This window comes from Gopherus flavomarginatus, chromosome 7 (assembly GCF_025201925.1).
Source record: "Gopherus flavomarginatus isolate rGopFla2 chromosome 7, rGopFla2.mat.asm, whole genome shotgun sequence".
Classification (NCBI taxonomy): Eukaryota; Metazoa; Chordata; order Testudines; family Testudinidae; genus Gopherus; species Gopherus flavomarginatus.
The window spans coordinates 95672495-95791992 of NC_066623.1; the positions used below are offsets into that span (position 1 = coordinate 95672495).

Consider the following 119498-nt stretch of genomic DNA (forward strand, 5'->3'; position numbering starts at 1 on the left):
TTACTGCTAGCCGAAGTGTTACCATGGGAACAAATTTAGCACAGCTGAAAGCCGACAGGAAGCTGGAAATTGAAAACGGTAGAAGTTCCAAAGGCAATTTGGAGTTTCTGGTTTTATTTCTAAAACACCATGTTTCAGTCATTGTCAAAAATTCTCTTTAGTAGCTAAAAAAAAATTCCTGAGCTTTACGTATTGTGTGCTTGATATGAAAGCAGACGGTGTAGTCTGTAGTATCTAATAGCCTGGACCCAGGAACCTATATGCAATTTTGAGATCACAGCTGCCTGCTTCAGAACTCATTGACTAAACATGAAAATAACCACATCTATGGAACATACTCCAGGGTGCCATGTCATATATATGCTATTCATCTGCTGCCAGCACCTGCCCTAGAATCTCAAGTTTAACAAGATAGCTGAATCAAGGTATCCATGCACATATGTGACTTCCTAACTGCATCTATTGAATCGTTCCAGAAAAGACAAAAGGTGTGTTAATGAAAACAAGAACACCACATACTAATTAGCCACAATGAAGACTTCCTTCATTGCTCAAAATATGAGCATCCTCTCTGTCAATTTGTATATAAATACAACAAACTACATAGAGAATCATGCTTGCTTTTGGGGGGGTTGGGGTGGGGAAGATTCATCTTGAAGCTCAACTACTGTCTGAATGAAAAGCCTGAACTCCTGCTCACTTACCAGAGCTCTTTTACTTAGCCAAGCTTCCTTTGACTCCAAAATCTGCAGCATCCATGGCACAGAAATTGATTTTCCATGCTGTCAGCTGTAGGAATTACTAAAGCTTGGATTACTGAAATAACACCAATGTAATGTAGTTTTGTGTTGTGTCTATTCCCGTCCCCTTAGACCTGCACTGAGATTTACCTACTGGTATTTATATAGCACACCTCAGAGAGAAACTGTTTTAAATGTCATCTAGTCTTACTAGCAATGTATTGTACCTGACTGAGTAGTCCCTCTGATTTCAATGGGACTGCTACCCACAAAGGGTTAGCTCTGGCCCTCCTTACTCAGGGGTATTATGGTCTGGTGGGAGGATTGGGAATCAAAGTTTATTTAAAGGGCTCTATCATTTTAAAAACATTTAAAAAATTCACAAAAATAAAGCATTAGGTTTTCCTGCCACCCATCACTCACTGTTTTTATTTGAGAACCAACACTATCTGAAATTATCAAGTCTGTTTCAACACGTAATCAGCTAAAAAGATCAGACAAAAGAAATTAATTTTGCCTAGACTATTATGTTTAGGTCCCAGGCTTGACAGTATACTTTACGTATTTCACCCTGTATTGCAATAATTCAGCTAATTAGTATGGACTCAGCACTAATCACTGTACTTGTACAGTTACTTCTATAAGGCATATATATTTGCATTGAAAAAATCAACACACTAAAGTTCAAATTTAATATTTACTTTCTTAGTGGTGTCTATGAAAATATTTTTTCTCTATACTCTTTCTTTTAGTATAGCACTGGTGATAGAAATATTTTATGGGAATTACAACTCAATATATGTTTTTCTTTATAAAGATATATACAACTTGGAGGCAGTATATTTGATGGACAGCAGAATTCATAAAGAGCTTGTGTGTGCTTCTGTGGTCTGAAGTTTATGAAATCCACTTTGAGAAGTAACTTGATTAAAAAAGAAACTGCACCAATGCACAGCCAGAGGCTGACAATTAAAACTAATACATAACCACATGAACATCATATTTATATAGTTAACATTTTTCAAGAGGCGCAGTACTGACATATAGTATTATACATTTGGCACTAATGTTTGCCATTGGTCCAGCAATTGGCAAAATTTGTTTCCTATGTATAAATTTCTGTTTGAACGTTAGATCTGGCTAGACATATGGTTACTATTTATAAAAAATACTTAGACAGTAAGCTCACGTTGAATAACTAGGTCTACTGTATTCTGGAAACTCTTCAGTAGTAATACAGCTTTCTCATGTTCCATATGTACAAAACTGTGTCCATTTGCCTGTAACACACAAATAAAAACAGGAAACAATCAAATGAAGTTATGTTTAGCACCTTTTCCTTTTTGGGGGGAGAGCTGAAAATTGAAGTAAAAGCAACTTGATGGTTCAAAGATTAAAAAGAACATTGGACTACTTGTGATTACTTTTGATTGGTGGAAATGTGATTCCATACCTTGAAGAGAATAACAATAACATTCTAATTAAATAATAGAGTAACAATTCACTTCTTATAACTTTAAAAAAAAATCCTGCTATAACAGTATCTTACACAACAGTTAGAGCTATAAAATTAGAGTTTAACTGGACCATCAGATTTAATCTCAGGATACATAAAATAGATGTTACCCCAGCAAGCATGGTTTGGTGAATGACAAAGCATAAGAAAGTTAGTTCCAGAGGTCTCCAAGCATGCAGATGTAGCCAAGTATGTATATGTTATGCTACCATCATCTAGTGTTGACGGAAGAGAGAAAACACAGCAAACACTCAGGGAAGGACTCTATATGGAAAAAGCGGCTATGTCAGTTGAATAACGAGTGAGTTATCTGCAGTGAGAGCCTGATGGTGAAGTTACTCTGTGTGGAATTCCTAAATGAAGCTATTGGGAGTCCTGCACGCAGAGGGGCTGCAGGCTGATTCCTATACTCAGGAAGCATGCCCTCTGAATCTATCAGTAATCTTAGCAATTTATAAAGTGCTTTTTCCCTGTAGTTTCCAAATGACATTTCCACAGAAGTTAATTCTGCTTAATGCATCATTAACTACTAACAGAAAAGCAGTTTACAATGACGGGGAAAGTGGCAGATGGGTAACTATGTAATATGAGGATAGATACTGCTGAGCAAATTGTTTACATGTAGTTCTATCTAATCTCTACTTTGCCTATTGTAGTATCTAGACACTGTAACAGACAGAGCTGGTACTCCCACCTCAGAAGTACAAAGATCCAGCTCTTGAGTTAAGTCTAGGCATATCACCATAGGGGCAGACCACACCAGTTGTCCAGGTGGACAAGCTACCCAAGGTAAATGTGTCAAAGCATAAGACTACTGATTACATGACATAAGCATTTCCAGGTGTATGATCACTCCACATACTGCTATAGGCAGCAGTCACAACATGGCCCCAACACAACACAGTCACATATACTCCCTTGTATGCATGACCTTGCCAGCTAGAAAGGACAGTCCAGAGGGATTTTTTTTTATTATTATTATTTAGTCCTGCATTCTTTCACATGGCTAAAATGCCACAGTACTCTCTTGCTGCACGTTCTTGGGGGCCATAGAATTTCTGCCTCCTTTCAGTGTTTTCATGTTATGTCCAGAAGATGTGTGACCGTAGATTATTTCAATTTCTGCTATGTTTCAAGTACTTTATCCACTTCTGACTGCTGGTAGGCTGTAGCTCACATGGTGTTTAGGAGAATGTCTTCACTGCACTTTTTCCTGTAGGCCAGTGCTTTAATCATATCTTCTGTTGCGTCCAAGAAATTACACCAAAAAAATTATGTGTATGTTGTATTAGACTAGACTCTGTTCTTATTTACATTAGGAAAAATCAGGAGTAACTGCACTGAATTCAGGCCCATCACAGAAAGCTGAATGGTAGATGTGATAGGGGGTCTGGAATTTTAAAGCATGAATAGATTACTTATAAAAACATGATTTCATTAAGTTTTAAAAAATAATAGGTGATGACTATAAATCCCAAGGAAAAAATGCTATATTTTGACAGAATTGGTGTGAACTAGATGGACCAAATTCTGCTTTTGGTTACATTAGTCTAAATCTGGATTAACTTCCCTAAATTCCAAAAGATGTTGTGTCTCTCATACATGCAACTCTCTACACAAACTTGTCATCAGTTGTGGCAGTTTTACTAAGTCACTAAATTAGAATGTCTAGGGGCAAGTAACAAGATCTCTTGATGGAAGATCTTCCACTCTTGGTCTATGCAAGTCCAAGGTACAAAAGCTCATCTGTTTACATGGGCTTTTGTCAAAGATAGGAGAGGTGACTGAAGAAGCAGGTTCCAACTGGTTTGGGCTAGAAGTATATTTTGTTCTGATATTTGTTGTTTTTTCATTTTTGTAAAGAGGCTTGAAATTTAGTGGAGAAGTAAATTTAATAAATTAAAAATAAAGAAATGATAATATGTGAGTGGGACTGCAATTTCTGAAGAAGCTATATGTGGGTCCAGATCCTGTTCTACTTGAACACATCCATTGCCTTGAAAAAGCAAAGGATCAGGTCCCTACCCATGCTGAATAAATGGAAGAGTCCATTTTATTCGGTTGTTCATGAAACATGAAGAAGATCTCATTTGAGAGGCAACCGCACAGTTGAAATCTTCATCAACACAAAAATGCATAATGAATGCAAAAGATTCAGGATGCAAACTTCTGACAGTGGGAAAACAGAAGGTAGGAAAAGTGCCATGTAATAACAGCGTAGTAGCCACAGCAGTTATGTACATGTACTTTAAAGGTATAAGTAAAGAAGTAACAGGCAGAAGCATGCTGAAAAGAAAGACAACATTAAAGAGCAACTCCTTTTATTAATTTTTGTTTTGCTTCATACAGTAATGTAATTTAGCACTGAGAAACAGGGTACAAATATCAGGCAGAAAAAGGTTTAAAAGGTGTGTCAAAAAGCAACCCCCCAAAAGGACACGCTGGCATTCAGGGCTGTGTTTGCGGCCTCCTTGGCCCCTAGCGTTATACACAGCGACCTTATGAGCTGATCTTTGTTACAGCAAAGTCACACAGCTACATGCAATCTGTTCCACTCACTTAGAATAAGCCAAAGAACTGTGCAATCTCATCCACAAGATGCTTGGTTCTGCAAGTGAGGGTTGCATAGGACCAGCCATAGTCACTGGAGAAACCCTCTTTACAGAGGGAGTATTTCCCAGGGTGCCAGTTTACCCCGCATTAAGAACATAAGTGATCTCTCTCCTGCCATCCATCTCCATCCTCTGACAAACAGAGGCTAGGGACACCATTCCTTACCCATCCTGGCTAATAGCCACTTATGGACTTAACCACCATGAATTTATCCAGTTCTCTTTTAAACGCTGTTATAGTCCTAGCCTTCACAACCTCCTCAGATAAGGAGTTCCACAAGTTGACTGTGCGCTGCATAAAGAAGAACTTCCTTTTATTTGTTTTAAACCTATTTTAAACCTGCCTATTAATTTCATTTGGTGAGCCCTAGTTCTTGTGTTATAGGAATAAGTAAATAACTTTTCCTTATCCACTTTCTCCACACTCTTACACTTCCAGAGCAGCCGAAACAGGCCACAACTGGAAAGAAAATTCTCTGTTAGGTAACATATGGATAAATGACAGTCAGGAATCCTCTATTTCTTTCAGCCTATGTGCTGTATTCACCCCACTCCCTGTAACACATGCTATTAAATCCATGTATATCTAGGATTTATGGGCCTTGCTCTCCATTGCCTTGTACCCTGTATAGTTATTTAGATCTAATTCCTGACAAAAACAGTATGTTAAGACGGAGGCAAGTTTGAGAGTACTTATCAATAATTTACTGTAAAAATATATTACAGGGATGTTGTAATTATCTCCCCCCAAAAACCAATAAAATAAAAACAAAACAAAGAATTACAAATCCAGGAAATTCAGTTACAATTAAAGTTAAAATCCAAACATATTAAAGTATAGAAATGTACAGTGAGGACACCCGAACAACTCTGTCCTACAGTAATGACCATACAATTCGGATTAATGCATTTTAGTGTCCACAGCCCAGATTAAATTAAAGAGATGATTAATGACAAAGTAATTTTGCCCAACCCCCCTCATGATGTCACTGTGGTGTCACGCCTACTGAGAACAATGAGAGATGGCAACCATTTTGAAAGAAGGTAATTCTTCACTGAATGCTCTGAGGAAGATTATATTACAGCTTCTACTGAATGACAAACTTTCAGTTACCAAAAAAAAAAATAAATCAAGAATAAATGCCTATTAATCCCTACAGTTTTTTTCCAAATGTAGCCCAGGCATTAAACGTCAGTGGGTAGTTTATAGACTTGTATTATTTTGTTACCAAGATCATTCAAGGCCAAAAAAAATCTTACATCCAAGAAAATGGCACTTACATAATGCAAAGTTATTGCAAAATGGGTGTAAAATGTTAACCAAGTGTAAGAGAAGAATTCTGATTTGGTAGTTTTACTTGCATTTTGCCTAGCAGTAACTGACTGCACAAGGAAATAGGCAGTCGGGAATCAGATGCAGTAACTCTATTTTATGCTAAATTCTCTGACTTCCGTCAGTTCTGTTTCTAAGGGAGACCTCCTTTTTTATCTGTTACAGAGCAACCTTTGAGTTTCAGAATGCCCAATGTCAAGTCAAATGAAGGCAACTGCATAAGTAGACTAGAAATTTCTCTACACCTGAACTGCATAACAGGCTTAGAGACTCAGTGCACCACAAAAGGCAACAAAAAGAATAGAAAAATCAGCCAAGGAATTGAAGACTCATCTCCACTCATGCTCCTACCACAGTTTTCTTTCCTTACCATCATTTCTGATTCAGATGTTTGTTGCTGCTTCAGAAGGTACAGCAAATCCTTCCGTCTTAGCTGAAGGAAGACATTTCATTCTGAGGGTACGTCTACACTACAGGGTTATTCCAATTTTACAGAAACCGGTTTTGTAAAACAGATTGTATAAAGTCAAGTGCACGCGGCCACACTAAGCACATTAATTTGGTGGTGTGCGTCCATGTACCGAGGCTTGTGTCGATTTCTGGAGTGTTGCACTATGGGTAGCTATCCCATAGTTCCCGCAGTCTCCCCCGCCCATTGGAATTCTGGGCTGAGATCCCAATGCATGATGGTGCAAAAACAGTGTCACGGGTGATTCTGGGTAAATGTCGTCACTCATTCCTTCCTCCGTGAAAGCAACGGCAGACAATAATTTCGCGCCCTTTTTCCCTGGATTGCCCTGGCAAACGCCATAGCATGGCAGCCATGGAGCCTGTTTTGCCTTTTGTCACTGTCATCATATGTGTACTGGATGCTGCTGACAGAGGCGGTACTGCAGTGCTACACAGCAGCATTCATTTGCCTTTGCAAGGGAGCAGAGATGGTTACCAGTTGTTCTGTACTGCCTGCTGTGCCATTGTAAATTGGCAATGAGATGACGGTTATCAGTCCTTCTGTACTGTCTGCTGCTGTCATGGCTGCTCTTGGCTGGTCTCGCTGAGGTCGGCCGGGGGCGCAAAGACAAAAATGGGAATGACTTCCAGGGTCATTCCCTCCTTTATGTTTTATCTAAAAATAGAGTCAGTCCTGCCTAGAATATGGGGCAAGTGTACTGAGAGCCAGTGCATCAGAGAACTAGAGAGCACAGCTGCTCCATGTCAGATCCTGCAGAAATCATGAGCTGCATGCCATTCTAGGAGGTGCCCCTGCAACAACCCTACCTGTTGCTTCCCTTCTCCCCCAACCTTCCTGGGCTACCGTGGCAGTGTCCCCCCATTTGTGTGATGAAGTAATAAAGAACGCAGGAATAAGAAACACTGAGTTTTTAGTGAGATGAGGGGCAGGCAGCCTCCAGCTGCTATGATAGTCCAGGCAGGACATTAAATGGTTGGGGGGAGAGGAGCCCAGCATCCCGCTGCTATGATAGTCCAGGCAGTACAGAATCTTTTCTTTACACATGAAAGGGGGGGGGCGGATGGAGCTCAGCCCCCAGTTGCTATGATGAGGACAGTTACCAGCCGTTCTATACCATCTGCCGGGAATAACCGGGAGTCATTCCTATTTTTACCCAGGCGCCCCCGACCTCACCTGAGGCCAGCCAGGAGCACGCATGGGATGATGATGAGGACGGCTATCAGTCCTTTTGTACTGTACCGTCTGCCACTGGGGAGGGGAAAGGAGAAGATGCTGCTATTCAGTGCTGCAGCACTCTGTCTACCAGCAGCATGCAGTGACATTGAAAAAAGTCAAGATACAATTTTTTCCCTTTTCTTTCACGGAGGGGGAGGAGGGGTAAATTAAAGAGATACACCCTGAACCACCCCGGACAATGTGTTTGACCCTACAGGCATTGGGAGCTCAGCCAAGAATGCAAATACTTTTTGGGGACTGTGGGATAGCTGGAGTCCTCAGTCCCCCCTCCCTCCGTCCATGAGCATCGATTTGATTCTTTGGCTTTTCGTTACGCTTGTCACACAGCACTGTGCTGTGGACTCTGTATCATAACCTGGACATTTTTTTCAAATGCTTTGGCATTTCGTCTTCTGTAACGGAGCTCTGATAGAACAGATTTGTCTCCCCATACAGCGATCAGATCCAGTATCTCCCTTACGGTCCGTGCTGGAGCTCTTTTTGGATTTGGGACTGCATCGCCACCCGTGCTGATCAGAGCTCCACGCTGGGCAAACAGGAAATGCAATTCAAAAGTTCACAGGGCTTTTCCTGTCTGCCTGGCCAGTGCATCTGCGTTCAGATTGCTTTCCAGAGTGGTCACAGTGGTGCACTGTGGGATACTGCCCGGAGGCCAATACCGTCAATTTGCGGCCACACTAACCCTAATCCAACATGGCAATACCGATTTCAGAGCTACTCCTCTCATTGGGGAGGAGTACAGAAACCGGTTTAAAGAGCCCTTTATATTGATATTAAGGGCCTCATTGTGTGGACGGGTGCAGGGTTAAATCGGTTTAACGCTGCTAAATTTGGTTTAAACGCGTAGTGTAGACCAGGCCTTAGTCACATTCCTTACAGCAGTTAAGAAAGGGAGTATTTTTAACCTGGAGGCCTTGACTGGAAGCCAAGAGACCACGAACACTCACAAACTTCATATGTAGGACATGAAGCACTGTAGCTCTGAATGGATATTTTCAGCTGCTCCCAGTCAGGACTCCAGAAAAAATGGAAAAGACATTCTTTGTTTTGCTGTTGCTCTGTACACTGTGTCAAATCTGGAGATTTTTCTGACCTAGTGATGGTGAACATTGATAGGGAGCTATTGTACTGAGAAATCAAATACGATCAATCCCAAAGTCCCTACAGCTGAATGGCCTTGAAAAAGAAGGGACACTTCTCAGTAATGAGCAGTTCTTCACGTGCAAAGCATGTGATTTCCCTGTATCTTTCGCGCTGGCCCAATGTCTTTCCCTGAAACATTCGTAACTTGATTTACTCAGTGGGAACTACTGCAGATTGGGTCTGTATATTTGCCATTATTTCCCCACCATTCCTAAAAAAATTCAATGCTGACTTTTAAAGAAAAAAAAAACCAGGAAGGGCAGGCTTTTTGAGGAGAAATGTTCCCCATTCATGAGCCATATCAGATAGCATGCATGTTATTGCAAAGACCCAACACATTTTTCATGGGGCAAGCTAAACAGCTTCCCCAATACACACACAAAAATCTCACTTTTGATACCTCAGACATTCTAAACATGCTCTACAATGGACTGTGTTATTTCTTCAGGACAGAAGATTGGCAATGAAATGGGATCAGGAAGTATCTGCCTCTTCATGTGTTCTCACTGCCATCTGCAATGAAAAGAAATATGTTTTATAACATTTTTTTCATCTTTTACACCATCTTTACAGAAAAATCCTAATCAAGTCTAATTCAATGGAAGACTTACCAAGAATCCATCCCAAGTTTGTTGGCCAGAATTTAAGCAATGGCCAGGTTCTGAAATCTGAAAAAGGAAAGCATAGTGGCTGGGTTCTGGATAATTTGCCACTATGTTATCATTATTAATAACATTATTTACTGAGTGTCAGCCGTGCATTTGGTGCAGAACAAATATTTAAGATGACAGTCCCTGCCCCCAGTTACTTACTGTCTAACTCAGACTCTAATAGTACAGTTCAATATTCATATTGGCTTGTCAGAGGTATTAAGATTCAGTGGTAAATAATCTCTGTTCGGATGATTTAGCAGTATCTGGTAGTGAGATGAAATCCAACAGAGAAAGGGAAATTACCTCAAACACCTTTCAGCTTGATGATGGAAATTTAGCTTCTTCAAGCTAAAATGGGCTACTCTCTGACCCATTACTGTTTGTTGTATACCCATAGGTTAGATACACTTCCTAGCTCAGAGGAACTGGATTAGCCACATTTGTCTCAAGATGAATGCACAGTACAGCACATACAATCACCTTGGAAACAGAGTGATACTGTAAGGCCCCACGGGTGAGGTGAGGTTCTGTGGCCTGCAATGTGCAGGTCAGACTAGAAGATCACGATGGTCCCCTTTGACCATAAAATCTGAGTCTAGAACCTAGGCCTCTAGAGCTACTAGGCAGCTGGCAGCTCCATGTTGTCACTCAGCAGGAGCTGTAACTAACTTGTGCTTCACTTACTATGATCTGCTGTGGACCCAGACCATGAGAAGTTCTGTCTCAAGGGTTTGACAGACAGCAACCCTGTGGCTCCTTGCCCTGTATAAACCCAAGCGGTATTCCAGGAAGTATACAGACAACAGTATGGATCTTCTGTAGCTGCCATAACTGTGCTTTGCACATGAATCACTGGTTTGACTTTGCCTTGATTTGGACTTTGACTCCTGACTCAGACTTGGACCCCTGGCATTGACCCTGGCCGGACCTGACTACAAAATCTTCTCTTATCCCAGCTTTGGTTTTGCCTCTGCTCTGACTGCCCTTGGTGGAATCATGACAGATATTGCACCTGATCCTGGAAGGGGCACAGCACTTGCAACCTCTGTTGATTTTGGCTGGTATTTCTAAAGGAACTAATGGGAAGTATGCACCCAAATCCCTCTGAAATTTAACAGAAGTTAGGCACCTAACTCCCTTAGACTCCTTTGAAATCCCAGCCTGTGTAAACACTATATTAGCCACAGATCAGTGACAAAGTCCATTGAGCTAAAAATCTCCTTCTTCCCATGAAAACTGGGCAAGTGGAGGAGGCCCACCACTGTCCCCCCTTTAGTACTATTGCAAGGTGCAGATTGAGGTCTCATCCTCTGCCATTTCCATGGCGGATGTAACTCCTGCATCCCTCACAGCCCCGAAGAAATTGCACAGGACTGCTCAGAGGTCTAGGGTGGACAGGAGCTCATTTGCATGACTTGCTCATCCTTCTTCAACAGCTTCTACCTATAGAGCAGCAGGTCCCCTTTTTTCCACTCTGCTCATCACATTAAACATACTAAGGACTTGTAAGCCCTGTGTGCAGTGGTTTCACATATATACACCCTGCCTTTAGGAGACTATATCTTGCACAACCAACTTTTTCTCCAAGTTATCTCCATTTTTTGTTTTGAGAGTTGGCAAAGTATGCTCACTTGAGTATGAGCTTTTCTTTCCCCAATCACTTTGTGTACCCATCAAATATAGGAAACACTTCTTGCTAAGTAGCAAATAATCTTGAGGGTCAGCATTCATTCAGGGCAAGGTTCTGCCCCCATTAGCCCCTTGGAGTAGTTCCACTGAAGTCAATGGTACTACTTGTAGGATAAGATACTACTCAATGTATGTAAGCGGGTATGAGGCGTTATTTTTTATTTTTACTTTTTTTTTTTTTTTTTTTTTACAGAGGAAAGTCACATTCTGCATTTTCTCATATAAATAGCATGAAAATTGTCTGCCTGCTGCTCTCTGAAAATAATACTCTATGTTGATGTTGCTGGACTTGAAGGACAATAACATATGAAAGTAAAAGTTATCTGAAATAACTAGATATTTTTCTTGTCATGTTTTCTGGACTTGTGTAGTATAGTCATTCATCTCTAAAAGGATCTATTAAAGTTCCTGCCATTTTTTATAACAATATAAATGTTTCTTACCTGATAAGCAGTTAAATTATCTATGAGTTTATGAGTGACAGAAGAAAGATATGAAAATTCTGGTTCATAATGAGATATTGTTTAATGTTCCACAAAGAGGCCAAAAGGAAGCTACAGAAACAAATGACTTTTCGTCCTCCAAATAATTAACACTTGGCATCAATACAGCACCTTCTACCTGAGGATCTTAAAGCACTCTACCAACATTAATGCATTAAACCTCAGAATAGTTCTGTGTGATATCTGTATTAATATCCCCTTTTATAAGTGGTGATATTGGCATACAGAATGTTTAAGTGATTAAGAGTAGGTCTACACATAAACCGCTACAACAGAACCACTGTAGCACTTCAGTGTAGACACTGCCTATGCTGATGGAAGGGATTCTCCTATCAGTGTAGGCAATTCACTTCCCTTCTTCCATTGACCTAATGCTGTTTACACTGGGGGCTATGCTGATGTAAGTTTCCATTGTAGACCAACCCTTATTTAGTTAAAGAAGTCTGACACAGAACTGAGAATGGAACAGAGATGTCTTGAGTCCCAGGACTCTTCATATCAAAACCATAAGAAAACTATCTTGCCCTAAAGTTTAAACAGTCATATTCAGCTATGAATTAATAACAGCCAGAGAATTCTGTTATTGTGTTTACTGTGCATATGACAAATTATTCTTAACCTAATACATTAATTAGTACATCTTTTATCCTCATTTCAGTGACTTCTTTATAACAATAGACAGTAAACATCTTCATGGCTTTAAAATGGAGCAAAACCAACCCATTAAAATCCCTGAATTATATTTTCAATTTCTTTCAGTTGAACTTTATTGATAATTTCAGAGTACAAAAACTCCAGAATAATTTCATACCGTATTGCATCTTAAAAAGCCTATACACCCACTAAACTTTCTGTGGTTTTAGGATAATAATGCAGCTTTTTACAAGATGTATTCAAGTCAGCAAGGCTGATGAAATTCACCCAGAGTACTTAAGGAACTAGCAGAAGCTACATTGCAACCATTACTGATTGTCTTCAAGAATTTATGGAAGATGGGTGAAGTGCCAGATGACTGGAAAAAGCAAACACAGTTATCTATTTTGTCCTCTGACAGACTTACAGACCTAGTGGATTGGGGAGAAGCAACAGATGTGATATAACTTGATTTTAGTAAGGCTTCTGACACAGTCCCACATAACATCCTCGTAAGCAAACAAGGGAAACACGGCCTAGATAAAATTACTATAAGGTGGGTATACAAGTTGTTGAAAAACCACACTCAGACAGTAGTTATCAATTTCTGCACAAATGTACACAAATAAGACAGTGAAGAATTAGGCCCAGGTGGGCCCAAACCTAATATACCAATAAAAACACCTCCAAACTCTGGGTAAGTCTATATCTCCATTCCGATCCAAAGTTTGGACTTGGAATCTGATTGTACAATGGATTGAAACAATACCCCAAATACAAACACTTCCACATTTTCAGATGTTTCTCAACTTTGCCAGTCAGGACATCTGTTTTTTGTTTGTTTGTCTTTTAGCAACTCTGATTTCAATCAATTCCTTGGGATGGATATGAGCAAAGAAAGCTATTTTTGTGCTATTCAAGCCAAATACTAATACCATAATAACAATTTTTTGTAACCCATGCTACCGGAGGGCAAGGGAAGTTCAGTCACAGCACACACAATTTTTCTCCTCCCCTAGAAAAGATCTCCATTTTAACTTCCATGTTATTCTCTAGTGGAACCTTTTTCCAAAATGCCTTTTGTTGGCCTCACACTTTAAATTTGGCAGAGAGAAGTACCTGTAGCCCTAAAGTGGTCATTTTGCTACTAGCTGCTGCTTCCTGTATCTCCATCTATTTCAGCTAATAAGTGTTCTTCATTTCTGATAGGTTCCACACTTATTCCTGAGGAGAAGTTTATGTCCTAGAAGCTTGTTTAAAACAATATTAATCTGACTGTTTTATTCAAATAGAAAGTTAAAGTGGGAGGTACAGTTCCAAACTGAAGCACTGGGAAAGATGTTCAGAACAAGAAGTAATGGGTTTAAATTGTAGCCAGGAAGATTTAGGTTAGACACTAGGAAATGCTTCCTAACTGTCAGAGTAGTTAAGTACTGGAACAAATTACCTAGGGAGGTTGCAGAATCTCTGTCCCTTGAGGTTTTAAAGAGCAGGCTAGGCAAATACCTGTCAGGGATGATCTAGGTATCACGTAGTCCTGCCTCAGTGCAGAGGACTGGACTAGATGACCCACTGAGGTCCCTACCAATCCTACATTCCTATGAAAATTGGTAGAGGAAGGAAAGCTGACTCAGAAAAAGAGAGAGAGAGAGAGAGATGCAGTTGGTGGTGGGGGTGACACCTGGGCTCTTCAATGTGGCTAGGAGAGTTTCCCCTTATAATGAGTGAACGTTTGGATAGCTGGAGAAGACTAAAAAGGGCTAGTGTGGGAGGCTATGGAGAGCCCTGCCCTGAGGAAAGTAAGGAGCATCAAAAAAAGTGACCAATTCTGCATTACTGCAATGAAGTTCTCTTTAGTTCCTTGAGAGAGTATTCATGTCTGTATGTCACCTTCAACCCTTCCTTCCAGTCAGAGTACAACATGATACTTCACTTCTGTGAGTGAATGGTAGCAGATCCCAGAGTACTTGGCCTACAGGATGTAAAAGAGTGCTGTCTCGGCACCATACTCCCCTTCTTATCCTTCCATATCCTGGTAGAAGCCTCTTTGCAGATGCTCTTTGTGGTTGGGCCCCTGAAGTTCTGAAAGGGGCACGCTGGCTACTTCCTACAGAATGTCTCTCACCACACCAACCCTGTGAGCCAAACTGATTTATGTTAACTTTCAAGGGCTCCTCCTCTGTCCTGGGAATCCTCCCTCTCTCCTCCTCCAGGAAGAGATTAGGAGGGGCATTGGCCAATGTGAGATTAAACTGAATTTGGGAAATATGGGGCTTTCATCACTGATCCACTAAAACCAAGTCAGATTTTAAAAGGGCAGCAATATTAAAATCAATAAATATTTTGGAAAATTCAGAAGCCACAGCAATTATTTCTTTAAGCTGTTTTGGATGATATATTATTGATGTTTAAAAAGTTAAAAGGACACTTTGCCTTACATGCAGACTAAAGCACAGTTTAATTTCTACTGCCTTCAGTCCATTTTAATAAAATTACAGCAGATGGCATGGAATAAAGTGAATTTCTAACACATTTAACTAATTTCTCTTACATTCGGATAGCTACAATCAATTAACAAAATCTGTTGAAACTGAGGGAAAACAAAATATGAATCTAACATATTTTGGATTTGATTTTCTGTATTCCTATTTTAGGAACTTAATGGTGAGCACTACAGTTTAGGTAAAGTTGCCTTAATCTAATATCTGTACTTTTTTGTTAAAATTATAAACAATGATTACGTGTAGCAGTAAGAAATTACTTCGGAAGGGCCAGAATCCACCATGCTTTCTAATCCTGAGTCGTAGCTTACTTCTTAAGTAATAAAGTTCTACATGAGAAAGGGTGGCAGAATATGACCTTAAGGGGTAGAGTTCTTGTGGTTGTGTTGGTCCCAGCATACGAAAGAGAACAAGGAGAGTAGGGCAACATCTTTTATTGCACCAACTTTTGTTGGTGAAAGGGATAAGCCTCTGAGCTTCACAGAGCTCTTCCCGGCAGACCTGACCTGAGGAAAAGCTTTGTGAAGCTTAAAAACTTGTCTTCCACCATCATAAGTGGGTCTAATAAAAGATATTACCTCAACTGCTTTGTCTCTCTCCAAAGGGCTAGTCACAAAGGGACTGAGGCCTTGTAATGCTCAGTACTGTGATGCTTAGGTGACCTGCCACCAGGGGTGGCTCCAGGCCCCAGCACGCCAAGTGCGTGCTTGGGGCGGCATGCTGAGGGGGGCGCTCTGCCGGTCGCGCGGCAGGCAGGGCTCCGGTGGACCTCCCGCAGGCACACCTGCGGGAGGTCCACTGAAGCCGCGGGACCAGCGACAGGCAGAGAACCCCCCACGGCATGCCGCCATGCTTGGGGTGGCAAAATGTCTGGAGCTGCCTCTGCCTGCCACTCTGTGGAGGGGAGAGGTAGGTGCCTAGGAATGGGATTCAGAAAATCCAGCACTCTGAACAGGGAGCTGCCTCACACAGCCAGTAGGAAATGCTGAGGAGATAGGTGCAGTTTAAGCTCCACTTCTCAAAAGAATTTAGCTGTCTAAATCCAGGCCAAAGGGAGATGCGTATCTCTGCTTGGAATTAACAGCCATGAACCCTCTCCTGGAGTTAGGTGCCTAAGCCCTTTCTTGGGTTGGAAAAAAACCAAACCAAAACAAAAAACAGGGGTTCTGGTGCTTCCCCCAACTTTATTACCTTTTGCCTAGTGGTTATAGCAGTCAGTCAAGACATGGTTCAGTTCCTCCTTCTGTCTGATGTGGAGCAGGAATTTGCACCCCTCAGAAGAGTGCTCTAATCACTGAGCGATGGGCTATTATGGGGTGTCTCTGTGTCCCTCCTGTTGAAATTTTTCCATTGTGTATAACCAATTAAATATAGATTTGAACAGAAAATTGAATTTGGGTCACCCATATCCTGGGTGACTGTGCTAACCGCTCAGCTAAAGATTATAAAGGTATGACCATCACTTCCCTCCTCTGGCCTTCGAGAGTACATCTACGGATCAGGCCCTGCAGGTGACAAAAGTAGGGCAATGCCTAGTTTTACAATCCCGCCAAGGCTTAGGCATGAACTAGGCAACTGAGATCAGCACTGAGGTAGATGTGCGCATGCTCAGCAGCAGATGTTTGGTTGCCTATACTGGCAGAAAGCCAGACTGAGAGGCCTACAGAATTAGGCAGCAGCTAAGTGGTGAATGCCAGTGGTAGCTAAACGTTGGAATTAAGCAGTTAGTGGCAGTTAGGCACTTTAATCCCTTTGTGAATCAGGACCTAAGTGTATATGAGTCCAATCCAGCAAGCCCTCTACATGCAAGACTCCGGTTTAAGCACTGAGAATTTTGTGCACTGAAGGGTTGGGTGCATATCTGTCTTTAGAGAAATCTTGAAATACACAACCTACAGCAAGAAACATTTATATCTCAGATTTGACACAGCTAGTTAGCTATAAGTGGCAATAGGGCTACTAAGAATGAGCATGCTCCAAGAATCCACCAGCATTTCACTGTGAGGAAGCAAGCTTGTCTTGTGGTTAAGATATTGGACTGGGAATCCGAGTTCAATTTTTGTCTGTGATCGGAGGCAAGTCACTTAACCAGACTTAATTTCTTATTTGTGCAAGAGGGGTGATAATACTTTGTCGGTCTTTGCCTATTAGATTCTGCGCTCTTCAGGATAAGGACTGTTTCTTATAGTTTAACTGTGTATCTAGTGCTTAGCAAAACAGGACCTCAATCTTGGGTTTGGGTTGCGCTAGACATTTCTAGTCACCAGGTGTCACTCTGCAAAGTGCAGTTTGGGCCTTCTCTAGCTGACAGCTCTGTTCTAGATGTTGTCCAGGAATAGAGCTGGTTAAAAAATTTAAAAGTTTGGAATGTCAACATAAATATGGTGAAATTTTCATGAAAATAATGTCTTGTTTTTTGCCAGCTATAAACGGGAAGAGGGGCAAGGACCATACAGCTGACAAAGTAAAAAATGACGTGGGACTGGGCAAGGGGATAAGGGTGATGAGACAGGAGCTTTTCCTATTCTTTCCCAACAACACCCTTCTATAGCTGGAGAAGATCCAAACTGGCAACTGGGGTGAAAACAGAACACAGAAGCAGCTTTCATCCAATAATACCTTTTGATTTTAAAAAACAAAACCGTGGTTCATAGTTTGGCTTGGATCCAATCTGTCCCCACACTTGCAGGCGAACTACTCCAACACTACTAGAGGTGAATGGACAGAAAGAGAAGAACTAATTCCCCTGAAACATAACCTGTGGGTGCATGGAGGGAGGGCGCATGACTGCATGAAATCTCCCAGCTTGTTTTTTAACATGTTAATATGGACCTGGCTCTTCTGGAGCATCTGTAACAGTCTGACTCTGAATAGGCTACGCTGCTGTGGCGCCAAGATCTGCTTCTTTCTGATGCTTGCACAGTTCTGAAAGCTGTAGATATTTATGTGTGAACAAGTCACATATCACACACAATCACCTGGGTGCTTTCAAACTTTTCGGAACAAAAGTTTGAAAGTACCCACGTTTGAACATACAACATACAATTGTATGTTGGTCTTAAAGGAAAATTCATAAAACGATTAAGGAGACAGATAAAGACATACATGTCATGGAATACTGTATTTAAAATTGTTTATGTCAAGTTATTAACCATTGAGTTTATATACCCAATAATTTAAAGATTATTTAGATATTCAGGTTATTATTTCCATAATTTTAAACTACATTGTAAACATTATCAGAGGCAAGACAATGAGTACTACTGCAACTTGCTGATTTACTGTATGATTAAGGAATTCATGCTGCCTTAAACTGAGGACAAACATTTTGATTTAAGATTGATAATCATTATTTCCAAATCACTATCATGGTTTTTAAAACTCAGTTTCTAAATGTGCAGTCCTACTCTGAAAAGTTATTCTGAAAAAATTGGCATATGGAGTTCCATGTTTACTGTCTCACTGATTCCATATTGAATTTGCTTTGTATAAAAGTAAACAGATTATACTTTGCCAATTCTGCAAATTTACATAGACTCTGAGGCATAAGTTGGGTTCTCTCATCCTTGCACACTATTATCAGTAATTGAGGTTCTGCAGGTCAGATCACTCACTGACTTCTGCACAACCCCATTAGCCTTCAGTGGCATTGTACAGATACAAGAGAAGGTATAATTGGAAGACAGTAGGGTTGCACAAGGGTAACTGAGGACATAATTTGCCTAGGGTGTGTCTGTTACTGGTGATAATGTACAAAAGTAAAACCTTGTTTACTTCCCAGCTTGAGTTTGGTACTGAGAAAAAACATATTACATTTGATATGGAAACGGTGAGAAACAAACCTGGAATGCCATGATGCCGTTTTTAGAAAGTCACTCTTTAGAACAAAACAGCAATGTAAACTCCCTTGACTTCATTGTGCCTGAATGGCACTCTCCCAGTGGTGGCACCAACCAGGTAGAGGCAGGTACTGTGACTACTGCTATGCCTCTTCATGAAGTTGAGTTTACTCCTCCGACACATCTAGCCAGCCTTGCCAGGCACTGCACAGAGAAGAGGGAAAGCTAAGCATCACTTTCTTCCCACACCTTTTAAGGGTGCACAGGTGGGGAAGGAAAGACTGCTTGCGTGCTTCCTCTTCTCTCCACATTTCTACATATGGGTCAAATGCAATCCTATTTTATTAACTCGATAAACTTTGCTAAAGTAGTTCACTAACAGGAGACAGTTGCACTTCTTTAATTGTTTTTCACTTGAAGCTGTTTTTCAGTTACCTATGGTAACTGAATGGTGTTCACAGGCAAAATTGGCTCTAAGCTACCACCATGAATCATGTTGTTAGACCTCGCAGTCTACTAGGTACAATAAATATTTTCGTCTAACCTGTTTTTCCTCTCAAGAACAAAGTAATCATAACTAATTGAGTGTCACTGTTCAAATGAGATCAGAAGTATAAAAGATATAATAAATTAGGCTGGTAGGTAAACCATCTGCACTGTTTTTCAGTTACAGTGCATTCACTCTTGCAGTATGGACAGCATTAAAGAGAGAGAATGCAGTTCCAAAAGTTGCAGATAAATTTATTATTAATACTTGTCACCTATTTGGAATACATATGTTTTGTCTTTCTTGTATTTAATTATATCATGAAGACTCCTGCCTGTTGATGTATAAGTGAAAGAGTACAGACCAGATTAACAGAAAAATTCCACATAATTTAAAATCGAAAGCAGACATCCCATGCAATTATGTATTGCTGCTATTATACCTCCAGCATTCCTTTGCATCTCTTGATCTCAGTTGCTTTGATTCTAAAGAGCACTGAGTCAACCTAGTGACAAGGGCATTTCCAGAAATTATCTCTCATGGGGTCAGTCAAATTACTGCACTTCTGCAATTATCAGGCTACAAAGTAGGAAGTACAGAACAATTTATTACAGGAGTGCCATTAGCATGTGTTACTGTTAATGGTAGATAACTCAATGCCATTCACATGCTGTACTGTGAGTGCTTGTGAACAAATGTCCCTGTTGTATGACATCATGAAAAATCACTTGAGATAACATGACAACTATGAAATTAAACTAGGTCTGAACTGTACACTCTAGATAAAGATTAAATAATGTACAGAATAGTAGAATCCATCATCTACACTTGTATAAAACAGTACAAATTACAAAGGATTCTATCAGGAATACTTCCACAGTTTCTGTACATTGCTTGCAACTTTAGACAACATTCTTACCTCATTATTTTTTGTACTATTCTTTGTTTGTTTGCTTTACTTAACCTACCATCAATGTTCTGCTTTATAATTATAGCTGTCTTTTATTTAAAACACTTAATTTAGATTTGTTAGCTGATTTCTTTAATTCATTGCTCTCTGGAACACTTTCAAGTAATATAATAAAACATAACATAACATTAATAAATTAGTTCATATAGATGTATGTTAACTGCAAACAAATTAGGAACAATGAAGGCCTGATTCAAAGCTTGTTGAAGTTAATGAGATTCTTTCTAGTGCAAGGTGACCTTTGAGAACAGTAGAGCAGGTATGATACAGTAGCGTAACTGCAGATTGCCCCACTATAGAAGTTTGTAAAATACAATGTACCTCAACCTCAGGATGAGTTCAAGAGGGTTCAAAGTCTGCTATGAACCTTTTGCACAGCTAGAATCACTCTTCCCTCACTCACATACTCACTCCGCCTGAAAATACTATTTATAGTGACAATACATTTTCCAGGTAAAAATAATGGTTTCCAAGATTCTGTAGAAAAGCATCTTTTTTTTTTTTTTTTTTTTTTGGAAAAAGTATAGTTATTTGCTATTACTTCTGAGTGAGAAATCTTGATCTTCCACCAGTGGAGAAATTCTAAAATGCTGTCAGGGCAGTTTGCCTTGCCTTTGCCTGGATTACACCAGGGGACCTGATTTAAATAGTTCATACTAAAAGGCAGAGCTTTCATTTGAAATCATTTGACAAAAAAGGCCCCAGGTTTCTTCTGAGGCCATTCAAATGTTTTTGTTCTCCAGCATAAGGGGAGTCAGTTCTTCTGGGGAGAGTATTTCAAAGATATTCACAAAGTGAAGGAGAGGCAAAGTACTGCAGTCACATTCCTTTGTGAAAATGTGACTGCAGTGAAATTTGGTCTTATACGGGAAGAAAATGTGACTTAAACATGACTTGAGTTAATAAAATGTTCAAATTCTTGCTTTCATTCACGTACAAGAAACAAGCAAAAGAATAACACTGAAATAGCATGACGTTATTCATTTATACAATAGTACAATTGTTGAGATCAAAAAATTTTGCATACACTTATAGTGACTAAAAGAAGTAAACAATTTTAGAAAGTTGTAGGGAAAACTGCTTTTTATCATCTCAGAGTAGCTCTGTTGTTGGCTTTGCATTTGAAGACAATAAATGGGACTGTTATATCTGTTGCCATTCGAAGTATGGGTTTACATATAGTTGGGTCCTTTACAGAGCCTTACCTACATCATCCAGAGAGCCTGAGATCAGAGCTGGCTTTAGGAAGTGCGGGGCCCAATTCAAACAGTTTCGACGGGGCCCCAGCAGGGAAGACAAAAAAAATTAAAAAGAGACACGTAAAAAAAACATGGCGGGGGGTTGTACTCACTGAGCGGTGCTCCGAGTCTTCGGCTGCGAGTCCTTCACTCACTCAAGATCTTCAGCGGCACTGAAGAACCCGCCGCTGAAGACCCAAACAAGAGAAGGACCCAGCACCCAAGTGCTGCCGAAGACCCGGAGCGCCACCACGTGAGTAAAAATTAAAAAGGCGCCTCTAGCCAGGGAAGAGATTCTCACTGGGCATGGGGTCCTCTTAGGCGCGGGGCCCGATTCGGGGGAATTGGTGGAATTGGCCTAAAGCTGGCCCTGCCTGAGATTATGCTCCTGCTACTAGATCCATGATTTCAGCTCTGCAGGGCAGGTGAAAGGGCATTCCCAGTGCAGATCCCTTTCATTTGGAGTGTATTATCCTGTTAGTTTAACAGAGTTGGAATCTGTTGATCTTGATGCAAAGCACATTTACGAGGGTTTTACCTGTGTGAGAGAACTGTGTGGAGGACCATTCTTTATTTTTGGTCAGTCTGTTCTCTGGAACTGATTACAGGAGTATGTGTGCATTGCACATAGACAGAGGTAATGAGATGGGCACCTCACTGTACATAAAGAAGAGCCCAATGCTTCCCTCTCTGAAAAGTACATGGGAGGGCAAAAACGATGGGGGGAAAACTCTCTACCAAGTTCATCTTGATGCCACAGCCTCATTTCAAAAAGGAGCAGACTGTGGTCTATGGGAGGGAGAAAGGTCACAGTTTCCAGACCCTGTGGATCCAGAGCATAAGCCTACTGTGCTTGAGCCAATCCTGGCAACAGACTTTCTCTCTGAACCATTCTCTGCAGGGTCTAGTAGCTTCCTCTGTGTTGCCATTAGCTCTTCCTTCCTGTCCCTGAACACTACCATCCTCTGAGGGAGCAGAAGCCACAGAGAAGAATGAATATTGCTTGGACATCATGCCCCACTACTGTGTAATGCTGAGCTCTGATCTCAGAGATTTCTCCAGGAGGGTTTCTTCAGGTCTCAGGAAGGTGGTGCATGCCACTGAGACAAGTTGTCTCCTTTCTTCATGTTTCCCATCCCTTCCACACTGGTTTGTTCCCATTCCCTCTGAGAAAGGGAAGAGAAATGCCCACCTCTAAATAAAGTATTATGAATTAATTATAAACTAAATTAATAAACCAAATTAGCTAACAAGAAGTGCAAAATAATCTAGACTAATTGGCAGTGAGGAAAAAAATTACTTGTATATTGTGCAAATTTGATCTAGAACTAAATTCAAACTACAAACTAAACAAAAAACATAGTTCCCTCTTACCTTAAGGATCTTATCACCAGGCTGGAGCAGGCTGGATGCTGGTCCATCAGGCTGAACCCTAGTAACAAAGATACCCTATAAGTCAGAAGTAACAGAGGTTAGGATTCTATTACCAAGCACTAGCTAAAGGTTCGTTTGATATTTTATATTAAAAATGGAGGAACTTCAGCGACAACCCCATGTTCTATGTAGCTCAGTTTCTAAAAGGTCCCATTCATTGAGATTTAAAAAGATTTGATATTGTGCAACAGCAGAAAAACTGCCAGTCACCATGCAATAATAATTTAGAAATATGCATACTTGAACCAGTCACTAAGAGTGATTTGTCCAGCTCCAAAGGATGGTGTTGAACTATATATGCACTATAGAAACTATTTTATTTTAAATCATCTGGAAGCCCTCCAGTACTCAGCTTTTCTGAATATACCCTGTAGATGTGACCCCAATTATCGCATGCACCCTTCAAAGAGGTGTTAGAACTGTTTCTCTCATTGATAATTTTACCTATTATAAGTTAAAAGATTTATGAACAGAAGTAGACCAGTGATTATAGACTCTTACTTTAGTAAAATACTGTTTTATCAAGCAAGTACCTGACTGCATGCATTACTGAAGCTTTCATAAAGAACTTTAAAGTACTGATGCGTGCGAAACATCCTGTAAAAGACCAGTACAATCATTTCCTGAAATCTGTCCAACTGCCTGTTTGCTGATCTGAATGCTTTATATAATCCTGTTAATGCTTTAAAGCTAAAACTTTATAAGTAGCTAAGCAGCAGTCCCAAGTTACAGCACCTCTGTATTGTGCTCTCATGGTGTTTCTCTCCTGATATCAATTTAATTAGTTAGAGATCATTTGGAGCTAAGATTCTAACTCTCAGAATAAGTCAACGTTTTCATCATTTCTGGATATAAGCGAAAGGAATGGGTTTATTGGGAGGAAAATGAAGCAACAGCTTGTTAGTTACAGTCTAATTTATGCAGGATGCTTATTTAATTTTACTTAGATGGGGAAAAAAGCATTATGCTGAAAAGCACACCTTTTGTGATTTATTGGCCACCAGGCTCATTGCATAAGTTTCTTTTAGTCCTATGTCTCAGAAATGAACAACTTAAAATATGGCAAAATTAAATGGAAAAGAGTGTTTTTAGTTCCAGTATTTCAGGGAAGTATAGTGTACAAACTAAGAACTGAAATATAATTTCTGGGTGATCATCACATTTTGAACATTTCACATAAAAACACCCCATGAAACACAATCTCTTCAGCGTTATCCTCAGACCTGTTTACTGTGTATCCTGTTTTCTATGCGTCTCTTTGAACTGTAAGATTTTAGGAAGAGGATTGTCTTAACTTCTGGGTTTCATGTTGTCAGTACCAAGAAATTATATTTTTTTCATCATCATTCAATCCATGGTGATTCCACTGCAGTTTACAGGCCTTTTGTAAGCTCATCACCTTCCTTCCTGAACCCTCAGACAAGGTTCATTTCCACCATTGCTGTTTTGTCTTGTCAGCACAATAAACCTTCTGAGGAAGGAGGGTGGAATTCTCTTGTGTAGCTTGCATTTGTTCACCCATCTGGTCTATATGCTATCATACTTATGAGACAGATCTGCTATTCAGCACCCCTGACGTGGACACAGAGGCAAAATGAGTACAGACATGCATGGAATTAAGCAGCAGACCTAAACTTTTATTAAACTTTAACACAGGGGAGGGGCGCTACCCACCCATTACCCATACTCTCCTATACTAGGCATTTAATTGGTTCCAGTGAGGGGTTACAGGTCTCTTTACCATATAATGGGGGTAGGACCCAGCTCTCAGCTCTCTCAGAGCCAGAGCACCCTCACCCTATGATGGGGCAGAGGGTGAGCCACAATGCGAGGGACACAATGTCTGACCCTGGCACACAAAAGCCACAAGGTCTCACCTTATCACATGAGCCCAAGGCTCATCACCAAAATCCCAGATCTTCTACTTCTGGGAAACATTCATTTTATTCTCTTAACCACGCTGGAAACCAGGTGCAAGCTGTGACAAATAAACAACTCCATCTCAGTACCACAGTTAGTTACTTAACCAACTGTGGTTTGAAGATGCTCTGAAAAAAGGCAAAAAACTCCCTGGATCTCTGCCAATTGGCCCATGGGAGAAAGAATTCGTTTCTGAACCCCAAACCGATGATTGGCTAGACCAGCAGCATCTCTCAGGCCAGGTTCCCATTCCTAGTTCAGGTGGGTAGGATGGGATATTGGATCGGAGCTGTAAGAGGCTACCCATGCCTCCTGCACTGGGTTAAATTCTGGGAACTGGGGAATGCTGGCCATTCAGCACCCCTCACCTCCAGCTGACCAATGGGTGCCAGAGACTCCTGGAAGAGGAGCTACCTATTGCCCCTTAGTGAATGTTTCCCTTCCTTGCTGCTGAGCCTGTCTCGCATTCACCGCTGGACATCAAGTTCCCCCATGTGTTTATGTGGGTAGATGCCATTTTTTATGTTCTCAGTTACTTCTCTGTTCCTTTGGCCCCCCTCTGAATCATTTTGTTTGCACTCTATCGGTCATACCCTACTTCTCTGCTTTTACCTAAATCATTTTACTACATTTAACCAGCATCTTTGGTTCTTCTCTCCGTTATATAGGTCCTGCTTGGAAATAAAGATTGGTTAAATAAACTTCCTCTTGATTTAGTTTGGAATCTGACCTCTGGGTAGCACACAGAAGGGGGAGGGCAAGGAGGCCAGACCATTTCAAAAACATGATCCAGAAGGTACTGCACATAGGAAAAGAGTTGAGAACTCCATCAAAATAACTGCTAGGTGATTAGGAAACTGAGACAAGGAGAGGTCACTCAGAGTTGCTGTTGGCTAAGGTTATTATGGACTGAGCAGGCAAGATGATCCAGGCAATTCTGAGACAGTGTTACTCCATCAGCACATCTTATTTTAACTATCTATTATTATGAGGATGAATATTCTTAAAGCTATACGATGTGCTATAAGTTTACTGATTTTACATGGTATACAGTAAAATACTGTACATGACGTTTTATATCTGAATTATTGGAATTGTATGATGAGAGAGAGTTGAACCCCATTGTGACCTTTAAAATATTATAAATATGCAAATAATGATTGAAGCATTAAAAACACTTAAAAGATCTCAAGTAAAAAAACATGTAAGGATTTAAGAACAATGATTTGAAATAACCTGAAATAATTAATTTCTTTGATAAAAAGAAATAATGTAGAAATGCAACCCCACAGACTAACACACACACTCTCTCAAAAGACAATTCTCTGGTCCAATTTAAACTTTTCTTGATTAATTGTTAATCATATTAAAATATATGGTTATAATTTTGCTATATACAGTTGTTACAGAATCAAATTTATTACTTATGCAGATACATTAATGAGGGAACATAGTTTCTTTTTCAAAAGAAAAGCGTGAAGAATTTTAATTGTCAAAACAACTGATACAGAATTTCATTATAATATCATAAGCTAATTTAAGAACCATGACATGAAGTCACATTTACATTAATTATAAAGCACATTGGAAAGACCATATAAAGCAGCATTTCAGCCTCCAGGCAGGACAAGCAATACATTTTTAAGTACTACAAGTTCAAATGTCTATTGGTTATACAGAGTAAAATGATCTACTCCCTGTAGTCCATATTCACAGAATCATAGAATATCAGGGTTGGAAGGGACCTCAGGAGGTCATCTAGTCCAACCCCTGGCTCAAAGCAGGACCAATTCCCAACTAAATCATCCCATCCAGGGCTTTGTCAAGCCTGACCTTAAAAACCTCTAATGAAGGAGATTCCACCACCTCCCTAGGTAACCCATTCCAGTGCTTTATCACCCTCCTGGTGAAAAAGTTTTTCCTAATGTCCAACCTAAACCTCCCCCACTGCAACTTGAGACCATTACTCCTTGTTCTGTCACCAGGTACCACTGAGAACAGTCTAGATCAATCCTCCTTTGGAACTCCCTTTCAGGTAGTTGAAAGTAGCTATCAAATCCCCCCTCATTCTTCTCTTCTGCAGATTAAACAATCCCAGTTCCCTCAGCCTCTCCTCATAAATCATGTGCTTCAGCCCCCTAATCATTTTTGTTGCCCTCCGCTGGACTCTTTCCAATTTTTCCACATCCTTCTTGTAGTGTGGGGCCCAAAACTGGACACAGTACTCCAGATGAGGCCTCATCAATGTCGAATAGAGAGGAATGATCACATTCCTCCAATTCAGTAATTGACAACGTAAAAAGATCATCAGAACCTGTCCATATTATATGGGTATCTTCAAAGGTATTTGACATTTTCTGTAAATATTAATTTTCCTTTCAAGTTTAATGGAAGCTGATGGGAAATTTAAAAAAAATTATGGAGTCTAAGGCTACATATGAAGATTTGTTTTTAAAAAAAAAGCTGATCCCATGATTTGCTTAGCATTCTCAGCTCACACTGAAATTTGTGGGCATAGATGGGTGCAGAGATGAGGGTGCTGGCCACCCAGCAGGTTTGGGTCTAATCTTAACAAAGAATACACCATGTTTAAAATATACAAATTTATAGTCTTTTATATGTAACAAGCTCCACTTAGTTTTAGTATGCATCACAGATTAATTCAGATGCCTCAGAGTCCACTTTCTAATCTCTAGACCATTTGAATTTGATAACCCTTGATTGTCACACTTTTATTTGTCCCCATTTTGCTGACTAAAGAGATATATCATTCTCCTAGACTATTTAATGTAAACATGCAATAGATCTAGATGTTTATTACCAAAAACTTCACAATCCTGATTACTAAAAGGCATGCTCATTTATAGGGAAACATGTGGAGAGTCTTCTATAGACCTTTCCACAACTATTAATCTGCAGAGTACAGATAGTATCTGTTGTGTTTGGCTGAGTAGGCAAAAGCCTAGGCAACTGAAGCTAGTTAATGACATTACTACTGTTCAAAATACCAGTGAATTTATCCTCCTAATTAGGGACCAATCCAACCCGCACTGAAATCAATTGGAATCTATTCAACTACATCAGAAGGAGTTGGATCAGGTCCCAGTTTTGTTCTGGAAAAAATATATGCTTACAACTAGGGTGACCAGGTGTTGCTGTTGCCCAGACCTCTTCTCCTCATGCAGCTGCACAGTCTGTTGCCCCATCGCCGGCACCCAGGAGTTGGAGGTATGTGAATCCCCATCTCCGATTGCTGGGAATGGGGCTACACACCCATCCCACTCACTGCATCCCTCCCCATCCCAACCACCTCCCGCATCCCCATGCCCCCGTCATTGCATCCCTCCCCATCTCACCCCATCCCCCTAACTGCATCCCTCCCCTGTCCCATCCTGCCCCTCACACCTATCCATCCCAGTCCTGTGCCCCCACTCTCCCACCCATCTTCTCTACCTCCCACAGCCACCACCCCTGTGTCTCTCACCCCCACACCCACACCCTTGCACCCCACTCACCTCCATACACTGCTGCACTCTCATTATGTCTCTATATATCCCTGTGCCCCTCACCTCCCAGAGCCACCACCCCCATGTCCCTCATCCCTCACACCCTTGCATCCCATTCACCTCCATACACTGCTGCACTCCCATTATGTCCCAATACACTGCTGTGCCCCCTACACCCCCTGTAGTCTTCTGCCTCCCCCGCATCCCCATCCACCCCACATACTCCCTCCTCCACCCTGCTCTTGTCCTTGGTCTCTTTCCCTCCCCATCCTCTCTCCTCCATCCCCATCCCCATCTTTTCTCCTCCAGCCCACCACCCTCCCTTCCCGGCTGGGTGATTTACGCAGCCCCTGGAAAAGTGTATGAAAAAGTGTCTCTGTGTAGGCAAGTGTGTGAATGCATTCACTGTATGTGTGTAAGAGACTGTGTATTTGTATAGGGAGGTGCGTGTATTGCTGCATGTGTGTATACCTGTGTGAATAAAATTTGCAGCCTAACTCTCTGATTTTTATTCCTTTTGTTGGCTTGTGGGAAAAAAAATTGATGACATAAAGGTGTGTGTATTCATTTCATAAGTTTTTAAAAGAGCAGGGAACTCTAAAATAAATGTATTATTTCTTAAAAAGTAAATGTTGTTGACTAGTAATTGCAGAAGAGCGAATGCACCACACATTTGTCCCCACCTTTGTCTAGCTACATTATAAACTCTTTGTTGCAGATTCTCTCTTTCTGTGTGTATGTCCAGCACCTACCACCGTGGAGCCCGGATCTTAGTTGGGGTCTCTAGGCACTAAACAACAATTGTAATAATAAATAATGTGGGAGTATATGTACTAGTGCATGCTAGATGTGTACACATGAATACACGTGTGTATCTGCATGTAGGTGTGGGAATCAGTTTCTACAGATTTATTTGTATAGGTATCTCAACAGGAGTGCATTTCTGTGGTTGTGCTCTGTGGATTTGTATTTGGGCTTCAGAAGTGGGCCTTTAATGGACCCACTGCAGCTGTGATAATGTGTGGTCCTAATTCCACACATAAAATTACAATAACTTTAGTAAACAAAAAACGTGGAGCTGATTATGAAAAATGGGAAGAGGAGAGGGAAAGAATCAGGAAAACCTTTGTGAAATTTCATTTTTTTAAAAAATTACCCTTTTTGACTATTTTGCTGTCAGCTCTAGCATCCTGTAACAAATAAAACCTGAACTTAGCATAATACGTCTGTCAAAACAATAAATATTTTTTTGTTTGGGCCTTGCAGTGAAAATGAGCACGAGTGAGAGTGGGGGAGAGAGAGCGGGGGTAGGACAATGGTGTTCGGTTTACTGGAATTAGAAAATTGGCAACCCTACTTACAAGAAGTCAAGGGAGTTGGTACTTTGGAAAAGGCAAAAAGTTTGAAAAGATTAACTAGCCCAATAGAGGGAATAGAGTATTTGATTACACCTTTATTTATCAACCAGAAGGAAAATGCCCATTTTTGTTTAAAAAAGTCACATCCTGGACCAATTTCTATATGTTCACAACTTCTATTGAATTTCACATGCTTGTATCTGAGGACATTGTTTGGATCGCTGTAATAAAGACTATTAGTAAGAAATTCATATCTTACCTTATCAGAAGGTTTGAATGGATTTCCTTGTCCACTTATTCCACCACTGATACTAAATCCAAGGCCAGGATTCTTTTCTATTCTTACACAAAACTATGTTAAAAAGATATGGAAAGATAATCGAACACAATCATTAAAGCTAATCTTCTAAACAACTGTGCCTCTGCCTGACACATTTTGGTTTATGGTGAACTATTGGAATTGACCATTCTGAATGATATTGTACAGAGTATTAAAAACCATTAAAATTGTTGTTTTGAAGTACACAAATGTGATATTTCACCATTTTTAATATGCTGTCACACTTCTGAGGATCATCCAAACAATACCTGTGCCTGATAGGTACTATTTCTTCTTTATTTGTCTAACTGAAGAACACCTTACAAAGTAACTGTTAATCTAACTCAAAAGAAAATAGCCATAAAGGGCAAAATTAAAATAAACTGATGAGGAAAGTTATTATATGCAGTGTCCTCATTTCAGATCACTGCACTTTTGGTGGTTTAAGAGGAACTGAAGGCTAGCTAGAGGCTCTCCCCATTTTATATCCTCAGAATCCTCTATGAGGGAAGGATAGGACAGGGGTGAGTGACATCCATAGACACTGCTCACCAGAAAAATTCCAGAACTCAATGCAAGAGGCGCCAGATCACACTAATGGTAATATGCAGAAGTCAATTGAAAAACCGCTGTTTCTCATTTCTCTGAGTCTTACTCCTTAAAAGCTGTTTTTCCTTCAATGTTTTGTTTATATAATGTTCAGACTTCTAAAGTACACACTCTTCCTCATACCTAAGAGCCTATACACTGTTCAATAAAACACATCTAAATGCACATGAATCCTTCTTTCTTCACGGTAGAAAATAGGATCATCCTCCACAACCAATCAATTCTCCCATCATCCCTCTCAAATCAATGCCAGAAAGAAGAGATTGGCTTGCATTGTGTCCTAAAGGCCAAAAAACTCCGGATCAGTTGGACCATCTCAGAAAGTGTCAGTTCTGAGATTGACAATGATATTATTAAAATAACTGCAATAATAGGCCTGGTATAGCTCCCGTTAGTAAATGGAAAAATATCAATAGGAATTTGCACTGTGCTGGACTTTAGGTTTTCAGTTAATGTTAAGTAAAACATCACATTTAAATTTAAGCAGTACTTTTAGGAATAAAACTTTAAAAATACATTTATGTATACATCTGTCAGCTGTCCACAACATGGGTACATGTATGACATACTTGTTACTGAAGCAGTCATTTTAATTAGTGAATTGGGGGGAAATCTCAGCAACCTTCCTGATAAAAAGTGGATCATATTTGTCATTAATGCATCACTTGTTTGTTTGTAAGTAGGCTTTTTAGGTTCCCAAATATTAAAAGTATTCAAGTACCCAATTACAAAGTGGACAGAAATGGGAGCGGGTATACATTCTCCAAGTGAAACAAATTGCTACAGGCACAAATAATAAGACTGGAGCTGATTAAGGCCCTGAGACATTTCAATGAATGCTTTTAGAAAAATGGCATAATCAATGGTACAATTTATGTCCATTCAATTTGCTAATACCGTGTTAAGTGCAACCACAGTGGAATAACTCAGCTACAAAACAAAACCAAAATGCTTTGGAAAAAATCATGATTCTGTTGCAGACAAAAATTTCTCTTTAAAATCTGTCCATAGGAACTCAAATATAAGTAGGCTCAAAGTTCTGCTCCTTCCATAAAATATCAGACTAACCACTCACATTGCTCAATGTTGTGTATATGGCAATTGCCATTCATAATCAACATGCCTAAGCATGTGCACACAATCATAAAACACTAAACAAAATTCTTGCAAATTGATAACTCTTACATAGACCAAGAATCATAAATTCCTGTTCATGTAGCCCCTCACTCTGCTGCTACCTGACAGGAAAAAAAAACAAATGTTGCTTCATCAGCATGTTATTTTAGATACACATTTTCTCACCTGCTCCTGATAGCCATCCATACTCCTCTGTCCTTTGGTTTGGATTAAGCACCGCCCCGCCTGAGGTGCCCGAGAGCTCTGTGAAGAAGGGATCTGAATTGGCAGTGGTGATTGAAACTGCTGAATGGTCACTTTATTCATGTTTCCTTCATATTGCTGATCTCGACTCCGATGTTGTAGGCTTTGAGATCCCATCAAAGTCTGGATATGGCTACCTGCCTGTGGGTAACGTAACCCGTTAGGCCAGAAATTCAGGAAGCTGAAAAGAAGCAATTATTACAACTTACACAGTCAAGTAAAAGCAAACCTCTAAAATAAATATCAGAGGTTTGCCTTTCGACCACAGTTGGAAACAACCGTGATTAAAACCCGTAAGGATTTATCCATTGCATTTAGTGAATCTAGGAGCCATAATTGAGATCAAATGTACAGAGTCTGATATATAAAAGGAAAATACTTTACGTCTTATTCCATGTTATATGTTTCTGCTCAGAAAAATCTCATGAAATGAAAACATATAATGATGAAATAAATAAGCACATTCTAAAGAATGTTAAATATTGGGTAGCATTGAATTTGAGGATAGCTTGGAATAGAGTTTATTCTCTATTGATCACAAATATAAATATTGGCCTAAATTGCATACTGTTTCAGGATTATCTATTTTAAAAAATCACATTTTATAATATAGTTAAAATTCAGTGCTTGTTTATAATCATGTCACAGGCTAGCAGAAGCCAAGTGGATGCTATTCAGTATCAATGCATTGTCCCAATAAAGAATGTGGTTTTTACATGACCTTATGTTTACTAATGCCACTAATCGTATTATCAATTTTTTGAAAAGAGCTAGTAGTTTGTAATTTGGAAAGACTCATACTTTTCAAAATTATGGAAAATATTGAACTTGTGTTGTTTTGTTCACTGTCTTTTGATATTTATCAGAGAAAGGCCACTGATAACAGTCTTCAATCCCTGCTTATCTGTCACATTTTCAATTTTATTGCTCTAACATGTGGGGTTTGGTTTGTATGTTACTCTATTCTTGACATGGTAAAGTTGCACACTTGCTTACTTTTCAACATACATTCTGTTTATACACATAAATTACATACACATTTGAGTCAAATCATTTAAAAATAAATTAATTGAAAACAATTTTACATTGTTTATGATGACAGGATTGAACTGTTGATGCTTATTATTAATTGCATTGCAACTTAGCCATAAAGGAATGAGTAAAATGAATGCTCCAAGGAAACTTTATATATTACTACCTCCATAAAACATCACAATCCTATGTTACTGGCCATCTTCAGAGTATGTAAACTCAGCAATTTACGATAGACATGTTAGACATCATGTTCCAATTGTGTAAGTATAAGTACATTTTTCTGACTCTTTGGACACAGATGCATAAACCTTTCTACATAGCTCTACATACTGGAATGTCCTGGTGAGCCCTCTAATTGCCTGATGGAGGCGAGGAACTCTCTGACAACACTGCCTTCTCAGGCAATGAGGAAGAGGAAGCCAACGCTTGAGAAGGTGGAGCCTCCTCCAGGTCTTATATGGGAGTATCACCTGAGCAGATTGCTCCTGTTTGGTACAGAGAGCAGCTTCCTTCTTTTCTTCATGGGACTGATCTCAATGGCTACTAGATGAAGTAGACCAGGGAGGGTGTGGATACAACCTGGAGGCAGGTGGAAAACCCTGGGGGTTTCAAAGTGGCCACTGATATGGTCCCAGAGCCCATGTCCTTCCTAACCATGGATCTCTCCCAGTCAGCCAAGATGGAATTTCTGCTGAGTACAAGGGTGGTAACTGCTCAGTGGGAAGCAGTGGCTAACATGATGTGGTCACAGCATATGTGAGCCAACTTTCAACTCTAATGAAGAACTGGACTCCTCTGACCAAGGAGGAGCTGCTCCTGTGGGAACCAGATATCATGCTAGGACTACAGAGAAGAGGGCATTGGTCATATTGTCGGTTTGCCTCTCGACAGCACTGAACAAGGAGGAACCACAGTGAGCATGGAACCAGATGCTGAGCCACCACAGATGGCAAATCATAGAATATCAGGGTTGGAAAGGACCTCAGGAGGTCATCTAGTCCAACCCCCTGTTCAAAGCAGGACCAATCCCCAGACAGATTTTTGCCCCAGATCCCTAAATGGGCCCCTCAAGGATTGAACTCACAACCCTGGGTTTAGCAGGCAATGCTCAAACCACTGAGCTATTGTCTGTATAGGGCAAGAAGATTTTTGGTCAGCTGGTGAAACCAGTACTGAGAGACTTGCTGCAGCATATGTTTCAGGAGTTTACAGTATTGGGAGAATCTCCTGTTGCTCTGAACCAGTAAAGACTGCACTGCTGAGCCAGACGGTTCTGCCTTAGGAGTCAGTCTTTTTAGGGCCAATACTGGCTCTGGAATTGATGACCCTGCCTACAGAGATCTCCACCTTCTTTGCTCGCAAGTTTGCTGGACTTCGGTGCCGAGGACCTCAATCTCCTAGGTACTGAGTCTTTCGATGCCTTTTTCTGGTGCCTCCTCCTTAGTATCAGAGAAGGAGACCAGCATAATGAGTCCTCCAAAATGGGAGGAGCACTCCTGATTGAAGCAGAAATGCTCAGTACATGCTCTGAATGGTGGAGCTGAGAATAGGCATGAGGCTGCTTCCATCAGAAGGTATTTTAGTCTAATCTCTCTGTCCTTTGTAGTTCTTGGTTTAAAGTCCCTGCAGAATTGGCACCTGTCTGATGTGAATCTCTCCTAGGCACTTCAGGCACCTGGAGTGCAGCTAACTAAGTGGCATTAGTTTTTTTGAAGGGCCCTGTGATTGAGGCATGCCTTGGTACTGGATATATACATAAATAGCAAGCATCAAATAGTACCAAAAAAGTACTCCAATAAAGGAAACCTACAACTAAAACTATATTAACACTGAAGCTATTAACTATTAAGGAGTACCAACTGTATACAAATGAAAAAGAAGGGAAATTGCAGTAGCAAGATAGAACGTTCCAATAACCATCACAGGCAGTAAGAAGGAACTGAGGACAGTCAGAGGTGGCTCTGCCCTTTATACCACTGCATAGCATCATGGAGGTCAGAGAGGGTGCTTGTGCCATCCTTATAGGTACCACTGAGAGTAAAATCTCCAACAATAGTGCACTGTGTGTGCGCACTTGAAGTGAAATGGACATGCAAAATCACTTGAAGAAGAATTTAAAGTGCCTCAGGCCTGGTCTACACTACGAGTTTATGTCGAATTTAGCATGGTTAAATTGAATTAACCCTGCACCCGTCCACACAACAAAGCCATTTTTGTCAACATAAAGGGCTCTTAATATCAATTTCTGTACTCCTCCCCGAAGAGGGGAATAGCGCTGACATCGACATCGTCGGTTCGAATTAGAGTTAGTGTGGACGCAATTTGATGGTATTGGCCTCCGGGAGCTATCCCACAGAGCACCATTGTGACCGCTTTGGACAGCACTCTGAACTCGGATGCACTGGCCAGTCAGACAGGAAAAGCCCTGCAAACTTTTGAATTTCATTTCCTGTTTGTTCAGTGTGGAAAGTTGATCAGCACAGGTGACCATGCAGAGCTCATCAGCACAGGTGACCATGCAGTCCCAGAATCGAAAAAGAGCTCCAGCATGCACCATACGGGAGGTACTGGATCTGATCACGGTATGGTGAGACGAATCCGTCTACCAGAACTACGTTCCAAAATACAAAATGCCAAAACATTTGAAAAAAATCTCCAAGGCCATGATGGACAGAGGCCACAAGAGGGACTCAACACAGTGCCGTGTGAAACTTAAGGAGCTGAGACAAACGTACCAGAAAACCAAAGAATCGAATGGATGCTCCAGGGAGGAGCCGCAGACATGCTGCTTCTATGCTGAGCTGCATGCAATTCTAGGGGGGACCCGCCACCACTACCCCACCCTTGTCCGTGGACTCTGATGATGGGGTATTCTCAGTCACCATGCCTGAGGATTTTGCGGATGGGGAAGATGATGATGAGGAGGACAACAACGAGGTTGAGGAGAGCACACAGCACACAATTCTCCCCGACAGCCAGGATTTTTTTCTCACCCTGAATGAAATACCCTCCCTACCCTCCCAACGCAGTATCCTGGACCATGAAGCCGTAGAAGGAACCTCTGGTGAGTGTACCTCTGTAAATACAAAACATGGTTTAAAAGCAAGTGTTTTTTAATGATTAATGTGCCCTGAGGACTTGGGATGCATTCATGGCCAGTACAGTTACTGGAAAAGTCTGGTAACATGTCTGGGGATGGAACAGAAACCCTCCAGGGACATCTCCATGAAGATCTCCTGGAGGTACTCTAAAAGCCTCCTCACCCAGACACCCAAGAACGTGGGGGGGAGGGGGCAGATGGATGGACTCCAGGCAACCAACCACTGCACCCCAGTGGCCTGCCCAAGCAACAGAAGGCTGTAATTCAATAAGTTTTGAAGTAGCCTTTTCCTTCCCTTCTCCCCGCCTCCCACACCCCACCTGGGAAACCTTGTGAGTTATCTCCCTATTTTTATAATCAATTAATAAAGAATACATGGTTTTTAAATGATAGTGACTTTATTTCCTTTGCAAACAAGCTGTGATCGAAGGGGGAAAGGCAGTTGGCTTACAGGCAATTAGAGTCAGCCAAGGTTTTCATCAAGGAGAAACAAACAGAACTGTCACACGGTACCCTGGCCAATCATGAAACTGGTTTTCAAAGCTTCTCTGATGCGCAGTGCTTCCTAATGTGCTCTTCTAATTGGCCTTGTATCTGGCTGTGCATAATCAGCGGCCAGATGATTTGCCTCAATCTCTCACCCTGCCATAAACGACTCCCTCTTACTCTCACAGAGACTGTGGAACACACAGTAAGCAGCAATAACAATGGGAATACTGGTTTCGCTGAAGTCTGAGTGAGTCAGTAAACTGTGCCACCGACCCTTCAAACATCCACATGCACACTCTATCACCATTCTGCACTTGCTCAGCCTATAGTTGAACAGCTTCTGACTACTGTCTAGGCTGCCTGTGTATGGCTTCATGAGCCATGGCATTAAGGAGTAGGCTGCGACCCCAAGGATAACTATAAGCATTTCAACATCCTCCACAGTTATTTTCTGGTCTGAGAAGTAAATCCCTTCCTGTAGCCATTTAAACAGACCGAGTTCCTGAAGATGTGAGCATCAGGAACCTTGCCTGGCCATCCCACCTTGCTGTTGGTGAAACGTCCCTTGTGATCCACCAGTGCTTGCAGCACCATTGAAAAGTACCCCTTGCGGTTTACGAACAGGCTGCCCTGGTGGTCTGGTCCCAAGATAGGAATATGCGTTCCGTCTATAGCGCCCCCGCAGTTAGGGAATCCGATTGCAGCAAAGCCATCTACTATGACCTGCACATTTCCCAGAGTCACTACCTTTGATATCAGCAGCTCAGTGGCTACTTGCATCACAGCAACTCATACAGTAGATTTGCCCACTCTAAATTGATTCCCGACTGACCAGTGGCTGTCTGGCGTTGCAAGCTTCCACAGGGCTATTGCCACTCACTTGTGACCTGTGAGGGCTGCTCTCATCTTGGTATTCTTGCGGTTCATGGCAGGCGAAAGCAAGACACAAAGTTCCATGAAAGTGCCCTTACGCATGCGAAAGTTTCAGAGCCACTGGGAATCATCTTGAACATGCAACACTATGCGGTCCCACCAGTCTGTGCTTGTTTGCCGGGCCCAGAATCGGCGTTCCACAGCATGAACCTGCCCCATTAACACCATGATGTCCACATTGCCGGGGCCCATGCTTTGAGAGAAGTCTGTGTCCATATCCTCATTACTCTCGTCACTGTGCTGCTGTCGTGTCCTCACCTCGTTTTTCAGGTTCTTGATCTGCACAAACTGCATGATAATGCATGAGGTGTTTACAGTGCTCATAACTGCTGTGGTGAGCTGAACGGGCTCCATGCTTGCCATGCTATGGTGTCTGCTTGGGCAATCCAGGGAAAAGGGCGCAAAATGATTGTCGTTGCTTTCATGGAGGGAGTGTTGAGGGACGACATTTACCCATAAGCACTCGCGACAAATTTTTGGCCCCATCAGGCACTGGGAGCTCAACCCAGAATTCCAATGGGAAGCGGAGACTGTGGGAACTGTGGGACAGCTACCCACAGTGAACTGTTCAGAATGTCAACGCTTGCCATGGTACTATGGATGCACACCGCCGAATTAATGTGCTTAGTGTGGATGCCTGCACTTGACTTTATACAATCTGTTCCCAAAAATCGACTTCTGTAAAATCAGAGTAATTTTGTAGTGTAGACATAGCTTCAATGGAGCCTCAGGGAGCTGATGGGCAGGATCCCCTGGGAAAATAACCTGAAGGGGAAAGAAGTCCAGGAGAGCTGGCTGTATTTTAAAGAATCTTTATTGAGGTTGCAGGAAAAAAAATCCCAATGTGTAGGAAGAATAGTAAATATGGCAGGCCATCAGCTTGGCTTAACAGTGAAATCCTTGCTGATCTTAAACACAAAAAAGAAGCTTATAAGAAGTGGAAGACTGGACAAATGACGAGGGAGGAGTATAAAAATATTGCTCCGGCATGCAGGAGTGAAATCAGGAAGGCGAAATCACACTTGGAATTGCAGCTAGCAAGTGATGTTAAGAGTAACAAGAAGGGTTTCTTCAGGTATGTTAGCAACAAGAAGAAAGTCAAAGAAAGTGTGGGCCCCTTACTGAATGAGGGAGGCAACCTAGTGACAGAGGATGTGGAAAAAGTTAATGTACTCAATGATTTTTTTTCCTCTGTCTTCACAAACAAGGTCAGCTCCCAGACTGCTGCACTGGGCAGCACAGTATGGGGAGAAGGTGACTAGCCCTCTGTGGAGAAAGAAGTGGTTCAGGACTATTTAGAAAAACTGGACGAGCACAAGTTCATGGGGCCGAATGCGCTGCATCTGAGGGTGCTAAAGGAGTTGACAGATGTGATTGCAGAGCCATTGGCCATTATCTTTGAAAACTCATGGCGAACGGGGGAGGTCCTGGATGACTGGAAAAAGGCTACTGTAGTGCCCATCTTTAAAAAAAGGAAGAAAGAGGATCCGGGGAACTACAGGCCAGTCAGCCTCACCTCAGTCCCTGGAAAGATCACGCAGCAGGTCCTCAAGGAATCAATTCTGAAGCACTTAGAGGAGAGGAAAGTGATCAGGAACAGTCAGCACGGATTCACCAAGGGCAAGTCATGCCTGACTAACCTAGTTGCCTTCTATGAGGAGATAACTGGGTCTGTGGATGAGGGGAAAGCAGTGGATGTGTTATTCCTTGACTTTAGCAAAGCTTTTGATACGGTCTCCCACAGTATTCTTGAGAGCAAGTTAAAGAAGTATGGGCTGGATGATTGGACTATAAGGTGGATAGAAAGCTGGCTAGATCGTCGGGCTCAACGGGTAGTGATCAACAGCTCCATGTCTAGTTGGCAGCCGGTTTCAAGTGGAGTGCCCCAAGGGTCGGTCCTGGGGCCGGTTTTGTTCAATATCTTCATTAATGATCTGGAGGATGGCGTGGACTGCACTCTCAGCAAGTTTGCAGATGACACTAAACTTGGAGGAGTGGTAGATACGCTGGAGGGTAGGGATAGGATACAGAGGGACCTAGACAAATTAGAGGACTGGGCCAAAAGAAACCTGATGAGGTTCAACAAGGACAAGTGCAGAGTCCTGCACTTAGGACGGAAGAATCCCATTCACTGTTACAGACTAGAGACCGAATGGCTAGGAAGCAGTTCTGCAGAAAAGGATCTAGGGGTTACAGTGAATGAGAAGCTGGATATGAGTCAACAGTGTGCCCTTGTTGCCAAGAAGGCTAATGGCATTTTGGGCTGTATAAGTAGGGGCACTGCCAGCAGATCGAGGGATGTGATCATTCCGCTCTATTCGACATTGGTGAGGTCTCATCCAGTTTTGAGCCCCACACTACAAAAAGGATGTGGAAAAATTGGAAAGACTCTAGCGGAGGGCAACAAAAATGATTAGGGGGCTGGAGCACATGACTTATGAGGACAGGCTTAGGGAACTGGGATTGTTTAGTCTGCAGAAGAGAAGAATGAGGGGGGATTTGATAGCTGCTTTCAACTACCTGAAAGGGGGTTCCAAAGAGGATGGATCTAGACTGTTTTCAGTGGTACCCGATGACAGAACAAGGAGTAATGGTCTCAAGTTGCAGTGGGGGAGGTTTAGGCTGGATATTAGGAAAAATGTTTTCACTCAGAGAGTGGTGAAGCACTGGAATGGGTTACCTAGGGAGGTGGAGGAATCTCCTTCCTTAAAGGTTTTTACAGGCTTGACAAAGCCCTGGCTGGGATGATTTAGTTGGGAATTGGTCCTGCTTTGAGCAGGGGGTTGGATTCGATGACCTCCTGAGGTCCCTTCCAACCCTGATATTCTATGATTCTATGATTCAATCTCCAGCCATCAAGTGGTAGTGACTGATGAAATTGTTTCTTACTTTGTAGGCAAAAACAAAATAAAACAAAACAAGTCCTTCTCCTTCCCTTTTATATTACCTGAGGATATGAAAACACTTTTCAGAAATTGCTGAGTTTGGCCTCACACTCAACAGCTTTGTGAGATGGGGGTGTATCATTAATATCCCCTTTTTACAGCAGGGAAAACTGAGACCCTGAGAGAACTTCAGTGCCTTGCCCAAGATCACAAAGGCAGAACATAGCCAGGAGAAATCTGACTCAAAACAATGTGCCTTAATGATAACTGGCCAGATCCTGAGCGATTTAATGAAGCTATGCCAATTTACACAGGCTGATTATCTGGCCAGAATATATGCGCAGTTCCACATTGACTCTGTATTTGGATTTTCACCAGATATTCATCATAGTGTGTTTGAAAATGAGTAGCGTCTCATTAGCTTCAAGTCACGGCACAAATGTAATCTGAAGATGTCATTTATAGAAGTCCACAGCAGGTACACCGTCTAACTCAGAGAAAGAAATCTGCTTAAAGGTTTTGCATACAGAAATTGTGGCCCAACACCAAAAACTTCATATCTATTTTATTGGCTTGGATCACCTCACGGTTGTGACAGATGTACATAATGAAAACAAAACGGAGCACCAGCTCGTCAGCTAGGGCCAAGGCATGCACTCAGCTCAGAAGAGAAGGGAAACAGCAGTTTTAATCACTTTTGCATATTCTAATTCTAGACCACCAGTCCGGTGGTCATGTGTACTAGTACAGACCACTAACTTGCACCAAATTCACCACAGACCAAACGATTCTCCAGGGGCTCATACAATAGCCAGGGTGCAGGGATGCCCTGGCCCACACACCTTTTCCCTAGCCATGTTTCCTATAATCAGCTGCAAGGAGGGGAGGGGGTGATATTGGTACTTGTATTCTGGCTCTGTTCCACTGGGGTGATCCTCCTGTGGCCACATACACCAGGTTTATGTCTGACTATCCTTCCATTTCCCCTCCTTCATTCAACCTCGTTCATCTTCCCCTTGAGCAATCCCCAACTTCATTTTCGGTGATCTTACCTCCTAACACTGAATCCCTTTCTTTCTCATAAATGAGCGATTAACTCGTAAGATAAATATGTAGATGAGTTCGTCAACTAGTTACTCGTAGGCACCACAAAAAAAGTGGGTCTCCAGCAGTATTAAATGAGGAGTGGATTGTTTTTCAGCAAATGAATAGACTTACAGAGTGGCATTCTAAATCAAGGGCAAAAATACCAAACTACTTTTTAATGGAAATAGTCTAGTGATTTTCTGCAGATTACTGTGTAAATGATCACCTTGGATCCAGAAGCAACTGGCATTTAATCTGCACTCTGCATAGTTAAAAGGAGAGAAATAACCACGAATTACTATGTAATTGTATAGTAATTACCATGTTAATGGTTGCACGGTAATTACCACAGTTGCATGGTACAATACATACATACTGCAGTTACAAGGTGATTACCCATTGCCTGGTAGTTACCATGTAACTAGTCAACACTGGCCCTACATCAGAGGGGTAGCCGTGTTAGTCTGGACCTGTAAAAGCAGCAAAGAATCTTGCGGCACCTTATAGACTAACAGACGTTTTGGAGCATGAGCTTTTGTGGGTGAATACCCACTTCGTCAGATACATGCATCTGACGAAGTGGGTATTCACCCACGAAAGCTCATGCTCCAAAACATCTGTTAGTCTATAAGGTGCCACAGGATTCTTTGCTGCTTTTACTGGCCCCACAGGTATGGATCATTTACATGATATATATTCTGTCACGCAAACCGAAGAAATCAGATTTATTATGGATAGGTGACACACATGGGGCTCTGCACCACATTCTGCTCTCATTTGCATTGACACAAACCCATTAAAACCAGTGTGATTACGCTAGTGGGGGAGCAGAATTTACCCCTTATTTATTTTTAAAAAATCACATCATTCAGTATATGGGAATTTACTTTTACAGAAGACTTTGAAATTAATTTCAAAATGATTGCTACATTTAAGCCTTCAACTGGTGGAAAAACAAAACAAAATATTCTAGGTCACGTTCAATGCAAGGGAAATTAGCATTGCCATAAATGCACCTTAAAAAGTACCTATTGAGAATGAAAAGTAAATAATATTCAGAATTCATTCTCTCACTCATTTTCATAGATTTTGTTTGCAGAGATTATATCAATGCTTCTTGTGCCTTTATAGCGTGGTTTCTGATAAGTTGAAAATAAAATCCTTTTCTTAGAAACAAGAATCACTAATTCTGCTGAAAAAACATCTCTATTGTGTGGAATGTTTTCCCTTGATTTCATTTGTATTCTATATATTATTTTAACAGCCATCATAAAAGTTAATTATTTGAAGCTGGGAGTCCGTTATTGCCAATGCAATTAAAACTGCTGATGATGGCTACAACAATGGATAGTGCCAATGAGTTAAACAGATTCTGATGCATTGTGTAATATTTTTAACATACCACATCTGTACAGCAGGATATTGAAATATCTAATACGGATTTGACTTTGCAGTTTCTTATCACAACAATGTACAAATACATATCATATATTGTTTGAGATGATGAGTCTAATCCTGATCTCAAGTATACTGGACAAAATCAGGTGTAACTCCTCTCAGGAAGCACAATCCTTCTCCCAGCTCCTGTGTACACTACACAATCCCTTTGAGTGGTTCAGCCCATTCTCAGTGCCCATTTCCACAAATGGAAGGCCAGGGCCCCATCTGTCTTTGACCGCCCTTTGTCTCTTGCAATGATTTATGTTCCTGGGGGTGCCGGGAGGGAACAGTCCCTGGGCTGCACTGAGCAAAGTGACTTCTATTGCATCTGGTCCTGATGTTCTACTTGAGTAATTCTCCTGCACATTTATAAATGACCCCTTTTCATTGTGTAATTTTTGTAATGGCAAAGACTGCTGCTTCTGAGACTGCGTTGAATGAAAAAATCTGAAGTCAGTAGGAAAATATTTACCTTATCAATACTTAAAAGGTATTTGAAGTGCAGCATTTGCAAATATTTTCATTATGTCTTTGGACCTGACTCTGATTCACTTACACCATTTTTACTCACTTCCTCTGCTCACTTCTACGACTAGTGGAGAGATCAGAACCAGCACATGTGTAGATCAACAATTTAATTATCACTACTGTTTTTACAGTTAGATCTTATTAAACTTGAGGTTTTTAAAAAATTTTAGTTTATTAAAATTCTTTGTCCTTCAGTTTTATGAATATTCATAAACAAGTTTACCACCAATGGTCAAATTTTCAGCAAGCTTTAAGTTGGTCTCTTTCTTCACACTTAGTTTTAAATTACTGCACCCTAAGAATGTAGGAATCTGAATATTTTGTGCAGGTAGAGTGTGCAGTTATCTGCCCAGCTATCTAGTTTGTGTATGCAGAACTACTACTACATGAACCCACTTTTGCAAACATAGTAAGTTAACTTGGCATAAGTGAGCTCAAAAAACAGGTTAAGATTGAAAATATGACCTTTAGATTATTGATTTACAAGCTGTTGTAAGCCTTGAAGAAAAAGTGTATTGTATTGCCCCTATTCTGTGTCCAGTGAAGCCAACTGGTGTAGGAGGGTTGCTGCTGATTTTGGAGGGAGAAGGCGAAAACTGCCAGTACATAAGTGTCAGATTTTATATCGTCATGTTGCTATTGGTTACCTTTTTAGTAATGGTTTCTGGTGGCACATCCCGCCTTCCAAGTGGATACGGATTCCATTGGCTACTAGCAGAAACATCTTCTTGTCCGTTGTCTAGGATGTTGCTCTGCTGTGATGGGGTCTATTGTAAAAATGGTAGGATATACTTTAGTGCCTTGACATATCACTGTATAAAACCACCACTTACTTTTGCCCCAAATCCACCTTGTTCAATTGCACAACCTTTCATCTGTAATGGGAATCATTTTATGTTTTATCCCTATATCATGTTAATGTGTAAGAACTATATACCTGCTGCAGTCTTGACTGCACTGTTGTCTATGGACCTTACTTTAAATTGGAGAACTTTAGATGCTCATTAATTATCTTGGCAATAATGAGAGAAGTGAGAAAAATTAACTCAAATTCTGAAGTAATAGAACTGTAAATATTTTTCTGAAATTACATTTAACACAATAGTTTGCTATAGAATCGCACAATCTAAAAGCATCTAACTGTTCATTCAAATTGTAAAGTACATGAAAGAATGTATAAATATCTCACCATCATCTATAATGTAAATATGAAATATTAAGCTTACAATGCATACTTTAAAAGATTATATTTAATACTGACAATATTGAAGTTATAGTTGTCATATCTTGGGTTACCTTCTGCATTACTCTTACAGATCTCAGTTCAGGAAAGCACGTAAGCATATATTTAAATTCCATTTAAGTCAATGGGACTTAGGCACATGCTTAAAATTAGGCACATCCTTAAGTGCTTTCCTGAATAGGATAGACTTAAGCACATGTTTAAGTGCTTTCCTGAACTAGACTCATACTTCTATTATTCTTTTCTGTTCAACTCCCTCCCCCCGCCCCCCCGCCCCATTTAATCCTGGTCATTTTCCTTCACTGGTGACTTTACACATCTCTTTTTCAGTTATTTTTGTGGTCTTCGTGTCCTATTCTGTTTTAATCTAATTTTATTTTCCATTTATTAATATTTTTAGTTAGGCTTAATTAATTTTTATTCACATAAATATAACTTTCTTGTCTGAATCCTTTCAAAATCCTGCCATCACAGGGCTGATCCAGCCACAGAAGGATTTCTACAATGTGGAGGATCCTCTGATGATATTTCTGCTGGCACAAATGCATGGCTAGGAGAAAGAAAGCATGGCTGAGAGTCCATTACCTTTGGCTGATCCCTCATCTATTGTAACAGACCCTTGGGACCATCAGCAGATAACATAAATTAAAGCAGATTTTAAACCACTCTAGTTTATGACGGGGACTGGCCTGGTGTCCAGAAGGATCAGCGGAATGCAAAAGTTGCTTAGAGCCATTACCACACCACTTACGCTCTACTGTTTTCCTTGCCTGCAATTCAGAATCTAGGCCATTGTTTCAGATTATTTCCAATTTTTTGTCCTCTGTGGAAACCCTTTAGATATCTGAGTACTGCCAATGCCTCCTACCCTGTTTCTCAGTTTGGCTGAATGAGACTGCATGATTGCTATACCCTTGGAGTCATGAAAATAAGACGTGTATCTTGTGAGATTATTCCAGTGAGCAATATTAGAAATAAAAACCTGCCATCGCATAGTCTCTATTTTGGGAATAAAAACACACAGAGAAAAGCAAGTGTGTCATTCTTGCGATGTGACTAATTTCCACTAGTGCCTCTCATGGACTGAAATCCCCAGAGCTGCTCCTACTTTGTAAGACTGATAAGAACATTTAAAACAAATCTGCGCTATATGGTATTCAAAGGACTATGACAATATTTTCTGACAAAGTAACATACTGTTTGATTGTTCCTAGGGGAGAGAGTAATATGCTTTTGATACTGAAGTTCATCTAAGCAACAATCCATACAGTGTAAAAAATAATTATCATATGAACTTTAAAACTGAAGGCATTCTTCTGAAAGAAGTTCCTTTTTTCACTGCAGAGAATGTGGTGCCCTTTTTATTTTTAAAGCTGCAGAATAAATAAAAATGAGGCAGTTATTTAGTGTTTTCTGTATAAGATTGGGAAAAATCTGTGATGATAGATCTTTTCGTTTTTGAGAGGAAAATGAATTTGGCTGCTTATAAAGTTATTCATTTGACAGCGGCTGAATGAACTGCACATGAATAGAAGTTTTATACCTACTAAATCTAGATAAAAAGTAAGGCGCAACAGTCCAATGTGATAGTAGATGCAGTAGAACAGATTAAGAAAGATAAACACATCCCTAATTGTTTTCTTTGACTCTTAGAGCTGTCATTGGCCAGTTAGGCCTTAATTATGGCTCTTTTGAGTCTGAGCAACACTAGAGAGAAGGAAGAGGAACAAACCATCCAAGTGGTATTGTCTGGATATATTACAGCTTTGAAAAGCATAATGCACATGATTCCTTCTTACTTTCACCAACAGAAATCAGTAACTCCTTTGGAGTCAAAGGAATTATGCTGCTGTAAATGAGAGGAGAAGGCCTGGAGTAAACAACTGATGTAGTGATTTTTGCTATATAACTGCACAATAGGTATAACAGGCATTCTCCCTAGTACAGCAATCCTGGTATATAAGGGGCTGAGGCCCAGGTCCTCTCCTCCTACTGCAAAACACACCATTTATTGGGCCCTTAGCTCTCTGTTGAAAGCACTAGCTGCTTCCCCTCGATTCATAGCACTAGAAGCCAGATTGTATGTGAGTGTGCTGTGGGGACAAACTTCCTGCTATATCTCCTCCCTTTAATGCACCTACATATGGGAGGAATACTTTTGCTTCTAGAGTTTCTGTCCCTTGCCTGAGTTCTCAGAGTCAAAACAGCAGATCCAGCTGAACATCAATAACTTAAACATAGTATTGTTTTAAATGTGTTAAAATTTGCTCTCCCACCAACATATACTCCAATTAATGTCAGCAGGAATTACATTCATATAGAACGTATCCCTTTCAAAGCTTTTAAGTAGACAAATGTAGAACTGAAAATTAAGAATCCAGTAAAACACTGTAGATGTTTAAACATATGATGGTGTTGTTTCATTCTGTCTAGATGTGGAGACACCTGCAAAATGAAGTAAGGTTATTTTAATAACCAGGATAATGATAAAAAAAAATCTTAAACAAGTCAGAGAGAACACAGCAAAAGCTGCCACTGTCATTAAATTTGCAGGCTCCACGGGTGTGGATTGCTCACAGGCATTCAGTTTTCAGAAAGAAAAGGTTGATATATGTAAGCAATCTTTTTCCCTGTAAGATATGCATTCTGAAATGTGAGAATTTCAAGCGACTTATGTTTAGTTATAAACATTCTATTGTATTACCCTTCTTTAAATAAAAACCGAATCAACATATTCTGTGAAAACAGTCTGAATCCACAACACACTTCCAGACAATTCCAGAATTTCCAGTAGATACTTCTCAAAGATCTACACAGTGCCATTGGAAGATTTATAGTTTAATATTTAGTTCCCGAGTTATTTATGTCTTGCAGCCAGAAATGCAAAACGTTCTAGAAGACATCAAGAAATAAAAATAAGCAGTATTAGGAATTCAAAGTATTACACCAGTACTAACTTTGTCTTTGCTTTGCAAATTGTATAGTAAGAGAATATCATTCTTCCACATTTTTTAAGATGAAATTTTATGCTGGCATGTAGCTGATTGTGACTGAGTGCTTAACAGAAGGAATACTAGAGTAAGAGCTTGGAGAGTCCTTAGTTGCTGGTCACATTAATATGCATGTGGGGTCATATATCACTTAGATCCATACATATAACTCCCCATTGACCTGAATGCATTAAAGTCAAGTATAGCATATGATCTAAAATTCTTGATGTGCATGATATATGAGATACCTCATTCTTACATATACATACATAAAATACTAAGGCTGTCTGGAATTATACGTCAAAGTGATTCCTTGCAATGACCTGGATCAAGAATTAATATATCACCCACAGATATAGCAACAGTCTTTGAAAGAAAAAAAATATGATAAATGCTGGAAAACTCCTTTTCTAAGTGAGTACCAATTAATATGCCAATTGTCATTAATTGTGCAACATTGGAGATGTACAAGTACAAATATGAAGGTTTGTAACACTCTGGATAAGCAGAGAGTGAGGGGCATAAGAAACTAACCAAATGTGAAAGGATAAGTTACTAGGTGCAGCTTGGCAATACAATGTGTGTATTTGTACTGTTGAAATATACCGGTTTGCTCAGTGGCTGGGAAATACAATACACTATATGTATTAATAGTTAGATCAGGCTGTTAGACTCCAGTTCAGCAAAACTCTTAAGCCACATGGGCTAATGTCAGAGCATGTGAGTAGTCACACTGATTTCATATGCATATACATAAATAATAAGACAGTTTGGAATTTTATGTCAAAATTATTCCTTGCAAGGACCTATCCTTATTTCAATGAGACTACTCACATGTGTTAAAGCTGAGACTACAGTCCCTTCTACATAATCCTATCAATATTTTGGCAAGATTTTAATGCAGAGTATTCTACTCTCTCTTTCATGAACCATGTAGATTAGTAGATGTTTATACGTGTGTATGATACATATATACATGCATAAATATATCAATAATAGGTATGAAATCAGAAATAGAAAAGTTTGAGAACCCTCATTTGCTTTTCTATATCCCCAACACTTAAAACCAAAATTTAAAAATACTGTAATTGTAGCTAGTAGGGTCTCAAAGCATGTCAGTGCTGTTACAGATAAATTAGTGGAAAGAGGAAAACCTTGGCTCCTGTGATGCAATCTACATACATTCTTAAAAAAAAGTCTGTAGTACCATTTCTAGGATTAAATATCTACAATATGAAACATAAACCCAGCTCTATTCCCAGAACATATAATCAGGATAACATTCGTCTGCAACACAAGAGCACAAAGCAGCAATGACAGCCATGTGAGCTGGTTAATCCAAAAAGCAAGGTTATTAACTAGGCAAACTATGGTACTAGTATCTTTGCTTTTTGGACTGATTACAGGATACAAGCATGAAAAGCTAAAGCAGCAAAAAGCAAAGGGCATTAATTTATTCTGTGGTGTTGGTATATACTGACTATCCCATACTTACTTTTGGTAGAGGTAGCTCTTGCTGAATTTGGTTTTCAAATTTAGATCTAGTCTGCAAGTTTAAAGTCATGCTTCTGCCTGCATGCATTGCTGACAAACCTCCAGAGTGCAGCATGCCAAGGTTAACAGTGTAGTGTTTGTAAGCAGCGGTCTGAGTAGAGGAAATAACCACGTGACAGGATATGAACACACATGCTCATTGAATTATGTATCACACAACCATGGTTAACTTCACAGGTTTTAGTTTAAGCAAACAAACAATACCAAGAAAGAAGTAGCTTTTTGATGCATGCACTCAGTTGAATAAAAGCACATACAGTACTGGTTATACATAAAATGAATACCATAAAAAGACTATAACACTGATAGCAAATGAAATATTTTTTTATACCTATAGTCTGAAAACTGTGGTATATTTTATGGTACAAATCCTTTTACGGATATAGGGTCAGGGATGCCCTACACTCCCAAAAATCTGTGTATCTGAAGTCCAGGTAAGTTAATAGCAGGAAAACCCATACAAGAGGTCTCTGTACCATCTTGTGTGCTATTTAATTGATCCCCAAGGCAGCTCTTTGTGCAAGAGAAGATTTTGGTTCGGACAGACACACAGTGAATGGGTCTGTGCACGCATGGACTAAATGGACCAAAATTCCACATAATAGGATCAGCTGGCTGGATCCACTACTGCCCATTTTCTTTATTAGCAGCTACAAACCAGCTGCACAGGCAACCTGATATGTTTGGGTTGAGGATTCAATCAGTTAGCATAATATGTTCTCATTTGGAGCAAAGACCTTCAACATGAAGTTTGTTATACTTCCTACATCTCCATAAAGATTGGTCCATAAAACTGATTTTGTGCAAAGTATCGTTATGGTCACAGTATCACTTTCTGACTGCATGCTGCAAATTTACTATATATTAGATCATTTTCAATTGCATTCATCAATATGAACCTAATTTAATCAATCAGGATCTTCACTGCATGCTTTATATGAATGAATGTATTCTTTACACCAAACACAAATATTTAAAATAATTGTGAAGTGTGTCCTAAACCAACAAAATCCAGAAAATACAAAATTTAGACTGAAACCTCTGTCCTTAAGATACCACATTTTGATTAGGTATTATGTGGTCTCCAAACAAGGAGTAATTTTACATACCACAAGTATAGCAATGGAGGTAGGGAAGAAGTTTCAGTCTTCAAGATAAATTTTTTAAGTTTGCCTGTTTAAGCCTTAATGTTATTTTAACATTCATCATTCTTTAGTACATGAATAGCAATGGATATCTTGACTTCAGAGTTGTTAAGATCCAGCATAAATTATGTATTTGGATACATTTTAAAAATGCATATAATTTACATATTAAACCACAGCAGTTTTTCAAAGCCGCTTTGGTTTATGAAACAAGCCCATACTTATAAAGTGTATTTTTTGCAGGATAGTCAAACCATGCATAGAAATATTATATCATCAGTACCAGATTTTGCATGGAAAATAAACATGCTCATCTTTCTACAGCTAAATGGGTATAACAATGATCTCCACACTGAAAAGCAGTAATTGTGCATATCCAATGCTACCATTACAAGTTAAATAAGCTATAGGTTTAATATTGCTTCCTAAAAACACCAGTAAGGGTTAGAATACACTTTTGACAGTTTACTTATGTTTTTTTTCCCTCTCTTTAAAAAGCTATGATGTATTTGTAATACACTATTGCCAGACAGTATCCAGAGCCTTTCAATGCTCTCTGAGCATTACTGAAAGGGTAGGGTTTCAACAGTACACCCATATCACTTCTGAAAAAAACATCAGCAGTTTCTTTTTCTTTTTCTGTTTCTTTTTTTTTGGTAAGGACTCCTGGAAATCAAAAGAGTTAAGCCTTCTGAGTTAGTTTTTCAGTGAAGAGTGCATATTACAGGCAATGGAGTCATATGTGAAGAACTTCTGAAAGCCACTACCATCCCAAAGCAGGAGAAGAAAAGTCATAATGAGTCTGTCTTCAAAACCTCGACCAATCAATTATTTACTTTAATATGACTTCTGTTAGTGATTGTCAGAAGTAGAACTGACTGGAAAATTTTTGTTAAAATCGTTTTCATTTATAAAATACTATTTTGATTAAACTGATTTTTTTGTGAAATTGTATGGATTTCAGTGAAATTTCATTTAAAAATTGGAAATCATTTTGAAAATGTCAAAACATCCTATTTCAAAATTTTCAGAACAAAGTTTTGATTTTTCATTTCAAAACATCCTTTCATTTAAAATTTACTTTATTTTTATAAAAATAAAAGGGGGATCAAAATTGAAAACTTCATATATATCAAAACAAAACATTTTGAGTGACCCTAAGCAATTTTTCCCCCGAGTTTTGTTCTGCAAAAAATTTTGGCTTTATGTCCCAATTCAGAGTGAATTTTTTTCACAATTTCAAAATGTTTTGAGGGATGGAAAATCAATTTTCTGACCAGCTCCAGTTAGTAGTTTTCATTGGTATGACTTTTTTTTTTTTAAAAAAGTGGTGTCATGTTTGAAACCCCAATAAGTCATGAATGATACATTGCCAACCACAGACCATATTCTGCATTAAATTATACCTCTATTGCACATCTGTAAATGAGAGCAGAATTTGAACCCTTATTACAAAATCATTTCATTTATATAAAAAACAAATCTACTCTCCAGCCATCCTTTATGTAAAGTTAGATTGGTTTAAAAAAAAGGAAGATGAAAAACAGTATAATTTTTTTTAATTACCTTGTTTAATTTTATTTTTAAAGGCAATATTGCTTTGGCCTGTAGTCACTAGCCCCCAGCAACTCCTTCTTTCTTCTTCCAGCCTGGCTTTGGTGTTTTTCAAATATTGGCCCTGCTTTAAAATTGAACATTTACTTACAAAACTAAACTGGGAGTACTGAATCCTAATCTGGATGGAGGGAAAACAAGTTATTTCCCACAAATTTGGCCATTTGAAGAGTGTTGGCTGTTAGATATCAAAGATAAAGTCTAAGTCTGGTTGCAAAGATTTGGAGGTCGTTGAGCCACTATGAAAGTAGATAATTTACCTTTCATTTGAAAGTAAAAATTTACAGCAGCCAGGGTGCCTGTTTTTCTTGCAGGCCTGTCTGACAAAGGATGCACAACTATCCTTTAAAATGTGACCATCAGGGATTCAAGCAGTGAGACATCAGTGAGAAACGTTAAATGTTTCTCCTTAGCCAATGTGGCACTCAGCTGTGCTTCAGAGGTAGCTTTGGTGCTATGAAACTTTAGGAACAGATTTTCTGTCTCCCGGCTGTGGCAGCACAGTAGGGCTTAATAAGCACCTTATGGGGTCACAGAAGAATTCCCTGCATGGCCTTATGCTGTCCTCCCTGCAATCTCCAGCACATGGGGATGCCAAGGGTAAGGAAAGGAGGCATTATAGGGGGCAGGTCCATAATGCATGGTACTATGGAGATTATGGCCTATGTTGCAGCATACAGATCATTCAAGACAGGCTACTGTATGTTAGCTATACAATTTATGCTGGGGGTAGGGTAACCATACATCTCATTTTGGCCAGGACAGTCCCCTTTTTAAGCCCTATCCCGGGTGTCCTAATTTTTGGATCAAATGCCCAGTTTTGCCCCCAAAGTGCACCCTATCCAATGGGGCATGGAAGAATGTTTGGGAAGGCAGGAGTAGGCTTGCCAATTGTGGTTGGATGTATTCCTGGAGGTTTCATCACATGACGTAATGTTTAATTAAAGATTAGTCTAATTCCTGGAGACTCCAGGACAATCCAGGAGGGTTGGCAACCCTTGGGGGAGTAAGCGGCAAACACCAGACCCACACAGTGGGGTTCAGGCGAGCAGTGATGCCAGGTGGCTTGGGACAGCCCTGCATGCAGGAGGGAACGCAGGCAAGCAGCTCAGACCAGCTCTGCCTGTGGGGGTTGGATGAGAGACTTGGGCGAGCCCCACATGGTATCCCATTTTACCTTTGGGAAATATGGTCACCCTTGCTGGGGACCATTTTCGACACTAGAGCAGCCAAGAATCTGAAGTATGCTGTGACACAGAGGCCCCTTGGGGGTTCATTACTCTGCATCAGCAACTCCTGAGAGGCTGGACATATTCACTACAGCTAATACTCGTCATGATATATATTTAAAAGATGGCACGTAATACCTCTCTGGAAAATGAATAACTCACTGATCATTAATATTTTTGCATGATGTATGCACTGTCAACCCACAAGGGATTACACAGATTTTCTGGAGTTATGACTAAAACGTGTTTAAACCAGGCATATCAGAAGGAGTTGATAAAACAGTCCCTCACACCTCCAGACAAAGGAATGAGGTTGTGTCTGCTTGCACGTGTATTTCATCTAAATTGAGTAAGGTGTGACCAAAGACAAAAACATATTTGCATGCCAGGCAAACAAAGCCACAAGGAGTGCAAGTGGGGAAAAAGCAATGACAGTATCAGCACGGGATGGAGACCGCACCCCCAGGAAGCCTTCCTGCCCTTCACAGAAGGGTTAATGAACCTTGAGATATACTTTTCAAAGGTTTACTGGACTATAAAGAGAGGGACAGAAACCCCTAAGTTATTCTTCACCTGAGGAGATGAGGAAAACCAGCACCTTGGACTCTGTGGGGACCCTAAGAGCTATTCACTGACTGCTGGAAAAGGAAGCTTATATAAGGTAGTTTCCTCACTGAAGACTGTAGCTTAAGCTACATCTTAGCCATTATAAAGCATATTGTGATTTTTGTTTTTTGGTAATCCTTTCTATTTTTACCCCATATGCTCACTTAAATCTCTCTCTTTCTGATTGAATAAGCTTGTTTTTACCTTTTATCTAAACCGACCAGTGCTGTGGTTGAAATAAGTGTTTGTCAAACCCCAGTTAAATTAATGAGCTGCAGAGTATAGTCTCTTTAAAAGAGCAACAAACTTAATAAGAATCTGTGAGTGCTACAGTCAGAAGGACTGGACACTACAGAGCAGATGGTTTGGGGGAAATTCAGGACAGGGAGGGTCTTGGGGTCACTTGGAAAACAGTAACTAAGCAGTGGAAGCCAAGGTCTGACATGCATGCTTGTGTTCAGGCTGTTGGTGTCAGGGCTGTGAACCACCATAGCATAGCACTTAAGGCACCCAGAGTTGCAAGGCAAGTGGTGACACACCTCTTACTGATCTGGGTTGAACCCGAAGTGTCACAGATGCAAAGGTGGGCGGCATAAAGCCATATTTGGTCCCTCCTCCCTAAACTGTGCTGTGCACTTCCTAGAGGTACAGCCAGAGTCAGATCCTTACTCTACTTTTTAAGAGGAGTTCAGACCAAAAGTTGAAAATCTTGGTACCTATACTGCCATCTAAACGAGTTTTGAAAAGTTTCTTCAATTTTTTCCGAAGATACACCATGATACATGAAGATACAGCTCTGACAAAGCTGAATTGGGAACTTCATATTTTAAAGTAAAAATTACGTTTTAAACCAGATTAGTAGTCTACATAGTATAATAGTTTTTCTGGTGGAGAAAGGAGGACGCTGATGAAGGCGATATGAGGGAAGAAAAAGGCCATTTTAAGGCTCTTTGTTTGTTTGGCCATTCTTCAGCAGTGCATTCTCACCCACTAGCCATTATTAATTTTCACATTTTTCCATGAAGGTTATAGGGGAGCTGTAACATTTTTGTTTACATTCACCCCCCATAGTCCATCAAGGTTTGCAGTTTAGCATCCTTCAGTAGGAAGTGAGTTGGAAATGACTACTGGCCACAAACTACTGGAGGAAGGGCATTCAAAATCACAGGGGAACTGAAGAAGACAGTGTCCAATAGTCTGAGAACACAAAAAAGTCAAACAAATACAGCTTTAAAATACATTCACTCAAAATAGTAGGGAAAAGTTTTTGTAATAGTTTCCTTACCATTTTTTGCCTTTGCTGCTATGAACTGTTTTACCTAATACGGAGACATGTTGCATAAACTACCCTAGACAATTTTAAAATTATTTTTGAAATTATGGGGCAAGATTCTGATCTTGGTTAGTAGCATAATTCAATTAATTTACACCAGTGGGATATAAGAGTTATGCTCATTAAATTTACAATAGCAACAAACTAAGCTAGGATTTGAAACCATTGGCCACTGATGCCCTTCTTGGGTATCCCAGACACCTTGTTGTGGCTAACTGCACTAATGGACTCAGAATGGATTTATTTTCTACACATTTACGTTGACGGTAATTCCATCCAGATCATCTACTCTCAATCTTATTTCCGTTCTCTGAATTTGTTTTTAAAATTCTTCCTACTTATTGTACGGGTAAAAGTTTAGTGATATCATTTTGGGAAACTGAAAAACAGGAGAGTTGAGATTTTTCCACTAAGATTCAGTCCTTTCTAGTTTCATTTCAGAACCTTCTACTATGGCTGATACTGTTCTTTGATAGAAATTATGGTTGTAGTGTTTCAGACAGTCCTGAAGTATAATAAATGAAGCAGGTTTTTTGGTACCAAACACGTTTATACATAAGCCTCCATAAATCATTTACCCAAGAACCCCCAATACTAATTGATTATATATCTTACGTCAACAAAATCTTTCACAGATGAGTTCCCCATAACACAAATACAGGGAATCTCAGAATCAGAAATTTGTATATTCACCACTGTACATGCACATACTTAGAAATATTAAAATATAAAACTAGAGCATTAATTCCAGAGAAATGCCAAACATACCCTGTCTAACCTTCTAGCTTCTATATGTCTAAGTAGCTGTTGTCTCCAGTCTGCAGGCATTTTAGCACAGCTCTCATTTCCCTTCACAGGGGTAGGCCTTGTCTTTATATCACTGTTATCTGAAGGCTTGTCACCATAGTTACCCAAGTTATAGTCCGATGGTATCTTTTCCAATAGAGCTGCCATTGTAGGCCGAGCTGAAACTGGCCTAGTCTGAGATGTACCATAACTCTCTGTACTGTAGCTTCTTGCAGACAATGGCCTCCTTTGTGTAAGGTTTTTAACTGGAAAACTTCCAGACTGGGCTTTCACTTCTTGATATGAAGGGTGTTCATCTTCATACCTGCCATTTCTTTTGAGGAACTGGGTTTCAGACACTGAGATACTGCTTTGGCGTTCCATAGCTGCTCTATACTGAGGTCTGCTATACCTATCACTCTGAGGCAGTTCGTGAGGTTCGCTTACTCTTCTATACATTGACATTTCAGTGGAGCTTGCCAATGAATCAGCTCTTCTCAAAAATCCTGACCTTGATCCCTGGGTTGAGAACTGAGCATTAACAGCCTCCTCATTAACTGAAGGCTGAGAGAATGAAAACATGTGCTCCATGGGGGGATAGCCTCTATAGGCTCTTGGACTAACCAAATCCTTGGCAATGTTTTTACTCTGCTGGGGAACATATTCTGGATTGTGTTGAAAAGGTGGTGGTATCCTCTTTTCTGCTTTAACTTCCACTGCTCCTTGAGGATTGAAGCTTTGGTCAAACTGATAGACTTTTTTGGTAACAGAAGGCTTTTGCTGCTGCTGTACCTTAACACTTCCATAACTCAGCAACTCATCATCTAGCATTGGTACAGACTGGCTACGAGACATACTAGACATACCATGCTCCTGCCCTATCATTTTATCTAGTCTTTCATGGGTTCCTGCATTGTCATTACGGGATGCATAGTTTTCTAATGGAATATTATAAACTTTATATGTACCAATGTCTATCTCATCAATACTTTGCGACTTCTTAAATTTACTAGTTTTTAAATCTCTCATCATTGGGGAAAGCCTCTCTGTACTCTTGCTCATTGCAATAACACTTTTAGAAGACTCTGGACGGCAATGAATATGTGAAAAGACATTACTAAGACTTCTGTTAGCATTTGAATCATGATACTCCCAGGTTACTCCTGGAGAAAAAGTGCTAGCTGCTTCAGGAGATTCTTTGATATGATCTTTCCTTTCAGGCAAAGGGCTGGTGGTGGGGGTGCTCTCCAATTTAGAAGGAAAAGCGGTCCTATCTTCAAAAGGACTTGGAGTTCTGGTCCAATTCTGCCAAGGATTGGGAGGAGGCACTTCTGATTCAGGTGTGTCTCTGAGTGTAGGCTGTTCCAGTTCCAGGGGAATGCCAACTATCCTGTCTTGTCTAATTAAAGGCCTGCGTCCATGAGCAGATGTGCTTCTAGATTTAGCGCATAAGAGAGGGTTAGTGCTAGGATTCTCCACTGTGCTCTCCTCTGCAACAAACCCTGTGTTATCATAGTGTGGGGCATCATTCCAGCTGTCAGCAAAAGTGTCACTCATTGGATGCCTATCATTGCGCTGCTGCAGATTTCCCACTGAAGCAGACTCTAGCTGGCTGAGTAATGGCTTTGTCTCAAGAGGCTGTGGAAAAGACTGCGCAAGCCTGCAAAAATTAAAAATAAAATGCAATGAAAACTATCCCGGCCTCTGTTACAATAAGTGAGCAATCAGCAAAAAGAAGTTCTTACAAAACATCCTAATGTTTTCTCATGTATATCTAGCCCTTTGGATTATATTACAATATATATAAATTATGGCAGTGCTTTGTCACGAAATCTGGCATTTTCTAACTTTTGAGGGCTTAGCTTTTCAACTTAAATAATTTTTAATTTTTTTGTATGTAATATAACTTATTTTTCGGCAAAGTGGGTAACTCTGCACATAATAATTCAGCTATAAAATCCTTTGCTGTCATAAATCCAGGAATTAACACAATTCCAGGCTGAAAAACAAAGCTTCTGAAAATTTGGTGCATGATGGCCCTGATCCTCTTGTCCAGTTGGACAGCTTTGTGCTTCTGCAGCAATGCAATGGCATCCCCATAAAGCAAGCTTAACCTGCCTGTGGAGGATTCCGCATGTGTAGGACACATTTTGGTGGCAAAGAACTGCTGCAGCAGTTTCTATTTTATGTTTCCAGTGTAGGGGCATGGCTGGGGTAGAGAAGAAGTGACTCGGTATCCCTACGCCCTGGCAATCTCCAGCTGCTAGAATAGTCCCCTTGAGGCTGTTGATACCCAGTGAAAATTAGAGCAGCTTTCAGGCTTCTTATTTGTGCAGGGGTCCTCTCAGGACAAACTGAGGGCTGGGGGTTACAAGCATTCTGTCAATCCTAAAGTGTGCCAAGCACTCCTCAGCTGCAGCTCAGGATCTAGGCTTATTGTGTGCAAACCGTATAGCATAGCAATTTACTATGCACTTTCAATATGTGGTTATTTCACTTTAGAAAATATAACAGAGAACCTGACTCTCCACTTCACCAGAGAATCAGACCCAGTAAACATATACACACCTGTTACCCCACAGAGAATTATTCACTGCTTCTTTGGCAGTTGTTTGCAAGGACCCCATTTTAACACGAGCATTAGAGGACCCTGAGGAAGCTTGGGAAGGTGAGTAGTCTGAGTAAGTGCCTGAGGAAACACTGTTATTGAGACAGTGGATTTTATCTGCTTCAGATTCATCTGTTGATTCTGAAATAAAATAGAACAAGCATTTTGTGGGGTTGGAGCATTCAGAAACTAAACATTCTGGAAAAATAAATGTTCAAACTGTTATTATGCATATATTTAAAAACATGTTTGTAAGATATCTGCAAATCAGAGTGTAGTATCCAATACATCCAAGCACAATGTATTACTCCTAGCTCATCTGTCTAGCTGCATGCATTAAACATGCCTTCACTGAACACTATTGGGAGTCAAGATACTGTAGTACCTTTCTTTTCTTTACCCAGAAGAACAAGTTTGGGTTGGTACAAGGGAGCCTCAGCCATTGAAGGGCGAAGTTCTGCTATCCTCATGTCATTAGCAGGATGTCCAAAGGAATCCTGAGACAGAGAGAGAGAATAATACCAAAGTATAAAATAAAATTATAGTAAGGTGGACTTGCAAAAGGCAATGAAGAAACAGCCGCATTTGTCATGAACATGGAACTACATAAACCCAGGCACAGACAGTATCATTCTAATCATGCTGAAATTGTCACTCTACAATTCTACTTATTCATAAAATATTTTAACAAAGCAGTAATATTATGATGAGAGTGTGTTTATTCTGAACACGCAGATGAGCTAGATAGAACTTATGAGATGTGTTAAGGCCACACACATTCTTGATGGAGTAAAGGTTACAAAATGTAAAATTTAAGTAGAAATTAATGAAAATTTAGAAAAAAACTACTCACTTATTGAAGAATTAAGTATTACTCATTCATTTGCTCCGATTACAATGGGACAGATCTTTACAAATTCAACTGTCCCTGCATGTGCACTGAACCAAAAAGCAATCTTGGCTCCAAAAGAATTTTCTATGAATTTAGACTAATAATAATGTCAACCCTGTGTTTTGAGAATAAATGCTAATCTGGCTGAACTTCAAAAGGTTTCCTGCATAATGCAAGGAGCAAACAAGATGTGTGCTGCTAAAATCCACGCTGCAAAGAATTAGACCAGTAAGTCATTTGTTTCTGTTTTTAAACAAAACGTGCTTTGATTGGTTGAAATATGTGTTCTGACACTTTTGGTTAATTATGACTTGAAAGATTATTTTAGAAATCATAGTTTGCAGCTCTCTTTAATAGAATAATTCATATTAGGATTAAACTGAAAAACATTTTGAAAATCAAAAATCACTAAGTTCACAGAATTTAAACAATAATGTAAAGAAAATTTGGGGTTAAAAATGCAGAGAGAACTTTGAATGGTCTGAAAAAACCCCAAAGATTCTGACTCATCTTTGATCTACTTATAAAACCCTTGTTTTATAATACCGAGCATTTACATATTTATTTTTCATACATAATCTCAAAGAATTTTACCAACATAGGTAGGTGCTATCATCCCAACACACAGATAAGGAAACTGAGGCACAGAGAGATCAAGTGACTTGTCCCAGGTCACACAGTGAATCAATGGCAGAGCCAGGAATAGAACCCAGGTCCCCTAGTCCACCACTCTAGTCATCCACGGTGCTCCTTTAAGTGTTGTTTCTGATATTGTATGAGTTGGATGAAACCTTGTTATGGGGTTGCGGTTCATAGGTGCGAATTCACTCTTCAGTTAACATAACTATAAGCATAAGACAAAAGGAGTGCATGAACCCACCCAGGAGCTTTTGCTGAGTATTGTTTTGAGCAGGTGTGTGTATGGGAAGACAGGACACAAAGAAACTGAGAAGGAATGAGAGAGAGGGCCTGCACACACAGAATGGAGCTATTGAAAGTATGATAGCTGTCCCTGGAAGAAGCCTGGGGAAAGGTTTTTGGGTCAGGAGTGCAGGCTGGAAAGAATGCTCCTGGTGCTATGAGCAAAAGAAGCTGTTTCGTGCTACTTCTTTCCTTCTGAAGTCAGAGACAGACGACTTCGTACATTATTTGTAAATAAACAAAACAGCATAAAGAAATATCTGACTACCACCAATTTCTACTCCCAACTGGTACACTAACGGGACCCCAAACTTTGACTTGCCGCTCAGGTCAAAAGGGGCAACAACATTTTGATTTTAGAGGCTTATAAGGAAAAGTAAGGGGAATTAACTCAATGGATTTCCTAGAGACTCTGCCCTTTTGCCTTCCTAGTACTGAAATAAATTCAAATTGAGTCCTTAGATTGTGCTAAGATTGAACCCATTTAATTTAAAAAGTGAAGTAATATATGGTTGGGGGGGCCTTCTCATTTGTTTCCAGCTGGATGTGGCTCCTCTTTTTCAGCTGTCATTTCCAGCATCAGATTCTTTGTCCACAGCTCAACCATAAAACTGTCTTGTTAAGTCAACAACCCAACCTCCCATCAGAAATGCTCTAGACTCATCCATTCGTTCATTATCACTCACCCAGCAGCTGCTACTGCTTGATGATCTCTCACTTCACTCAGAACCGTTTTAGCACAATTTATCCCTTTGTTTTTCACATTCAACCAGACAGTTGCTGCTTCCCTCCTTGAGAAGCTTTATGATTCCATATATGCAACTGAGCCCAAATGCTGCACTGTCTGACATCTTCAATCTGACTGATTTTCTGTACTAGCCAGCTATCAGATATGCTCTGAAAACACCAAGAAAGAGGAAGAAGGGAAGTGAGATAGTGGCTTGAACCATGGAGGGGTAATTAACATTAGGGAATCACAGAACAGGGCAGTTAAGTGAAAGGAATGGAGATATGAAAAGGGATCATTCTCTGTATCTCTCCTTCTCTTCCCTTCCCATCATGACATGGACATGGTTCAGGTGTGAGGAGAAGTCTGCCCATGGAGACCTTGTGAAGGACACAAGGTGGGAAGGGAGATAGTGGAAAACACACTATCTAGAGGAGTTACGGGGGGGAGCCAAGCCTCAGGGGAGACCTTGGGGAAGGCAGCTGATGGAACACAGCCATAAGGGGCACTCTGATGGAACACAGGCTCTGAGGGATTGTCTTGTGGGGGGTACCCAGCCTCAAGGATCAGGAAGGCTGGTGTGGAACACAGCTTTGGTGAGAGACGTGGATGGTAGATGAGTTAGGGGGACGATAGATTCAGAAAAGACATTCTGGGGTGGGTGGACACAGGGTGGGGGAAGAGGGGATGATAGTATCGGTCATATGGAGAAGAATGAACATTTGGTGGAGAAGACTTGGTAGCAGAGAGAGAGGGAGAGAATGAGAGGTGTTAGAAGGGAGAGGGAGGAAAAATTGGCATTTATAAGTAGGAGTGATGGAGGGAATGCTGGGGGAAGAGAGGTGGTTTGAGCCTTGCTGGAGGTATACTTGTAGCTGTGCACTTCTGCTACAGAAGGTGGAGGGGGGTTGAGGCACTATGAGACTCTGTCCCCCCAGCCTTCGTTGGCAAAGTTATTCCATCAATAGCGAGTTAAATGACTTTGTGAGAAGATGAAAGAAAGGAAAGAGGTGCAATATTCAAAAACACAATTTCATTAATTAAAAAGGAAACTATGTTACTATTGCTCTTATTTTCATAGGTTTATAAGATATATACTTTATTAATTGCTTTTAGTAACATGAGTGAAAGCAAAAATAAGTGAGAGGATTGTCCTTTGAGAGTACTATTATACTTCTGTAGTGATATTTTAACATTTTTGCCTTACATGTAGTTATACCTTCTCAAAATTCCTTAGATTCCTTATCAGTTAGTTTAGTCAGTTCCTCAATGTTGGCTAAACAAATATATATATTTGTTTCTTACGCATACTCCGTATTTATTGTAATATATTCAAGACCTCAAATTATTTTGATACACCAGTTACAGTTCCTTTATACTATTTTGTATAAAAATACACTATATAAAATATACTATATTTCCTATACAATATAATAAACACACACAAAAATTAAAGTTGGCCATTATTTAATAACATTTTGTCAATGCATCAGTCAGTTTCCACTCCAATATACAAACTTATCATCCAACGTCTTCTTGAAAAAGTACGTGTGTAGCGTTCTCAAGCTGTGATATACTGTAATGTTTGAAGCACAGAGCATGTTAAGTTTCTATTTGTACCTCTGAACTTTCTGTATGTTCTTCTTTCTTCTTCTTGTTTGGGATTTCCAAAGTCAAGTTATGAATGTTGTCTGATCAGACAGGGGACTTTTTTGGAATGCTTGATTTTCTATTCCTTGGTCTACACTACAGAGTTAGGTCAACATAAGCTGCCTTACATTGACTTAATTGTGTCAGTGTCTACACTACAGCCTTGCTCCCACCAATGCAGATGCCCTACTACATCAACATAATAATTCCACTTTCACAAGAGGCATAGGGATTAGCTCGGTGTAGTTAGGGCAACACAGTGAATGGCTTGCCAATTACAAAACCAGTTTCTCCTCCCTTGGTTTTCACACCTCAACTGCTAGAACAGGGCCTCATCCTCCCTGATCGAACTACCTCATTATCTCTAGTTTGCCTGCATACATATACCTGCCCCTGGAAATTTCCACTACATGCATCTGACGAAGTGGGTATTCACCCACAAAAGCTTATGCTCCAAAACGTCTGTTAGTCTATAAGGTGCCACAGGATTCTTTGCTGCTTTTACAGATCCAGACTAACACGGCTACCCCTCTGATACTTGACAGTGTTCATGTAGACACTGTTATTTACATCGGCTGTTGGCGGTCATGCTTGTCAATTTCACAGCTCTCAGCGGGAACCGTGAAATTGAAAAGAAAGACTGTTAGGCTTCCTGCTATGAACCCCGCACCCGGCTCACAGCTCAGGCTGTCAACCTGGGGCGAGTGGGGAGCTCTAGCTAGAACCCGGCTGTCCCCCCAGCTCCTGGCTCCCCGCTGGGCTGCCATCCAGGATGCCCACTTCAGGCTGGGCTGCCGTCCAGGCTCCTGGCTCCCCGCTGAGAGCCCTGCTGACCCCCCACTCCCAGCCAGGCTGCCACCCAGCTCCCTAGCCCCCACCAGGCTACCGCCCAGGCTCTCCGGTTCTTGCCCCTTGCCAGGCTGCCACCTGGGCACTCTGCTTCCCACTGGGAGCCCAGCTGCTACCTGGGCTCCCGGCTCCTGGATCAGGTGCCACCCGGGCTCCAGGGTCCTTGCTGTTCAAAGCTAGATGATACAATACAAATTTATCTAGTTGATGAGAACAAATGGCACAAATACCGTGACTGAAGGAACAGGATTGTAACAATGTTTGGTGAAAGTTAAATGATTAGAATGTATTTCAGAGAGTTAAAAGAAACAACATTTGGATTCAAGGACTTTAAAGAAAACAGTAAATTATTTGATTTTGAATACTCTGATCAAAGTACCCAGCTGAACCAGTACCTAGGTTTTATGAATATTTGCGGAAGCAGTCCCAATTGTACTAAAGTGTGCTTTAATAAGAACAAGCCCAAAAGAAATGGAAATATTCTCACTGTAAGTGAAACACACATGGTAGTACAATGAGTGGAGCAATGATTACTAGGACTATTGGATGTGTGAAAACAACCCAATCTGCAGTGGTACATGCACAACGCATGAAGACAAATTAATGTAATTACACAGCAACTGCTGGCCACAGGGTGGTACCTTTCAAGGATAATGCATCAATTGTAACAGTTAAATTACAAAGAGGTGAAAAAAATTAAGATTGAATGACTTTGTTTTCTAATTTATTTTCTTTTTAAAATTTGGGTTTTGTAGGGGTTTCCAAAACTGTGTCAGGTGCTTTCCATGGATTTCTCCAGGTATATTATAAAATGATCAATAAGTACTGCAAGCATCATCACAGCTGTAATTTGTGTTTTTAACTGTAATTAACTGGTTTTAAAAAGAGGCTAAATTCAGACTTTGTATAAGTGAGTAAATGTCCACTGAGATCAAAGGAACTGACCCTACTTACACGAGCTCTGAATTTGGCTCCATATAGCTAGTAAATTTTGGAAATAACTTCCAACAATGTTCATGTAGAATTGCAGCCTTTTACCATACAAGGACTTACCTTCTCTTGGTAAGTATTTATTTTTTAAGAAGCAGGTTCTGCAACTTACTCACAATGAATAGTACCTTACTTCATAAGTAGTCCAACTGACATCTATGAGACTTCTTCAGTAAATACTATTCAACGAGCATGACAAAGTTCATTGAAGTCAATGGAAAGACTTTTGTTGACTTCAGTAACTTTAGGATCAGACTCAACGTGAGTAAAAGGCAGAATCTTGCCCTAAATCATTAGATTTGTCATTACATATACTCATAAATGTCTTTTTGATTCAGATACGACTGAGATGTAAATTATTATATGGTCTATTCTGCTACTGCTATGTACATTTCAGTGCCATTAACATTTAGGAGAGCTACAGACACACATGAACAGCAGAATAGCTACTTATATCAACTACGACTGAAAACTGAGAAAATGAGTCTCAACTAATTTTAGAGAAAAACTAGGAAAAATTAATCTGATTCTAATAAAAAAGTTAAAACCAGAAACAATTGCCTATGATTTTAAGATCAGACAAAAACAATGTCACGTAATGGAGCCAGGTTAAAACCCACCCTGAGCTCTTGAAAGTAACAATCTTGTAATATTACCTCCACCGAAATCTCCTTTGTTGCCATAGGCCACTTGTGCTCATACTTTTCTTTCATAATTTGCTCACTGTTGGCAGCTGGCGTTGAGTTCTCAGGCCTCACTCCATGGCTTGTTTTGCCCACCAGATTTTGAACAGATTTTACCATGTTCTTTAAATCTTCTGGGTATGGAGTTGGATAACGTTTTAGATTTATTTCAACCTAAACATTTATAAAAAGAATTAAAGCAGAAATATGAAATAAAAATAACATTCAAGTTAAATCTATGGTTACAGTACTATGAATAAGTATATAATATACAAGCAGTGAATTAAAATATTTGAGAAATGTGCTACATATTTTGTCATTATGAGCAGAGCTGTGTGAAAAACTGATTTTTCAGTTCAGTGGCTGAGTGCTTTGTTTCACCTGACATCATTATTTTTACCTTTTAAAAAAAATAAACTGAAGCAAAATTCAAACAGCAGTTTCAATCAAAAAATGAAAATGATTCATTTTAAAAATGTCAAAATTAAACTCATTTTTTTTGCAGAAACAATTTAGCAAATTCAACATTAATTCACAAAGCTTTGTTTAAAAAATTTTACCCAGATCTATCATGAGTCATTTTCAAAGTCTGTGGGCTGGAATCTATTTCAGGTATATTAATGTCAATCTAAGGTATAACTCCTCTGATGTCAATCACAGATCAGAATCTTTCCCTTTATGTTCAATTTTTTACCACATAAGAATACTGAGGTTCAGATTCTACTCTCAGATCAAGACCACTATCAGATCAGATCGCATTCTGTTCTTAATGACATCTGTGAAAATCCAGAATAATTTTCCTATATTCAGTGGAGTTATTTTAGATTTACATCAGAATAACTGATAGCAGAATATAACTCATTGTGGAACTATTCGTCTCTTGATATGTACATGTAGCTTGCACTGATGTCAATGAGACCTATTCTTATGCATAAACAAAAACAGGAGAATAAATCCTTATTGACTTAGCAGTGAGTCACACTGAATAGTACCTTACTCCTGATAGTCCTGTATAGACTTGTTGATTTCCTGTACTACGCGTGTGACTCACGGTCACTTTAAGTCTTTAAAGATATACATAATGGAATCTTATTTTTGATCAGTAGAAAATTTTCTAAGTAGAAAATATATCAGAGGTCCCCAAATGCAGCAGACATCTGTTGATACGCATGTCCTAGAAATTAAAAAACATGACTGATTTGAAAACCAAAAGCTATGGGAACTAACATTCAGTTCTTTACTATAATAAAGTATATATTAAAGATGGTATGTTTTGATATGCTCTTTAATACAAAATGTAAATGTATGATTACTATATTGCAAGTTAATATGGAACTCCCACAGGAAAAAAATTGGAAATGATGTGTAAAATATAACCTTGGTGAAGCTTTGGTTGATTTACAGTTGAAAGAAATAATATTTATATGTGGTGTGACAAAGTTCCTCCTCTACCTTGGTGGGTCCTGCGCTTATTGGCAGATTTGCTCACCTCAGTGATCATCCCCACAGTCTGGATCAACTCCTCCTGTGTCTGATCAGGAGTTGGGAGGTTTGGGGGGAACCCGGGTCCGCCCTCTACTCCGCGTTCCAGCCCAGGGCCCTCTGGATTTGCAGCTGTCTATAGTGCCTCTTGTAACAGCTGTGACAGTTACACCTCCCTGGGCTACTTCCCTAAGGTCTCCTCCAAACACCTTCTTTATCCTCACCACAGGACCTTCCTCCTGGTGTCTGATAATGCTTGTACTCCTTAGTCCTCCAGCAGCACACCCTCTCACTCTTAGCTCCTTGTGCCTCTTGCTCCCAGCTCCTCACATGCACTTCCTCTCCTCTGGCTCCTCCCCATCTGACTGGAGAGAGTTCCTTTTAAAACCCAGGTGCCCTGATTAGCCTGCCTTGATTGGCTGCAGGTGTTCTAATCAGCCTGTCTGCCTTAATTGGTTCTGGCAAGTTCCTGACTACTCTAGTGCAGACCCTTCTCTGGTCACTCAGGGAACAGAAAACTACTCACCCAGTGACCAGTATATTTGCCCTCTACCAGACTCCTGCACCCCACTGGTCTGGGTCTGTCACATATCCCTCCCCCCTGCTCAACACCAAGGGGTTGGGCAGCTTGGGAAGCCAGACAGTGCACACGTGACAAGCCATCGGCATTGCTGTGACGGCTCCCTGCTCTGTGTTGCACACGGAACTGGAAAGGTTGGAGGGATAAGAAACACCTGGTCACTCTTGTGTTCTTCTCCTTGTTCTGCTGCATCCATTGGAGAGGGGCATGGTCGGTCACAAGGACAAATCTGCGCCCGAGCAAGCAGTAGCGCAATGCTTCCATGGCCCATTTTACAGCAAGGCACTCCCTCTCCAACACTGTATATTTTTGTTCCCTCGGAAGGAGTTTCCTACTGAGGTAGAGAATTGGGTGTTCCTCCTCCCCGACCATCTGTGATAGAACGGCCCCCAACCCTACTTCCGATGCATCCGTCTGCAGGATAAATTCCTTGGTGAAATCAGGGGCTATTAGGACAGGGTTACTGCAGAGGGCAGTCCTTAGGTCTGTGAATGCTTCCTCTGCTGCGGTAGACCACCTCACCAGATCAGGTCCACGGGCTTTTACTAGGTCGGTCAGGGGGCTTGCCCTTGTGGCAAAGTGGGAGATAAATTGTCAGTAATACCCCACTACACCTAGGAATGCCCGGACTTGTTTCTTGCGACGTGGTTGCGGCTAATTTTGGATGGCCTCCAACTTGTTCACTTGGGGTTATACCAGACCTTTTCCCACAACGTAGCCAAGATATTTGGCCTCTGTAAACCCTACAGTGCATTTGGCAGGGTTTGCTGTAAGGCCAGCTCGCCTGAAGGTATCAAGGACTGCCTCCACCTTCTCTAGGTGACTTTCTCAGTCTGGGGTATGAACGATCACATCGTCCAAGTAGGCAGCAGCATAACTGTTATGCAGGCGTAATAGCTTATCCATGAGGCGCTGGAAAGTAGCTAGGGCCCCATGTAGTCCAAAAGGGAGGACAGTATATTGAAAAAGACCCTCTGGTGTAGAGAACGCAGTCTTTTCCTTTGCGTCTTCGGAAAGGGGAATCTGCCAGTACCCCTTTGTCAAGTCTAGAGTAGTCAAGTACCGGGCATTACCCAGATGGTCCACTAGCTCATCTATGCGAGGTATGGGGTACACGTCAAACTGGGATACTTCATTTAGTCACCGGAAGTTGCTGCAAAACCTTGTGGTGCCATCAGGTTGGGGCACCAGCTCGACTGGGCTGGACCACTGACAGTGGGATTCTTCAATGATCCTCAACTCCAGCATTTTTTTTAATTCTGCTTTTATTTCCTCCCTTTTGGCTGCTGGCACTCGATAGGGCCTCATTGTTATTCTGGACCCAGGTTTCGTGACGATGTGGTGATACGTCTCGGTTGTTCGACCCAGTTTTGTCGAGAACACATCTTGGTTCCAGAAGATCATCTCAGACACCTCATTCTTCTGGTCTGGCATGAAATCAGGAGACACTCTCACCTGTTTGGAAGGCTTGTTTTCCTGGGTTAGGTCTTTTTGGACACTTATGCATGCCTCTTGTGCATGCCAGGGTTTCAGAAGGTTGATGTGATAAATCTGTTCTTGTTTTCAGCGTACTGGCTGCCGCATCTTGTAGGTTACTTCTCCCACGGGTTCAACCACCTCATAGGGCCCCTGCCATTGGGCCAGAAGCTTGCTTTCTGCTGTGGGTACCAACACCATCACCCGATCCCCTGGTTGGAACTGTCGGACTTTTGCCTGGCGATTGTAATAGGTTCTCTGGGCCTCCTGGGCCTTTTCCAAATGTTCCCGTACAATAGGGGTGACACGGGCTATCCAGTCTCGCATCTGTATTACATGTTCTATTATATTTCTCCTCTCATTGGGTTCCTCTTCCCAGATCTCTTTGGCGATGTCTAGTATGCCACGGGGGTGACGCCTGTATAATAACTCGAAGGGGGAAAACCCAGTTGAGGCCTGAGGTACCTCGCAGATAGCGAACATAAGGTAGGGTAGTAGGGTGTTCCAATCCTTCCCATCCCGACTTACCACCTTCCTTATCATAGCCTTGAGGGTTCGGTTAAACCTTTCTACCAATCCATCAGTCTGTGGATGGTAGACTGAAGTTCTCAGGGTATGTATGTGGAGCAGCGTACAGAGGTCCTTCATTAGTTTTGACATAAATGGGGTTCCTTGGTCTCTTAATATATCCTTTGGTAGCCCCACTCGGGCAAAGATCCCCACCAGCTCTTTGGCTATCGTTTTAGAGGCTGTGTTCCACAGGGGGACGGCTTCTGGGTAGCGAGTAGCATAGTCCAAAACAACAAGTATATATTGGTGGTCCTGCGCCATCCTCTCCAGGGGTCCCACTAGGTCCATGGCTATTTGCTCAAAGGGGACCTCTATGATGGGAAGGGGTACTAACGGTGCCCTCAGGTGGGGACTGTGCAGCTGACACTCTGGGCAGGACGCACAGTACCTCCGTACTTCTTCGTGTACTCCGGGCCAGAAGAACCATCGTAGGACTCGTGCCAGGGTCTTCTCTACCCCCAAATGCCCCCCAAAAAGATGACTATGAGCAAGACTTAATACAGCATTCTGGTGTTTGTGAGGTACTAGGATCTGCTGTATCTTCTGCCCCTGTACTGGTGCAACCCAGTATAAGAGATTCTTCTTCATTATGAAGTAGGGTCCTGGTCCCTGGGTTTTCCCTTCCATGGGGACCCCATCTATTTCAGTCACTTCCTTCCTAATGTTGTCGTACCTTGGGTCTTCGGCCTGGTCTCGTCCAAAATTTCCTCTTCCGGGACTAATCTGCCCAAGATCGAGGGGCCCAGTCTCTGTTGCCTCTACTGGTTCAGAAACGCTAGAGTGGGGGTCAGACTCGGGTGCTTCTCTGTCCGAGGTAGCCTCCTTTTCAGCTGCTCGGGTCCGCCTGCCTCCGAGAGCGACCCTCTGGCTTTGAGTCAGTATTTGAGTTCTCAAGGCCTTAGCGGCCCTCCTTTCCCTTTTTGACTTTTTACCATGTCTGGGAATGGAAAATAAATCTGGGGATATTTCAGAGAAAACTGGGGGTTGACAGTCTACTATGGAGACCTCACTAACTTCAGGGTTCCCCTTTTCCTCCAATCCTCCTACTGGGAGTAAGTTTCCAAACTCTGGGAAGTCCCTCCCTCCCTCTGGGTATGGGAGTTTAGGGACTACACCTGCTGCTACCTCAGCAGTGTTCCCCTGAATTTCGAGTTTTACTGGGATGGTGGGGTAATAACCAACTGTCTCATGGACGCATGTTATCCCCGTATGCTTAGCCCGCAGCAACTGACTACACTTCACAAGCTTCACCCGAGACAAGCGTGATAGCACTCCCCGAATCAACCAGTGCTGTGGTCTCTACCCCATTTAGCTTTACTGGTCTGGTATACATATGTGGGGTTAGTGAGACCCCCACAAGGTGGATTAGGGAGCATGGGTCTGCCCAGTTCCCCAGGTTATACTGCATCAGCTCCTCAGCATTGGGACATTGTGCAGCCATATGTCCCCGTTCCCCGCAGGCATAACATCTATATGGAGCACTAGGCATTCCCTGGTCTCTTGGTTTGGGCAGTCTAACCTCATGATCCTCTTCTCTCTCAGTTCTCTGACTCTTTGTGGCTTCTGGTGAGCCTTCAGCCCCTCTCTTTTTCCACCTGGGCTCCCCTGGTGGCACCGTCACCCGAGCTCCAGGGCTTAGTGCTGCTAGTTTAACCTGGGGTGCTTCTTCCTTAACTGGTTGGGTCAGCTCCCTCGCTGTCCTTCGCCTCTCTACCAGTGCAACAACCTCATCATAGGCTAGGATCTCTGCTTTCAGCTGGAGGTAGTCTGCTGCAGCCTCTTCAGGCAGATCATAGTAAGCCTTCTCGGCCTCTCCACACAGGAATGGGGCAAGGATGCCAGACCACTGATCTCGAGGCCAGGCCTCCCGTAGGGCTGTCCTCTCAAAGGCCAGAAGGTATGCCTCTACATCATCCTCCTGCATCATTTTCTGCAGCCAACGGCTGGCCCATATGAACTGCGTCCTATCATGGCCGTGGTTCAGCTCTGTAAGCGTCTTTACCTGGTTTACCAGTTCTCGCAACATAGCTTGGTCTTGAGAAGCCTGGTCCATCAGCAGGTGATTAGTCTCTTGCTGCAGCCGCACTGCCTCCTGGACACGGGTAGCCTCCTGCTGGGCCGCCGTAATTGTATCAATGCCTGCACTAAATCTTCCATTGTAGTGAAAAAAAATAAACCCTCTACCTTTTTTTTTTAATCACCTTCCTTCTTCTGCCGCACTGTGCATACCAAGATCCCACTCTTGACACCAGTTGTGACAAAGTTCTTTCTCTATCTTGGTGGGTCCTGCGCTTTTTGGCAGATTTGCTCACCTCAGTGATCTCCTCCCCCTCGTCTGGATCAACTCCTCCTGTGTCTGATCAGGAGTTGGGAGGTTTGGGGGGAACCCGGGTCCGCCCTCTACTCCGCGTTCCAGCCCAGGGCCCTCTGGATTTGCAGCTGTCTATAGTGCCTCTTGTAATAGCTGTGTGACAACTACACCTCCCTGGGCTACTTCCCTAAGGTCTCCTCCAAACACCTTCTTTATCCTCACCACAGGACCTTCCTCCTGGTGTCTGATAATGCTTGTACTCCTTAGTCCTCCAGCAGCACACCTCTCAGTCTCAGCTCCTTGTGTCTCTTGCTCCCAGCTCCTCACACGCACTTCCTCTCCTCTGGCTCCTCCCCATCTGACTGGAGAGAGCTCCTTTTAAAACCCAGGTGCCCTGATTAGCCTGCCTTGATTGGCTGCAGGTGTTCTAATCAGCCTGTCTGCCTTAATTGGTTCTAGCAAGTTCCTGACTACTCTAGTGCAGACCCTTCTCTGGTCACTCAGGGAACAGAAAACTACTCACCCAGTGACCAGTATATTTTGCCCTCTACCAGACTCCTGCACCCCACTGGCCTGGGTCTGTCACAGTGGCCTAATTATGCATTTGATTTACCACAAAATCTGGGCCATGATTTAAAAGCAAGAATATAGTATAACCTTGCTTCTTCTGCACTGCACAGTAAAGAGCATCATTTAAACCAAAGTATAGAATACTTGTCCTGCACATTATGTCTTATTTTAAAAAGTGCCGTTTATTCAAGTGAAACATCATTATTGAAACACATTCATATTGCACTGAAATAGATATGCAAGCTGTGCTTGTAATGTATATAAGTATAAATATGATATGGTGAAATACGTTTAAATGCACTGGAAACAGTTTATTTCAAAAGATGGAGAAAGCACTGGAGGAGAGGTTGTTCTTGATTTGATTTGACAAATAGGGAGGAACTGATTGAGAATTTGAAACTGGAAGGCAGCATGGGTGAAAGTAATCATGAAATGATGGAGTTCATGATTCTAATGAATAGTAGGAGAGAAAATGAAGCAGAATAAAGAATGGATTTCATGACGACAGGCTTTAGCATAATCAGGGAGTTGGTAGGTAAGATCTCATGGGAAGCAAGTCTATGGGAAAAAAGAGTTTGAGAGAGTTGGCAGTTTTTCAAAGAGACATTATTATGGGCACAGAAGCAAACTATCCCACTGCATAGGGAAGACAGGAAGTATGGCAAGAGATCACCCTGGGTTAATCAGGATATCTTTGATGATCTAAAACTCAAAAAAGAATCCTGCAAAAAGTGGAAACTAGGTCAAATTACGAAGGATGAATATTAAATAAAAGCCAGTACAAGCATATAGGGACAAAATTAGAAAGGCCAAGGCATAAAATGAGATTAAATGAAATGAGCTAGAGATATAAAAAATAACAAGATGACATTCTGATGAATACATGAATACATCAGAAGCAAGAGGAAGATCAAGGCCCATTACTTAATGAGGGGGGAAAGACAATAACAGAACATGTGGAAATGATAGTACTAAATGATTTTTTTGTTTCAGTTCTCACCAAAAAGGTTAGTAGCGATCAGACATCTAACATAATGAATGCAAGTGAAAATGAGGCAGGATCTCAGGTTAAAATAGGGAAAGAGCAAGTTAAAAATTACTTAGATAAATTAGATGTCTTCAAGTCAAGGAGCTGACTGAGGTGATACCTGACCCATTAACAATTATTTTCAAAAATTCATGGAAGACAGGAGACATTCCAGAGCATTGAAATAGGGCAAATATAGTGCCAATCTATAAAAAGGGGAATAAGGATAACCCAGGGAATTACAGACCAATTAGCTGAACTTCAGTACCCAGAAAGATAATGGAGCAAATAATAGAGCAATCAATTTTCAGACACCTAGAAGATAGTAAGTAACAGTCAACATGGATTTGTCAAGAACAAATCATCTCAAACCAACCTAACAGCTTTCTTTGACAGAGTAACAAGACTTGTGGATGGGAGGGGGGTGGGGAGAAGTGGTAGATGTGGTATACCTTGACTTTTGATACCATGTTGTATGACCTCTCATAAACAAACTAGGGAAATATAGCCTAGATTGAGCTACTGTAAGTGGGTGCATAACTGGTTGAAAAATCATTCCCAGAGAGTAGTTATCAGTGGTTCACAGTCAAGCTGGAAGGGCATCTTGAGTGGGGTCCCACAAGGATTGGTCCTGGATCCAGTTCTGTTCAAAATCTTCGTAAATGATGAAGACAAAGGAACAGAGAGTACACTTACAAAGTTTGCGGATAATACCAAGCTGAGAGGGGTTGCAAGTGTTTTGGAGGATAGGATTAAAATTCAGAATGACCTGGACAAACTGGAGAAATGGTCTGAAGTAAATAGGATGAAATTCAATAAGGACAAATGCCAAGTACTCCTCTTAGGAGAGAGCAATCAATTGCACACATACAAAATAGGAAATGACTGCTTAGGAAGGAGTACTGCAGAAAGACCTGGGGGTCATAGTGGATCACAAGCTAAATATGAGTCAACAATATAACATTGTTGCAAAAAAAGCAAACAGCATTCTGGGATGTACCTACAGGAGTGTTGTAAGTAAGACATGAGAAGCAATTGTTCTACTCTACTCTGCACTGATAAGTGCTCAACTAGAGTATTGTGTCCAGTTCTGGGTGCCACATTCAGGAAAGATGTGGACAAAGTCCAGAAGAAGTGTACAGGGAGATCCTGGTGGATCAGCAAATTGCTTGGACCACTACCAGTAGCTGGAATATTGATTATCATGCTTATTGTCAAAAACAACCAAGTCAGTAGGCCTTAGCATAACTAAGCCAGGAGGCGAGTAGATTTGAGTGATCACAAGAAGGGAACCTTTCCTTGCATCCTTCCTGATAAGATCTCTGTTAAAATTGCAGAGGAATGTACTTTTAGAAAAGAGGAAGCTTATCTATATTTGCCCTCTGGCTTGTGTTTATCAGGATGCTCAAGCATACAGACTTTGCAAAAACACATCCATCTAATTAGTGATCTGAGGAAACCTCTGGTTTAACTTTTGAAATTGCTTCCTTAAGTTTTTTGATTGACATTTTATTGTTATGCTAACACAATAAATAAGATTGGAGAAGTTTGGGATAGTTGGATCACTTTGTGGACACATCTTAGGACCCCACCAGCAGATGAAAGATTGGCCATCAGACGAATCATGGCACTCAAAAACTGCTCCAGACTTTGGTAATTATTGAGGGTTGTGGTGTTTTACTAACCTATTGCGGATATGTGTCAGTGCTTAAGACTAAATAAAGTGTAGTTTTAAGTAAGAGCACTCTTGTATTGTACTGCTTGTGTCAACCATCTATTAGTCAGACGGCTGTGTCCCCACTGATTTATTTCCTGCCACTGCCTCACCAAGAGTAAAGTTACCAAGAACTTTGGATTCGGAAAACCCCGGGTAACAGGAGAGCAATGAAAATAATTAAATGTCTAGAAAACCTGACCTAGGAGGGAAGATTGAAAAAAATGGGTTTGTTTAGTCTGGAGAAGAGAAAATTGAGGGGGGAACATGATAATAGTTTTCAAGTACATAAAAGGTTGTTACAAGGAGTTGGGTGACAAATTGTTCTAGTTAACCTCTGAGGATAGGACAAGAAGCAATGGGCTCAAATTGCAGCAAGGGAAATTTAGGTTGGAGATTTGGAAAACATCTTTAACTGTGAGGGTACCTAAGCGCTGTAACAAATTGCCTAGGGAGCTTGTGGAATCTCCATCATTGGAGGTTTTTAAGAACAGGTTAGACAAACACCTATCAGGAATGGTCTAGTCATTACTTATTCTTGCTCAAGTACAGGGGACTGGACTGACCTATTGAGATCCCTTCCAGTCCTAAACTTCTCTGAGTCTATGAATGCTATAACCTGAAAAAGACAATGCCAGTATTCAGTTATGGAAAGCAAATAGCATATGATGCAATTTAGATTTCCCCAACTCTTAGAGCTGCAAGTCAAGATTTCGATTGCTATCATCTCTATTATTAACATTTGAAAATTCCTCGTACCCTAAGATTAACATAGTAGTTTTTGTATATATAAAAGTATGTAGCTATTTCCAAATGCTTTGTTCTAATTTAACTAAGTGCATGAACACCATCCAAGTAACAGTAGTAATAATGCTGCGAACATTTTCTGTACAATCATGTTATAGTTATTTGCATCATACAAAATGTTAAAAAATAGTTCTGAAAATTCTTTAGGAAAAGAAGGCCCTTTGTATTGTAATGGCAACTCTTATTTTACTGGCAATTTTCTACACTATTGTATTTCTTTTAACAATTATAACCAATTTGTATTTATGTCACACTGTATTTTTAGAATTAGAAGTAATATTCTACTATACAAAGCTAATAGGACTACAAATTCTTCACATTATGAAGCAGTCATACTACGTTAATACAAGAATGGTATTCTGTTCCAGTTCATTTCTAAATTATCAGTATAGGTCAATAGTGCAGTTTTTGGTTTTTTGAACTGATAACATACCAATGGATAAAACTGGCATTTTAATCCACTATTCACTGGATTTTGTATTTGTAGTGAACCAGAAAACTGTGATCAATCTACTGTAAGACTTCAGTGTAACCTATTAATTATGAGTGCATGATTTTTTAAGTCAATTTATTTTCTATTTAGCACCAAATAAACAGTGGACTAGAGTGTATTTAATCTGGGCACAACCAAGTGGAAGAGAACTCATAATAAAACAAAAGAAAAAAAAGTCTAAAGAAAATTGAAGCTCCAAATGTAAAATACAAATAGTAGCTATAATTTTATTACATTTTTGTGTTTCATTTTTTAGAATTTAAAAAGCTGTGATTTTATTGTTACTCATAAGACATTATCTCAGATGTTATTTTCCAATTTGGGTCTCTTACAGTAGTGGTCAGACTTACAACGGTGAAGTATTTAGTCTGTAATAATTCACTGACACTATGTTGAAAGTAGACATTTTTGTCCACATCTGAAAACAGATGGAACTGATGATGCTCTCACACCCATGAAAATAAAAAATGAGTCCTATGACAATGCTGGAGTTAGACTCATTTAAAACTCATACTCAGGCCCAGAAAATGGTCCCTGCTCTCTATATAGAGTGCACAAACTAGGAAGATGCTCTTTGCATTCTCCATTCCTTGAATACTTATGGCTAGGGCCAGGGACAACATGGCTGTTTGTATTTTGAGATATCATTTGATAAAGGAAATTAATTAATATTTACATTTTATGTGATCCCTAAAGGCTGTAAGGTAGCAAAGGGAACTGTGTAGCGGGAGTGGGAGAGTGGGGGAAGATTCTGCCACATGAGTTACCTACTCAGGGCTATGGCTAAGTGCTCCAAAACAGCATCTAATCCTGTGTGCTAAAAGCTCAGAAACATTTCCACTGGTCGAAGTAGGTAGCCCTGGTGGAAGCTTTCTATTGCTTAGCAAGACCTGTCAAACCTGATCTGAGCAGGGTAGTTCCTTGGAGTTCAGCCACGCAGCATCCATGCCATCAGGAACAGGGAGGCGAGGTTTGGGTGAAGCAACCTGTCATGGTCTTCTGAAGTCAAGTCTGGATGGAGTGGGAGCGCGAGTGGGGCTGCCACTGAGAGGTCCAAAAGTATGTCAAACCAATGGTGGTGTGGCCACACCAGTGCTATCAGGATAACCCTCACTTTGCCCAATTTGATTTTTAGGAGCACCTTGTGAACCAAGGCGACTGGAGGAAAGGTGTACAGCAGATGATCTGCTCACTTGAACAAGAAGGCATCGGAGAGGAAGCCTGAGCTGTGCCTGTGCAGCAAACAGAACTAATGGCATTTCCTGCTCTTCTTAGTGGTGAAGAGGTCAACCCGGGAAGGCCCCCACCTCTGGAAGATGACACTGATGACCTCCGGGTGAAGAGACCACTTGTGGTGAGAGGAAAAGACTCTGTTGAGGTGATCTGCCAGTATGTTTCAGGCTCCTGGTAGATACATCACCTCAAGGTGAATGGTATGTTTCACACAGAAGTCCCACATCCAGAAGACAGCACAAAGCTGAAGATCAAGCCACTCCCTGCCTGTTGGTGTAAACCATGGATGCGATGTTGTTTGTCAAGACCTATACCATTTGGTCTGAGATGTGGGGAAGTAACACTTGGTAAGCTAAGTGTACCATCCTGAGTTCCCTGACATTTATATGTAGGGAGAGTTCTTCTTGGGACTAGAGCCCTGGGTCCTGAGGTTGCAGAGGTGGGCTCCACACCCTATGTCTGACATGTCCGAGACTAAAGTGACCAAGAGTTGAGGGACAGTAAAGGGTACCCTCTTCATTACTGATGCTTGGTCTTTCCACCAGGTCATGGAAGTTAGGTCCAGAAACGGGACTGTGAGCACTGAATCTAAGTGCTGCCTGCTTAGGGAGTAGACTGATACCAGCCACATCTAGAGGGGTCCAAAGTGCATATTGTACCAGCAGGAAGGCTCTGACTTGGAATGAGTCAAGCACTGCCCCGATGAACTCTATCCTCTGAACCAGGACCAGAGTTGACTTTTGCTCATTTATCAGCAGGCCCAACACCTGGAATGTGGCCCAGACTCTACTGATGCTGTGCTGTACCTGAGCCTGTGACCAACCTTTGATCGCCTTGGCGCTTGAGGAAGACCGATACTACTACTACTACCACCATACACTTTGTGAAGACCCATGGGGCTGATGATAGGCTGAAGGGAAGACTGGTGAATTGGTAGTGGTGTTGATCCACTACAAACCAGAGAATTTTCTGTGGCCATGGAAGATAGACATGTGAAAATAAGCATCCTTTAAGTTGAGGGTAGCGTACCAGTTTCCTGGGTCCAGGGAGGAAATGATGGGAGACCAAGGAGACCATGCAGAACCTCAGTTAACGGAGATATCTGCTGAGATGACGCAGGCCCACGATGGGCCGTAAACCCCTCTGGCCTTTGGTATTAGGAAATACTGGAAGTAAAACCACTTCCTTCTCAAGTCTCAGGGACCTTCCTTTATGGCCCCCACATGTAGGAGGGATTGCATCTTTGGGGCAAGGAGTTGCTTGTGAGAAGAGTCCCTGAGGAGAGACTGGGTTGGGAGGGAAGGGTGGACACAAACTGGAGGATGTAACCAACTGTTACTGTACTGAAGACCCAATAGTTCAGTGTTATATATGACCACACTGGGCTGAAGGGTGACAAGACAAGACAAAAACAAAAGGGGCTGGATCCAGAGCTGCGACTGGTATAATGCCATTGGGCATACCTTCAAAAGGCCTGCTTGACCCTACCAGGATATCTATGAGAGCTCAACTAGGAGATGGAAGTGGACGAGAGAGGTTGGCAATGCTTGTAACCTTTCCCTTTTCTTTTGTGAGGCTCCTGTCTGGGAGGCGCCACAAATTTGGAAGGTTGCTAAGGTTTAAAGTGCTTTTGGGATGCTGATGGAGTATCAAGTCCTAAGGTCGGCAGGGCTGCCCTCGAGTCCTTGAGGCAGTGAAGCTTTGAGTCCTCTCTGCTCCAAAAACAGGGAGGAGTCTTCAAAGGGGAGATCCTGTTGAACCTTGTGAGGGAGGTTGGAGGACTGGAGCCATGAACAATGCCTCATGATGATTGCAGACACCATAGCCCTGGCAGCTGAGTCTGCCGCATCCAGAACAGCCTGGAGGGAGGTCCTGGCCACACTCTTGCTCTCCTCCAAGATTGCTATGAACTCTGTCTTGACTTCTGCAGGATGGAGTCCCTAAATTTGGACAATGAGTCCTATAGATTAAAATCATGCCTCCCCAGCAGAGCCTGCTCTTTGGAAATATGTAACTGGAGGCTGTCTGTTGAATAAACTTTCTGCTCCAAAAGGTCTAGTCTTTTGGCATCTTTACTCTTAGGGCTGGCACTCAAATAACCCTGTCTGTCCTGCTCATTTCCTGCTGACACTATGAGGGACCCCAGGGGAGTGTGAATAAAGGTACATACTCTGTGGGGCAGAGAAGACTGGGTTTGCCTGGCTCCATCACTGTTTCATTAATAGGCAAAGTCACTTTGGAGGGGGCAGCTGCCACCAGGATGTTGATCAGGCTGTGTGCTGACGCCTTAAGGTCCTCAATCTCCAGACCCAGGTTCATAGTAACTCTTTTCAGGAGGTCTTGGTGGGCCCTGAAATTGACCCAAGGGAGTAAGTTACTGGGTCCTGCCATTGCCTCAGCTGGGGATGATGAAGAAGAGGCTTGTACTGGAGGGGGAGCTTCCTCCTCCTCCTCTGCCTCCACTACATTCATTGAGATTAGTTCCGGAATCAGGGTCCGGTGCCAAGCACATAGGGCTGGTAATGCATCTCTCTGAAGCCACTGAGTGTGAGCAGTGGGAAGGGGGCGCCAGTATCATGGAATACTCCTGGTGTTCAATATGGCCAATGCATTGACCCTTGGCCCGCTGGCCATGTGCCAGCCACGGGACCAGTACCAAAAGTCAGGTGGGTACTGGTGGAAAGATTTTGGTAGGGCAAAGGATTCCCCTTTGGACTACGAAGAGGATTCTTCCTGTGGTGACCATAGTGAAACAGAATCCGCTTCTGTCACCAGGTGGTCCCAGAAGTCTGGGGACCAGTGGCAGGTCAGTGACCATTGTGCCAGGATCATGGAAGGCTCTCTCCTATGGGGTGCCAAGGTGGTTGGTCCTGGGAAGGAGCTCTGCGCTTCCTGCTCTCCCCTGTTCCCGGCTGCCTTGGCTGCCGGTGGTCCCTGCAGAGTTGGCAGAATCAGGAGAGACAGAAGGTCCTTTGCTGCCTGGAACGCCTCTGGTGTTGAAGGAAGCCTAGCACTGCAGCTGCTTCCAGTAGTTGGCGGTAGGTCCCAAGCTGGACTCAGAGCTCTAGTCCATTCCCCACTTATCCCTCTTCTGCACAAGAAAGCGCCCTCTCTCAGTGTTTGTTATGCTTCTTCCTCAGCACCAGAGATGGAGAACAGCGCCAAGAAGAGCACGGTGCCGGTGGAGCACTCTGCATGGATGTCAAAGTGCTTGGCGCCGATTCGGAATGGCTTGGTTCTGAGACTTGTCTGAGGGCCACCTCCAGGAGAATGGCCTTCAGTTGAATGTCCCCGTCTTTTCTAGCGCGAGGTCTGAAGTCCCTGCAGATCTGGCACTTATCTTTTATCGTAAGATTCCCCCAGACACTTTAGACACTTATAGTGTGCGACACTCACTAGCATTGGCTTGTCAAAAGAGGCACATGTCTTGAAGCCTGTGGCATGCCCAACACCTGGGGTGAGAAGTCCCTCGATGACAGGGACAACTATTTACACAACTATATATACTAACTCAAAGAACTATATACACTAACTACAGTAAATTAAGAATAAACTGAGAAAGTCGAACAACTGGTAGGAGAACTTGCCACAGCAAAAAGAATCATTCCAGTAACTGTCATGAGTGGTAAGAAGGAACTGGGGTGTGCGGCTAGCGGTACCCCTTATATCTGCGCATTGTCACATGACTCCAGAGGGCACTCTAGATAACCCTGTGGATGCCACTAAGGGAAAAGTCTCCAGCAACAGCGCACATGGCATGCACACAACTAGCATGGAATGGACATGAGCAAACACTCAAAGAAGAAACTCAAAATCTGATAGTCAGTTAACAAGGGCGTGAATGGAAACTATTAGTGCATACTTCAGGGAAAACACACCCCTCATTTTTCATTAATGATTATATTTGCTCTCAAACACTCTCTGCAAGTTTAAAAGATAAAAACATGTTAACATGGCATTTGTGTATTGGATCTTTTGTCCACAATATATAAAGGAAGAAAAAGTGAAAGCTAACTAGTTACCTTAACTTTTCCTGCATTTTCCTCCTCTTCCTTTTTTTCTTCAAATTCAAAGGCTACAGTCATCCGCTGCTGTCGCTGCTCCTCCCATAAAGTAGGGTTAAAGCTATCGCTGTCTGACTGGAAATCTACAGTTAAAATTCAGGTAATAGCTTAGTAAAACTGCTTTGTAACAGAATGTGTAATTAGTGCACCAAGCAAAACAAATGAAATGTTTATACTCTAAACAACAAAAATCGTATGTTGTGCTGAGGCCTGCACCCCCTTCAGTTTTACACATAAATCATCCAAAGGGTGTGAAAAGTGACAAAAATTTGTCACAACCTATAAACAAGTTACATAATTTTTAATGTAATAAGTTGAAGTTGAAAGGGGTGGTGCAAAAACTGATTGTGTTTGAACTAAATATTGTCAATTATGGGATTTCAAGACTCCTAGTGAGGTCACAGGATTACTGTAGCTGAAAACTAAGATGTATCCCATCTTATTGTAATTTAGGTCAGAATAAGGAGGATGCGAAAGTGGTGGAAACTCACTAGATGAGTGCCTCCTGCTGCTAGATCTATGAAAGAGCACAGGCCATCCTCCTGCCTAATGTAAATATCAGACCAAATTCTGCCTTTCATTGGCCCCAGGCAACCCTAATGAAGGGAATTCAGGGCATTTATACAGTGTGTCAGAAGGCATAATTCTGATCCTCCTCCCCCCAGCATCCCAAAGAAAAAAAAAGAAAAGGGAGAACAAATCTCAATCCAGAATTAAGGACTTGGGAAACCTTATATTTACCATACAAAAAGAGCCTGTTTAGAACACTTTCAATATGACTAAACATATACTGCCTTGTATACACTGTTATATAAACAACTGTAGCCATTCTCATCGACGGAACCATGGTTTCAATATTTAAAAATAAACTCCCCATTTTCTCACCAGGATTTAAATAAGCATTATAAACACATTTTTGCCTTTATAATAAATTGCTGACAGTCTTTTACCTTCATCACCGCGGGGTTGCTGGGGAAACATGTAGTTAGTCAGTACTCTTTGCTTTGTTTCTGGATGAGCCTCAGTTTGCAGAGGGATAAGGGCCTTGGACTATAAAGAAAAAATGAAAGATTGTTCAGAAGAATTCCAAGAAAATCAGATTTTATGATCTGCTAAATAGAAAACATAAAATGAAAGTAAGAACAGTGTCCTTGGTTTAAATGAAACTGTTCTTACAGTTGCTAACTGAAAAACCATATTATTCTGATGTGGAATTTTTTTCTTCGATCTCTCACTCTTATTACATGTATTATATTCCTACTGACTTCAGTAGGAATATTTCCAGTGTAAGGAAAACAGAGTTTGACACACTGTAGTGACTGAGTGAAATGAGAAGCAGAGGAGAGTGGGAAGGGGAACAGTTTAAGCACTGAGTGTCTGATTCTAATCTTATTCAAGCTTGGGTAAATCAGGAGTAACTCCATTGAAGGCAGTAGAGTTACACTGGTATAAAACTGGTGCAAGTGACTAGAGTTTGTGTTCTAAGGCCCAATGAGTATTCTCTTGATACTGGTACATTTTAATTAAATTAATGCAAATTAATCTATGATCTCTTGTAGAAAAGTCCAATAAGTTGAAGAAAATAATGTGTCCTTAAAAGAATATAGGCTCTCAGTTGGTGTGCAAGCTAGATGGGCTCTTGAGCAGGCACTCAATTGTCCACATTAACTTTTCATATTATTATGGGGTGATATTTCTATGTTTGTAAGAGGTCACATTCTGCTGATCAGTTTTTGACAGGTAGGAATAAGAAGGGGAAGAGAAAGAAGGCTCTAGTTTACTGCGCTGAAGTCCACACATTGTTTTCCACCCTCCTCCCATCAGTTTGTTTGCTTGCTTGCTTTTTACATTCAGGTATATATAGATGTCATTTAAAATTCTGAAAATTAGCTATGTAAGTAAAATAACATTAAGAATGAGTAAAATTACTTGGTATTAACAATAAATCTCCTTATTTGATTAAATTTGTTCTTATGGCAAGCACAGTGATGCTGAACTATTACTTATTAAACAAGAGTCAGCAATATATACACTCTATTTTTGTTGGAAGAGGAACATCTTAGCCCCCAATCCTGCAACTGACTCAGCACAAACAGACCTCTGTGTCTGTGCTAAACCTCACTGAAGTCAACAGTACTCAGTACAGGTACAGGAGTCCTCCCACATAGGGAATATCTGCACTGCAATGAAAACCCAGGGTTAGTGGTACTTGAGTCAGCTGATCCACATTAGGGAACCCTGGGCTTAAGTGTTTACATTGTATTTTAACCCTATATTGAGACTTTTCTAACCCATGCTCGAACCCAGGACTCTGGCATCCACACTACAGTGCACAGATCCAGCTCGAAGTAACCACATCCTAGAGTCCCTAGTAACCCTTCCCTCTCAATGTGACTGCTCTAGCCTTAGGACTAAGGTGCACTGTGAGAAAATTTTACTATCTGCCCTTTGTGTTGCAGAAAGTTTGAAGCAACTTGCTTTGCAAAAGGCTTGACTGATTCACTCTCCATTGCAAACCCAGGAGGCTCTCTGATAGTATGCTTGCAGATTGGTAATCAAAAGAGAATGGGTTAACGCTGATCTGAGATGTTGCTGTTGGCAAAGCGGGGGTGGCTTCCATTTTCAATAGAATGGAATGTAGATTGCTGGGATAGAGAGGACTAAGGAAGTTATCCCGTGGAATTGTGGGATACTTCCAGCTGACTCTTGGAATCTGAGTCAAGTGGAGCTGTCTCTACTCTGCAATTAAGCAATAGAGCTCAGACCCTGGGTTCTGGCTTAACTTGAACTCGGACCATTCAGTCCTGCAGGGTCCCAAGACCCTAGGTCTGAGCCCTGTGTTAGATCAATTGCAGTGTAGACACAAGGAGGGTTAGGCTTCAGCCCAGCTCGAGCATGGGCTTACACTGCAGTGTAGACATACCTTTAGAGGCAGTTGCAGGATCAGGGTCTCAGTGGCTTTTGCACACAAACAGAATGGATTAGTTTACAGTGATAGGAAGTTTGGACCATGCAAAATTATACTGATCAGACCTGAATTCAAGAAGCAACAGTTATCTGCAATAAGTGTACAATTCTAGAGAAAAAAAGAAGAGGTTATTGAAGTTATTGCAATAATGGAAGTATCACTTTCAGCTACATTGAATATTTACTTCTTGTGAAAAGTAAGTTCTTTTCCCTTTAGAGTAAAAGTTTAAATGCCTAAAACTGTGAATTCCTTTTTCTATGAACATTCCTAGTGGTTGATAGGTCTTAATCTACAGATTGTAAGTTGGTTGATTGTTATATTGAGCACCAATGCTGGCTGCACAATTAGTTTAACAGTAAAGCCCTAAAATACAGACAGTATTAACATATAAAGATGACTGTTAACATTTTAACATTGGACCAAATATACGAGCATTCAAGAAACTCCAACAGAAGTTGATGAAAGTTTTCTCTAAAGAAGGACTGAGGACCCTTTTTGTGCATTCTTTACATACCCCAAATTCAAATGGACTTTAGTGGAAGTTTAGGCTATTCAAAGAATGCAGGAATATAGGGGCCAAGTGAAGACTACAAGATTTGGCACTTAGGACTTGACCAACATATTTCTGGAACTCTGGGATCAGTAGTCTCGTGTTAGTTACAGATTTTCATGCTATAGACAAATAATAAGACTCTGATCCTGCAAAACTTATGAAAGTTCTTAACTTTAAATGCACAAATAATGCATAAATATTTGTAGGATCTGGGCCTAAGGTGGGTTGCTCGTCATGGCCTGGCTGTGGCAAAAGCAAAAAAATTGAGAAGTTGTAATTTTGGCGCTTTTTTAAAAAGAAAAAAAAATGGAAGATGCACAGAACACCAGAATTTCAGATGATGTAAATCTACATAATTCCGTTGACTTCAACAGAGCTATGCTGATATCCACCAGCTGAAGATTAAACCTAGAACACTTGAAATATTATTGGCTCTGGTTGGAAACTTTTCTAATGACACCTTTATTTAGAAAAAAACCAAGGAAAAAAACTCTTCATGAATTTTTGTGACTCCCACCTTCCCCATTTTAGACGAGGATTAAAATATTCAGAAGTGCCTACATTCCCTCAAAACTAAGAAGATGAAAATCAATGGAAGTTAGGCTACTAAATGCCTAAGTCAGTTTTGACAATGGGACTTAAGACACTTATTCTAGTTCTACTTACTATGTTTACTTTCTATTAGCAAGAATTAAAGAGTTGTCACTGATAATTTAAAAGCATAGAAAGATAGCAAAACACCAAATGAGAGCCTCATGTGTAAAAGTTAATGGAAGAATCTCTCTTCTACATGAAGAGGTAAAAAGGGGGGGGAGAAGGAGTAAACAAAAACAGGAATAGATAGGGAATGGGGAGCCAGAAGACAAGAATGGAGGCACAGAAGGATTAAGGGATACAAAAGACAGAGAATATGCCCAATATAAAATCCTTGGGTCCTTGGGTCCCAACATGGGCCACGAGTGATCTGATTCACTAGAGTCCTCTGTGAATATTCTTGGCCTTAACTTATTAAATTTGGTCAGGACATACAATCCCACTTTATGAAAGCAGTAAATCCCTCAAAGGTGAACTTTCCCAATTAATATCAGAACATTCAGCAGAACATATATCTCGAAGTGAAGCTAATACAGAGGACATGGAAACTGCTGGGACTAAAAGCTTCATAAATCTAACAATAGTCTGTTAAAACATAGGTTTTATCTATGGCCCTTACCAAGATATCATGCTCCTTACTACTAATAAAAAGACATACATTAAAAGTTATTACCTGGTTGTCAGAGAGCCACAAAGCTGCAAGTTCTTTAAGCTTAGTAAAAGTGAATGGTAAATTCTTCAGTCTGTAAACAAAATATTGGAACAACATGAATGTCTCATGTATGCAGTAGCCTCTTTTAAAGGGACACTGTCAAGATTTTTATACAATGTATTTCAGCTGGATCATACCGAAATTGGTAGCAGTTTTCATTTGTATTTTCTTTGTTTGGTTTTAAAGAAAGATATTTTTATAAAGATATTTTTATAAAGGATATTCTCATTGAATTATTGCATTTAAAAGCGAGAGCCACATTTTGAGCCTGAACAAACTGATAAAATGCCTTTGAGATATTAAAGAACAATTGTCTTTGCCTTATTGTTAACATATGAATTGGTAGCTGTATGAATACTTTCTCCCTTGCAAAATAAGAAGTTATTATTCAAACTTGCCTGGCATTATACAATATCAATAAAGAGCATACAACCAAAATAATGCCTCAAAACACAGTATTTCTTGGCAAGTACTTGCATTAAGGGAATTTGTTTATAGATATAACATATCATTTGGCATTTTAATTTTCTATTAGAATATATTCTGCAATAATCTGAAACACCTTTTTGAAGAGACACTATAATACAGTCATTATGATTTTTCCCATAAGACAAAATGAAATGTAACAATAAAACAAAAGTTCTAAATTGCAAAATGTAGTTATATACATGAACAGATGTTTTCATGTAACATCAGTTAGCTTGGTCTGCTAAAAGTGACCTGCAAAAGAAGGATGGGAATGGGTAAATTTTCTCTCCCTGCCCCCTTTTTTGTTTTCCTTTTCTTTTTCGTTTCTTTCTTTATGAAGCATAATAAAGGCCTGAAAGTTTTTGTCCCAGGCCCCACAGGAAGACAGACAAGATACCAGGATTGTGGTTTAACTAGCCTTCATTAAGTAACATATCTCAATAATTCATCCAGTGCAAGTCATCCTTCCTTTGTAATCTGTACCACCTGGTGGAGAAGCTGCCATCAGCCCTCCATCTTGACAACCTGTTCCCGCATCATTGCTGATCCCCATCACCCTCCACCTGTAGAAGGGTTAATTGGGGGTAGGTCGGAAAGAGGGGCTTGTCTCCAGAGATTAGAGGCCCTAACCCCATTAATTCTTTAGGAGGTGCTTTCTACTAATCCATTTCCAGTTTATCAGGGAATTGGACCGCCTACTGAATGACTTGCTGCACTAAGCACCTGCCAAGTTGCAACAAAATGAATTTTACAGCCTAACATACCCTCTAGGTGTTGGGATTGCTGCAAGGAAGGTGAAAAAACCCACACCACCCTGGCTACACTGGCAGTGAGGAAAAATATTTCTTCCCAGCCCCCAAAAGGCAACTGGCATAATGCCCAAAACAAGGCCCCCAAATCTCATACTACTCTAATCCCATGAGGGAAAAGGGAGCCTTTCTTTCTGGTGCAGAATTTATAAGCTCTCCCGTTGTGTCCACAGGAGCCATTAGACTACGGGTGGGAAAATTATGGCCCACTGATGGGCCACATCTGGCCCTCCAGTCAGTTTAAAATCGGTCCTCGAGCTTCTGCTGGGGAGCGGGGTCAGAGGCTGCTCTCTGCACAAGTGCTGAGGCTCCCGGACAGGGCCGGTGCAAGGAAGTTTCGCGCCCTAGGCAAAACTTCCACCCTGTGCCCCTCCCGCAGCCCTGTGACAGCTCCCTGCCCTCCCCTCCGCCCTGAGGTGCCCACCCATGGCAGCTCCCCCCCTGCCCTGAAGCACTCTCCCTGCAGCAGCTTCCCCCCACTCCCGGAGCCATGCGGCACCTCCCCACTCCAGCTCACTTCTGCTCTGCCTCCTCCCTGAGCACGCCGCCCCTGCTCTAATTCTCCTCCCAGACTTGCAGCACCAAACAGATGATTGGTACTGCAAGCCTGGGAGGCGGGAGAAGTGGAGCAGTGACTGCGCGCTCGGGGAGGAACACTGTAAAAAAAATTGGGGGCACTGCTTCTTGGCACCCCCAAATCTTGGTGCCCTAGGCAACCGCCTAGTTTGCCTTAATGGTAGCACTGGCCCTGCTCCCGGAAGGAGCAGCATGCCCCCCCCTCTGTTTAGGGGGCACCGTGTGCTGCCCTTCCCCAAGCACTACCCCTGAAGCTCCCATTGGCCAGGAACTGCAGTGAATGGGAGCTGCAGGGGCGGTGTCTGAGGACAGAGGAGTGCACAGAGCCACCTGGCCGCACCGCCGCATAAGAGCCGGAGGGGGAACATGCCACTGCTTCCAGGAGCTGCTTGAGGTAAGCGCCGCCCAGAGCCTGCACCCCTGATCCCTTTCTGTGCCCCAACCCCCTGCCCCAGCCCTGACCCCTTCCCATGCCCCAACCCCCTGTCCCAGTCCTGACCCCTCTCCTGTACCCCAACCCCCTACCCCAGCCCGGAGCCCCCTACCACACTCTGAATTCATTTCTGGCCCCATCCCAGAGCCCTCACCCCCTCCTGCACCCCAACTCCAATTTCATGAGCATTCATGACCCACCATACAATTTCCATACCTAGATGTGGCCCTCAGGCCAAAAGGTTTTCCCACCCCTGCATTAGACTAAGTCTTCATCTGTCTGTCCAACTAATCAGTCACAGAGCCCTCTCTCCTCAAGTCCAGGAAAGGGGCTCTATAACTGATTAGTTGGTCAGACAGACGTCCATCAAGGATGGGAAGAAACTAAGTTTTTGCATCACATTATCACCAAAGAGAAGTATATAAGCTGTTTAGTTCAAAGACAAGGATATAAGCTATTTAGTTCAAAAAGGAGGATAATAATTACTTCTGATAATTCATTTCAAATAGTTATATTAAAAATACCTGAAGGTATTACATCTGAAGAAGTGACGCTTTTTACCCACAAAAGCTTATGCCCAAATAAATCTGTTAGTCTTTAAGGTGCTACCGGACTCCTTGTTGTTTTTGTGGATACAGACTAACACAGCTACCTCCTGATATTAAAAATACTGGTTTCCTCGTCTATTAGAATGAATGAAATTCCATTGCTAAATATGAATATATATTACGCTGGTGAGATAATCTCCAATTCCTGGTATGTAAAATGGTTCTATGGACCGAAAAGTGTTATACATTTTAAATCCTATAATTAGTACCACAAGAAAGGAAAAGATGCCTAAACTAGCTGAAATTTAGTTTTCACTACTATGTTATCAGTAAAGTGGATCACAGATTAATTAATTATTATTTGTCTCTGGAACACTGCAGGCTCTGACATATTCCTCATAAAATAATATGATAAACTTAAGTTCTACAAGAATTAATATAAAGATTCTCAAGCAGAGAGAATACCTGAATTTTTCATTCAGAATTTGGCTCGTCTTTGAAGAACTAACATTTATTTTGTGTATTGAGACATACTGAAATAATATTAATATTGAAAACCTACTCTGACTTGCATTGTTATGCCTAAATATGTAAAATTGCTCACTATACTGAGACAAACTAATTCATGCACACAGCAATGCATGGCCAAATTTTCAAATTCAGAACTGGGTCTAAGAAAGTTTAGAGGGATCTTTAGTTAACATAGAATTTAAACCTCCTGATGCCCCTGACAGCGAATGCTATACAAACGTAGACTTCCTCCAGACCCATTTAAATTCCCTTTTATTTATCAAAATGTAATTAGACACCCCCTCTATCTTATTTATTGCCCCAACTTTGGGTCCCCATGCTTGAGTATAAGGGAATGTACGTTGGTATATGTTATTCACTGAGAAGACAAAAAGAGACAACTGTAGTATGAGCTTCCAAACAAGGTTTTCCTGCTGGGTGTCCGAGCACAGCATCTCTCCCTCACGCTGTTCCATACAGGATGTCCTGGAGTACCTGCTCTATTTGAGGATTCAGGGCCTGGCACATTCTTCCATTAGAGTGTATCTAGTGGCTATCTCCGCTTTTCACCTGCCAATCCAAGGACAGATGGTGTTTTCCCATGGTATGATGGTCAGAATCTTGAGAGGGTTTGAGAAACTCTTCCTTCAGGTACAGCTTCCTGTTCTGCAGTGGGATCTTAACTTGGTCCTCTCTAGGTTCACTGGCCCGCCCTTTGACCTCCTGCTTCCTTCCCACCTGTCATGGAAGGATGCGTTCCTGATGGCAGTGATGCCAGAAAGACAGGTCTCTGAAATTAAAGCCTTGACCTCAGAACCTCTGTACATGGTCTTCTACAAAGATAAGATTCAGTTGTGGCCCCACATGGCCTTCCTCCCAAAGGTTGTTTCCACCTTCCATATGAATCAGAACATCATCTTCCCAGTATTCTGTCCCAAACTGCACAAGACCAGTGAGAAGAGGCATCTTCACGCCCTGGACATCCGGAGGGCCTTGGCTTTCTACTTAGAATGTACCATGCCTTTCCGAAAATCGACTCAACTCTTAATTGCTATAGCAGATAGGATTAAGGGTCACTCGGTGTCCTCGCAGAGGATTTCCAGCTGGATCACCTTGTGCACAGGGACCTGTAATGACCTGGTGGGGGTTCCTCCACCACTGATTGTCACACATCTAATATGGAATGGACATGAGCAACACATCTCAACAAACATCAGTTACAGAAAAGGTAACTGTCTTTTTCTAGCTATGACAGAATACTATACATTTTTTATCTTACAGAAAGGTCTTATTTGGCACAAGAAGTCATTTGGATAGCTGGCATGAATATGTGTATCTACACGGGCTGCTGTCTGCATCTAAAACACATAAATTATTTCCAAATATCAAAGACTCTAAAGACTATTTAGACTCTAAAGACTAAATAAAAGTGATGGTGCAATTCTGAATTTGAAAATTTGGCCATGCATTGCTGTGTGCATGAATTAGTTTGTCTCAGTGTAGTGATTTTTTGGGGGGGATTGGGAGTAATCTGAATGTTGCTCTTTGGTGTAAAGCACAATCTATCAAACAGGTAAGCTTACATGGATGGTGAAATAAACTGGAGTACCCAAGGAGACTGGCTGTTTCTCCATGTTAAGGCTGTTATAGTGTTTGAACAATTCTCACTTGATAAACAGTTGGTGAAACCTAAGTATAGAACTTACAACCATTTTGGGGTTTGTCTCCTGCTTCGTAAATGTCTACCATGAGGTTGGTACTCATGCTCTTGAGCCACTACAGGCAGTTTGACAACTTCCATCCAGAAATCATGCTGTTAGATGTAGGGAGCATGAGCTGAGATGCAGGATGACTCCTCCATTCTGGGACAACAGGTCTGAGAATAGCAAAAGTAGTTTCAGAGGATGTCTCAACAATTTCACCAGTTTGAGTACCACAACTGCTAGAATAACAAACATTTCTTGTTTCTCCTTGTCACAAAAAGTATATTGGTGAATGACCCCTTTCCTCGAAAATCAACTGAATCGTGAATTGTCCATTTGTGTTATGATGAAAAGTGTCTGCTCAAACTGTCCACCAGCATGTTCTGCAGATATAGAAGATGAACTGCTGCAAGTGACAGCTGATGCTGAATACGTTAATTCAGTAACTGAACTGCTTCTCAGTACAAAGGAGATGATTGAGCCCTTACCTGCCTGTTTATGTAAAACATGGCAGTTGTGCCATCTGTCATGATCTGAATGGACAGTCATTGTATTAGAAGGAAGAACTCCAGGGAAGCTTGATGAGATGCTCTGAGCTCTAGAATATTCATTTGTGAGTGTGTCTTCTTGGGAGTCCCTAATCCAGGAGCGAAGGGTCCATCGCTATAGTTTTGGTTAGGAGGAGTAGGGGGAAGGAACTCCTATGCATACCTTGTTGGGGTCCCTTCCACCAACTTGGTGAGAGACAAAATGTTGCAGAACCATCAGTGGCATGTCTAAAATGTGCCTGCTTGGAATGTACACTAATTTTAGCCAGCTCTGCATGCAGCATAGATGTAGTCTGGCATGTAAAGTGATAAAAGTGCAGGTGGCATGTGTCCTAGAAAGCTCAGACAAGCTCATATGGTTATTCAAGGATTTCCCTGAAGCTGGGAGAAGATCATGGATATAATCTTGGACATGTCCTGAGGTAGGTAAACTCTGGCTGGTTTTAAGGTTTGTCTCAAATGGAGCTGGAGGTGTAATTTCCAGCTCGGGCAGACATACCCACACTGAATCTAACTGGGCTAGCGCATTAAAAACACAAGTGTAGCTGTGACAGTGCGAACAACAGAACAGGCTCAATTGGAGCTAGTCCACGTTATGTCTACCTGAGCTGGAAGTTAAACCTCTACCTCCAGCATAGACTTCCCTTAGATCTAAAATGACCCCTATAAACTCTATGAATTGCGTTGGTGTCAAAACCAGACTTCTCTGTTGACTTTTATGCTGAAGGACATCAATAGCCAAAAAATGCTGTAAATGGAACTCTGAACTTTTTGGCAAGACTTGTCTCTGATGAGCCAGTCATCCAGATATCAACAGACCATTATTCCTGGTCTCCTTAAGTGTGCTACTTAAGTAGCTACTACTGCTATGACTGTGGTAAATTACGTCAATGCTACAGAAAGGCCAAAAGGTGGAACTCTGTACTAGAAGTGGTTTTGATTGACCAGAAATGTCAGAAATTTCTTGTGTACCAAACACATGGCGATATGAAAACAGGCATCCTACAGTTTGAGGGCCATAAACCAATCTTCTGCATCTAGTCACGGTATTATGGATGCTAAGGAGACCATTCTAAATGTTATCTGGCAAATACAGGTACTGAGCACTTTCAGATGAAAAATTGGCCTCCATTCTCCATGGGTATGAGGCAATAATTTGAGTAGAAATATTTAGCTCTGTGTCCTCATCTCAGAGTTCTTGTTCTTCCTCAGAGACTTTCTCTGGAGGTCGAGTATCACAAAGAAGATGCTTGAGGCTGCACTGTTTTCAGTCTCTATGCTGCTCATGATAACAACCTCAGAGGCTCCAGTACAGCCACCCAAGAATATTATAAAGGAAAGAGAGTAGGGGCCCAACAGAAAGGATACCAGGGCACGGGATAGCTCAGTGGTTTGAGCATTGGCCTGCTAAACTCAGGGTTGTGAGTTCAATCCTTGAGGGGCCATTTGGGGAAGTAGGGTAAAAATCTGGGGATTGGTCCTGCTTTGAGCAGGGGGTTGGACTAGATGACCTCCTGAGGTCCCTTCCAATCCTAATATTCTATGATGATAACTCCATACATCTGCATCTGCTGTTTAGATCTGTAGGAGACCCCCAGACTCCTCTCCAACCCATAAAACTCAGAAGAAGAGGCTTTAGAGGAATAGGTGAGAGAAGATCCCTTTGTTGGGAGTAGAAAGAGGAATAAAAAAAGTCTATTCTAAAAGAAAGGCTGCAGAGACAGAGGTACTAAATTGTAACCCCACAACACAGTGCTTGAGAAAAGTTTGGTACTGTTGTGACAGTGGGCCCATATACTAGTGGAATGTGAAGCCCTACTGAAAGCAGGGATTCAGGTTCTTCAGTGACCTGGAAGTCCTTCAATACCATGGACCCCATTGGTACCAACGTAGACAGGGCTGTGAACCCTGGGGTTAAAATATAGTGCATAGAAGTAGCAGGAGCTGAAGTAATTAGTACTGATGTACTGAGACAGTTATTGCTGCTGAAATGAGGTAGCAGCTGATGCAGACACACAGAGTACCTCAGCAGTTGTAGTCTTGGTAGTGATCATGGAGAATGTATCCTCAGTGAATGGTACCTGATAGTTGGTACTGTTGAAACTCCTCCAGTACACATTTTGGGCTGTGGAGTCTCCTTAGATTGTAAGTGGAGAGGCAATTTTGACCTCTTTCTTGCAGAAGTCTTTTGAGGAACTCTATTCTTCAAGGCTGAACGACAATCCTTTCTCTCAGCACTCTAACAGGAACAATCCTACCAGTACACCTGGAAGTTGAAGGTTAAGTAGATGGAGCCCTGAACCTATCAGATGCCAGGCTCAGCAGGGCTCTTCTCAGTATCACAGGCTAACATCCCAGGGGAGTCAGATGGACCCAGGTCTGATGCAGACACATGAAGTAGTCAAAGAGAAACGTTTTATGCCTCACATCTCTGACCTTTAAGGTCCTTTTTTGAAAAGGACTTACACACAGTGAATTTACTGGAGGTATCTCACAAGAAAGGCACCTCATATGCTTGTTAATGAGGGTTTCTGCCTCACCAGAGAGTCAAAATTGATTACTTTTACTTGTACAGTAATTACTGTTCACTGAGATGAGTTGTACACATATACATTCCACTGTAGGTATAAATGCACCCAATGCATTTGAGTTGGAGACTTTTGCCAGAAGTACCACTATGTGCCCCAACTATCCTCATCAGGGCTGCTCAGAGTGGGGGGGGCAAGAGGGGCAATTTGCCCCAGGCACCGGGTCCTGCAGGGGCCCCCACGAGATTTTTTTGGGGGCCCTGGAGCGGGGTCCTTCACTCGCTGCAGGGGGCCTGGAAAACTCTCATGGGGCTCAGGCCCCTGGAGCTTCTTCCGCTTCCGGTCTTTGCCGGCAGAGGGTCCTTCCGCCCCGGAGCGGAAGGACGCCCCACTGGAGAATTACTGCAGAAGACGTGGCTGCACTTCTGCCGTGGGTCCCGCTTCTGCGGCAATTCGGCGGTAGGGTGTCCCCGCCACGGGTCTTCGGGGCACTTCGGTGGCGGGTCCCGGAGTGGAAGGGCCCCCCACCACCGAATTACTGCCGAAGCGGGACCCCCCGCCGCTGAATTACCGCTGAAGTGGGGGCCCCCCACCGCCGAAGACCCCAGGCTCCCAGAATCCTCTGGGCGGCCCTGATCCTCATGCATGGAGCTGAGGATACAGAGAGGCATGGATGCCACTGCCTCCCTCTTTGTTCCTTCCCACCACCATCTAATTAATACCCATAGTAGCAGGGAAGGTGGAAGGATCCGGAATCACAGAATATTAGGGTTGGAAGGGACCTCAGGAGGTCATCTAGTCCAACTCCCCTGCTCAAAGCAGGACCAATTCCCAACTAAATCATCCCAGCCAGGGCTTTGTCAAGCCTGACCTTAAAAACCTCTAAGGAAGGAGATTCTATTACCCTCCTAGTGAAAAAGGTAACCCATTAGAGTGCTTCACCACCCTCGTAGTGAAAAAGTTTTTCCTAATATCCAACCTAAACCTCTCCCACTGCAACTTGAGACATTACTCCTTGTTCTGTCATCAGGTACCACTGAGAACAGTCTAAATCCATCCTCTTTGGAACCCCCTTTCAGCTGGTTGAAAGCAGCTATCAAATCCTCCCTCATTCTTCTCTTCTGCAGACTAAACAATCCCAGTTCCCTCAGCCTCTTCTCATAAGTCATGTGCTCCAGCCCCCTAATCATTTTTGTTGCCCTCCGCTGGACTCTTTCCAATTTTTTCACATCCTTCTTGTAGTGTGGGGACCAAAACTGGACAAAGTACTCCAGATGAGGCCTCACCAATGTCGAACAGAGGGGAATGATCACGTCCCTATGTGCACAATAAATCTCGATGAACAGTTACTGTACAGGTAAGTAACTGTTTTTTCTCCTTCAAGCGATTGTGCACATATATATCCCACTTTAAGTGATTCATCAGCAGTTTCCTTACAATTGGTGGGACTTTGGATTACTTGGAGAGAACGTAGCACTGATTTTCCAAAGTAGGTGTCATCCCGGAAAGCTTGAGTGATAGCGTAGTATCTGGAAAAAATGCATCCAGATGGACATTTGTAAAATAGCAGCGTGGTCACAACAGCTATGTTAATCCAGAAGGCTGACAAAGTGGACTGAGCTCTAGTGGAATGGACTATTATCCTCGGAGGAGAAACTTTTGCTAGATCATAGCAGAGCTGGACACAGTTAGAAATCCAATGTGACATGCACTGGGCTGTAACTGGTTGCCCTTTAATTTTTTCAGCAAAGGCTACAAAATTTTAAGAGACAATCTGAAAGACTTTGTGTGATCCAGGTAAAAACCCTCAAAAGAGATCTTTTGAAATTCTTCATGAAACAGAATTTTCTTGGGCTGGGTCCTAAAATTCCAGTGTGGACCTGAGAAACTTTCTAGATGAAATTTTAATCTAAACACATTTCCACAAAATATATTTCAGTTGTAATGAACTGGCTTTTTTTTGATGGAAAAAAAGTTTTTATGAAAAATTTTCAGTCAGCTCTAACAGTGACCTGCATATGCAACTCCAACAGCTATGACAGTCTTCATGTTTATATTCTTAATTGAATTTAAATAGATTTTAATAAAGTAGTCTATATAAGAAATACTATCCACATTCCGTGACTTTCCACAACTTCTGTGACTTCCGCAGCTGCAGTAGCTGGTGTGGCAGGCCAAGGGGTGCCTGAGCAGCTGGCCCAAGGGCCAGCCATACCAGCCGCTGCTGGAGCAGCCTCGGGGCCAGCTGCACCAGATGCTGCTTGGGCTGTCCCAGGTAGCACTCCAATAGTGGCCAGAGTGGTTGGCCCTGGAGACTGCCCCAGCAGCAGTGGTCTCGAGGCTGCTTCGGGAACCACCCGAGCAGCAGCCCTGGGAAGTGCCCAAGCATCAGTCCCAGAGGTGGTTCCAGGGACTGCCCTAGCAGCAGCAGTCCTGGGGGCAGCTGAAGCAGTGGCCCCGGAGGTGGTCCTGGAAGCCATCCAGAGAGTGGTCCCTAGGGGCCTCAGAGCAGTGAGGCCCAGCAGCAGGGATTTAGTAATGAGTACTTATAATAAAAGTCAGGGACAGGTCATGGACCATGATTTTTTGTTTACTGCCAGTGACTTGTCCATGACTTTTACTAAATATACCCATGACTAAATCTTAGTCTGACGTATGAGAACAAAACTGAATGGACACATTTTCAAAACTATGACTTTGGGTGCCCAGTTTAAGACATCATAATGGGAGCATATTTTCAGGTCCTTTTAAGGCAATGTCCCCAAACTGTGGGGCATAAACCTTTGGGGGGCCACAGCCAAGGCCAGCTCCAGGCACCAGCCCAGCAAGCAGGTGTTTGGGGCGGCTAACGGAGAGGGGAGGCATGTCCGGCTCTTTGGTGGCGGGTCCCTCACTCCCTCTCAGAACGAAGGACTTGCAGCCAAATTCTGAAGTGGTGGCGCTACAGCTGATCGTGATTATGGCTTTTTTTTTGTTTTTTATCTCCTCTTTTTGCTGCTTGGGGCGGCAAAAACCCTGGAGCTGGCCCTGGTCACAGCAGGGCACAGGCCAGCCCCCATGGGGCGGGGATGAGGAGGGAGTGCCATCCAGCCCCTTCCTGCCCCCAGCTGTGCTCTAGTCCCGCCTGCAGCAACATTCCCGGCTCCGTGCCTGGCCCCATTCCTGGCTCCACTCCCTGCCCCAAATGAACCCCTGTCTCAGTCCCCTTATCCATGTCCTTGCCCCACACCCCTTCAGCCATGGCCCTGGGGAGGCAAAGGATAATAGACAGGGGTAACAGGGGCGTGACCCTCAAAAGTTTGGGGACCACTGCTTTAAGGTGTCTCAAGTTCAGCACCAAAAATACAAAGGCATACAAAATTGGTAGTCATTTTTGAAAATTTAGACCAGAACAATCTGAAATCTATATAATATATCTTTTAGTTCTACAGTGCATGTATTTTGTGAATTTAATAATCACAGTTAAGATGTAAGACAGGAAAATGGGGGCCAAACATTTACATATATCTGTTTCAAACATTGTTCATTCTACCTATTGTATTTTCAGCTAAGATGAGACTCTACTTTCTTTTGTGGTCACAATTTTGATTTCACAAAATTTGTGACCTTGTTTTTGTACCTGAATTGAATCATCAGTGCAAATCTGATCATATGAACCTATCTTCTTGATTTGTGCCCTCAATCTAGTGGTTAGATATGCTGATAACTCAGATGTGAATCAGCAACTGAACTACTAATATAAATTTTGTATTTCAACCACACTTCTGAAAATTGATCCCATAATACTAATCACAGTTCGCACACTGATTTAGGCTGTGAATGGTGAAGAAACGAGTAGATGTTTTTTCTTGGCTGCTCAGTCAGAATTATGTTATGCTGTAGCTACAAAAGGATGCAACAAAGGCATTGCAATGGTGTTGACTAATTACTGATGACAGACAATGGTCATATCCCCAGCTGCTGTACATCAGCATAGTTCCACTGATTTCATTGAAGCGATGCTCATTTTCACCTCTAAAAATATGGCCTATATGCATCCTCCACTGAGCAGAATAGATGACATAAAAGTGCACTATGTCCATTAAAATTTTAAAGTGTGTTTAATCTGCCTTGCCTCCATTTATCCAGCATTTCTGAGGAGAACATTCAGAAAGCATACCAACTGCACAAAGAAGTCTAAAGTCTATAAATGTGCTATTCAAGAAAGTGCTTTTCTTTCATGCATAAATGCCTAAATTTCTCACTAGACAGTTTGGAAAATTACTTACATAATTGCTTTTTTGTGTAATACATAGTTAAGGAAAAATGTATTCACAATATTAAGTTATCCTAGGTGAAATATGAACTGGTACATGGATAATTGCTGAAGGACTTATCTAAACTAAATTAACATATAATTCAAAAGCAAAGCACATGGCACCAAAGCAATCAGTTTCTACTATGGGCCTAAATCTCTTCCTGGAGTGCATCAGGCCTGAGTAAATAAGCTTCTGTGACTGTCTATGATGTGGAAGTGAGTTGGAGTCACAGGCTCCTGTGCGATTGCTCCACACCCTCTAGTTCCTGCCAGTAAGGGGTGGAGGGTGTCTAATGGGTGTCTGTAGTCACGGATTCTGTGGCCATTTCCCAAGGTTAGGAGGCTGGAGTTCACAGGTTTGTACTGTGTGGGATTACCATATTTCTTACTTCTCTACCATACTGAGTAGAGGAATCATACCAGCTTCAATGCATTCAAGGCCTTCTGCTGCCCTTATTTCCCTGTTCGAGCTACAGGATTTGGATTTATGTACAAGCTTTTAATCACCAATAATTAAAATTGCAATCTCTTGGAAAAACTAACTTCTTGAAAGAGTTTAACACAAGTGATAACTGATTTTTTAAAACAGCATATTAGTGCCACTCAGATTGTCTGAATTCACATTAATTAAATTAAACAGAACAAAATATAAATGTGAACATCACAGCAGACATTGATAGATGAAAAAATTGAAATATTTAAAATAAAAAACAGGAAGTCATGAAACAATACTTTGATAACATGCTAAATCCCCAGATGATTATTCAATAAAACCACTATTTGGAAGAGCCCAGACAGTATGGAACAATATATTCCTAGGTCCCAAACTGTCAGTAAGAAATGATTCCATATCAGCAACTAAGTTGAGCTAAGGACTTTGAAGCTATTTCTTTTTATCATTATTATTAGGTTACATTCTAGTTATAAACAGAGATGTACTTTAAGAGACAACTAACATCAAATTTGCCTATCTCTAGAGAAGAGTTGGGAAGCTATCTTAGCTTCAGTTCAGTACTACCCATAGTTTCTGACAATACGAGCCAAATCACTTCAACCATGAGTCTGTGTTGGTCTATAGATTTAACCTGGATCAATTATTAAAAGCTTAAGCTGCGTTAAGTGTAAAGTTATTTTAAAATCTGTAGCACTTTAGGAGCTAGTTAATGGATGTCTTGTCCAGGAAAAGAAGCAATGTCTCTTTTGGTTTTAGTCAATTTATTGGATTCCCTCATTTATTCACAGATCAGCTGCGGATAGCTGCTGTGCCACATTTTCTACTCTTGCCTACGAAGGTGTCTCCTCTGTGAGTTGGAGAGACTGCCTTTAGGAGTAAAAGGGTAGTTTAGCCTTTATTTCCTTACACTGTGTGGCTGTTTTTAAACTGATACCTGATCTGTAACATACAATATCCCATTAATTAATATCCTCAGTAATTAACTCAAATTAGCATGGCAATATTAAAAAAAACTAGGACACATTCTGATAACGTATTTGTCTTTCAAAATATGGAAAATGTCACTGGGCATCCTCTAATAATGTAAACAGTGTTAAGTGGAATACAGCATGAAATGAGGGCAAAAAATATTTTCTAGTGGGAGAAGGAAATATTCATTTTGGCATTTTATTCTAAGTTTGTGGACAGAAACAGCTTGAATTTTTCATTCTTTATGGGTCATTTCTCTTATGCTCACCCATTGAATATTTACAGGTTTCAGAGTAGCAGCCATGTTAGTCTGTATCCACAAAAAGAACAGGAGTACTTGTCTCTAAGGTGCCACAAGTACTCCTGTTCTTTTTCCATTGAATATTGTGCATTCAATTCTGGATTCTGATTTTGCCATGTTCCAAATAAACAAACACAAACAACAAACCCTAAACTTATATTTCTCCAAACCTTGTTTATATCTCTTCCCCAAAGAGGTTAACCTCATAGTATGTGAAACATTTTATACTGAACATTAGCTGGAGGATTATATTGAAAGACAAGTTAAGTCCCCTAGAGCTCTTAATACACCCAGGACTATTTTCTAAATTCATAAACCTCTGTAGTTATTTTTTGGTGACATTAAAAATAAGAACCCAAATAATGACCAATGTATCTAAAAAAGAGTGAAAATTAAAACTACTGAGTGTTGTGTCCGATTTGACAAAGGAAGTATCACAAAGAAGGCTTCAGCAGTCAGGACCACAGAACAGGGATGATGACCCAACATCTGGGAAGATGAAGATTTTCCACAAGAAGAATATAAAACTAAGCATGTGTTACTGTTTGTATGATAATGGAAGGATGCCAACAGTACTTTTACATATGATTAATATTTTACATAATTTCATGATTAGTGATGGGGAAAACCTGTAAGTCTAAGTTTTGGCTAAACACCAGAACATTAGAATACTTATTTGAAATTTATCCTAACACTTTGGTCTGGAAATCTTGTGAGATCAGGATTTTTCAGGAATTCCTAATTTCACCCAAGCTGGAAGTACCATGATAAAAAAGTGTTGTTCACAGTGTTTCAGTAATTCCACATTCAGTCACCACTGAAATCAATGACCACTAAGATGTGAAAATTTAAACAAAAACAAAAAAGCAATACATGTACACCACAGTTTTTCAAATCTCAGAAAAGATCTAAGTTTGCTCTTGCTCCTAATTCCTCTGAACTAGTTCTATCGTCCCATTAAGAGCCCGCTTCTGCTCTCATACAAGGTTTACACTGGTGTAACTACCTTGACTTCAGTGAAGTTACTCCAGTTTTTTGCTGCTGTCAGAGCAAAAAATCAGGTCCTATGACATCTGACTTTCAGAAAAATGTTCCAATAAGTGGATAATTGTTATCAAGTGTATTATAGGATATTTCTGTGTTAAGGATTTATAATGTGTTGGTGAACTAATTTCTGTTAATAGCCCCCAGTAATAGAGGTGCAAAGTCCTTCTCAGTATTGTCTCCATCTACCATTTGCCACACTACCGAACAAACCTGTATCTCTTTTTATTTTGCTGTAAAGAGTCCTATCCAAGTTATTCTTGAAGTACATGTATGCATTAATTTTTTGATAAAACTGTCTTTCCCAGTGTCTATATGTGGGGTTAAATCATTCTTATCTTATTCATGCAAATAGCCATATTTTCTTCAATGAGACTAGGTATGTGAAGAAAAGGGTTTGGCCTTAGGTAAATAGATTATAAAGTCAGAAGAGACTGTTATCATTTAGTTTGATCTTGTGTATAATACCAGCCATAGGACTTCCCTGAAATAATTCTGTTTGAACTATAGCACTTTTTTTTTTAAATCCAATCTTGATTTTAAAATATCCAGTGATGGAAACTCCACCACAAACCCTGGCAAATTGTTCCAATAGTTAATTATGCTCACCACTAAAAATGTGCACATTATTTTTAGTATGAATTTGTCTAGCTCGACTTCCAGCTACTGGATCTTGTTATACCTTTGTCTTTTAAATTGAAGAGCCCATCATCAAAGTTTTGTTCCTTATGTAGATACTTGATTAGTCTGTAAAGTCACCCCTTAACCTTCTCTTGGTTAAGCTAAACCAATTGAGTTCCTTGAGTCTGTCACTAGAAGGCATGTTTTCCTATCTTTTAATCATTCCCGTGGCTCTTCTCTGAATCCTCAGTGATTTATCAACATCCTTCTTGAATTGTGAACACGAGAACTGGACACAGTATTGCATTAGCAGTCTCACCAGAGCCAAATACAAAGATAATATAATCTCTCTAGTCCTACTTGATATTCCCCTGTTCATACTTCCAAGGAAAGTCTTTTTCAGAGTTACTGCTTCCCAGGATATAGGTTGGGAGACTAATTATACTCTGCATTCTTTGTTCCTAGAGGTATACATTTACAAGTGGCCGTATTAAAATGCCTATTTTTTGAGTTTTGCCATTGACTTCAATGGAGCCAGGATTCCCCCCTTGATGTTTACATTCTTTTGTGCTTGCACTGAAAGACCTACCACATACAAGTATGTGACCATCTTTTAATCAAGATCATAATATATACCATCATAAGGCTTACCTAAACTTTTTCATGAAGCAAAACATTCATGAACATAAGTGGTCACATTTTCACATGGTAATAATAGGAGACATGAGTGGTATTAGGATTTTACTTTTGTGAATCCATTGGCCCCAATGAAGTTTTGATATGGAGTTCAATGGGACCAAAACTAGGTACTTAATGATGAAAGACTACCACCTCAACAGCTATTAACTTTGAATGTTTAAAATCATTCAGCAAAACATTTCTAGGGTGAGATGACTAAATTATGCAACGTATACCTGTTATCACTCAGATTTAACACTCTCAGCTTCTGCATTTGACCAATCTCATCAGGAAGAAATTCTAGCTTGTTAGAGCGCAGAGACATAACTGTTACGTTCTTACAGCTTCCAATCTAAGGGCATAAAAGACAAGAAGTTAGGATTCTCACTTTGTCAAAGTTTCTCACCACTAATTCTCCTTATCTGAGAAGGTGGCCTAATTATGTCTTTAAAATTAATGAATGAGATAACGACTATCTATTGTGTACTTCTGAGATAATACTTTGAGCCAAACTGACTTCAGTGGGAGTAGAATCAGGTACTTTACTTGATAAATGGCTTTTCAAGTTATAATTTAACCTATTTGCTATTAATAGCTTCCTGCTATATTAAGATGTATGTATACACATCACATTTCTTCACATAGTTTGATTAAAATGCTTTCTATCATCATAATGTGTGCATTAATGAAATACTCATTTCCAATTCTAGTCTCCCTATTTTACATTGATATTGACATTAATGATCAAGGGCATAAGCCCTCGGTTTACAATGTAAAACAACAAACAAAATGTGAAAGAGACAAAGTGGGTGAGAGACCATCTTTTATTGGACCAACTTCTGTTGTTGAGAGACAAGGTTTTGAGTTTACACAGAACTCTTTTTCATTTAACATGGAGGTGACCTGAAGCAGAACTCTGTGTAAGCCCTAAAGCTTGTGTCTCTCACCCCCAGAAGTTGTTCCAATAAAAGATGTTAACTCATCCACCTTGTCTCTCTAATATCCTGGAACCAACCCAGCTACACCAACACTGCATACAAGCATTAGTAACACATGAGAAAAACAAACAGGGTCAAATCCTGCTTGTCTTGCACACAGGGTCAAATCCTGCTTGCCTTGCTCATGTGAATGATATCACCTGTTCCATGGGAATAAGTGATTAAGGCAAGCAGGACTTGGCCTTCCATCTGGATCATTTATGACCCCATCCTGCAGAGTGAGAAAAAACTTCCATACACCTGCCATAACTTCAATGGATGTTTTGTCTGAGTAAAGATTGCAAGGTTAGGCCCTTCATGTAAAACATACTAATTAATAATTTAAAAACAGAATCAGTTTCTCACTTCTCTAGGCAATTCAGACAGGAAATTCTCATCCACAGCTAATGTCCGCAGGCTATGAAGGTAACCAATGGTAGAAGGTAGGGACTCCAGTTCATTACAGCTGCAGTCAAATTCTTCTAATAGAGATAAACTGAAATTTTAAATACGTTGTTAGACTTTTTGAAAAAAATAAGAACACAAATGAACAGTTTCAAATCTCTGTAAGTATGTAGTGTCAGATTACTACATTTGCAAATCATATATTGAAAAAGTAACATTTATTATTCAGATTCTCACAGAACAAAAGGCTGAAGATATAAATAAATATAAATACACCTAAGGGTATGTCTACACCACCTGCCGGATCGGCGGGCAGCAATTGATCCAGTGGGGATTGATTTATCGCATCTAGTCTAAATGCGATCAATCAATCCCTGAGCCCTCTCCTGTTGACTCCTGTAGTCCAGCGCCACGGGAGGCGCAAGCAGAGTCGACAGGGTAGCGGAAGCAGTCGACTCACCGCGGTGAAGACGCCACAGTAAGTTAATCTAAGTACGTCGACTTTAGCTACATTATTCACGTAGCTGAAGTTGCATAACTTAGATCGATCCCCTCTACCCCCCCCCAGTGTAGACCAGGGCTAAGTATAGTTGAGTATTGGTAATACTACTAATATTGAGGTAATCCTATCTATTTATCTAAGGCAAAGCCAGCAAGGTATTTTTAAGGGATACCATTCTGTCCCATACATTATTATTGTTATTTATTATTTGTAGTGTAGAAATGCCTAGACTAGAGGCATCTGTCAAGGATCAGAGACCCAGTGCATTAGGCACTGGACATATGCACAAAAAAAGACGATAGCTGGGAAAAAAAACTGTTTGGTGAGAAGAAAGTATCTTTATACACTACTGAAAACAGTATATTTTTCAGCTGATGTCACTGACAGAAACTCTGATACAAAAAGCTGGTTAGTGGAGAGAGGCAAACATTGATCCAAATTCAACAAAGCCTGCTATAATTAGCCATTAAAGCAGAAGATGTATTCTTTGCTTATCTTTCAAAATTTGACAGATTATCTTCTGAGATTGTTTCAAAACGCAATACGGGATAGCCAACTGTATAGCAAAAATAATACAAAAAGCAAACAGAAATATGTCATTTTTAAGAGTATTTGGCTTCTGAACTTAAAGGTTTTCATGCCAAGTCTTTAATATAAAACTGCCTGATTAGTGGAACTGTGTAATGTGTAATGTGCTGAGCACCTAAAGTACTAAATACTAACTTGCTCCCTTTATGAAAAAATAAATTATCTCAATATCTGCCCTGGATCCTTGTTGTGCTCCACCTCTAAAAGCTCACAGCAATGTAAAAGACTGTAATGGAGATCAGAATCCCTACTTGCATGCTTCAGAGGTGCTTCACCCATGTCAATCTAGCTATGATTGTAGTGTAAGAGATTTAAGGTTTAAAATATAAATAAGAGAAAAGTGAGGCCTAAGAATTTGACCTTCACTTGAGTGAACAGTGCTCACACTCATGGGTACAATTGCAATACTAAAGCTAATGACAGTTATAAGTGAGCAATGGTTGGAAATCTGGACCTTTCAATATTTCTTTAAAATTATTTTTACCCAACTAAATTATTTAAAAAACTCTTCCAGCCTTCGAGCTCTGAGAAATGTAATGCCTGCAGCAGCTAATCTAAACCCAAGGCCCAACTGGTTCTCAGGTCTGAAGCACATCACCCTTCCATGAGCCGTACAGTGATTAATTAAGTGAATTGTGAGGAGAACAGCTGAAAGCTTTGCCAGCTATTTTATTACAAGTTTTGTATCTATCAACCTGTCTTTCAAACCAGACAAAGAGCAATATTTTGCAAAGGTAATACTCAAACGTGTTGGCCTAGTTCATTCAAGGTCTTTCCTGGCAGGAATAGGCATAGGACAGTGGACTCCTGTAAAGGAAAGTATAGCAGAAAGGATGCCCTCCTGGAAGCTGCCCACAATCAGCTAGGGTTTGCCAGGTGATGTGCTGATTTAGCACAACTCCCCTGTCCCTACTTAGACCTAGAATTGGGAACATTACAAACACTATCCTGAAAACAGTAAATGTCATGAGCCACACAAGGGGTGTCACTGAAACCTTAATAGGCAATGTAATTTTAGTTAAAAGATACCATCTGACATATACATTCTCAAACTCTTTCCCTCTTGGTAACAATCAGGACAGAAATGAAGTTTGTGATAACAGAGGGAACACAGTCAAAGTGAGACTGGACTTAAACTAGCTATCCAACAGCTATACAACTTCTGTGCAACTCAGAAGTCTAATTTTCATTGTTCAGAGTTTGTGGAGGGAAGGTAACCTGGCCGCAACAGCTTATCATATGAATTCAGTTAGGGTTCTAATAACGTCATCACTTACTGAGGGTCCACTTATTCTCCCTGGGTGTGCAGAGTATGAAAGCAATGGATTTTTATGGGTCTTCTGTGCAGGGGCGGCTCCAGCCACCAGCGCAGCAAGCATGTGCCTGGGGCGGCAAGCCGCGGGGGGCGGCCTGTCAGTTGCTGTGAGGGCAGCAGTGAGGCTGCCTTTGGCAGCATGACTGCAGGAGCTCCGCCGGTCCCACGGCTTCGACAGCAATTCGGTGGCGGGTACACTGGAGGCGTGGAACTGGCAGATCACCCGCCAGAAATGCCGCCAAATCCGCGTGACCAGCGGACCTCTGCAGGCATGCTGCCGAAGACGGCCTGACTGCCGTGCTTGGGGTGGCAAAAAACATGGAGCCTCCCCTGCTTCTGTGTCTCCTGGAAAGCATGGGGCTATGCCCAACACATGCTCTACCTGTACTAGAGAGAAGAGTAATCCATAGCTTAAGAAGTCCTCGTTCTCATGTCATTTTCACCACATATTTGATCAATCATCCTAAAGTTGGGGAAGGATGGAATTGATAACAAAATGGATACTAGATGCTTGGTGGAAGAAGCCTGTAACTTAAAGAAGCCCTCTCTCACCATGATTTAGTTATTACTTCTCTGCATTGTTTCCTGCTCTTTCACTTGCTGCAGTTTTTCCTACTCTACTTTGATGTGTAGATCCACCAGAAGGATAACTACAGATGAGATAAATGAAGGGAAATTAATGCTTTTCAGTATTTCTGAGAGATGCATTTTTCCTCAAGTATTTTCTTAACTGCACCTATCATTTTTAAAAAAATGTATATTGTTTAAAGCAGTGGTTCCCAAAGCCAGTCCACTGCGTGTTCAGGGAAAGCCCCCTGGCGGGCCGGGCCAGTTTGTTTACCTACTGCATCCGCAGGTTTGGCCGATCACTTCTCCCACTGACTGTGGTTTGCCACTCCAGGCTAATGGGGCCTGTGGGAAGGACAGCCAGCACATCCCTCGGCCTGCGCTGCTTCCCGCAGCCCCCATTGGCTGGAACGGTGAACTGCAGCCGTTGGGAGTCGCAATTGGCCGAACCTGTGGACGCGGCAGGTAAACAAACTGGCTTGGCCCACCAAGGGCTTTCCTTGAACAAGCGGCAGATCAGCTTTGAGAACCACTGGTTTAAAGCACCAAAGAATACTAGGAGAGTGGTGATGATATGGTACTGAATATCACCAGGATATTTTTAAAAGTTACCTCACACTGACGTGTAATTTGCATTAAGGAAGGTAGGTATCAGGCCTGAACCTACATTTTTTGCACACTAAAAACGCTCCCTGAAATCAGTGGGACTTTTGGGTGTGCCATAAGTGCAGTTTGGGTCCCATCATATAATAAAACAACAAATCTGTTGATAAGTAATTACCAATTTCTTTGATTTTGTGATAAGAACAACAGTGAACAATGTAGCTGTTTCATATATGTATGTTTGTTATAGCAATTGCCAGGATTTATATGACATGCATTCTGGAAGCCACTCAAACAATATTCATTACATGAGTTACATCAGAATACTTTCTTACAATAGTTTGCATTCTACAGTGCAGTACATGTGCTACAAAATACAAAAGTTTTCCTCTGCTCAAGTATTTCAACCATATTGTATATGTGTACTGAGACCTCATAAAAACTGTGTTTCCTGACATTGGAAAGGATGTAACCAATTGCTTCTTTAGCACAGTACCACTTAGATCCATGCTAGAAAGTCTCAACCCTAGGTCACTACTGCAGATATATTTTGCCATCCAAGGTGGAGAAAGGGAACCAGACTCAGTAAACAAGGTAAGGCAGCTCTGACTGACAGAGCCAACCAGGAAGAAGTAGTGAAACAAGACTGGAGACCCAACCTAGCCTCATCTCCCTGTCTCCCTCTAACTCTCCATAAAGGGCCAGCCACTCTGTGACACCATCCTTCCTATCTGACGAGTTAATTAGTTTTCAGCTCTCACTATGTCATTTTCGTTGTGAGTTCAATCACTGAGGGGGCCATTTAGGGATTTGAGGATTGGTCCTGCTTTGAGCAGGGGGTTGGACTAGTTGATCTCCTGAGGTCCCTTCCAACCCTAACAATCTATGATTCTATGTGTGCAAATGATATCTCCAGGTCATGAATGAGCACATCTCTAGAGATGAGCATTTTTTCTCTCTATGGGCTCAATCCAGCAAAGCACTTAAGCAATGGGAAACCATTGGGGCTATTCAGAGTTCTTAAAGACATGTTTAAATGCTTGTTGGATTGGGGCTACACTGTTCAGCATCTCACAGGGTTGAACCCTAAATATCTCTGAGTCTAGGCTGATAGTGACTAATCACCATCACTACCACCTTTTTGGCTCCAACTGCTTTGTTGGCAGTTCTATTAAGGCAAGTATCAAAGAGTTGACAGACTGCTCTCTATGTCATTATAACATCCGGCTCTGAGAGAGTCAGTTCTCTCCTCCTCATTGTTGATTTTTATATTACAATAACATGTTCCAGTGTTACCATGGCTACCACTTTTTGACAAAGACCCAGCAGGAAACTGTCTAAAGTAATGAATGAGTCAGAGAAGGGAAGTACAATTTGAAGTTATAGGTACAGTGCTCATTCTATGGAAGAAAATTACTTCACCTCTAGTGCTGCCAGGCCCCTAAATTTAACAAGCACAATCATTCAGAAATGATGTAACAGTATTAGCTGTCTATCCTAGTGTTCTGCAAATCCACCTCTTAGAGCTGCAGTATCTCTCTTTTGAGATCTAATTAAGGTTTCCTGAGAAACAATATTTAACAGAAAGTTGGCATAAGACCAGAGGATTCCTTTCAATTCTGAACAATTCAATCACCGAGATAATATCTTAATGACAGGATTCTTTTTAAAAAAAAATGCACACTACAAAAAGCCACCAAAGTGCCAACTAGTGCATAAACCATCTGGATAGCGTCCAATATAATTTCTATCATCTTCAGATCTACCTGGCTTTCAATATTTACTGCTATATAAACGTTGTCTCATAGGATTCATGAAACCTTCTATTGCTATACACCAATGCACATCACATAAATCCAATGAACCTTTATCAGGTAAGCTATTTCAAGCCAAAATTCAGCTTTCATTGCTTACTGCCGTAATGTTGCAGAATTCAGAATTTTTTTGAATGTCATACCAACAGTTAATTAAGTTATTATTGAAAGATCCTGCAAAAAACAAATACTTGTTAAAGCTCTATTTATACAGAGTAGAGACTAAAGCAGTTCTATAGGCCTTAATATATTTGGTATTGAGAAAGAATACACTTAAATCTATGTATTTTTGGAGAAGTATAATGAGCTATTCAAGAGAGCTTTAAAATGACATCTTCAGGACAGAGCAGACCTAGGAACACTGTCTGGAGTAAAAGCAGGGTTGGTTGAAGAGGGCTTTACTAGAGTGAGGAGTGTGAGAATGCTCTGCCCACCATACTAAGCTGCAGAGTGAGTTTCCTGTGGCTCACAAGTGGGATCCACTTGCAACATTTTGCTATTTGTTCAAAGGTTCTCTAACTTCATTCTGGTGTGCAGTAGTTCTGTATCTAAAGAATAAAAAAAAAAACCTATGTTCTATCAACAAGAACATATTTGGATTTAGAACTTATAAATAAATGCTTTATTTATGGGCACCTTTATATAAATTAAAATGCTATAATATAAAAATATTCAAATATGACATTTCATATGATGGATATTCAATCACTATACTTACCATCAATACCTACCTAAAAAGAAAGATAAAAGTAAAATAAAATCTCAACAAAACAAAGCAAGCATCTGAATGAACACCATAATTTAGGTATCTATTTGTTTACACTACTGCTTATTAAACTGAGGTTAATCTGGAAAATGCTTTAAAAACAGATCATTTCAAAAGGAACATGATTTAGCAAAATGCTGACTGTTTTATGTGAATTTTTTTAAACTGTATAGATAGAGCACATTGTCAATCTCTTATACAAGACAAACTATTCATAGCCTGAAAAACTGTATTGCTTGAACAAACTTGTTCTTTAAAAATCATACTGCATGCAGATGCAAGATTAAATTCTAGTAGACAATATAGTATATTCTAAAAATCCCTACAAGCATTCATTTGATCCACATTGCAGCAGTAAAAACAGTAGAGGGGGAAAATGCTTTTAAGACAGAAGTGTCAGCTCTCTATCAGTTTTCTATCAAAAAAGAATGCACCTAATTGCAGTCTAATTGAAAAATAGACATATCTTTTCACCGTTTTAGAGAGAGGTTTCCATCGGTCTTGAATTTTGTAATGAATTTGAGCTTTAACGCCACAATAAACCCACGACTAAATATAAAAAGCACTATGAACTCCAGTACAACTGACAGACTATACTGCAAGAACCAAATAACTTCTCATACAACTACAGAGTTAAGGAGTTATAGAAGAACACTGTTATGAGATTATTTACACAGTATTATCCACAATGTGTAATATGTACCTATGAAACTGTCATTCCTTTTATTTTATGCAATATGTTCTACTCCTTTAAAAATTCTAAGCAATGTCCATGTGTGTAAAGTTTGGCAGCCATTTTGTTCCAAGAATTCAGTGGAGACCATCATTGAAGAGAGACACACTTCTTGAGAGAAGACTTTACTTTTTTTCTTTCCAGTTTTGTTCCTCTTTTGATCGGAACTACAAATAATTTAGACTGAAAATATATTTTTGCTCTTTGTATATGGAAAACATAACAGATAATGGCATGTGATTTTCTGCTTATATACACTAGTGTAACTCCTTGACTTCAAACATAAGATGAGAATTAGACCCATATTCTTAAAATTATTTCTCATTTCAGTAGATTATTTTACTTTTGTCTCTTTCAAAACAATATGCATATGGCAAAGCAAGGCAGGTTGCTCCTAATGTTAGAGATGCTGTAGTAAATGAAATTTCTTCTACTTACTTTCCAATTGCATTGGGCAGTACTGTAAGCTGATTGTCATCTACTTTTAGTGTTGTAAGCCTTTTCAACAATCCTACAAAACAGAGAAAGGTATTTTAAATGACAGATATGTGGGTAGAGAGAATTTAGTACAATATGTACTTAGAACAGACTAAGTCTGTATTGCAGTATACGTATTATACCTCCAATCCCGAATGCACATGCTTAACTTCAAGTATGAATGGAGTTATTTATGTGCCTCAAGTTAAGCACATGCACAAATATATGCAGGACTAGGGTCTACATTCACAGATGGGGAATGTGAAACTCCTGTATTCCAATGGCAACAATAGCAGGAGATAAGAGAAAAGAGTAATGAGCTGACAAAAAAACCAAGAAATCAAGAAGATTTTTTGGCTAAATTGGTTCCCTGAGCACCTGTGTGACACTAAGAAGGCTGCTGCGCAGCTTATAGGGAACTTAGGTTGTGACCTAATTAAACCTATCCATGGCCTCCTATCTTTCTTCCAGCGTGGATGGCCAATGCGGGAGCGTGTCCTGTAGCATATTCATGAATGCAAGGAGGAAGGTGTCTCTTCCCTGCTGGTGCAGATGTGGGAGGCCCAGCCCCCCCTTATTTAACTTTCCTTCAAATCCTTCAAAGGGATACTTTACTTCAAATCCTTGTCCAATCTATTTTGTGTGAGAACCATATTCCTTTCACAACAAGTACTTGCACTGGACAGCTGCCACAGCAAGTCTCCAGAAAAATGCTTGCTGCCTCCCTGCCACCCTACCTGGATTCCCAGATATCCACAGATTCCTTCCACATTTGCATCCTGTTTCTGCTCCTAGGCTGCCAAAGAGCATACAGGGTGCATCAGCTGTTCCCATCCTGGTACCGAGTGCCTCTCTGTGGCTGCATGTAAATATCCCACCACTCATCCAGTCAGCAGAAAGGACAATACAGTGACATTGTTTCCTGCCCTCCCTGTCCATCCCTGTAAACTTTCCCTCTTATCCCAATCTGCTGTGAGGGAGCCCTTAAAGAGGCAATACTCCTTTTCTTTCAGTTAGCTGAAAGACCAACTTGCATAACGGTTGCTGTAGGGTGATTAACAAATTGTTTTAATTGATCTTTTACAAATAAAATTTCTATATGCTATATTCTGTTTTAACTATTACCAGCGTAGAACTGTAGTAATGTTATGACTTCCATGCCTACTTTGGATTTAGCAACAAGATCAGGATTTATCCCTAAAAATTTATTTTAATTTCAGTGTCAAAGGTTTTTAAATTATACATTTGTAATCTTATATTCAAAGCAAATAACTCAGAGCTAACAAAAGTGTCTCAGATGATTAACTGTGGATTTAGGCACCAAATCAGAAAGCATTTGTCTATTTGAAAGCATAGTCCCAGTGGGGTCAAGTTAGGTATGTGCTTAAGTACTTTGTTGAACCAGGGCAAGACATGAAAAGAAATTATGAAAATCTAATACAATCAAAATGACTTTGTTCTATATTTCATTTTTAATGAAGATAAAATATTTCCATATATTTAACTGAAAATGGCCTTGATTCAGCTAAACTCTTAAGCATGGGCTGAAAGTTAATCATATGCTTAAGCAGCAAAGAATCCTGTGGCACCTTATAGACTAACAGACGTTTTGGAGCATGAGCTTTCGTGGGTGAATACCCACTTCTTCAGATGCGGCATCTGAAGAAGTGGGTATTCACCCACGAAAGCTCATGCTCCAAACGTCTGTTAGTCTATAAGGTGCCATAGGATTCTTTGCTGCTTTTACAGATCCAGACTAACATGGCTACCCCTCTGATACTTGAATCATATGCTTAAGTGCTTTGCTGAACGGGGCCCAATATTTGCATTTGGCACTTAAAATTAAATTGTATTTGACATGTTTAAACTTTGTAATACCAAATAAAGATGCTGACCGTGCATAGAAAATGAACATACAATACTTAGATGAAAGGACTCAGCTTGAATGTCATCTGTCTACATACCATATCTAGTATTATGGCCTTTACTATTATCAGATTATTCTAAGTATATGGCATATTCTGATAAAAATAATACAAATCTTTTAGACTGAACAGTTTAGAACTTCTTTTAAATAGTGGAAAATAAAGTAAGATCGCAAAATAACAAAAAAGTAATTCTTTACAGGTATATGCATATTTGTTTTGTAAGTACATGTAATTGCAGAAGTAATAATAATTCCATTAGAAAATTATATGTAAACCAAATAATCAAAGACAGAAAATAAAATATTTTGACACAATGTCTTCTCCCACTTATATTGGTGCATCCCCATTGATGTCAACTTTGGTTGCACCATTGTAACAGAGCAGGATTTGTCCCTTAGATTTTAAAGCAATTAGTATATATAAATGGACTGTCATAAACACTATCAAATTTACATCGGATTGACTTGACCAATAACACCTTTCCTTCCTGTAAAGTAGAGATGATCCAGAACTAGAACACCAGATCACAGTTCCTCCAAACATGGGGAAAGTTTGTATCTAGATGCAGATCCTGATCTTATCTTTGCAATTTCAACCAGAGCACCAAATATAAACAACTCTTGAACTTGGGGGGTAGTTTATATTCACGTCTGGATTCTAGCTTGGTAACTCAGGCCCATCTCTGCTGCAGAGATATAAATAACACCAACAAATTTAAAAGCGTATCAATCAGCATTTACTCTTCTCACCTAGAGAGTCTGGCAGTTGTTGTAACATATTGGATGACAATAGGAGATCTTCAAGTGCTTCACATCCTGATACATCCAAGTCAATAGTTTCTATCCTGTTTTTTGACATATCCAGGTACACCAACTGCTTTAACTTCCCTATAGACTTAACGACATGGTATAAACAAGGTTAGCTGAGCAGATATGCATTCCAGAGGAATCTCTAATGCTTAACAGAAACATGCAGTAGTAGCCCAGGCTTATCTTTTGCTATCTGAATGTTTATTTTTTACCCAGATTGCTGTTCCTTCAATAAAATTAATCTGATTTGAGAGCTTTCCTGTTCAGATAACCACAAAATGAAGGACTGACATCTGAGAAAGTTGAAAACAGTTGATGTTATTATTAAAAATTGTTATTATATAAAGCCTAATAAAATGGTGGTCACCAGCATTACAAATCCTCTAAAATTTGCTATAATTCCAGGCAATTGGAAAATCAACTATTGCTTGTTTTTTGTTGTTTAGATGTACAAACCCAATCAACTTTGCAAAAAAAATTGTTTTTTCAAAATAAAAAAAAAATCACTAAAGTGTCATTGGTTCTTTAACTAGGAACCAATCCTAGGAACTCTTACTCACACAATCAGTCTATACTTAGGTGATATCTACACTTAAAACGCTGCAGCTGCACCACTGTAGGGCTTCAGTGTATACACTTACTACAGCAACAGCAGCAGTTCTGCCATCACTGTAGTAAATCCATCTCCCCAAGAGGTGGAAGCTAGGTCAATGGACGAATTCTTCCGTCAACCTAGCACTGTCTACACTGGGGGTTAGACAGACATAGTTACATCTCCCAGGGACGTGGATTTTTGACACGTCAGACGGACAAAGCTATGCCAATGTAAGTTTTCATTGTAGAACAGCCCCAGTTGTCCTTGGCCTCAGTGTGACACTAGGTACGTGAATGAGTCTTTCTAGGGGTGAAGCCGATATGGTCTAAATTTTATACAATTATGGATGCTGACTTAAAATCTGTCTGGATCTTAAAAGGCAATAATTCACTGCCCAAATACAATGTTTGAGCTGCAGGAATAACATCAATGATCAGTTTGGTTACCCTAAGGAATTCTGTAGCCTTCTGGAGCTCTCTCAAAATCTGTTTAACATTAAAGTGTAAGTAGCCTAAACTGAAGTTAGGTAGTTAATACTTTCTAAAAAGCTGTAGCCTTGATAAAAATGACAACTATAATTTTAAAGATGTATCCATGACAAATCGCATCTGACAAATCAAATGTAACATTTAGAAAGGAAATGATTTTTGGTCCTCTAGAGTAGCATTGGCACATTATTCAAGACATAAAAGTTCACCTGGAAAAATTAACATAAGCAGTGCTTGTGATTTTTCCAAAGTTTATATCTATTAAAATTGCATGTATATAAACATATTGAAAAAATAGGCAGAGGTGGACCTACAGTAGTGACAAGATAATTATTTTTCTTTCAAGTGCTGTTACAATCTACAACAGTGGTTTTCAATTTTTTTTCTAGCAACCCAGTTGAAGAAATTGTTGATGCTAATGACCCAACAGAGCTGGGGATGAGGGGGTTGGGGTGTAGGAGGGGGTTAGGGCTCTGGGCTGGGGGTGCAGGCTCTGCTGTGGGGCTGGGGATGAGGGGTTTGGGATGCAGGAGGGGGCTGAGTTTGGGGAGGGGGCTCAGGGCTGGGATAGAGGGTTGGGGTGAGGGAGGGGGTCAGGGCTCTGGGCTGGGGATGCAGGCTCTGGGGTGGGGACATGACTACAGGAAGGGGCTCTGGGTTTGGAGGGGGCTCAGGGCTGGGGTAAGGGATTGCAGGCTTACCTCCGATGCCTCCTAGTCAGTGACGCAGCGGGGGTGCTAAGGCAGGCTTGCTGCCTGTCCTGGCACTGCAGACTGCCCTGCACCCTGGAAGCAGCCAGCAGCAGGTCCAGATCCTAGGTGGAGGCATGCAAGCAACTCCATGTGGCTCTTGCCCGCAGGCACTGCCCCCGCCCCCCGCTCCCATTAGCGAGGCAGCACACAAAGACCTGTGGCTCCCCAACCAGGAACCGGACCTGCTGCTGGCTGCTTCCGGGGCACAGCATGATGTCAGAAGAGGTAGGGACTAGCCTGCCTTAGCTGGGCAGCACCACTGACAGGACTTTTAATGGCCCAGTCGGCGGTGGTGACAGAGCCGCCGCAACCCACTGCCTTAAATTCCACAATTTGAAAACCACTGATTTACAGTAATTACTTTGTTCTTACTGCAAAATTAAATGAGAGATATCAATACTCATGTTTAAATACATAAACAAAAATAGCCCCTGCCTTGATTCCCTCATGGACATCCATGAAGGACATGGGAGTTGCCTATAGTATTTTATGAATGATATATGTTCCACCTGTTTATTTTGTTTCTGTGTTCTTTGCTTTATGATTACAAGTAGTTAATTCAAGCACAGATTACTTCCAGGTATGCAGTAAAGGGGATAATAGTTTCATATTTATTAGTATTTAAAAGAGAACTTACATTTGATCATTATTAAAATACAGATATAAAACATGGATACGCAGACCATTGAAAAAATAAATTACAATCCTTTGAATTATGGTATTAGAAGAATTCTGAAAATATCATGGATAGATAATTAACCAACAAAAAAGTATTGGAGATAATAGGAACTAAGAAAATGCTTGCCAGATGAATGAAAACTGTATGAAAAGAAATATTTGAGTTTAGGGCACCTTTTAAGAGATTCAGTGCAAGGCATGTTTATGGGCACTGGAAGAGACAATTGATATACAAAGAACAAGGCAGAAAAAACAGTTACCTACCATTCTTAACTTGTTCTTTGAAACGTGTTGCTCATGTCCATTCCATTCTAGGTATGCGCATGCCCACACATGCAGTCGTCAGAGATTTTAGCCTTAGTGGTATCTGTAGGGCCAGCTGTGGCGCCCCCTTGAGTGCCATGCTCATGCAGAGGTATATCAGGCGCTGCCAGCCCTATGCCCTGTCAGTTCCTTCTTGCCAGCAACTCTGACAGAGGATCAGGAGGGCAGGTAATGAAATGAACATGAGCAACACATCTCAAAAAACAACAGTTATGAGAGGTAGGAAACCATTTTTATTTTGAGTGCTTGTTCATGTTGATTCCATTCTAGTTGCATCTGACGAAGTGGGTATTCACCCACGAAAGCTCATGCTCCAAAACGTCTGTTAGTCTATAAGGTGCCACAGGATTCTTTGCTGCTTTTACAGATCCAGACTAACACAGCTACCCCTCTGATACTTGACACCATTCTAGTTGACTCATAAGCAGTATCAATGGAGATGGGCTCAGAGTTCATGGTCTTGCAGCTTGCAGCACTGCTCTGCCAAAGTCAGCATCATCTTGAGCTTGCTGGATAAGTGTATAATGAGATGCAAATGTGTGGATCAGGTAGCGGCCCTACAGATCTCTTGGATTGGCACCTGTGCCAGCAAGGCCACTGACAAAGCTTGTGCCTTAAGTGTGCCATCACAGGCACCTTCACCAGCTCATAGCAGTAGCGGATGCAGGCCGTGATCCAGGATGAAATCCTCTGAGCAGACACCGCAATGAACAACTGTGTTGACTTATGGAATGACTTTGTTCTATCTATATAGAAGTCCAATGCTCTCCTGACATCCAGGGTGTGTAGCCTGTGCGCCTCATCTGACGCATGAGCCTTTGGAAAGAAGACGGGTAAGTATGTCCTAGCCAGTATGAAACTGGGAAATGACCTTGGGTAGAAACACTGGATGTGTTTGCAGCTGGACCTTATCCTTGTAGAAGACCATACAGGGCAGCTCCACAGTAAGTGCCCTGATCTCACACACCCTGTGGGCTGACATTATCACAATCAGGAACAAAACTTTCCAGGAGAGAAGCAGGAGAGAGCAGGAAGCCCCATAAGCCTTGCCAGTACAAGATTCAGTTCCCAGGGAGGGATGGGATCCCAGGCCTGCAGGTATAGATGCTCCTAGCCTTTCAAAAACAATGCCGTCATGTCATAAGCATAAGTGAAGATCGACCTGCCTTGGACTGGAGGATAAAAAGCCAAGTCAGCGGCCAGGTGGACCTTGATCAATGACAGGGACAAGCCATGGAGTTTGAGGTGCGGCAGATAATCCAGGATCTCCTGCAGCCGGGCCTGCTTGGCCTGAATATGCTGTTCCGAGGCTCAGCACATTAACCTTTTCCATTTGGCCTGGTAAGTAGCTCTGGTGGAGGGTTTTCTGCTACCCGGCAAGACCTGCTGAACATGGGCCAAGCATACCCGTTCGTCCATGCTTAGCCATGCAGGAGCCAAACCATCAAGTGCAGTGCCGCCAGGCTCGGGTACAAAAGGCTGCCGTGGTTCTGGGACAGCAGACCTGGCCAGTGGGGCAGCTACAGAAAGGCTCAGCACCGTGCCAAACCAGTGCTGGCGAGGCCCCATGGGGGCTATTAGGATAATTCTCACTCTGTCTTGCTTGATCTTCACAGCACTGGGAGGAAGGCATATATCAGCACCCCCGACCACAGAATGAAAAAGGTGTCCATCCTCTGGATCCAACAGAACACATGGCACTTTCTGTTCTGCCTGGACATGAATAGGTCTACCTGCAGGTCCCCCACCTCTGGAAGATTATGCTGCCCGCCTCAGATAGAGCAACCACTCGTGGTGAGATTAGAAAGTCCTACTGACGTGATCTCAGACATTCCTGGTTTCAGGCAGGTGTGCAGGTATCAGATGGATGGCATGCCACACACAAAAAACCCAAAGGAAGAGAGTTTCCTGACAAAGGGCTAAAGACTTGGCATTGCCTTGCCTGTTGATGTAATACATTGCGATGGTATTGTCTGTCAGGATCTGCACCACCTTGCCCTTCAGAAGGGGCAAGAAAGCCTGGCAGGCCAGGTGAACCACTCTGAGCTCCCTGACGTTGATGTGGAGGGCCAGACTGTCCCACAATCAGCGTCTCTGGGTGCTTATCTCACCCAGGTGCACTCCCTAGC

The 119498-nt window shown here is 41.2% G+C and overlaps 1 protein-coding gene across 4 annotated transcripts; it reads right to left on the reverse strand.

Annotated features, from left to right (window-relative positions):
* Positions 1–1494: 1494 nt before the first annotated feature.
* Positions 1495–114612, reverse strand: LRRC7 (leucine rich repeat containing 7). 4 transcript variants are annotated; one of them, XM_050961001.1, is made up of 16 exons: positions 114473–114612; positions 111757–111829; positions 104392–104521; positions 103285–103400; positions 86523–86592; positions 82685–82784; positions 81693–81817; positions 65381–65581; positions 59081–59192; positions 58656–58836; positions 56070–57747; positions 44235–44354; positions 32014–32232; positions 30043–30135; positions 22940–23014; positions 1495–2020 (listed from the first exon to the last, which is right to left on the reverse strand). In XM_050961001.1, exons 1-16 carry the CDS (start codon positions 114579–114581, stop codon positions 1913–1915), a joined length of 3510 nt encoding a protein of 1169 aa, XP_050816958.1. In that variant the 5' UTR covers positions 114582–114612; the 3' UTR covers positions 1495–1912. The 4 variants fall into 4 exon arrangements, with proteins under 4 accessions (XP_050816958.1, XP_050816960.1, XP_050816959.1 ...); XM_050961003.1 differs by having other exon boundaries at positions 1985–2020; positions 22940–22997; XM_050961002.1 differs by lacking the exon at positions 1495–2020 and adding an exon at positions 7864–9565.
* Between the last annotated feature and the right edge of the window lie 4886 nt (positions 114613–119498).

What these genes read in the sequence shown, in the direction of transcription:
- LRRC7 (XM_050961001.1), bottom strand. Translation starts at nt 114,581, where the DNA reads ATGTCAAAAAACAGGATAGAAACTATTGACTTGGATGTATCAGGATGT. An exon ending in AAGCTAGAAGGTTAGACAGG is followed by an intron (nt 44,355 to 56,069) that starts GTATGTTTGGCA and finishes TTTTTACAATAG; the next exon opens with ACCCCATCACAGCAGAGCAA. An exon ending in CATTCAAACCTTCTGATAAG is followed by an intron (nt 23,015 to 30,042) that starts GTAAGATATGAA and finishes TCTGACTTATAG; the next exon opens with GGTATCTTTGTTACTAGGGT.